The sequence below is a fragment of the Panthera leo genome, chromosome C1 (assembly GCF_018350215.1).
Source record: "Panthera leo isolate Ple1 chromosome C1, P.leo_Ple1_pat1.1, whole genome shotgun sequence".
Classification (NCBI taxonomy): Eukaryota; Metazoa; Chordata; class Mammalia; order Carnivora; family Felidae; genus Panthera; species Panthera leo.
The window spans coordinates 105,875,721-106,019,265 of NC_056686.1; the positions used below are offsets into that span (position 1 = coordinate 105,875,721).

The 143,545-nt window shown below is 43.7% G+C and overlaps 3 protein-coding genes and 1 pseudogene across 7 annotated transcripts; 1 reads left to right on the forward strand and 3 right to left on the reverse strand.

Moving 5' to 3' along the window:
* Positions 1 to 4,372: 4,372 nt before the first annotated feature.
* On the reverse strand, positions 4,373 to 39,986 carry THEM4 (thioesterase superfamily member 4). 3 transcript variants are annotated; one of them, XR_006206722.1, is made up of 8 exons: positions 39,721 to 39,986; positions 31,736 to 31,919; positions 25,149 to 25,305; positions 24,440 to 24,550; positions 18,439 to 18,563; positions 14,931 to 15,391; positions 4,779 to 4,927; positions 4,373 to 4,574 (listed from the first exon to the last, which is right to left on the reverse strand). XR_006206722.1 is itself a non-coding variant. In XM_042954015.1 (6 exons), exons 1-6 carry the CDS (start codon positions 39,880 to 39,882, stop codon positions 15,351 to 15,353), a joined length of 780 nt encoding a protein of 259 aa, XP_042809949.1. In that variant the 5' UTR covers positions 39,883 to 39,986; the 3' UTR covers positions 14,771 to 15,350. The 3 variants fall into 3 exon arrangements, 1 of the variants encoding a protein (XP_042809949.1); XR_006206723.1 differs by lacking the exon at positions 4,779 to 4,927; XM_042954015.1 differs by lacking the exons at positions 4,373 to 4,574; positions 4,779 to 4,927 and having other exon boundaries at positions 14,771 to 15,391.
* A 223-nt stretch (positions 39,987 to 40,209) lies between these two features.
* On the forward strand, positions 40,210 to 108,736 carry LOC122228731 (annotated as a pseudogene).
* S100A10 (S100 calcium binding protein A10) lies at positions 93,763 to 103,837 on the reverse strand. Its single transcript, XM_042954019.1, has 3 exons — positions 103,714 to 103,837; positions 97,206 to 97,358; positions 93,763 to 94,184 (listed from the first exon to the last, which is right to left on the reverse strand). Exons 2-3 carry the CDS (start codon positions 97,335 to 97,337, stop codon positions 94,023 to 94,025), a joined length of 294 nt encoding a protein of 97 aa, XP_042809953.1. The 5' UTR covers positions 97,338 to 97,358; positions 103,714 to 103,837; the 3' UTR covers positions 93,763 to 94,022.
* Positions 108,737 to 130,170: 21,434 nt separating the features above from the next.
* On the reverse strand, positions 130,171 to 135,636 carry S100A11 (S100 calcium binding protein A11). 3 transcript variants are annotated; one of them, XM_042954017.1, is made up of 3 exons: positions 135,534 to 135,636; positions 131,434 to 131,586; positions 130,171 to 130,500 (listed from the first exon to the last, which is right to left on the reverse strand). In XM_042954017.1, exons 1-3 carry the CDS (start codon positions 135,534 to 135,536, stop codon positions 130,345 to 130,347), a joined length of 312 nt encoding a protein of 103 aa, XP_042809951.1. In that variant the 5' UTR covers positions 135,537 to 135,636; the 3' UTR covers positions 130,171 to 130,344. The 3 variants fall into 3 exon arrangements, with proteins under 3 accessions (XP_042809951.1, XP_042809952.1, XP_042809950.1); XM_042954018.1 differs by lacking the exon at positions 135,534 to 135,636 and adding an exon at positions 134,978 to 135,082; XM_042954016.1 differs by lacking the exon at positions 135,534 to 135,636 and adding an exon at positions 134,318 to 134,356.
* Positions 135,637 to 143,545: the final 7,909 nt, after the last annotated feature.

Here is a 143,545-nt window from a genome sequence, read left to right on the forward strand (position 1 = left end):
TTTTGCTTCTCTTTTAAGATGTAAATATTTTAAATATTCCTGACAAAAAACCCCAAAACCAAAAACAGTAAATATTCCTGTAAAGGGTCACACTGGAAGCAGTTATTAGTTATTTTATTTCTTAGTTTAACTGGGAACCTGAAAGTAGGTTTTGATGAGGAGAAGGGGGACAACAACTCCGAGTCTGAAATTATGGAAGTAACATTTCCCTGGAGGCACAATTTTGTCAGGTACCCTGTCCCTGAAAGGGCATGGCTAGACCAGACAGAGTGATTTCTTTGAAGTGGAACTCCTACAGAGCTTCAGACTGTCTGATTCTGGAGGTGCCTCCAAAAGCTTTTGGTCTAAGTCCCTCACCTTAGAGAGGGAGAAACTCAAATTCATTGTGGTTAATCAAGTCTCCTAGGTTGTGTTTCCAAAATAGATCTGAATCTGTCTATGTCTTTTCCCTATGATCCACGTGCCCTGGATTTTATTCCAGGGCAAGACTGATTACTTAGGTTATGTGCCCTTTCCTTAGGCCAATGTCTGCAGTCAAGGGGATCAAGGGGATGAAGAGACTAGGGCTGGCCTGGTGCCTGCCCCCCAGCCCCCAGGCTGTGACTGGGAGCCCTCCACACACAATAGAATCAAAGGAAACCTAAAAAGTTTGCCTGCCTAGTCAGCATGGTTCTGTTAGCAGGAGACCAGGAGGCAGGGATGTGAGCACACCAAAAAAACAAAAAACAAAAAACAAAAAACAAAAAACCTGATGGCCATGACTGTATCTTAGCAATTGTCTAGAATGTTCGGCCTCAGAGTTTCCAACAGAAATAAACACAAAGGTCAGTCGTGATGGGGGAGGGGCAGCCGAGGGGGCGAGTCCCAGTGTGAGGACTGTGTTTTGGGGGAGCAGGGATGGAGTGCAGACAAAGTAAGAGGAGGGGTAATGGTGGTCACTCTCTGCTGAGGCTCATTAGATGTGTTACAGTTCAGATTGTCTTTAACTCTAGAGTTAGCGCTTCAGAAACTTGGGGACGTTGGTGTGGCATGTTACAAATGGATAGAGGACTTGGGTGACTTTGTGGAAGTTTTTTTTTTTTTTTCCATATTTTAGATATGACTGAAGGGGATATTCTCTTAAAAATTTTTTTTTAATGTTTATTATTGAGAGACAGAGAGAGACAGAGCATGAGCATGGGAGGGGCAGAGAGAGGAAGAGACACAGAAGTCTGACTGCGCCATCCAGGTGCTCCTCTTTCTCTCTTTTTTTTTTTACTTTGAGAGTGAGAGAGCATGCATGAGTGGTAGAGGGGCAGTGAGAGAGAGAGAGAGAGAGAGAGAGAGAGAGAGAGAGAATCCCAAGCAGGCTCTGCGATGTCAGCAAATAGCTGGACTCAGGGTTTGATCTCACGGACCATGAGATCATGACCTGAGCCAACTGAAATCAAGAGTGGGACACTTAACCAAATGAGCCACCCAAATGGCCCAAAGCTGTATTTTTAAAATAGCGCATTCCTCATGAGGATGTGAGGTTTAAAAAAAAATTTTTTTAATGTTTGTTTATTTTTGAGAGAGAGAGACAGCACAAGCAAGGGAGGAGTAGAGACAGAGGGAGGCAGAGGATCCGAAGCAGGCTCCGTGCTGACAGCAGAGAGCCCCATGCGAGGCTCAAACCCACAAACTGAAAGATCATACCCTGCGCCACCCAGGCGCCCCAAGGATATGGGGTTTAAAAGAGTAAATCCATACACAGAATTTAGCACAATGCAGAGAAAGTGTTCAGTAAAAATGTGTACAGATCCCCAGGTAGAGAAGTGATTTAAATAGGACACTCTTGCCCTTACAGAGAAGACAAAACTTGCTGAAACTTGGCTTCTGTTGGCTGGGACTGGACTCTATGCTCATCTAAGGAGATGCTTACACCATGACTTAGAGCCTCTGGCTGGTGGAAGAGCTTGGTAAGTATATGTCCTTTTCCTTGTAGCTCCTCATTTGCCCAGGCTGCCTCAAAAGAGAAGTCCTCTGGCAGCCTACCATCTGTCAGGGTTTGTCACAGGGAAAGAAAGTCAGAGCCTGGGCCTCAGAGCTTGACAGCTTGGGTTTGAATCCTGACTGTGTGCCTTTGAGCAAGTTAGGTAGCCTCTGTGTGCCCCTATTTCCTCACCTGTAAAATGGAGTAACCTTAGTCCTTAGTTCTTGCTTGTCATGGGACTTGGTTGTCATGGGTTGTCAATACACATCTGAGCCCACAGGACACAGTAATGTGTTAAGTGTTTGGAGCTTAAATAAGCATAGATAGTGGGGCGCCTGGGTGGCGCAGTCGGTTAAGCGTCCGACTTCAGCCAGGTCACGATCTCGCGGTCTGTGAGTTCGAGCCCCGCGTCAGGCTCTGGGCTGATGGCTCGGAGCCTGGAGCCTGTTTCTGATTCTGTGTCTCCCTCTCTCTCTGCCCCTCCCCCGTTCATGCTCTGTCTCTCTCTGTCCCAAAAATAAATAAAAAACGTTGAAAAAAAAAATTAAAAAAAAAAATAAGCATAGATAGCTATAGTTAAGGAATCTCTCTCTCTCATATATATATATATATATATATATATATATATATATATATATATATAACTTATATGAGATAAACTCAACATACAATTACCAGAGAAGTGCCTGGTGAGTTAATACAGCAAAACATTAGCCATTTCTGGTTGACATATCACCCCATTTCTATCTCTGCTAGTGGAATCTTGTCAGACTGGCAGAGGGACAGGCACAGCCAAATCACCCTTCTCTCCACCCCCTCACGCACTCTTCCCCTGCAGCTAATGTCATGTGAAGCCTAGAGAGTCAGTGTGGAGGTAGGGAGGCAATTTGCATAAGGATCTTGGGAGTTTTCTAAGATTCAAAGTGTTTGAATCATGTCTGAAAGTACCCAGGTGGAGGAGGGAGATGCAGGGGGAGGCAGGAGGAGAGAAGGGCAGGTAGTAGGCAAGAATAGGAAGGGGAAGAAGGGGTGTGTAAAGTCAGGGCCATAAGATGGCTGGACTCTAAAGCTGGCTCCTCTCAGCCCTTTGGGTGCCAGAATCTGCAGGCCACAAGTGGCCACATGCATGACCACAGCTGAAGAGCTTTGTCTATCCATAGAGCGCTGTAGCACAAAGAAGTGAGCCTCACTCTGGGAAAAGAATGTCCTCTTCTTGCCCTATGCCCCAGAAAGCAGTGGTGGCTGTTGCCATGGAAGGAAGGTGGTGCCTGGGTAGCCACAGTAACTGTGGAAGAAAGACAGGGTCAGTGGGGGGGGCAGGCCTCAGTCACCACAGTGAACTAAGGGTCCACTGGAGAAATAACAGAACACCAGCTGCAGAGACTGGGTCCCTCAGCATCCCTGCCCATTGTTTCCCATGTTAGGAACTAGGCCTGCCCCCTTGGTCCCAGGTGGCTCCTGGCTTCTTGGACTTCCAGCAGGAAGGAGGAGCAACCCTGGGGTGGGTAAAATCTGACTCACTCGCCTGCACAGGTTAGGGGCCACTTATATGCATCTTATATGTTGAACTCAGGGCACATTCCATTAGACTAGCATTCAGTACTTGGAATGCTGTGTGCATAATTACAAATGACATTCAGGAAAATGAAGGTCCCAGCTGGCTCCCCTTGGAAAAATGTGGCCTGCCTTGAACTGTGGCAGCCCACCCACCTCCTGTAAACCCTTTCCTGCCCTCAGCCTTGTGCTTCCAGACAATGGCAATCTAGCCAAGTGCAGAAAAGGGACAGGGGAGGAAGGGGCCAAAACCTGAGGGCTACCAACTTCCAAGTGGAGCAATCTACACTGACCTTAAGAATCTTCCTCCTTGGGGTGACTGGGTGGCTCAGCCGGCTAAGCATTCGATTCTCAGTTTCAGCTTAGATCATGATCTTGCTGTTTGTGGGTTCAAGCCTACGTCGGGCTCTGTGCTGAGAGTGTGGGGCCTGCTTGAGATTCTCTCTCTCCCTCCCTACCCCTCCACCACTCACACTGTCTCTGTCTCTCTCAAAATAAATTAAAAATAAAAAAAGAATCTTCCTCCTTGGGGTGACTGGGTGGCTCAGCCGGTGAAGTGTCTGACTTCAGCTCAGGTCATACATGAGTTCAAGTCCCGCATTGGGTGGGCCCATGCCCCACTTCAGGTGAGCCCTGCTTCTCTCTCTCTCTCTCTCTCTCTCTCCCTTTCTGCCCCTTGTGGTTGTGGGATTCTCTCTCCCTCTCTCTCCACCCTTGCTCACTTGCACCCTGTCTCTTAAAAAAAAAAAAAAAAAAAAAAGAATCTTCCTTCTTGGGGCAACTGGGTGGCTCAGTGGACTCTTGATCTCAGGGTCATGAGTTCAAGCCTCACATTGGGCTCCATGCTGGGTGTGGAGCCTACTTAAAAAAAAAAAAAAAAAAAGTACCTTCTTTCTCAGCACCTGTGCAATAGATTTTAATGTAAGGCTTTTGCCCTCATTGGCTGATGGCATCTTGAGTTGTCCCCGGGAGAAGCAGTGTTAAAGATGATATGCAGAGTCTATATCCTTTCATGAATCAAAGGGACACAAATTGGCCCATAAGACTTATCTAGAGTGGTTCAAGCCTACAGCAGTACAAGGAATACAAAGACAGTGATAGGTATTACTTAAAATCATAATTTTCCAGACACTGTATAAACACATGATTGCCTTACCTCCTTTATTTCTTAGATACTACTGATGGCCATATTTTACCAGTAAGCAAACTGGTTAAATAAATTTCCTGAAATCACAGAGCCACCCCATGAAGTAGGTACTCTGATTATTACCATTTCATAGATGAGGAAGCTGAGGCAAACCTGGGATTTGCATCTGGGTCATCCTGACTCCAGATCCCAAGCTTCCAACACCAGGATTTACTGTCCTCCTGTTGTTCCAAACCCAGGCACAGAAGTGTATAAGTGTGATGGATGGAGATCTGGAAGAAGGCAGAGGAGGATGGACATTTCCTTGATCACTGATTCAAGGCCAGGGTTTTCAAACTTGAATTTTGTAAACTTTATATTTTATAAAGAATGATACCCCAGTCATGAAATTGGTAAAGTTTTCATCATAAGGCAAATTTTGATAGTAGTGTATTGTTAGTGTCCATTTTAGGGTCAGGAAAAAAAAGCCCTCTGAAAAAATAACAATACCAAGTAAGTAAATGTCAAGGGCTGGGGGTGGATGTTATAAAGCTGTAATTAGCTGTGTACCTTCGCTGAGTCAGGAGCACGAACTTAATAAGTGTTCTAAGTAGACAACACTCAGGCTGTTGATTCCCTTTCTGAGGTGGCTTATTGTTCTCAGGAAAAATAAATCTACTACCACAGGTAAGGATACATGTGACAAAGAAAAGGAACTGGAAACAAGATTCAAGAATAATAGCCACCTCAGGGTGGCCTGGGTGGCTCAGTTGGTTAAGCGTCCGACTTCAGCTCAGGTCATGACCTCGCGGTTTGTGAGTTCGAGCCCCACGTTGGGCTCTGTGCTGACAGCTCGGAGCCTGGAGCCTGCTTCGGATTCTGTGTCTCCCTCTCTCTCTCCTCTCTCTCCGCCTCTCCCCTGCTGCACTCTTATCGCTCGCTCTCAAAAATAAACATTAAAAAAATTTAAAAAAATAAGTAAATAAAAAATAAAATAACACAAACTCTTGGTCTACTCTGTGATTTATTTGCTGCCAATATTTAACCCTTTTTTTCCTTTTTTAAATTTTTATTACTTTTTCAATTTATTTTTTAATTTACATCCAAGTTAGCATATAGTACAACAATGATTTCAGGAGTAGATTCCTTAATGCCCCTTACCCATTTAGCCCATTCCCCCCTTCCACAATCCCTCCAGTAACTTTCTGTTTGTTCTCCATATTTAAGAGTCTTATGTTTTGTTCCCCTCCCTGTTTTTGTATTACTTTTGCTTTCCTTCCCTTATGTTCATCTGTTTTGTATTCTAAAGTCCTCATATGAGTGAAGTCATATGATACTTGTCTTTCTGACTAATTTTGTTTAGCATAATACCCTCTAGTTCCATGCACATAGTTGCAAATGGTAACCCCTGTTTTTGTTTCAACATCACCCCCAGGCTTTTATCACAAGTAAGTACAGTGTCTACTCAGGAAATACCACTCTGATATCAGTCCATTAATTAGATCTGAAAACTTGCTACATAAAAATTCTCCTAAAAATCTTGCTTCATAAAAATCTTCCTACCATTATCTAGCTTGGGATCATCTGTGCCACTAGCATTTAAATTACCTAATTCTCAGGGCGCCTGGGTGGCTCAGTCGGTTAAGCGTCCGATTCTTGATTTCGTCTCAGGTCATGATCTCATGGTGGTGAGTTCGAGCCCAGCATTGGGCTCTGTGCTGACAGTGAGGAGCCTGCTTGGGGATTCTCTCTCTCCATCGCTCTCTGCCCCTTCCCTGCTTGCGCTCTCTCCCTGTACACACTCTGTCTCTCTCTCTCTCTCAAAATAAATAAATAAACTTAAAAAAAAAAAAAAGAATTTGAAGTTAAGGGGCACCTGGCACAGTAGGTTAAGTGTCCAACTCTTGATTTCGAATCGGGTCATGATCTCATGGTTGTGAGATCGAACCCCCGAGTCAGGCTCTGTGCTCAGTGTGGAGCCTCCTTAAGAGCCTCTCCCTCTCTCTCTGCCCCTTCCCTGCTTGCACATGCTCTCTTTCTCTCTCTCTCTCTCTCTCAAAAATTAAAAATTAAAAAAAAAATTGAGGTTAAGACATCAGTGAAGGAAATTTCTGGCTTCTTATCAGTTTGTTAGATAATTAGGCAATTAGGTAAGATTCAGATCATTGTACTGAAAGCTTTTTAAGAGTTAAAGATAAGTTGAATGAGGTTGAAAAAGTTTTGCTGGCGGGAATGGAAGCTGTCTAGAATGCCTAGTTGTCTGGGTTGAGAAGGCAGGAGTGGAAGAAAATGAAAACTTCATAGTCACTTACCTCGGCAATTTTAATTTCTCCAAAGCAGTAAAATAAACAAGATCTACCAGGTAAACATTTATCACAGACACAAGATTGATACTTTTTCTAGCCCACTTACTTTTTTTTTTAACAATTGAAGTAATTTTTTAGTATCAGTAAAAATCATAGTTTTGCTTTCATCAGAAAAACCTTATTATAATAGTATTTTTAGGGAGATTAATGAAATGTAGACGTGGTTTTGTCCTTGTAACATGGCTAATAAAGGACTTCTGGTAGTACCAATAACAGCTCTGCCACTTTCTTGTGCTTTGCTTGTATTTGCATTGTGTTATTTAAAGAACAGTTTTATTGAGATAGAAATTATATAAAATATTATTCACACATTTAAAGTGTACAGTTCAATTTTTTTTTTGCATATTACATTGACTTTTAAAAGTTGTGGGGAAAATATATGCTCAATCAATTTTCAACAAAGCAGGAAAGAATATCCAATGGGAAAAAGACAGTCTTTTCAACAAATGGTGTTGGGAAAACTAGACAGCAACATGCGGGAAGAATGAACCTGGACCACTTTTTCACACCATACGCAAAAAGAAATTCAAAAGATCTAATAGTGAGACATGAAAACATCAAAATCCTAGAGAACACAGGCAGTGGCCTCTTTGAAATCGGCCATACAACTACTTACTAGGTATGTTTCTGAAGGCAAGGAAGCAAAAGCAAAAATAAACTATTGGGACTACATCAAGATAAAAAACTTCTGCATAGCCAAGGAAACAGTCAACAAAACTAAAAGGCAACCTACAGAATGGGAGAACATATTTGCAAATGACATATCTGATAAAGGGTTAGTATCCAAAATCTATAAAGAACTGATACAACTCAACGCCCAAAAACCAAATAATCCAATTAAAAATGGGCAGAAGACATAGACATTTTTCCAAAGAAAACAGCCAACATCTGGCCAACAGACAGATGAAAAGATGCTCAACATCATTCATCATCAGGGAAATAAAAATCAAAACTACAATGAGACATTACCTCACACCTGTCAGAATGGCTAAAATCAACAACACAAGAAACAACGGGTGTTGGTGAGGATGTGGAGAAAGGGGAACTCTCCTGCAAGTTGGTGGGAATGCAAACTGGTGCAGCCACTCTGGAAAACAGTATGGAGGTTTCTCAAAAAGTTGAAAATAAAACTACCCTGCAATCCTGCAATTGCATTACTAGGTATTTACCCCAAAAGATACAAAAATACCAATTCAAAGGGATACGTGTATCCTGATGTTTACAGCATTATCTACAGTAGTCAAATTATGGAAGAAGCCCAAATGTCCATGGACTAGTGACTGGATAAAGAAGATGTGGGCAATTTTATACCTATATATATAATGGAATATTACTCAGCCATAAAAAAAAACAATGAAATCTTGCCATTTGCAATGACGTGAATGGAGCTAGAGAATATAATATTAAGTGAAATAATGTAGAGAAAGACAAATACCATATTGATTTCACTCATATATGGAATTTAAGAAACAAAAGAAATGAACACAGAGGAAAAAAAAGAGGCAAACCAAGAAACAGGTTCTTAACTATTGAGAACAAACTGATGGTTACCAGAGGGGAGGGAGTGAGGGGATTAAGGAGTTAAATGGGTAATGGGGATTAAGGAGTGCCTTTGTTGTGATAAGCACTGGGTATTGTATGGAAGTGTTGAATCATTAAATTGTACACCTGAAACTAATATTACACTGTACATTAACTGACTGGAATTTAAATAAAAACTTAAAAAAATAAATAAAACCACTTACATAAAAAAAGTTGTGGGAAAAAACATGTAACATAGAATTAGCCATTTTAACCACTTTCAAGTGTACCATTCAGTGGCATGAATCACATTCATAATATTGTACCACCATCATCATTATCTATTCCTAAAATTTTTTATCACCCAAACAGAAACCATATCCATTATGTAGTAACTCCGCATTCTCAGCTCTCCTTAAGACTCTGGTAACCTTTAATCTATTTTCTGAATGACTTTGCTTATTCTAGATATTTCATACAAGTGGAATCACACAATATTTGTCTTTTTGTCTGACTTATTTCACTTAGCATAATATTTTCAAGGTTCATCCATGTTGTAGTGTGTGTCAGAATTACCTTTTTATGGCTGAATAATATTCTTAAATACACACACACACACACACACACACATATATATACACACACACCACTCATCTGTTCATCAATTCATCTGTTGATGGACATTTGGGTTGTTGCTACCTTTTGGCTATTATGAATAATGTGGCAAGGAACATTGGCATCCAAGTATCTGAGTCTCTCTCTCTTTTTTTTAATGTTTATTTTTGAGAGAGAGAGAGAGAGAGAGAGAGAGAGAGACAGAGCATGAGTGGGAGAGGGGTGAAGATAGAGGGAGACACAGAATCTGAAGCAGGCTCCAGGCTCTGAGCTGTCAGCACAGAGCCTGACGCAGGGCTCGAACTCACAGACCGCGAGATCATGACCTGAGCTGAAGTTGGACGCTCAACAGACTGAGCCACCCTGGTGCCCCTGAGTCTCTCTTTTTAATTCGGTGGGTATATATTGGTGGTTCATATGTAATTCTGTTTAGCTTTTTGAGGAACTGCCAATTGTTTTCCATAGTGGTTGCCCCATTTTACATCCCCACCAGCATCATACGAGGGTTACAATTTCTTCACATCTTTGCCAACACTTCTCCCTTCCTTCTTTTTTTAACAAAAGCCATCCTGGTAGGTGTGAAGCGATATCTCATTGTGCATGTGTGTGCATGTGTCTTTAAGGTGAAATTCACATAGCATACAATTAACAATTTAAAAATGTATGACTCAGGGCATTTCGTAATTCACAATGTTGTACTATCACCACCTCTTTAGTTTCAAACATTTTTCATCACCCCAGAAGACCACCCCATAAGTAATCACACTCAGTTCTCTCCTCCCCTCATTCCCTGGCAACCATTAATTTATTTTCTGTCTTTATGGATTTGCCTGTTCTGGATATTAACTTCTTGCATTTAATATAATGTTTTTTAGGTTCATCCAAGTTGTAGCATGTACCAGTATTTTATCCCTTTTTATGGCTAAATAATATTCCAGTATATGGATATACCACAATTTGTTTATCCATTCATCCATTGATGGACATTTAGGATGTTTCCACCTTTTGGCTATTATGAATAATGTTACTATAAATATCTGTGTATAAGTTTCTGTGTGGATGTATGTTTTCATTTTTCTTGGACATATACCTAGGTGTAGAATTGCTCAGTCATATGGTAATTCTATGTTTAGCCTTTTGTGGAATCACCAAACTGTTTTCCACAGCAACTGTACCACTTTATAATTATGACTAGCAATGTGTGAGTGTTCCCATTTCTCCACCTTCTTACTGACACTTGTTATTTCCATAAAAATATATCTCTATATCTGTATCTCCATATTAGTGAGTATGAAGTGGTATTCCATTGTGGTTTTGATATCCACTTCCTTCATAACCAGTGATGTTGAACATCCTCTCATGTGCTGATTGGCATTCTGTACCTCTTGTCTGGAGAAAGACCTGTTCAAATCCTTTGCTCATTTTAAGTTGGGTTGTTTTTTGTTGTTAAGTTTTAAGAACTCTTTATATATTCTGGATACTAAACCCTTATCACATATATGATTTGCAAATATTTTCTCCAATTCTTAGGTCATCTTTTCACTTTCCTGATAATGTCTTTTGATGGACAAAAGTTCTTAATTTTTATGAAGTCTTGTAGCCTGCAACTTTGCTCAATTCATTCATTAGCTCTAGTAGGTGTGAAGGTGTGGAGGATGGGAAGGATTTGGATGATTCTTTAGGATTTTCCATACATAGAATTATGTCATCCGCAAATAGTTTTACTTCTTTCTTTCTAATTTGGGTACCTTTTATTTCTTTTTCTTGCTCAATTGCTCTGCTTAGGACTTCTAGTACTGTGTTAAATAGTAGTAGTGACCTTGTGAATCCGAATCTTGTTCTTGATCTTAGTAAGGACGTGGTCAGTCTTTCACTACTGAATATAATATTAGCCGTGGATTTTCAATAGATATTTCAAGGATATTGATCTATAGTTTTTTTTCTTCTTATCTTTGTGGTTAGTCCACTTAACTTTAAATCAATAACTAAGATGAGAAATAAGCCAATTCTGTAATTCTGAGCTGATCATGGTAGGGATTATCGAAAAAAACTTTTTAAACCTTCCTTGGGCTGTCTCAGTCTGTAAAGCATGTAACTTTTAATCTCAAGGTTGTGGCACACCTGGTTGGCTGACTCCGTTCGTTAAGTGTCTGACCTCAGCTCAGGTCATGATCTCAAGACTCTTGAGTTTGAGCCCTGCACCGAGCTCTGTGCTGACAACTCGGAGCCTGGAGCCTGGAGCCTGTTTTGGATTCTGTATCTCCCTCTCTCTTTGCCTCTCCCCTGCTCATGCTCTCTCTCCCCTTCAAAAATAAATAAACGTAAAAAAAAAAAAAAGGTTGTGAGTTCAAGCCCCATGTTGGGTGTAGATAATTCTTTTTTTTCCAACGTTTTTTTTTTTTTTTTTTTTTTTTTTTTTTTTATTTATTTTTGGGACAGAGAGAGACAGAGCATGAACGGGGGAGGGTCAGAGAGAGAGGGAGACACAGAATCGGAAACAGGCTCCAGGCTCCGAGCCATCAGCCCAGAGCCTGACGCGGGGCTCGAACTCACGGACCGCGAGATCGTGACCTGGGTGAAGTCGGACGCTTAACCAACTGCGCCACCCAGGCGCCCCAATAATTCTTAAAAATAAAATTAAAAAAATGTTTTTAAACCTTCCTGAGACATAAAATCCATTACTTTTTTTTTTTTTTTTTTTTTTAATTTATTCTGAGAGAGCACAGGCGTTGGGGAGGGGCAGAGGGAGAGGGAGAGCATCCCAAGCAGGCTCAGAGCGGTCAGCACACAGCCCAAAGCGGGACTCAAACTCACAAATCATGAGATCATGACCTGAGCCAAAACAAGAGTCAGATAGATGCTTAAGCAACTGAGCCACCTAGGTGCCCCTAAAATCCATGACTTTCAATGATTCAAATTTGAAAGAGATTTTCTTATCTCTACCATAAAGAATGTTGTATACTTGGCATTGAAAGAGATGTCTGTCTAGGGTTCCATGATGGCTATTAAATAGAATAATAAATTTGGCCTCATGATTCCCTGGGATAGAGGGAAAGTCAGGGTCTCGAGAAGGTAATGGGAAGTGAAACGTAGGAACGTGAAGGACAGAAGTTTCTTAATTCAGAAAAATGGTTTTTCTTGACTCATTTCCCATTAGATAAAAAAATTAATCTTATTTTCTGTTTGTCCTTTAAATTCCCCCAACAACGTATTTCTGCACATGAGTATCTATTATATTTCCTAGGCATTTAGAAACTTAAATTTGGGGTTAAGAGCAAAAGCTTACTTCCTAATTCTGTTTGGTCTGATAGTTCAAGGATATTTTAACACTGACCCCCAACAGTTCATAATCTTCACTCAAAGTGCCCCCTAACCCCCAGGGTAAAGAGCGGGCCAGGCAGGAAGGGCTGCACAGCAGCAGCTACTCAGCAAGCTGGTGACGAAGTGGGGCCAGCACAATTCTCACACACCTCCCTCCTTCTGTTTAGTCATCTTCTGCCAATCTTGCATATTTATCAAAATACAATATGATGAAGGCAAGAATGCAGGCTCTGTCGAGCCCAGGAACAGTCTGCTGCAAAGCAGGGAAACCATTTTGCTCTCGGTTGATGTGGGGAACCCCTGTATTAGCAACCTAGCTTTCCCCTTAGCCGACCTTTGCATCAGCCAGGGCCCCCACATGCTGCAATGCAGCCCGGACGCCATCGAACCAGTGTGAGAACTAAAACCTTTGATGTGGGCAGAAGGGAGGTGTGCACATATGTAATAGAAAGAAGAAAAATGGTTCTTTTGGCATTCTTTCTATTAGGTTCTTTTTGCCTTACATGAAGGTCTGGTGTGCTTCAGGAGTTTGGCAAGCCTGTTCAAATAAATGAAATGTTTAAGTACTTTCTGTGTCTAAACTCCTTTCTACCAGAGTGAAACTAGACAGCAGTGCCGGCTCCCTTCAGCATCCCATTTTTACACATGCCTACTATCCATGAAGCAAGCTGAGAGGGCTCTCCCAGGAGCCCAGTCTTTAGTTTCATTAAACAGAAGACTAGGCAGACATGCAACTGCACAGCTCTGGGCCAGGCACCTCCCCAAGCTCTACCAGGGTTTCCAGGGAGAGGGAACTGCTAGCCTCACTATCGCTGTGACCCTGACCCTCTGCTGAGGCCTTTCTTACGGCTGGGGAACTACAGGTAGGCCCTAGGGATGGGAGTCCTCCATGGGCTGGGCCATCCCAAGGTCACCTGGGTCTGGCAGTGGAGGAGTCCAGCTGATCTTTCAGCTGTGCAAGGATGACTGGGTAGGTTACCACAAGGCTATCCCTAAATCATTCAGTTGAGCCACAGGAAATGGCCAATATTTGACCACTGAGACCTTCAAAAATGGCTATTTCACATGGGTTCGACCTAAACTTTTAATAAGGGGGGAAAAAAAAAGACAAGAAATGAAGCCCAGACTCTTGTCTGCAATAGATTCTATTCACTCTATTAGAAACAGAATATGTTTCCTAGAATACTAGTCTCCCAATTCATTTTTCATCTTGTGTAAGGTTCTGTTAGGAGTTGAATTGTGTCCTTCAAAAGGTGTTTTGGAAGTCCACATCCCCCCACCTGATAATGTGAGCTTATTTGGAAATGGGGTCTTTATAGAGGTAATCAGGTTAAAGTGAGGTCATTGACGTGGGTCCTACCAATGAGTGGTGTCCTTAGGGGAAATGTGGACAGATATGCCCAGAGAGAAGATGATGTAAGGACACACAGAGAACACCATGTGAAGACATGAATGATGAATGTACAAGTCAAGCAATGTTTGAAGCTACCAGTAGCTAGAAGAGAGGCTTGAGCAATTCCTTCCCTATAGGTTTGAGAGGGAGCTGGGCCTTGTAGAAACCTTGACTCTGAACTTCTCTTTGCAGAACCGTGAGGCAAAGAGTTCCTGTTGTTTCAAATCACCCACTGTATTAACTTGGATATGACAGTGCTAATGCTATGGTCTGCATGTTTGTGCCCCACCCCCCCAAACCTTTCTTACGTTAAAATTCTAATGCCCATGTGATGGTATTAGTAGGTAGTCCTTTAAGAATTATAAATAATGAAATGGAGTCCTCATGAATGGGATTAATGCCCTAATAAGAGAAGATCTAGAGAGATCTCTAGCCCCTTCCACCAAGTGAGGACACAGTGAGGAAGTACCAGTTATGAGCCCATAAGCTAGCCCTCACCAGAGGGTGACTGTGCTGTAACTTGATCCTGGACTTTCCAGGCTCCAAACCTGTGAGCAATAAATTTCTGTTGTATATAAGTTACCAGGTCTGTGGTGTTTTGTTATAGCAGACTGAATGGATTAAGATATCTAGGAAATAAATATGGGCTTCTTCCAGTGATGATAAACTATGTTGTTGGTAAGACACAAGGGACAGTTTATATTAAAAATGGTACAGCTGTTGGGCGCCTGGGTGGCTCAGTCGGTTGAGCGTCGGACTTCTGCTCAGGTCATGATCTCATGGTTCGTGGGTTCGAGCCCTGCATCGGGCTCTGTGCTGACAGCTTAGAGCCTGGAGCCTGCTTCGGATTCTGTGTCTCCCTCTCTCTCTGTCCCTCCCATGCTCATTCTCTGTCTCTCAAAAATAAATAAACATAAAAAAAAAATCGTACAGCTGTTTATTCTAGGATCCAGAGTTGAGTTATTCATTCCAATAGGAACTAGCTGCACTTCCTACTGTAGCCAAAAAAATTTGTTTGGATACAATAAAGCTAGCTTTGTAATTTATAACACACACACACACACACACACACGCACATACCTCATTACTTCCTTTGGTTTTCTGGCATATCCAAGTTTGTGGTAAGAGTTTCAGTATGAGTTTTCTCTCTAGGCAGCAACGGGGCAGACATGCTTGTGCATGTGCTTGTGCTTGTGCACAAGGCATGCTTGTGCAGCCTTAAGGAACCCATTCAAAGTCATGTGAACCAGACACTTATCCTAAGGAGACACAAATAATTGCTGCCACTCTCACAAGGAGTACTTCTGTGTTGAAGAGTTTAGAAGATGGCACCAGAGTCCCTGGAGTTGTATTCTGAAGATCTGTTCAGGAAGGTGTGTTAGCAGGCTTCACCCTCTGGGGGACTCAATGGCAGGTAATTAGAGCAGGAGTGGCACAACAGCTTCTTCTGAGGGAAGGAGACCCTAACACAGACTGGTGTAGAATGTACCAGAAGCTCGTTTATGTCAACCTTGTTTTAGGATCCAGCTTTACAAATAAACCTAAACAAACAAAATAACAGAAGGTGACTGCCATTGGATGGGACTTCTCCGAGTAGAAATGTATACACAAGGAAGTGAAATTACAACTAAGCTATTTGGAACCTTTGATATTGAAAGGTTTAGGGAGATAGGACACCTAAACCACAGCCTGGAATGGAGTTTTTAAATTGACTGTGGATTCCAAGTGTTCAGGATCTTCCTCCTGCTTCTTTTATCCATCATTTCTGCAAACAGCTGATACTTGGGGGGTGGGGTAGGTGTGGAGGAATAGAAGACACAAAAAGCATTAACCATAAGGAAGAAAACTTAATAGATGCAACTATATTACCATGAAGAAAACCTTCTGTTCATAGAAAAAGATACATTAAAGCAAATAAAAGACAACTTATATACTGGAAAGTGAAATGTGCAGCTTACATATCCAATGGAAACATTAGTTTAATACAAAATATAGAAAGAACTCCTATAAATCAGTTAAAAAACAAAGGAAAAAAGGAAAAATACAAAAAACATGAACAAACAGGAATTTCACAGAATGGGAACAAATATGGTCAACAAATATATGAAGAAATGCTCATCTTTATAGGTGATCAGAAAAATAAAAAGATCACACAGAGATAACATTTTATAACCATTTGATTGGCAAAAATCCAGAAGTCTAACTTTACCAATTGCCAGAGAAGATAGGGATCTCATGTATTTGCTAGTGGGAGCATAATTTGGTATAGCTTTAGAAAACAAGCTGGTGTTCCCCTGTGGAGCTGAACACTCCCCTACTCTACTCCTAACTATCTGCCAATCTCTTGCCCGTGTGCACCACAGAATGTTCACAGAGCCCATTCATAGGAATCTGGAGCCCAACGTGATGAGAGGAAACAAATCCACTGTGGTTTAGTCACACAATGGAATATCATACAGCAGGAAAAATGAGGAAACTACAGGCCAACAACAGGGTGAACTTCAGCAACATGAAACTAAATGAAAAGAAAATCAACTCCCAGAAATGTACAAATAGTATGATCTCTTTTTCACAAAGTTCAAAACAAACAACTAAACTGTATATTCCTGAGGTATACACATATAAGGATGATAAAACTCAACAAAAAAATAATAAGGTGTGGACAAATATAATATTGTATGTTAATTATACTTTACTAAACCTCTGGGGGGGGGGGCGGGGAAAGCAGGAGGATGAGATGGGAAAGAAATTAGGTAGGGATATAATATTAAGATTCTGGTTCTTAGTTGGTGGTAGGCTTCAGGGTGTTTATTATTAAATTAAAAAATAAACACATTAGTGAATGAATAAATAAAAGATGAGTGTTTTTCACGTACCAATGAGCCTGTGTGTCCTAACTCAAAGATTCTGATGAACCCAAACCTGGGCATTTGAGGTCCAATAAGATAAAACAGAATAGAAGCAAGGAAAAATTAATGGATATCTACATGAACTTGTCTAAATCCGAAGCTACAGATGTAAGGCTTCAATGGCTCTTCCCTTGCGAAGGCCCTGTGAGAGCAGGGGCTGCGAGTGCTCAAGGACACAATCTGGAAGCTCTTCTGGTAAACTGCCTGTAGAGATCTCAGAGGGAAGGGACGTGCATTTCCCAGACAGCAGCAGCATGTTGGGGATTCCTTCCCCATTTGAAATAAAAATTCAGGTTTGTACCCAATTTTACATCCTTTTGCTTAAATTTCTTAAATTGTGCAAGCTTTAGGTACCACAAAACCTAGCTCCTGTGCTGGTAATCCACTGACATAAGCACGTCACAAGGTACAAGGGCCTATGGTGGTCTCTCCCTCCAACCTACTTGGCCTCCTTCCCAGAGGGAACCACTGTCTGTGTGGCATTCCTGAAGATTTATGCAGCACAGGTGTATACAGATCTTTTCCCCTCACTGCCATGTATTACTTTTTATCTTGAAATGGCAAGCTGACAGAAAAACTGTGAGACTAGTACAAAGAATGGTCTCCTCCGGAACCACTGGAGACTAACTTGTCAAAATGTGGGTAAAATGATGATATATGAAGTTATTCATATTATATCTAAGAGCAAAAGACTGGGAAAACATTCATGTCCAAGATTTCCAATTCCAAACCACAGAGCTCATTCTAGTTTTCTCTCCTTCCATATCTGGAAATGCCTTCTCTGACAGTGAGGAACCTAGCTCCCATCTCAGCTGCCAGCCTATATAGATGCCACTGTCCCCCGTGGGCTCTGACACCCCATGTGGAGCTGTGCCTTACCCTACTTGGGCTCTGACATCCTCCACCAGACACTTGCCTATGTGGACACCCTCCTCACTCCACTCAGGCTCTGACATGGTACTTGGGCCATCACAGCCATGGGTCGCTGTGGCCTCCAGGTCAATCCCAAGCCTACCATGCCTACTCTACCTAATTGGTTTTGAGGTAAATTATTCAGGAAGGAAAAAAGGAAAGGGCAAAAGGGAAAGAGGAAGAAAAGGGGACGAGAATGAAAGGGTCTCTTTACAGTTTTCATACTAATGATAACATACAACATTCACTGTCCTACATTTGTGGTTTTCATTCAACATATGTTGAGATAGCTCCATAATTAAGGAATTTCCTTATTCTTATTTATGGCATCACGATATTCCACAGAATTTTTTATGGCATACTCAATATGGTTGTTTAACCAGTCTCATATTGATGGATATCTGTTTGGCCAATCTTGCTACTCCAAATAACTTTACACGAGTAATGTAATTACTGTGACAGCACAGCAATTTCTACATTGTAATTTTGCACACTTTAGTGGCATAAAGTCCTGGAAATGGGTGAGAGAGTACATGACTTTGTAGTCTGGATACATTTTGATAAGTAGCTTTCTACCAGTAGTGTATAAGAATACCTTTAACTTATGTTTTGCATGACAGGGACTTGAGAATTTCTGAGCATTTGTGGATTATAAAACCAAAGCAAAGCAAAAATAAAAACAGCCTCCAAAACCTCAAACACAAAACCCAAAATAGTCCAAACCAAACTGAACCAAACCCAAAAAAGAGATAATGATAGCTTCTTACTTGTTGCCTCTGAGTACACGGTCTTCTCATCCACACTTCGGATATTACAAGAAAGAAACAATTTCCTTCCTTCAACTTTATCAACTTGACTATTTATCACAACAACAGAACCGAGGGGGATAGGCCTGCAGAAGAAAAAACGGAGACAAAATTAGTTTTTATCAGATTTATGTAACACTGAGATGACCAAGTGCTTGTGAAGGGTGGCAGTCTGTAATAACTGGTATCATGTGCGACCAACCACGTCAGATAAAACACCCCTTTACCTGAGATGACCCCAGCAGCTATCCACAGCCCCTCCCTCCTGAGTGTCACTGACTTCAGGTGGCGACTGGGCACCTGGGTCTAAGCTGTTCTCGAGGTTAGATTCAGAGAGGCCACCAGGGATTCAGGCTGTCCCTTCTGAAGACCCAGAGCAAAGTCTGAAGGGAGCTGAAATCCTTTAAAGAAGTGAAAGTGGGACCATGGGATGGTCCCATCAGCTTCTCTCATTTTCTGTAATAAAACATTTTCACCCAATTCCCTTTAGAGTGACTATCACTGGAAAGACATCCAATAAAAAATTGCCAGTAACAGCCTAATGTACTAAGCCAGCGCTGTACAAGAGAACTTTCTGTGGTGATAGACGTGTTCCACCTCTGAGCTGTTAATAGAGCAGCCACAGCTACTGCGATGAACCATGTTCATCATTTCCAATAGCCAAGTGGTGGAAAAAAACCAAATATCCACTAGTGGATGAATGGATAAACAAAATGTGGCATATATATACAATGGAATATTATTTAGCCTTAAAAAAGAAAAAAATCTGGGGGCGCCTGGGTGGCTCAGTCAGTTAAGCGGCCGACTTCGGCTCAGGTCACGATCTCGCAGTCCGTGAGTTCGAGCCCCGTGTCAGGCTCTGTGCTGACAGCTCAGAGCCTGGAGCCTGCTTCAGATTCTGTGTCTCCCTCTCTCTCTGCCCCTCCCCTGTTCATGCTGTCTCTCTCTGTCTCAAAAATAAATAAATGTTAAAAAAAAAAAAAATTAAAAAAAAAAAAAGAAAAAAAGAAAAAAAATCTGTCACATGCTACAACGTGGACGAACCCTGAGGACATTTTGCTAAGTGAAACAAGCCAGTCATAAGAAGAGAAATACTGTATGATTCCACTTACATGAAGTAACTAAAGTAGTCAAATTTATAGAAACAGAATGGTGGTTGCCAGGGGGTGTGGGGATGGGAAAATAGGGAGTTACTATTTAATGGGTATAGAGTCTCAGTTTTGTAAGACGGAAAAGTTCTTAAGATTTGTTTCACAACAATATGAATATACTTCACACTACTCAAAAATGTATTTTTTTTAATTTTATTTTTAAATTTTATTTTTTTAAAATGTTTTATTTTTGAGAGAGAGAGAGAGGGAGAAAGAGAGAGAGAGGGAGAAAGAGAGAGAGAGAAACAGAGCATGAGCTGGAGAGCAGCAGAAAGAGAGGGAGACACAGAATCCTAAGTAGGCTCCAGGCTGATTTGTCAGCACAGAGCCCGATGTGGGGCTCGAACCCACAAACCACGAGATCATGACCTGAGCCGAAGTCGGACGCTTAACTGACTGAGCCACCCAGGCACCCCTCAAAAAAGTATTTTAAAAATGTAAGGCACAAAACCTGTTCAATCTAAAATACCACTATGAACTCCTATCCTTTATTAAACATTAAATACTTTCCAGCTGTGACACAGAAATGGCCCAGCAGCAAGGTTATCCTGCCCACCATGAGAACACATCTAATATTTTCCTAGTCTTTAGCACTATTCTCCATTAAAAAGAAATCAGGAATCTTTGTAGAGCAGCTATTCCATGTCTTGACACAGACATGCCTTGTTGTTACAAAAGTAATGATAGTAACAACGTTAAAAATAAGAAGCAGCCAACATTTACTATTTGTTATATCACCAGATACTGTCCTAGGTGCTTTACATGAATTAGTTGATGGCTCATAATGACCCTATATAGTATATTATCAACCTCTAAGTCACCTGTCCAAGGTCACACAGCTAGTAAGTGGCAAAATGGGCATTTGAACCTGCTCCAAAGTCTGTCCTCTTAACCAGTACATTATATGGTCTCTCTGGAGACAAAAGTACTTAAAAATATATCTGGATAGAAATGAATGGACAGGAGTCCGTCTAAAGAGACTCCTAACAGGCCAAATGCAATTTAAGCACAGAAAAGAGGGTGATAATTATAACTAACTATGTTATGGAAAGCCAGGAGTCCCTAATGATTCTCAAAAGAGGGAAAAGTTAATGAAAGAATTATAAAACTATAGCTATAATTCAAAAATAAGGATGGTTATGAGAGGATAAGTTTAACTTTTTAAGCATACAGAGAACAGTGCTGACAAGTGTTTCTTTTACACAGTATATGTCTGTCTCACATGTATTTTACTCTATGAAAGGACATTGCAGACACAGAGTAAGGGGTGTATATAGGTCAGGTTTGGAGAGGCTGCATTCAAAGAATTATGTTTACACACTCACGGCATAAACAATCTGGTAGTTTTTCTGAGCTGTACGGGAAGATCTATAAAGGATTCGTACATTCAACAAGTGCCTTAGTTGAAGGTACTTACAAATCTGCATGAACTGAGGGCAGGCGAAGACTTGGACAGCCCTCATCATGCCCATCAGAGCTACTACGTCTTATGTTCCCTCAAAGTGTGTGACATGCAGGTAAGCTGACATGCGAAAACATCTATATACGTTCGGTAGATTTACATTCAGGGACAAATGCCATTTCAGACAATCTCCGTAAGAACCCTCACTAACCCTTTCCCCTACAGTCAGAGAACTGTCAGGAAGCCAAACAATTGAAGAAAATGCAGGAATTGTACCCTTAACAGAAAAGGACTGATGACAGAAAATAACCAGCTAGAAGGAAGGCAAATGTCTTGCCCAGCTGGAAGAAAACTCATGTCCTTGTCTCCTGGGAGATGGAGCCTGCCAATTAAATGAGATGCACTTAATTGTAGGTAAGCCATAAACCAAAGCAGAAAAAAATACAATGAAGATACAATGGACTTGGATACCAAAAAGGAGAAGTAGTAGGTTACAAGAAAAAGTGTAGGTCCGCAAAGTCCTCTGACATGGTAAGGAAATCTTGACGCCAACAGGGGCTTGGCTTCATGAACTCAGGCATGTACACCGATTGCCTTCAAAGGAAAAATCCTGACCCACCAAGAATGTCCAGGATGACTGCCCAGAACCTACAAGTTCAGTTAACTGAAATGGTTCTGCCAGCGTCTGACACCATTACTGGATGCCTAATGAGCTTAATAAGTATACTAACCTGAGGGAAATAGAAATGTTGACATCCTAAAGAAATTAATTAAGCTCACAATGAAAAATTTTGAATAAGTATAGGTGAAATAATAAGTTTTATGATCACTGAGATAATTGTGTTCATGGCAAAAAACCCACATTAAGGGAAAACCCCAATACCGGGCTTGTTATTTTATTTACTGAGGTATTTAGTAAAATTTGATTGTCCCTCCCTCCCTTCCTTCCTTCCTTCCTTCCTTCCTTCCTTCCGAGGGTGGGAGAGGAGAAGAGAGGGAGAGAGAGAGAATCCCAAGCAGGCTCCCTGCTGTCAGCAGAGCCCGACGTGGAGCTCGAACTCACAAATCCTGAGATCATGACTGAGCTGAGATCAAGAGTCAGATGCTTAACCAACTGAGCCACCCAGGTCCCCCTGATTATTTTATTATTATTTTTTTAATGTTTATTTATTTTTGAGAGATAGTGTGTATGTGCGAGCGGGGGAAGGGCAGAGAGAGAGAGAGAGAGGGAGACAGGATCCAAAGCGGGCTCCATGATGACAGCAGAGAGCCCAATGTGGGGCTCAAACTCAAAGAGCCGCAAGATCATGACCTCAGCCAAAGTTGGACACTTAACCGACCGAGCCATCCAGGTGCCCCCCCAAATTTTGTTTATTTATTTATTTTGAGAGAGAGAGAGAGTGAGCAAGCAGGGGAGGAAGGGGCAGAGAGGGAAAAAGAATCCCAAGCAGGCTCTGAGCTGTCAGCATGGACATTCAATCCACTGAGCCACCCAGGCGCCCCACTACTGACTTTAAATGGAAGTGTTGTGTGGAACGTCCAGGGAGTCTCCTAAAAAAGGAGATGGCTCTTCTGCCCTCCCTCAATCCTGCTGTCAGGAAATGTGATGACTCTTGGTGCCACTCTGTAATGTGAAAAGGTGAGCTGGAAGGAGCCTGCGTCTCTGGGAACCAGGGAGATGGCCATACCAGCCCAGAAAGCCTTCCTCTGGACTCCTTTATATGATACATTTCTACCTTGTTTAAGTCATTTTTATTTTGAAGTTACTATTATGGCAGCTGAGGAGGGAGAAATTAAAGCAGCTGGCCTCCAATTCTTTCACATATGTGTATGTGTGTGCACATGCAGGCCTGTGTATGTGTATGTGTATGTGTATGTGTGAGATGGGGAGCAGACAGAAACCCTCCAGGGAAAAGGCGATAAATGACATTGTCTAGTTTTTTCAACTGGGCCTCCAGGAAACTGGCAAACTATAGCCCCACTGGCCAGCTGCCTGTTTTTGTAAATAAAGGGTTTTCTTTTTTTTAATTTTTAAAAAAATGTTTTAGAGAGAGGGAGAGAGCGAGAGAGAGATCGCACACATTTTATTTTTTTAGATGTTTATTTATTTTGAGAGAGCATGCTTATTGAGAGAGACAGAGACAGAGACAGAGAGAGAGAGAGAGAGAGAGAGACAGAGAGAGAGAGAGAGAGACAGAGAGAGAGAGAGAGACAGAGAGACAGAGAGAGAGACAGAGAGACAGAGAGAATCCCAAGTAGGCTCCTGCTGTCAGCACAGAGACTGATGCAGGGCTCGATCTTACAAACTGTGAGATCATGACCTGAACTGAGATCAAGAATCAGACGCCTAACCGACTGAGCCACCCAGGCGCCCCTGTAAATAGTTTTACTGGAACACAGCTATATTCATTTATGTATTTATGTATTGTCTATGGCTGTTTTTGTTTTGCAATGGCACAGTTGAGAAGTTATGTTAGAGACAGTACGGACTGCAAAACAAAATATTTACAGAAAAACTTTTGCTGCCCCAGAAATTAAGTGAAAAAAGCACCTAGGAGGAAGTGCCCTTGTCTGTAGAATGCCTCACTAAGGATTACTTATATTAAATAAATCCATAGTCTACAAGGCATGGCTTCCGGATGATGGCCACACAAACCAGACAACCCTCTGGGGTAGAAAACGGAGATGTTCTGTATCTTAAATGCCCCCCACTGTGCAAAGCAATAACCCATAAAACCTCATTTGGAGACCTCATCTACTGAATTGTTCTTAAACTCTGTTTTGCCTTGTTGCTCTTTCGCTCTTCCTATGCAAGTTTCCACACTGTTTTGTTAACTGTAGATGTGTCGCTGTAGGAACAAAGAATTAAGGAAGACCATGCTGGGCTTTATTTCTGATGGATACCAAACTCATCCTGTTGCCTGCCCTTTTATTTCTGTGTGAAGTTATACAGCTTGGATGTTCTGTTAGGCAGTGGATCCTGGTGCTCCACTCAGATCCCCTTCGATCCTTTTCTCACCTTTGTTTTTGTTGTTTGGTTATTTTTGCCTAGAAACTGCTTTGCTCAAACACAGAAAGCCCGAAGTGCTTGGAATTTTGGTCCCCAGGACAGCCCTCATCGTAGGACTGATGTGTGACAGAGTTCCCTCGAGGTAGGAACAATTCAGAGGCACACAGTTCACTCCAGAGCCCCTTGGATGATCAGGCTGAAGCTGCCCTTTGCAGGACTTTGACGACAGCCCAGCCTGGTTCGCTTCTTCCTTTACCCTGTTTGTTCTGTTCCTCCCACTCCTGTGCTAGTCTCCCCTGGGACCACTTTTATCATTGCACACAAATCTTTGTCTCAGGGTCTGCCACTGGGGAGCCTGACCCATGACATCTAAAAAGCAGAGAATATGCAGGAATTTACCTTTTAAAACTGATGTTGAGGCTGGCAGTCATGGCAACTCCTATGGCTACTACAGCACACGTACCAAGAGTAGCATCAATCATGGTTGCAATGGCACCTCCGTGAAGGAATCTAGTTACAACAGAGAAAGAGAAAGTTCTCAAAAGGTCTAAAAACAGAGCCTCTCAGGAGAAATTATCCAAGAACATCTCCATATAATTTACTTATGAAAGGTTCACTTCGTCCATGTTCAATGAACTGAATGTCAAATAATATCCATGTCCCCAGCATTTTTGGTCATAACATAATAGCATAGTATTGGTAATACACCAGAACTTAATGGTAATCAGAGCACAATCAAGCAGAAAGCTAAATTATAATGTAAGAAATTTATGTTTTTATTTAACTGCACACATCACTGTTTAACAATGTAAGAAAGGTAGATAAACAGAAACAAAGAAAAATAAAAAATTGAAGGCCTATAATCCCACCATCTAGTGACAAACTGCTGTTAACATGTTAACGATACTCTCAAATTATACTCTATTGTTCTGTCCCATGAGTTTGTGATTTAATAATTATAAACACCTTTCCATGTCAATAAATATGTATCTACATTGCCACTATAATGTCTTTAGTGTAGTCTATGGATATATGTGGATACTATAAGTTAATAATCTTTCAGATCGAGACTTCTACTGATCTATGGGATGTTATCTGTCATTCTTACCCAGGTACTCCTTGCAGGTAGGGACCTCCTTGAAATATGCAAACTGTCCTGTCTTCAACACAATTATGGAACATTGCATATTCAAAGCCCAGGCCTTCCTCAAGGCTTCTGGGAAAGAGCTGGGCCTGTGACAGTTTTTCTTTCATTAGCTTTGCGTCTGTAGGGAAACGAAGTGGATGGGCATATGAGAAACAGGTATAAGGAAGATGCCATGGCAGAGCTAAGCACCTGTACCTTGCAAGAACCACAGGTTAATGGAGGACTGATTACAATGTCAACCGGGTACAAAATTATAAGGAAATGGGAGTGTCCCATAGAAACAGAATATAGGATCTTTGCCCATGTGGAATTAACAGTCTAACTGGGGACACAGTAAACATAAATGAAATCAAAACCAAACACTTACACATGGCAATCAGGAAAAACAGTATATAAATGCTGAGGGTATACTAAATGAAACAGTAAATAAGATATAGACAAAAAGTCTTCCTAGAATAAGTATGGCTTAAATGGGATTTAAAGAAAATGAATAGTGTAACAGTAGGGAGGTTTTCCTTGCAGATGGGAGTTCATCTTCAGTAAAGGAAAGTTACCATACTGAATCAAACTCAGATCCAGTTCAGCCCAATATTCTGTGTGACTAGGACTCTAAGCCCCAAAATTCAGGGTTAGAACCTTTAAAGTTCATGAAATCAAATTTGTGAGTTGTAATCAGACTTAGAGAAAACAAGCAGGGGAGGGGCAGAGAGAATCCCAAGCAGGCTCTGACACGGGGCTTGAACCCACGAACTGTGAGATCATGACCTGAGCTGAAATCAAGAGCCAGACACTTAACAGACTGAGCCACCCAGGTGCCCCTGAAAGCTGTTCTAAAGGTAGGGTGTGTTTATCCTTACACATCTATGTTAAGATTTAATTCCCCCAACTCTTAGCTTTCTTTCTTGGTTCATCATGATTTGCCACACATAACACTAAGTTTCTTTTATTGTTACTGAATTTACATTTACCAACTTGGAAAAAGATAGGAGATGTGAACATCTAGGAGAAGTGGGGAGAATGGCTTTTATTTAGGCCATGAACATCCCAGGGGCGGGGAAGGTGCCTGGTCTTCTAGACTCTGTACACTCAATAAGAGGCATACACTGCATATGCGCACACTCTATGCACTCTAGGGATTCCTGAGAAAATTAAGGGAGAAAGAGTTACAAGTGAGGACCAGTATCACAGGAGATGGGAGAATTTAGTTTTGGCCTTGAACTTGTTCCTTCCTCCACACTTTAGCCATACAGTGAGGAGATAAACCTCAATGACCTCCGAGATCCTTCCAGCTCTGACATTCTGGAACTTCCAGATAAGCACCAAAACTTTCTAATTTTTTACACAGGCATTCAAAATTCCTGATCTAGATTACTAAACCTTGAGGTTATCTCATAAAAAATGAGAAAAATAAAGGTGGTGAAATAAGTTTGTTAGAAATGCAGACTCTTAGACTCTACTCCTGAACTACTGAAGCAGTCTGCATTTTAACAAGACTCTCAGGTGCATCACATTCATGTTCAAATCTGAGGCACTGGCCGTTTACAACATGGTACAACAATGATGACAGCAGAGGAGTGGCATCGGGATCTCAGCTGTCAGCACAGAGGCTGCTTCAGATCCTCTGTCTCCCTCTCTCTGCCGTTCCTCCACTAATGCTCTAAAAAATGAATAAACATTCATAAAAAAAAAAACAAAACAAAAAAAAGAAAAAAATACCAAAACATTAATTGCTAATAAGTCCAAGTTTACCTACTTGTGGCCTCTTATTACAGAGTTAGCCAAACATATTGGAGTCTGTTAGTAAACATGTCCTGTGCCACACTGAAAAACTGCACTATGAGGAAGCATATGCTTATAGAAATCATAAAATGTATTCATAAATTTGCCAATCTACACCATGCTGGCATCACACAGTTCACAATTGCTTACTTCTTCATTTTCACTAGAAATTAAGGTTTTAATAGGTTGAGAATTCTAACATAGGGGCGCCTACGGTGACTCAGTCAGTTAAGTGTCTGACTTTGGCTCAGGTCATGATCTCATGGTTCGTGAATTCAAGCCCCATGTTGGGCTCTGTGCTGACAGCTCAGAGCCTGGAGCCTGCTTTGGATTCTGTTTCCTTCTCTCTCTGCCCTTCCCCCTCTCACACTCTGTCTCTGTCTCTCTCAAAATAAATAAACATTAAAAAAAAATTTTTTTTTAATTTTAATGTCCTTAAAAATACTAGAAATAATAAGGGAAATAACTGTATGCAAAGAAAGTAGGATGTATTTTTGGTAAGAAAAGGTTATGATGTATGGAGATGGGTTTTTGTTAAGGAAACAAAAGAATAATTTTGTCCGCAAGCAGAGTAACTAGTTCTTTCAGAATGATAAGAGGAGAATAAAGGGCAAACTAAGATAAAGTTGGAGAGGAGAGAGGAAGAATCTTACCTGTGTGATCAAGGTGGCTAACACTGAATGAATTTTTATAAAAGTTTTTTTAAATAAGTTTTACTTACTTACCTGCTTATTTATCTTTGGGAGAGAGAGAGACAGACAGAGAGCATGTGTGCACAGGTGGGAGAGGAGCAGGGGAGGGGTCAGGGAGGGGAGGGTCTGAAGTGGCTCTGCAAAGGGTAGCAGAGAGCCTGATGTGAGGCTTTAACTCACGAACCGAACTGTGAGGTCATGACCTGAGCTGAAGGCAGATGCTTAACCGACTGAGCTACCTGGGCGCCCCTAATATAAGTTTTAATAGAATATCAGTACAAAATTAAAATTTAACAATCTTTCACCTGTTAAAAGGACGTTTTTAAAATTTTTTTGAAGGTTTATTTATTTTTGAGAGAGAGAGAGAGACAGAGCATGAGTTGGGGAGGGTCAGAGACAGAGGGAGACAGAATCTGAAGCAGGCTCCAGGCTCTGAGCTGTCAGCACAGAGCCTGACTCTGGCCCAAACCCATGAGCCAAGCAGTAAGTTCATGTCCTGAGCCGAAGCCAGATGCTCAACTGAATGAGCCACTCAGGTGCCTCATTCCACTCTTGATAAGACATTGTGAAAAGTTTTTCTTTACTTTTTTTTTTTAAATTTTTTTTTCAACGTTTTTTATTTATTTTTGGGACAGAGAGAGACAGAGCATGAACGGGGGAGGGGCAGAGAGAGAGGGAGACACAGAATCGGAAACAGGCTCCAGGCTCCGAGCCATCAGCCCAGAGCCTGACTCGGGGCTCGAACTCAAGGACCGCGAGATCGTGACCTGGTTGAAGTCGGACGCTTAACCGACTGCGCCACCCAGGCGCCCCATGTTTTTCTTTACTTTTAAGTAATCTGCCCAGAAAGTAAAAATTTTTTATCTTACCAAAATAATTTCCTGTGTTTTGTGTTGTCTTTTTCAGGTCTTTGATCACTTAAGATATGGAGTCTTCTTCTCTATTAAAAGATCTAAGTTTTTGTTTTGTTTTTACAACTATGTACTTTTCTGGTTTGCCTTTGATAACTTTTAATCATCACTCTGGCTAAATGAATAAGTATTGTTCCACATTGATCTATTTGATAAGATACTCTAAAACTTTTGATATTTGACCAAACCAAACCAAAGTTCAAATCAAGTCTTTGAACTCAGACGAACTCTGGGATTTCCCAGCAGGTCCCCAGAACACCTTCTAAAGAAGAGATGTTGAACTATTTCAAGTGTATGAAATTTCTAATAATCTGGTATGTCCTGGCATAATGTTATCAGTCATAATTCTAGTTATCTTAAAATCTATGTCACAGAAATAACCACATTTCCTTGTCATTTGCATTAGAACGAACTCTCATTAGATCTTTAACCATGGCTATTTTTTAGTCTTTTCGTCATTTACAGACAGTTGTTTTATTCTGATGATTTTGTAAAAGTGCTTTGTCTTCTAAGAGATTCAAGAAAAAGACTCTGACAAGTACAGGTTTCTGATAACTTTAAGATCACACCACTGAACTGGGTAAGAATTTCCAGAACTCTAGTGGAAAATTCATTTCATAAAGCTGTCAAGATCAAGCAAAACAAGAATTAATTACATGGGACTGAATGAGTTGATAAAGATATATAGAATTGAAATATTTATCTTTCTCCTATCTGATCCCACCAGAATTTGGAAACTCTTATTGAGTGTTCTTATTTTCACAGTAATCTATTTATTTGGAGATAATCTGTTCCTTATAATAGAAACAGATAAGACCAAACAGCTTCAAGGATTAAGGCTGAATTTATGGAGTCAATAAAACCTCCTTCAGAAAACTGCCTGGTATTTTGCTTACTGGGTTCCTAGCATTACAGGTGGGCAAAGATGGTTGCTTCCTGGCAGCCTGAGGAACTGCAGAATATTTGGGGGACCCTGAAAGAAGAAGAATCCACTCAAAATCATACATATTATAGGCAAAGACAGTGAGTGGCTTTTAAAAGTCCGATCTGGGATTCCTTATTAAAAGTAAACACTCCAAAAAAACCTATGTGGCCAATCACAATTCTTACAGCACCTGTGTAAATAATCAGGTCATATTTAATGAGACTAGATTTATTTTGCAATCAAACTAGTCTTACTGTGATTATTTCTGATACAAATGGGTGACTGTAGGGGCGTTAAGTGTCCGACTTCAGCTCAGGTCATGGTCTCGTGGTTCATGGGTTCTGCCCCCGCCCCCCCCGTCGGGCTCTGTGCTGACAGCTCAGAGCCTGGAGCCTGCTTCGGATTCTGTGTCTCCCTCTCTCTCTGCCCCTCCCCAACTTGCACTCTGTCTTTTTCAAAAATAAATAAACTTTAAAACAAACAAACAAACAAAAACCAAATGGGTGACTGTAGAGAGAAAAAGTATATTTCCATATCGCACTTTTGCGGATATCAGGTCCCAGTGCTATTAACTGTCTTTGCGGTTCTGTTATCTATCTGCAAATTTACTTGGATTCTAAATTCTTCTAGTTTCCTCAAATATCCAATTCCGACCCTCCAAACTAATGTTTCTAATTTTCTCCCACCCTTCTGACTTGGAATCACTAAGAACAAAACTACTTTTCCTGAAGCCCTGCAAACTGAAGCTGAACTGCTTTGATAGAAACTTCACAGAAATCACAATGGCTCACCTGTGGATAGTGCTTTGCCTGTTGCAGTTTGGCTACTCAGAGGGTTCACACCTGATGACATCACCAGAGATAGTCAAACTGCAAACCAGGAAAATGAGACTGCTGAAGGACTTTCAACCACCTCAACCTTCCTAATTGATTAAGTTCTTTCCAGCTCATCTTTGAACTCAGGCAAAAAGCCCTCTGGGCAAAGTATCCCATGATGGGAACCAAAACTATCCCCTCAAGCAATAAGGACTGCCCTGAGGCAGCCAGAACCACCCCCCCCCCCCCAATCTGTGATTGACCCCAAGATAATGACATCTGACCTTTACTGCCCACAGGCATGTACCTGAAGGTTCAGAAGAGAAGCTGACCAACATAAAGCCATTTTGGGTTTTAGGTTGACTCTTAAAAGTTAGCAGGTCATAAAAAAAGTTATAGCCCATTGACAAGTACTTGAGACAGGCAGAGTGACCTTCCTCAAGAAGCTTAGCTGCCTTGATGTTAATTAATACTTTGCTAGAGGCAAAAGGCAACCTTAGCTTGACATTAGTCTGACCTCCAGGGTCCTGTAAAAGTTCCTTAGGAAATTTCCTTTCTCTCCGCTTCCCCCCTGTCCCCCAAGATATATGTTAGCAATCATCCTCCAAGCATATGACCCCCTGATATACATCTGAAGGGTCTCATGACAGAGTTTTTATTAGACAGTAATAAATGACCTTCTCCTAACAGCAGCTAGCCCCTCAAGGTCTTGGAAACCTTGCTTCCAAATTCCTTAGAGATTTCTTTTTTTTTTTTTTTTCAACGTTTTTTTTTTTATTTATTTTTGGGACAGAGAGAGACAGAGCATGAACGGGGGAGGGGCAGAGAGAGGGAGACACAGAATCGGAAACAGGCTCCAGGCTCTGAGCCATCAGCCCAGAGCCCGACGCGGGGCTCGAACTCACGGACCGCGAGATCGTGACCTGGCTGAAGTCGGACGCTTAACCGACTGCGCCACCCAGGCGCCCCCAAATTCCTTAGAGATTTACTGCTATCCCTAACCCCTTCCCAACTTGAAAGTATACAATCAGCCATTCCTCGAAACCCCAATGAAGCTCTTTCTGCCCATGGGTCCGGCCCTGTGCTTTAATAAAACCACCCTTTTTGGGGGCACCTGTGTGGCTCAATGAGTTAAGTGTCCAACTTTGGCTCAGGTCATGATCTCACTGGAGCCTGCTTTGGATTCTGTATCTCCCTCTGTCTCTCTGCCCCTCCTCAGCTTGTGCTCTCTGTCTCTCAAAAATAAACTTAAAAAAAAAAATAAATAAATAAATAAAACCACCCTTTTTGCACCAAAGATGCCTTAAGAATTCTTTCTTGACTGTTCACTCCTGAACCCCAACATTTTCACATCAGTAACCAGTGCCTTCTGTTCTGTTTTATACTGACACTTAAATATTCTTTATGAGAGAGTGGCTGTTCCTACCAGGAAAATAGATTTTGATGTCTTCAGTCTCTTGAGTAAATTTACTTTTATATGAAGGCAAATGTTTCCAAGAGCCGTCTTCACTTTTTTTCATGAACTGGTCAAAGAGAAGTCTCATGTCCTCGCTCCAACTGGGGTTGGGGAGAGAAAGGTCCATATGCATGACCTCAGAAGAAAATGACCTCTAAAAAAGAGAGAGGAGAAAATGAAGAACAATGGGAGGTGCCATAACATATTGTATTTTCTGAGATTGTAACTTGCTGCTTCTCCTCTTCCCAGAAAACTGTCATTTTAGAGTGAAATCATATTTCAAGTATCACCTGGCCCAACCTCCTTGAGAGAAGGTGACTGAGGGTGAATGATGTGCTCAATATCACCCAACTACCTACTAGCAGAGCAGCATTATTCCCAGGTCTGTGGATTCCTTTTTTAAAAAAACCTTAAGCACAAGTGAGCCAGGAACTGGAGATAAAGTGATGAAGGACACACATCCTCCATGTAAAAAGTGTCATCAGCAGGGTATGCGGGGAGCCAGAGCACAGGAAAAGCGTTTATCTCAGATGGGGGGGGGGGGGGGGGGGCGGGGCATGGTTCAGGGACTTGAATCTTGATTAGACAAGCAGAAATTAGTAAACTAGAAAGGGTATTGTAGGCAAGGGAAAACTGTATGCAAAATCAAGGAGGCATGACATAGTTTTGAGGGGCCTTAGGACAACCATATGAAGTAGGTACTAATTATTATCCTCATTTTACAGATGATGAAACTAAGGCCTAAAAGAAGCCTGGCTTTGTTTCAGTTCAAGGGGAGGAGCATGGCTACAGAAACGTGTGGGGAATAAGCTTAGAAATTTCCTGGACTTATACCAATGCGTTAACAAGGCATAAAGAAGTACAAAGCCAAAGGATGCTTGGGTAAATAAGACTAGGACCCCAAGAGAGACAGGGGAGTGCAAAGGCACCCAGACTAGGCCCCCAATACAAAGGTATATGAGGTAAGCAAGATTAGGCGTTCAGGGCAAAAATGTCCCCCAATTTAGTACTATAGCAGAAAGCTGCTTTCACAGGAGGAAAGGACCAAGCTAGGTAAACAGGTAAATTGGGCTATAGACTGCTATGCTGTAGGTGAAGCTGCCCAGAGCGGAGATGATTAACAAAAGAAAGGTGCCTCGTTAACTCTGAGGTCACTTGTCCTACCTGTCTCATCCCCTAAGGCTAGCTAATGCTGGAAGCCGAGTTATCCTAGCCTGATGGCAAGGCCCTTGCTGTGGATGGATTGGGACTGTAAGGCAGCCCACTGACAGTGAAGCTTCTTGTACTCCCGCTTTTAGGTAATTTGGCCTTAATAAAAGTACCTGGGGTATTGTCTGTGGGGGAATTGCCCTCGACAGGCCCCCTGGGAAAAGAACCATTAGAAAAGAAAAATAGGTTCTTCAAGGAAATTGTGCAGCCCCACATTTAGCCCTTGCTACTCCTTGTGAAGACTCCTCTACCTAAAGGAAGAATAGCCTCATACATTTGCCAGCATAGGGACATATGAATTTAAAAGCCCCACTCCAGCAACTAAGGAGTGTATCTACGGGCACAAGTTACTCTAACCCCTAGGCCCACTTGGCCCCCAGGAGGCATTTCAGATGCTGACTGAACCTAGTCGGTTAAAGTACAGAATGGTTCATTAGTTCCTAGGTACACTGTCCCTCTGAGAATGCATAAGGCGTGGGTTCCTAAGGCCCTTTTGGCCCCCTCCTGGCACCTTGGACCAAGGCGAACACTTTTGTTCCTCAAACCACAAAAGGTTCAGGGAAACAACTAAGGGGTCATGTCCCTGTAACTCTTCCACTTGAGGTGTTGAGAGATAGATGACCTTTCATGAAAACAGCAAAGCAAATGCTTTACAGATTATAGATAAATGTAGATACATAATGAAACTAATGTAAGACATTAATCTTAAAGGGCAGGAGGGAACATTATGAGAAAATAACCATGTTATTTCTTAAAGGTTGATTAGACATAGGAACATTTTTAGAATTAGGTAATGTTAGAAAAACATAGATGACGTATGCTACAAGGAAATCACTAGCAAATATAATGCTATGTTTGCCACAATAAATCAGCCAGTTCAACACACTGCTGTTGTTTGTGTCCATTATTTTTGTTTTTTTATTTTAGTTTTATTTTCACTTTTTCGCTGATGCCGTTCATCCTTCGGGAATCCCTGGACCTGCTAGAGCTGGACTCCGGCAAGCTAAGATAAACAGAGGTGGTGCCTCATGTCCACTGTAAACAACCTTCTGCCTGGTGTCAGGATTTTGTTTTGTATTAACCCAAACCCCTAACCCCGAATACCTTCAAGACCCCCTTTCCCTCACGTCCTCCAGTTAATGTTCAGTTTCATTGTTTCTTTGTGCACGTCCATCACCATGTTTGTAAGCCTTCTGATCCTAATAAAAATGGGGCAAGGACACTTATTCGGGGCTCTTGTCTTTTCCCGGACATTAGCCATCTCTCGCATTTTAATCCTGTGTCCCGCTCACTTGCTAGACAAGAGAGAACTTTAGCCTTAGAGTCTACGACAGAAACAGGCTTGGCTGTGAGAAACTTCCACACTAAGCTAGTTGGCCTGAACTGATCTGTATCTGCAGTACTCCAAAATGACAAGATGTGATCTGGTCATCATATGACAAATAGTGAGAAGGACCAAGACTGGATCTGAGACCCTGCGTGGAGGATTTTAGAGGTAACCCAAGTGAAAAATTATGACTGCATGAAGCAGAACTTGGTGGTCATTTTGATGAGAAAGGGAAGAGGAAAAACACAAGCACCCACCCCAGGTTTCTGAATTGTGCAACACAGTGAGTGACAGAACCAATTACCAAGAAAGAGATATAAAGAGGAGGAGGAGGTTGGGGGGACAGGTGCTTGGGTTCATAGTAACCACAGCTTCCACCCATGCTATTTCTCTGCAGCACTGAGCAACACTAACACTCCTGTGCCCAGGAAGCAAGTGGAATGGTGCAGAGGCCCTGGAAGGGGACAAAGTGTGACTTAACTAAGAGGAGCAGGACAAAGCAAAGGCACCAGAAAGGGAAATTGGTTCTTTTGACTTTGGCAGAAATCTTGGAACATTTAAGATCACAGAAGCTATCAGCTCTGTGGCATTAGACTTCCAGCCACCTATGTCAATTCAGATTGAATGGATCTACAACACTAGGACAACACCCTGAAACCAAAACAGCAAGGCTGTGCTATGACGGCAGAAGCAGCCCACCAGACTTCTGCTGACACCTCGCTGGCTCTCATCCTGGCTGGATGGGGACACTGTAGGTGGCCTGTCTCAAAAACTCTACAGAATTAAAAATGTCTTGGCTGAACAGAAAAAGCATCAACTTCACAGAGGAAATGTGAGCAGGATCAGACTGCTCCACTCCCTGGCCCAAAATGTGTACCCTTATTTTTTCCTTATGGCTTTGAATTCACTCATCTTTAGAACCCAGCTCAGAAAATTTGGGAAAGAAAAAACAATTTTAAAAAATCCACCCATTATCTATTATCTATCTTAAGAAAAACAATGTTAAAATTTTGATGTGTCTCTACCAACTTTTGTTAAATGTAATCTTTCTTAATAAACTTGTAATTTCAGTAAGAGATTTTTTTTTCTGCCTCACCACTTAAAAGTATTTAGTGCCCACTTTCTCATGTCCTTAATCTCAACTATCACCATTTTCAACAGAATATAATCCTTTAAACTAATTAACTTAGCCATTTAAAGTGTTACCAGGGGCACCTGGGTGGCTCACTTGGTTAAGCATCGGACTTCAGTTCGGCTCAGGTCATGATCTTGTTGGGCTCTGTGCTGACAGCTTGGAGCCTGCTTCAGATTCTGTGTGTGTGTCTCTCTCTGACCCTTCCCTGCTCACACTCTCTCTTTCTCTTTCTCAAAAATAAACAAACATTAAAAACATTTAAAAACAAACAAAAATAAAACTGTTTCCAATTTTTTGCTGCTTTAAATGAAAATGTTCATTAGAACATTATGAAAATAGCTTTTTCTCTATTTTGGATTATTTCCTTAGAATCCAGTCTCAATCACGTGGCTTTTAAAGTACATGAATTCTGGGGCATCTGGGTGGCTCAATTGGTTGGTTAAGCAACCAACTCTTGATTTTGGCTCAGGACATGATCTCAAGGTTCCTTAGTTCGAGCCCCATGTTGGGCTCTGTGCTGACAGGACAGGGCCTGCTTGAGATTCTCTTTCTCCTTTTTCTGTCCCTCCCCTGCTTGCAAGGGCGCGCACACACACACACACACACACTCTCTCTCTCTCTCTCTCTCTCTCAAAAAAATTAAAGCACATGAATTCTGGTAATAACTAACAGATACAAGTAATCACAGATAAAATATGGACTGACCAACATATATCAGTTGAAAGGTAGAATAGAATGTGTAGGATTTGGCCCATCCCTAGGTCTCATCTTAAATAGGCAACTGTAGGATGGATCAGTCCCAGCATCCTTTTAAGGACCAGGGTGATAGAGATAACTCAAGAATGACTCCGTTGGCTGTGGGCTCTCCTACCTGATTTCAACTTTGAAAGTGTGGGATTCAACTAAATGCAGTAACTTTTTAAAATCTGCTATACACTTGGCTCTATGCCAGCAACTGGTTAAGACAAAGAGAGAAGACTTAGGCTCTGCCCTCAAGTGCTTGCAGCCTCGGATGTGAAAAATACCCTAACAGAGGTACATACAGACATAGGAGGGACACTCAGGGAAAACTTCAAAAAGATGAGGACTGATGGAGTGATTTCTAAAGGATACAAAGTTCACTAAAGAGAAAGAGAATGTTGCACCAAGCAAAGGTGTAGAGAGATGACACAACGGTGTGACACCTTGGGGGCACTGCCAGGATTTCAGTCTTCATGGATGTAAGGCGCAAAGAGAATAGCAGCCAGATGTGGACTGCAACGTGGAAGATGAAACACACCGCAGAGGCTCTTTGGCCTTAACACAGGGTTTAGATTTCATCTGCTAGGTCAATGTTTTCCAAAGGCCAAAATGAAAGATGATTTTAGGTGGTACAAGGACAATGACTTATGTATTTTTAAATGCATATTATCAAAGGACATAAATAACACATCACACTTGTGACTTCATAAGTTATTCCTCAGGATAAAGCTCATTAAAGAAAGGTAGTCTTTATGGGAATGCAAGCTGGTGCAGCCACTCTGAAAAACAGTATGGAGGTTCCTCAAAAAACTAAAAATAGAACTACCCTACAACCCAGCAATTGCACTACTAGGCTTTTACCCATAGGATACAGGTGTGCTGTTTTGAAGGGGCACATGCACCCCCATGTTTATAGCAGCACTATCAACAATAGCCAAAGCATGCAAAGAGCCCAAATGTCCATCGATAGATGAATGCATAAAGAATATGTGGTATATATGTACAATGGAGTATTACCTGGCAATCAAAAAGAATGAAATCTTGCCATTTGCAACTACATGGATGGAACCGGAGGATATTATGCTAGGAGAAATTAGAGAAAGACAAAAATCATATGACTTCACTCGTATGAGGACTTTAAGAGACAAAACAGATTAACATGAGGGAAGGGAAACAAAAATAATATAAAAACAGGGAGGGGGACAAAACATAAGAGACTCATAAATATGGAGAACAAACTGAGGGGCACTGGAGGGGTTGTGGGAGGGGGGATGGGCTAAATGGGTAAGGGCACTAAGGAACCTACTCCTGAAATCATTGTTGCACTATATGCTAATTTGGATGTAAAATAAAAAATAAATAAGAAAAAGAAAAGAAAGGTAGTCTTTAAAAAATCATGAAGGTGGCATTTGAATGATAAAACACTTTTTTCCACTATGGGGAGCCTTACAAAGTTTTAAGCAAAGCAGTAACATGAATTTAGGTTTCAAAAACCTCTCTCTGTTGTAAAGGATGAATTCCAAGGTGAGAAGAATGGCCCGGAAAGCAGTTAAAAGACTGACGCCAAGATCCAGGTGAGATATGATTAGAAGTTGAACTAGGTGGAGAGAAATGAAAAAAAAAAAAAAAAAAAGATTTAAAAAACATTTAAGATACTGGGAACAAGGAACGTGGAGAGAGACTGATCATGGGGAAAGAGAAGTAGGAGAGCCTTGGATGATGCAATCTGCTTTGCAGATTAGGGTGGGAAGAAGAAAGGAGGTTTTTGTTAGTGTTTGTGTGTGTGTTAGGAGGGGGAAGTGTAGAAGTGGATCTATTAATTTTAGTTACAGGCATGTTGAGTTTAGGTTCTCAGATGAACAGTGTGATGTGAGAAATAAAAACAATGAAAGTTTCAGTTCAAGGGGGTGAAAACTAAGAGATACCTGATGTAAAGTCACTTGTAAATTTTCAGCACAGACTGTATTACATGAGGGATAAATGTTAGGGACAAACATTACCTTTTGTAGCCCTTGGAAGAGGAAAAGTCTTACTTGATCTTTGGTAATATATTTTTCAGGTGGGGCTCGTTAACTGCAGTTATGACTTTTTTTTTAAAGTAATCTCTACACCCAACATAGAGCTAGAGTTCACCACCCAAGATCAAGAGTTGCATGCTCTACTGATTGAGCCAGCCTGGTGCCCCAAGTTATGACTTCTTTTTAATATGTCTCCTTTTAAGATTCAGTTACTGAACAGAAAGAAAAGACTCACAAAGCCTATAAATACTACTATTAAATATTCTCAACACAGATTACAAGGCACCGACTAATTAAAGAAAGGAATTATCTTTGTTGTTGTGAGAGGGGCACTGGACATTATCTTTTCCCAAGTGAAAGATGGTATTGGGTTAATAACCAATCTGCACATTATTCCTTTTTTTGGGTTTGTTTGTTAATTTGAGAGAGAGTGAGAGAGTGCACATGAACAGGGGAGACAGGCAGAGGGAGAGACAGAGAAACCTAAGCAGGCTTCATGCCCAGCATGGAGCCCTATGCAGAGCTTGATACCACACCCTGGGATCATTACCTGAGCAAAAATCAAGAGTCCCACACTCAACCACTGAGCCACCCAGGCACCTTCGCCCACGTTATTCTTTAAAAGGTACAAGAAAGAGCTCAATACAGAGCTGTTCCCTCCTCTATGTTCCTTTAGTACTTCATTTTAGCATACAGTACATTTTTAAAAAATGTTTTATTTATTTTTGGGAGAGAGCTCACAAAGAGAGTTGCGAGCAGCGGCGGGGCAGAGAGAGAGGGAGACAGAGGACCCCAAGCGGGCTCCCCGTGACAGCAGTGAGCCCCACTTGGGGCTTGAACTCACAAACCGTTAGATCATGACCTGAGCTGAACAGAGGCTCAACCTACTGAGCCACCCAGTTGCGCCAGTACATTTTTTTTTTTTTAATTTTACAATCTCATCTTTTTCTCCCAAACTCAACTGAGAGTTTTCTTACTTGTCATAAAGACATCATCAGAGACTAATGCCTTGCATATTGTTGGGGCTTAATTAATATTAATTGACTATGTCAGTGAAGCAAAACATAGGAACACCAGAACAAGCAATATTACCTCATTTTAATCTTACAACAACCTCACCAAAAGTGACAAACTGGTTTGAGGATACAATTTTCCGTCAAGCAGAGACGATTAGGATGAACCTCTAGGGAGAAACACTGCTCTTCTTGCGACCCTACAATGTGATGGTCAAGAGCCGGAGTGCTAAGTCAGACTCCAGCTCCACCAGGCGCCTGCTGTGACCTCGCCCGAACCATGACCCCTTCTTTATTGGTCATCAGTAGCAGCGGGATTTCCCGACCTAATGGCCAGAATCCAGCATCCAGCACGCTGCTTCATACCGGAGTCCCCTCCCTGTCCCTCTCCGTCTTTGAACCTCAGGACTGTAAGTAAGCGACCCCTGCTAAAACCGACGCCTCTGGGGCTGACGTTAGCGTTTACTCTACGGTCAGCGGGCTGATCAACATTCCGGCGCAGTCGTCCTCACCGGGTCACCCCTGACGCAGCCTGGCTTGGCCGCCCGCTCCCGCCGCCCGGCTCCGGGATTCACCCGCGGCGACCACGGGTCCTTCGCCGGCAGAGGCGCGCCTCCGGGCAGGCCGCGCTGAACCGCAAGCGTGCGCAGTCGTGAGACGCAGCTCCGCAGCATGGCTCCGACAGCGATCAAGGCTCGGGTCCGGATTAATGCTGGGCCCCCTCACGCCCGCTCCTCCCCATTCACCGAAGGGGCACGTGACCCCGACGCGCGCCTAGAGGCGGGCGGGGCAGCGGCTTTTGATCTCGTTAGACTCGGCGCCCCCAAGGGGGCAGCCAGCCTTAACCACTTCCCCCGCCCGCCAGACCGCTGGGGCGCAGAGGAGGTAGGCCAGCCTCCCGCGCTAGGCCCGGGAGGCGGGGAGAACGGGCGGCCCCGCCCCACCCCGCCCCTCCTCCACCGCGGTTGCAGCCCATCCCCCTGCAGCTTCCGCGCCCTCCGGCTTCGCGCTTTGGCGCTTTGCGCAATCGTGTTCCCAAGCAGCCTCCTCCTCTTAAGAAGACTTAGGACTCTTGGCAGGTAGGAGCGCACACGAGAAGTGTAGGAATAAGGGCTTGTAGGCCACAGACACGTACCTGGGATCGGGTTGGTACTGATTTGTAGAGAGCCTTCCGGCTGCTAAAAGGGCATTTATACGTTTAAAATGCTCCTTTTCTGCCTCTTCCGCTGCCCCTCGTTCCGCGCCCCCTTAAATCCCGGGGCAGAACTAAAAGTTGAAGTCAGGCTGTTTTCAAATGGAGGAACTCGTAGGATGTGTTCGTCGCTAGCTTTGGAAACAGACCTGAGCTCAAACCCCTTCCCACCTGACACCATGTATGGACTCTTCAGTTGCACCTGGCCTCTGTTTCGTCATGTTTGTTGCGCGTACTGAAAAAAGTGCACCGAAGAACTTTCTCTTTAATTGGGAGTCACGAAGTTAGAAGTTACCTGGAGTTACCTTGTACTTTCCTTAGGAAACTGCCCCGGGCCAGTGGTGTGCTGGCGCTGGCTCATGGGACCAGACTTAAAAATTCAGAGTTTGGCTAGACGATCCTTAAATACTGCCATTATCAAAACTTAAGTTATGTCGCCTTACAATTAAATAATTAAAAAAAAATTTTTTTTAAATGTATATTTATTTTTGAGAGGGAGAGACACAGAGTGCAGGCAGGGGAGGGGCCAAGAGAGAGGGAGACCCAGAATCCAAAGCAGGCTCCGGGCTCTAAGCTGTCTGCACAGAGCCTGACTCAGGACTCAAACTCAGGAACTGCGAGACCATGACCTGAGCTGATGTCAGATGCTCAACCAACTGAGCCACCTAGGCACTCCACTAAATAAATTATTTTTTAAACGAAGGTTTTCGGTACTGAAAACTGTAACTTCCTAATTATTTTACTACTATCTGCTCTTGGGGTTGTTCACCTCTATCCTATTTGTGTGGGGGGAATAGTAGGCACAAATCTTCCTAACATCCACTTTCAGTCACATCACCTGGCGGCTTGAAATCCACTGCCTGGGAGTATTCACTCACTGCACATGAGGGCCTCTTCTCTCCCTTTTATTAAACATTTACCAATATACGACAGTCCTCCTACATCCTGAAGTCTTAAGGCTCTAAAAGTTACTTAAGACTCTAAAAGTTACTCGTAATAGTTATTAAAATTGCTGAACAGCCAGCACATGCTCATTACATAGTGTTTTCCCACCAACACACTTCTGTCACTACTCACATAGTAAAGGTGGAACTCGAGGGACCATTACGGGGAAAGATTTATCAGAGATAAATAAACTTGGCTTTGAGCTTGGCGCTAAGTTGAGAGACCCCTCCCCCATTCTACATTTTTTTGGTGAGTGATTGGTATCTATGACACTAATTTCCCATTATTTCAGTACCCTTTGTTGAAAAGCTCTCCTCATTTAATTGTCTTTGCACTTGGATAAAAAATTGATTATCATATACCTTTGGGTCTATTGCTGGACTCTGTATTCTGTGCCATTGAGCTAGTTAACTTTCTGTGTGTGTGTGTGTGTGTGTGTGTGTGTGTGTGTGTGTGTGTGTGTTTTAAGTTTATTTATTTATTTTGAGAGAGAGGAAGAGAGAGATTCCCAGCAGTTTTCATGTTGTCAGGGCAGAGCCCAACGCGGGCTCCATCCCAGGAACCGTTGAGATCATGACCGGAACTGAAACCAAGCGTTGGACCATTAACGAGCTGAGCCACCCAGGTGCCCCAAGCCAGTTCTTTCTCGATGCTAATACCATACTGTGTTTATTTCTATGGCTTCATAATTAGTCTCAAAATTATTTTGAACTTTGTTCTTTTTCAAAGTTGTTTTGGCTATTCTAGAGATATTTTGCATTTCCATATGAATTTTAGAATCAGCTTGTCAATATCTACAAAAAAGAAAAACCTGCTGTGATTTTGACTTGATGTCTCAGCAAATGAAGTCTTCTTATGAATAAGTTGTATTTCATCAGCAGGTCTTCTTATGAACAAAGTTATATCTTCCCATTTATTTAACTCATGTAATTTCTCTCAGCAATGTTTTGTAATGTGGGTCTTGTACATCTTTTGCCATACAGGCATACCTTGTTTTTTTGTGATTCTCTTTATTGGGCTTTGTAGATGTGTTTTTACAGATTGAAGTTTTGTGGCCATCCTACATCGAGCAAGCCTATTGGTGCTTTTAAGATTTTCTCTTTATCACTGTTTTTTGTTTGTTTGTTTGTTTTTTTTAGCAAATTGGTTATGATTTGCCTTGATGTAATGTTTTCATATTTCTTGTGTTTGGGGTTCATTGAGATTCTTGGATCTGTGGATTTATAATTTTCATCAAGTTTGGAGAATCGTAAGCTGTTACTTCTTCAAGTATATTTTCAGTTCTCCCCCCTCTTCCCTTCTTTTAAGGACTCCAAATACTTGTATATTAGGCCACTTTACATTGTCTCTGAGCTTATTGATGCTCTCTTATTCTTTCCAAATCTCATTATTAAAAATCCCTTTTCTTTGTTTTGTTTTCTATAGTTTTTATTGCTATGCCTTCAAGTTCACTAATCTTTTTTCTTCTGAAATATTTAATCTGCTGTTAAAATTTTTTAATTTTATTTATTTCTGAGAGAGAGTGAGAGAGCGTGCACAGGGGAGGGACAGAGAGGGAGGGAGACACAGAATCTGAAGCAGGCTCCAGGCTCCGAGCTGTCAGCACAGAGCCCAACAGAGGGCTGGAACTCACGAATCTCGAGATCTTGACCCGAGCCAAAGTCTGTCACTTACCCGACTGAGCCACCCAGGTGCCTCTACATGAGGCACCATTTCCTGGTTAGAAATTTAGGAGTCACCTTTGACCTCTCCTTGTTCCACAACCCCTCTCCCCATCCAGTTAGCATATACTCTTGAGTATATATAGCGTATACTCTTGAGTTTACCTTGTAATCCAGTTATCTTTATCTTTTATTTCTTTGTGTTGTCTGATTGCTGTGGCTAGGACTTCCAGTACTATGTTAACTAACAGTGGTAAGAGTGGACATCCTTGACTTGTTCCTGACCTTAGGGTAAAGAAAGGCTTTCAGTTTTTCCCCATTGTGTATGATGTTCACTGTGATTTTTTTTATATAAGGTCTTTATTATGTTGAAGTATATTCCATCTAGACCTGCTCTGTTGAGGGTTTATCATGAATGGGTATCATGGATGGTTGACTATGTTGTACTTAGTCAAATGCTTTTTTTGCATCTACTGAAATGATCATATGGTTTTTATCCTTTCTCTTGTTGATGAATCACATTGATTGATTTACAAATATTGAACCACACTTGCATCCTGGGAATAAATCCTACTTGATTGTTGTGAGTGATTTTTTTTTTTTTTTTAAATTTTTTTTTCAACGTTTTTTATTTATTTTTGGGACAGAGAGAGACAGAGCATGAACGGGGGAGGGGCAGAGAGAGAGGGAGACACAGAATCAGAAACAGGCTCCAGGCTCCGAGCCATCAGCCCAGAGCCTGACGCGGGGCTCGAACTCACAGACCGGGAGATCGTGACCTGGCTGAAGTCGGACGCTTAACCGACTGCGCCACCCAGGCGCCCCGTGAGTGATTTTTTTTAACGTATTGTTGGATTTGATTTGCTAGTATTTTGTTGAGGATTTTTGCATCAGAGATATTTGGCCTGTACTTCTCTTTTTTGGTGATGTCTTTCTCTAGTTTTGGTATCAGGATAATGCTGGGCTCATAGAACAAATTTGGAATGTTTCCTTCCTCGTCTATTTTTTGGAATAGTTTGATAAGAATAGATATTAATTCTATTTTCTTTAATTTTTTTTACTATTTATTTATTTTGAGAGAGAACATGTATGCACACACGACCCAGGGGAGGGGTAGAGAGAGAGGAGAGAGCATCCCTGGGCTGATAGCGTGGAGCCTGGTTCTGGGCTTGATCCCATGTACTATGAGATCATGACCTGAGCCAAAATCAAGAGTCAGACACTCAACTGACTGAGCCACCCAAGCACACTTTAACTCTTCTTTAAAGGTTTGCTAGAATTCTCCTGTGAAGCCGTCTGGCCCTGGACTTTTGTTTCCTGGAAGTTTTTTTTGATTTCTGATTTAATTTCTTTACTAGCTATTGGTCAGTTCAAGTTTTGTTTCTTCTTGATTCAATTGTGGTAGGTTGTGTAATTCTAGGAATTTATCCATTTCTTCTAGGTTGTCCAATTTGTTGGCGTATAATTTTTCATAATATTCTCTTAAAATAGTTTGTCTTTCTGTGGTGTTGGTTATTTCTCTTCTTTCATTAGTTGTCATAGACTCTGGGTCTAAATTTCTCTCTGGTCTAGTAAGAGAGCAGGACGCAGGATGAAAAGTGAGAATCTTGTCTGGGAAAAGACAACAGCCTGGAATATGTGTCCTTGCCCCATTTTTATTAGGATTGGAAGGCTTACAAACATGGTGATGGACATGCACAAAGAGACAATGAATCAGTGAAAATTAACTCATGGGCATGAGGAAAAAGGGGGTTTTGAAGATATTCAGGATTAGGGGTGTGGGTTAATACAAAACAAAATCTTGGCACCGGGCAGCCGGGCATAGGGTTGTTTACAGTGGACATGAGGCACCACCTCAGTTTATCTTAGCTAGCCTAGGGGATGAGACAGATAGGACACATGACCTCAGGGTTAACAAGACACGTTTCTTTTTTTTTTTATTTTTTTTTTAAATTTTTTTAATGTTTATTTCTGAGACCGAGAGAGACAGAGCATGAGCAGGGGAGGGGCAGAGGGAGAGGGAGACACAGAATCAGAAGCAGGCTCTAGGCTCTGAGTTGTCAGCGCAGAGCCCGATGTGGGGCTCGAACTCACAGACTGCGAGATCATGACCTGAGCCGAAGTCGGTCGCTCAACCGACTGAGCCACCCAGGCGCCCCAAGACACCTTTCTTTTGTTAATCATCTCTACTGTGGGCAGCATCACCCACAGCGCAGTGCAGTGGTCTATAGCCCTATTTAACTGTTTACCTAACTTGGTTCTTCCCTCCTGTGAAAGCAGCTTTCTGCTGTAGTACTAAATTGGGGGTAATTTTCACCTGGAAGGGCTGATCTTGCTTACCTCATATAGCTTTGTATTGGGGGCCTTTGCATCCCCTCTATATCTTGGGTGCCTTTGCAACCCCCTGCTCTCTCTTGGGGTCTTGATCTTGTTTACCCAAACTCAGGTGTGAGCATCCTATGGCTTTGTACTTCTTTATGCCTTGTTAACCCATTGGTGTAAGCCCAGGGGATTCCTAAGCTTATTCCCCACAATTAGTGATTTTGTTTATTTGACTTCTCTCTTCCTTTTTTTTTTTTTAATTGATGAGTCTGGCTAGAGGCTTATCAATTTTGTTGATCTTTTCAAAGAACCAGCTTGTGGTTTCATTGAACAGATCTATTTTTTTTTCAGTTTCTATATCATTTATTTTTGCTCTAATTTTATTATTTCCTTCCTTCTGCTGGTTTTGAGTTTTGTTTCTTGTTTTTCTAGCTCCTTTAGGTATGATTGTGTTGTTTATTTGAGATTTTTCTTGCTTTCTGAAGTAGACCTGTATTGCTATAAACTTCACTTATGAAAAAATGTTCATTTACTTTTGAGAGAGAGAGCATGAGTGTGAGAGGGGGACAGAGGATCTGAAGCAGGCTCTGCACTGACAGCCACAAGCCTGATTCAGGGCTCAAACTCATGAACCATGAGATCATGACCTGAACTGAAGTTGGATGCTCAACTGACTGAGCCACCCAGGAGCCTCTAAACTTCCCTTTTAGAACTCCTTTTGCTGCATCCCAAAGATTTGGGACCATTTTTTTGTTTACGTTTGTTTTCATGTAATTTTTTATTTCTTTAGTTAAAAAAATTTTTTTTAATTTATTTTTTAACCATGTCATTTTTTATTTCTTCTTTGATTTCTTGGTTGACCCATTCATTGTTTGCTTAGCATGTTATTTTACCTCCATGTATTTGTGCTCTTTCCAGGTTTTTTTTTTCCTGTGGTTCATTTCTAGTTTCATAATGTGGTCAGAAAAGATGGTATGGTATGACTTCAATATTTTTGAATATGTTGAAACTTGTTTTGTGGCCTGATATCTGTGACCTGTGATCTAGTCTGGAGACTGTTCCATGTGCACTCAAAAAGAATGTGTTTTCTGCTGTTTTAGTATGGAATGTTCTGAATATATCTGTTAGATCCATCTGGTCTAATGGGTCATTCAAAACCACTCTTTCCTTGTTGATTTTCTGTTTGCATGATCTGTCCACTGATGTAAGTAGCATGTTAAAATCCCCTATTATTATATTACTATTGATTAGTTCCTTTATTTTTGTTATTAACTGCTTTATGTATTTGGGTGGTTTCATGTTGGGGGCATAAATATTTACAGTTGTTGTATGTATAGTTTGTTGGATGGTCCCCTTTATTATTATATAGTATCCTTTGTCTCTTGTTACAATTTTGTTTTAACTCTATTTTGTCCAATATAAATATTGCTATCCTGGCTTTCTTTTGACACATATTTGCGTGAGAAATGTTTTTCCATCCCCTCACAGCTGCAGGTGTCTTTGGGTCTGAAATGAGTCTCTTCTGGCAACATATAGATGGGTCTTGTTTTTTTATCCACTCTGTCACCACATGCCTTTTGATTGGGGCATTTAATCCTTTTATATTCAAAGTAATTACTGATAATATGTATTTATTGCCATTTTGTTACTTCTTTTGTGGTTGTTTTTATAGGTTTTCTCTGATAATTTTCTTGCTCTCATGGTTTGCTGGCTTTTTTAGTCATATACTTGGATTCTTTTCTCCTTATTCTTTGCATATCACTGATTTTTGATTTTTGGTTAACCATTAGGTTTTTGATTTTTGGTTAACCATTAGGTTTTTGATTTTTGGTTAACCATTTGGTTAACCATCTTCTGCATATAGTATGCTATATGAAGTTGATGGTTGCTTAAGTTTAAACCCATCGTTACTCCTTTCCTTTACCTTTACTCCTTAGGTATATGGTGTCATTTACATCCTTTTATTTTGTGAATCCCTTGACTGATTTTTACAAATTTTTTATTTTTACTGCTTTTGTGCTTCCTATTTTTCATCCTCTCACTTATGGTCTTCGTTTCTACTCAGGGATCCCCTTAATATTTCTTGTGGGTCTGGTTTAGTAGTCATGAATTCCTTAAGTTTTTGTTTGTCTGAGAAACTCTTTACCTCTCCTATTCTGAGTGACAGCGTTGCTGGATGAGTATTCTTTGCTGCACCTTTTTCCCTTTCAGCACTTTGAATATATCCTGCCTAGGAAGGATGCATTCTTGAATTGTTTTCCCCAGGGCAGTGCACCAAAGTGAGATTCTGGATGGCAAAGGGTGCACGTTGATGGGGGGGGGGGGAGAGACAGGGGGTGAAGAAAGGGGTGGTTAGAAAGAGGACCACTCCAGGCAGATGCAATTCACGTTGCGTTATTACTATGTTGATGTGGTATCTAGAGGTGTTGGGTGGTTTTCATAGTCATTTTAACCAAGTGGCAAGGGAAAGAGTTCTGTCCTCAGTGGCCAGGACTCTGTCTTTCTATTGTATTTTTTTTTTTTTTCATTGCCATTTTCTGTCATATGCTCTGGTCATATTGGGTCCCCTTTCGGGGACTACCCTAGGTTCTTTCCTGCCTCAGGCCTTCTTGTATGTTGTTCCTCTGCTGGCAGTGCTCTTACCCCCAACTCTTCACCTTGCTAACTCCAGCTAATCCTCTGGTGTCAGCATAATTGTCACTTAGTGACACCTTCCTTGACCAAGTGTGTCAGAGGCAACGCTAGGTGCTTTACAGTCAGTATTTAATCTGAATTAGGTCCTCATGATGTTCTCCCACAGTAGCTCTGATTTTTCCTTTCAAGCACTTAGTATAGTTTGTAATTAAGTAGATATTCGTGTGCCCTCTGCCTCCCTCAGGAGGCCGTGCTTTCTCTCCGTCTCCAAGCTCAGCCCTGCATCTCCAGCGCCTGGCACAGTTACTGATAGATCATGGCACTCAGAAAATAGTTGTTGGATGAACAAATAAACAGGAAACATTTGGAAAGAGGCTGGGGACTCTTCCTCTCTTAACCCACCTCTCTAGATTATCTCATCAATTCCCATGGACTTAAACACTGTCTATATATATGCTGATGCTTCCAACTTTTTATCTCTGATTCAAAGCTCTCTTCACTTAGTCATTAGGATAATTGTGTGGGATAACCATTATTACCCCTATTTTACAGATGAAACACAGAGAAAATTATATGTCCTGGTGCTATCATCAAAGAGAGGGTTTCTTAGATGTTAGGATGCACTCCTAAAAAGGTTCTGCCATGTCGTTCTTTTCACAGAGTGCTGGGTCAGTCTTTTTCAACATTGCTTTTGTCAATTTCAGAATTAAAGGCTCCCATAAGATTTGTTATGGTAAAGACACCTGGATTGATGGATCCACCCAAGCTTTTAGATGAAGATTCTGGTAGTGAGTGGGGTCGACTACTCTGGATAAACAGTGTTCTTTACAGAATTGTATTTTAAGAAAGCTTAAAATTGCTTGGTATGCCATGACTAATTAAAAGCACCATTTATAAATACTTATAAATACTCAATACGGATTGATTTTGAGGCACCAACATGTGACTAAAGAAACAAATCTACTTCCGTAGTTGTGGGATTACTGTAGGCCATACTTTCTTTGCTACAGTATGAAACCATTTAGGATTAGACACTAGCCCAAATGCCTTAAGAGTCTTGAAAAGGGAAGCTGCAATAGGTTAATAATGAAACTGTCCCTGTGTAAGTCACTAAGTCCCTGAGCAGGTGAAGTCTGAGGTAAGTCTTGTGGGGCCAATGGGAGTTGGCCCAGTAGGTGAAGCAGGAGAGGGCAGGTGCAGGTGCAGGGTCTCCAGGAGCAGTTCCCAATGCCAGAGGACAGCATGGAATCACTTGGCAAGTCCAGGGAACCATCAGTGGTTTCTGTGGGGGTTGGACATCGGTTAGGAAGGGGATGTAGGAAGAGATGAGGGTGGGGCAGCAGGTGGGGCTTTCAGGATCCTAAAGAACCATCACCACCCACACTAATGTGGTGGTGCTTACCCTAGGCAGTGGGGAGCCACAAGAGGCCTGTTAGCAGAGGAATGACATTATCTGGCCTAGATTTAAAAAAGAAAATGATCACCACGGAGGCTATGTGGAAATTGCATTTGAATCAGGGATATGCTTGAGAGCTGTCTGGGGGCTGGGTGTCAGTGAGGGGGATTAGCGATGGATGCGACCCAGGGCCTGAAGAAAAGGAGAAGTCAGGATGCCATGTTTCTGGCTTGGGTGGGGTATGGTAGGAGGTACTCATCAGAGTGGGAAAAAGAAGTGTGTTTGGGGACAAAGGGAAGAAGGAATATCTGTTGAGTTGGGGATACCCATGGAGATGTCCAACTGGCAAATAGAAAAAGCTTGAGAGAAGACCTGAAAGTGTCTTTTGAATTATTCTCATAGAACACATGGGAGGCCCCTACTAGAGCTGCTGGGGTGAAGCGGGGCCAGCGGCTGGACTGGAGGGGTAGGTGGCAGGGGTGGGTGGCAGGGGTGGGAGCGAGTAGACAGGATGCTGTAGGAATGGGCTGACTGCCCCTTGGAAGCCTCCCTGTGAGGAGAAGGGGGGGAGGGGCAGCACCTGTAGCACAAGAAAGGATTGTTTGTTCTCAAAAATGAGATTCATTTTTTTCTTTCTTCTTCTTTTTTTTTTTAAATGCAGAGAAAATACCAACTCTACAAGCTAAGAACATTCAAACAACACAAGTTATAAAAGTAAAACTAACAACTTGTCAGCCTGCTTTGTGACCAGACTTCTGAGCTGGGGGCCTGGCACCTACCCTTTGGCACTTTCTACATCTGGCCCCTTTTGGTTTAAACCTGCTCTTTTGGGGCGCCTGGGTGGCTCAGTCGGTTAAGTGTCCACTCTTGGTTTCAGCTCAGGTCACAATCTCATGGTCGTGAGATCCAGCCCCACCTCAGGCTCTACGGAGTCTGCTTGGGATCTTCTCTCTCACTTTCTCTCTGCCCCTCCCCAACTCGTTTTCTCTCTGTCTCTACACACACACACGCACACACACACGCACGCACGCACACACCCCACACCCCACCTGCTCGTTCACCCAAAATGAAATGCCATAATGCTGGCAGATGCCCTCACTCCCAGTGCTGCCTCCTCTCTTCCACCACAGCCACAATTCTGAAACCCCACACTTCTCAGCCTGTGTATTCTATCCCCAGGTAATGCTGAATTGTCATTCACTGCTGGATTCAGTGGGGATTTGTCAGGCTTCATCCTACTTGGTGTCTTCTCAGCAGTTAAAAGTATTGATCTCTTTTCTTTAAAGTGCCTTGTCTCTGGTTCTCTTAACTTCATCTCATCCAGGTTTTAACTCCTGAATCTCTGCAAAGTTCCTTTTATGTGGAGTCATCAACTTTCTCATTACATCTTGGGACATGTTATCCTGCTTTCTCTGTTTTTACAGAGTGCAATCTGGCAACCTTGGCTATTCTTCAACCATATTCTGCTAAAAAGCGTGGGTTCAAATCTGGCTGAGTGACTGTTCTTTTTCAGACCTGGTGGATGAAGTCTCCATCCCACACGGCTGCCCCCACTTCAGATACCACCTGCAGATCCGGGCACTCAGGCTACCTTCACTTCTGCCAGCTGACTATAAATCCTGAGGTTCTTGTACCCCTCTCCCCACCCAGTTCAACAACTTGCAGAACTCAGCCCATAGTTACCATGGCAATTTTATTATAAAGGCAGGGGGTGGGTGGAGGGGGTGGTTCAGAGCTTCCCTGCCTCTCTGAGTGTGCTACCCATCCAGCACATCAGGCTTTCTGAGTGTGCTACCTGCCCAGCACATCAGGTTCACCAACCTGGAATCTCTCCTAGACCCTGTCTGAGTTTTTAAAATTGAGATTTCATTATGTAGGCACAATTGATTAAATCACTGGCCACTGGTGTTTGAGCGGTCTCCAGCCCCTTTCCCTTCTCCAGAGCTCACGGGGTGCAACAGAAAGTTCTAGCCCTCCAATCACAAGGTAGGCTCTCCAGTCCTGAAGATATCTAGGGCTCTGCCTTGAGTTATTTCATTAGCTTAAACTATAAAATGTTTATTAAACATCTATATATATTAAGTTCTCTTCTAAGTGCTGGAGAAATAGCAGTAAACAAAATATACAAAAAAAAGTTTTTGAAGTCCTTTATGAATGTTCTGATGCATTCCTCAGAAGTCTGTAGTGTATGGTTTTCATTAAAGAGTGTTTCTTTAACATTGGTCTTTCTCAACATTGCTTTTGTTGACTTTAGAGTTACAAGGTGATCAGAACTAAGGCGAAAAAAAAGGAAAAGCAGATAGGGAGTACTAGAAAGGGAGTAATCAGGGAAAGGACTCCCTGAAAACATGATACTTGAGCAAAGGCTTGGTGAAAATGAGGTTTTGGAGAAAATGACAAGTGCAAAGGCCCTGAGGTGGGAATTTGCCTGGTTTTTAAAGGAATAGCAAAGAGGCCACTATGGCCATATCACAGTGAATAAAGGATAGAATAATATAGAGAGAGCTATTAGGGGTGCCTTGGGTGGTTCAGTTAAGCATCTGACTTCACTCAAGTCAAGAGCTCGTGGTGCATGAGATTGAGCCCCAAGGAAGGCTCTGTGTTGACAGCTCAGAGCCTGCAGCCTGCTTTGGATTCTGTGTCTCCCTCTGTCTCTGCACCTCCCCTGCACACACTCTCTCTCTCTGTTTCTTTCTCTCTCATAAACATTAAAAAAAAAAAAAAAAAAGGAAAGAGCTAATTAATGAAAGCCAAATTACATAGAGCTTTGTAGATCTAAGCTCTATGAGAGCTCTAAGCTATGAGAGATTGTAAAGACTCTGACTCTTACTCCTACCATCACTGGAGTCTTTTCTGTGTAGCAGGGACATGATGTAACTCGTGTGAGCTAATTTAAGTATTTCCCTGGCCACTAGGTAGATAGTCAACAGAAGCAGGGGACTTTCTTCCCTCTGCTCCCAAACCAGTTTCTTCCCTAGCCCATTTTGAAAAGCAATTTCCAACGTTCATGGCAAAAGATCTAGATGGCATCCTGATTCCTCCTTCTTTCCCATGCCTCACATCCAACCAGTTACTACCAGTCAAGGAGACCAGTTAGAAAGTTAATGTGGTCATCCAGATGAGAGAGGATGGTCTCTTGGACCAGGGTGGGAGTGATGGAGGTAGTGACTCTAGATATAGTTTGACGGTAAAGGTAACAAGATTCACTGATGAATTGCATCAGGATGATACCAAGGGTTTGGGCCTGGGCAACTGGAAGTATGGAACCGCCAGCAACTGAGACGAGGCAGACAGTAAGACTTAGAGCAGGTTTTAAGGGGGAAAGATCAGGAATTCAGTTTTGGATGTATTAGGTTTGAGATAGACAAACAGATCCATAGAATAGTGTCACAGACTTTGAGTATGGAGCTCCCTCTTGTCCAGCAAGAGAGTGGATGCAGAATTGAATATGAGAGAGGCTAGTGTCCAGGAGGAGACAAGAGACCCAAACAAGGGTTTTGTCTCTGTACTTATTGAGCTCTCAAGGTTTTACACATGTGATGAACGTGCAGAAGAAACCAATAAGGTAGTGACCGTTAATTTGTGTATGTAAGAAGCAAAGGGTTTGGGGGGCGAGTGGCAGTAGAAGTTGAGATTAAAGCACAATGATATATTGGTGCCAGATGCCAGATGGACAGTGTTTCTCTGTGGGGGATACAGTCAAGTAGCTGTTATCTCCAAAGTGTCAGATTGCTGGAGCATGCTGCCTTAAGGCTAACAAGGCACCTTTTCATTAGCTAACCTTGGGTGTTTTGGCTCTTAATGGCCTCTAACTGTTGGGGGGTTCTATGCTTTGTCTTATTTAATGACTGGCCTTGGGCGCTTTCACCCTGTGGCGGCTTTCCGCCCAAAGCCTTGTTAACCCATTGGAGCAAGCCTACAGGATTCTTAAACCTATTTCCCACAGAATAGGAAAGAGCATGCAGACACAGACTCCATATATATGGACGCCTGCTTTACAACCAAGGTGTCATTGCAGTAGAGCAGGTTAGATAAGTTCTTTTTAACAAATGGTGCTGGATCCATTGGGTAGCCGATGGGAAAAAATGAGCCTTGACCCTCTTTCATACAATGCACAAAAATCAGTTCCATATGGATTATAGGCGTACACAGGAAAGGTAGAACAATAAAACTTCTAAAAGAGTACATGGAAGTAGAGGTCATAAAGATGACCTTAGAGGAGAAATAATATTTCTTAAGATACAAAAATCTCTAACCATAAATGAAATATATTGATAAGTTGAACTTCATTATAGTTAAGAACTTTTATTAATCCATAGATAACCAATAAGAGTAAAAAGACAGGCCTCAGAGAAGAAGATACTTGCAAAATGCATCTGACAGAGGGCTTTGTGTATACGAAGAACACCTTTATGTAATAAGAAAAGGTCTAACAACACACCCACACCCCCTCCCCCACATGCCTGGATCAAGCACATCAGAAGAGAAGATATCCAAATGGTCAATAAGCAAATGAAAGGGTACCAGCTTTATTCATCACTAGGGAAATGCAGATTAACCAATATATGCCTATCAGAATGGCTACTAAAAAAACCCTGACAATACCAAGTTTTGTATTTGTACCAAGTTTTGGAGGAGCAACTGGAATTCTCATTCTCCACTAGTAAGAGTATAAATTGATAAAAATCACTTTGGCAAACTGTTGGGCAGGATCTACTAAGGCTGAACATACACATTCTCTGTGACCCAGCGGTTCCCCTCCTAGGCTTATACCCAACAGAAGTGAGGGAAAGAATGTCCATAGTGGCTTCTTTGGTAACAGTACCGAGATGGAAACCACTCGATAGCCATCAGCAGTAGAACAGGTAAGTTGTGGCAAACTCATACAGCTTCTTTAATACCTTGATAAAGAATGGACTGTGCCTCACACAGCAGTCTGGTTATTTTGAGTTAAAAAGCAATCAAATTCAGCAAGACAATTCAGCAGACTCAGGAAAAGCTCTTTACCTCTCTGACAATTGCCTAAAAAGAATTTGGATGGAGGACCTGCTCCAGGAAGAGAGCTGTCACCATAGATAACTACATGGTACCATGAACTAGGTACAGGGAGGAACCTGGCAAGGCCTGTTTGATCCAAGTCCTCTGTGTCCCATTGTTTCTGAGTGGCCTGGCAAACATTTACTCTTTTGTATCTTCCTGGGAATTGCATTCCTTCCCTTTGAAGTTCTAGACCCTACCTCTTGCCCCTTAGCTCAGGACCACATATACACCTCATGTTGCCTGACCGTTTTGGGGATTCCCTGTGCCTACAAAATTAAATTTGAATTTTTCCTGTTAATCTGTCTCATGTCAATTTGATTCTTAGTCCAGCCAGAAGGACCTTGAAGGGGACAGGAAATTCTTGCTCCCAACACTGTGAATGTCCATAAGGTGTTGGTTTTGCTATCTACTCGCTTGTCTGGTTTTAGGTGAGATTCAGAGATTGAAAAATAGCTGCTGTCACCCCTGCCCGCATCCTTCCAGAATCCTCTATGCTGCAGATACATGCCCTTTGCTGTATAGATATTTTAGATAGACTTTCCATTTTAGAGCATTTTAGGTTCACAGAAAAGTTAAACAGGAAGTACAGAGAGTTCCATGTACCCCTTCTCCCCCAAACAGTTTCCCTTATTATTAATACCTTGCCTTCGTTACAGTTGATGAACCAGTAGTAATGCCATACCTAAAGTCCATAATTTACATTAGAGCTTGCTCTTTGTGTTGTATAGTTCCATGGTTTTTGACAAATGTATAATGTCATATATATTATATTTCTGTAAAAGTTCAAAAGAACCACTTTCTGCTTAGAAACAGTTCACCTGTTTCTGGTACTGAGATGTTAAGGCATGGATGTATACAGGGGTTCTCAGAGGGAATTCTATATAATGCAGTGAATAACACTCTCGATGACATCCTGACTGTATGGATAGGAAAAAGCCTCACAGGACTCTACCATGTAATGTCCCTCAACATAAGCTGATGGTACCCTAGTCCAAGGAAAGAAATTCAAGGGTAACAGAGAGACCCAGTAGGGGAGGCAAAAAAATAAAATACAGGTATATAGCTTTCTGACAGTCTGGCCTATTTCAGAGAAAAATGTATTGCAACTTACATATACTTCAGATAATCCTCCAAAAAAATTTTGATAGAGGGGCGCCTGGGTGGCTCAGTTGGTTAAGTGTCTGACCTCGGCTCAGGTCGTGATCTCACAGCTTGTGGGTTCAAGCCCTGCATCGGGCTCTGTGCTGACAGCTCAGAGCCCGGAGCCTGCTTCAGATTCTGTGTCTCCTTCTCTGTCTCTGCCCCTCCCCTGCTGGTGCTCTGTCTCTCTCATTCCCTCAAAAGTAAATAAACGTTAAAAAAATTTTTGATAGATACTGAGAAGTAACACCAACATTGTGGCTCTGTTTGCTTCTTAGCAGATGTATGCCACTGTCAGATGTATGCCACTTGTCAGATGTCAGATGTCAGATGTATGCCACTTTCTTTCGTTTGAGAAATTAAAAATCTCAGTTTTTAGGCTACTGTTCTGGATGAGGAGAGGTGGGCTTTAAGCATAGTTAATAGTCCACTGACATCTTGCCAGCTTGTGAAGAATGCATTAAGAATAAACACCAGATTTCTGTAGTTTATTACCCCTTTTTGTGCCTTTGTGTGGAACTGTTTGCAGGTATACGTTCCATAAAGTTTGTGGTTTTAATACGTCCAATTAGGCTGTAGTAACTCTGCCTTCCATTTATGTATTAATTTTTTTTTCCTTTCATGTCTTCTGAAAATACCTTGTGATACATTGAGTACACACAAAAGGAACATCATAGAATTTGTTGACAATTTTGTTGAGTATGTTCTTACCAAAACTGCACATTAACCTGAAATAGCCAAAATAACATGTATTAGTTTCCTATTGCTTCTGACAAATCACCACAAACTTAGTGGCTTAAAATAGTGCAAACATAGTTCTGGAGGTCAGAAGCTCAAAATGGATCTCATGGGGCTAAAATCTGAGGTGTCAGCAGGGTTGGAGGATTTAGGACAGAGTCGGTTTCCTTGCTTTTTCCAGCCTCTAGAGGGCACCCTCAGTTCTTGGTTCTAGGCCCCAGCCTGCAACGGTATCACTCCAGCCTCTGCTTCTGTCCTGATACCACCTTGGATTCTTCCGCCTCCCTCTTCACATTTAAGGACCCTTGTGAGTACGTTGGGCCGACACAGACAATTGAGGATAATCTCATTTAAAGTTCCTTAATTTAATCACATCTGGCAAAATCCCTTTTGCCCCATGAGGTAGCATTCATAGATTCTGGAGACTACAATGTGGACATTTTGGGGGACCTTCTGTTCTGCCTACAAGTGTTTTTAGACAATTATCTGTACCTTCCATTGACTTTTATCCTAAATCTTCTCAATTTGTGGTCAGTAGGTAAAATTTTTGGTTATTTATAAACATCTTTTGAGTCATTAGGAAGATTTTATACATCTTTATTTCCCTATATACTTGTGACTAATTTTCCTCAATTAGCTGATCAGTATTGTCTGTCTCAGTACCTAATAGTTTGTCCCTTTAACTGATGACTACTGTCTTACTAAGGGCTTAGCAAAACTTTAAAACTTAGTCTGCTGAGCCTTACACAGTGATAAATTGTTAAACCTTTTTGGTTTCCGAATTGGGTACAGAAGAGGCAACAGATCTATAAAATGAGATCTTGGGACTGTTTCTTCTTCTGTGAAAAGAAGGATAAGATACTCCCTTCCTCTTTCTCCAGTTCTTACATCCATAGCAGGACTAAATGTGCCTGGAGGGCAATGAAGTATGTTTAGTGATGCAGACTAGCTCAAAATTGACCGCTAGGAATACCCGTCCTAGATCTGGAAACCTGGCCTGCAAAATTTGTCGCCATCAAATCGTACGGCATAGAAGAGCGGATGGCTTTTGGATTGTTGCTGTTTGGTGCTCTGCCAAGTAGTACTGTACAGCAGACACGGTAAGAGCGTCAGCTAATGAACAGTGTCTGTGTCCTCCCCTGAGTGGGATTAAGGTCAGAGACAGCAGGTTTCTAGGCACAAACATCTGTTGTGGGACAAGTCTGTAGGTGCATGCTCCTCCAAGTTTCTAGGGCTACGAGAATGAAGTACTGGGAGTTCTAAGGATCCTCCTGGGAAATGAGGTTCGAGTTACAGTGAGGATAGTCCTCACAGGGGAGCGGCAGCTCAGGAAACATGGGCTCTGCCTGTGGGATTTCTCACTCCGGATCAGAAACCACAGGAGCTGCAATGAGCTTCAGCGTGGAGGAATAGGGGAGAAAGGGAGAGAGAGAGAGAATATAAAGAACATGACAGTTATTTACATTTCCTTGACTTCTGGTATCACCAGAGATCTAGAGCTCTTAATGTATTTTTTCTCTTTGGAATGAGGTGATGAGAGCTACCAGGTACTAGACACTGAATGAGGCACTTTATACCCATAATGCCACATTTAATTCTTCACAGCAACCCTATGAGGTCTGCCTTGATATGTCCATTCTAAAGGTGAGGAGGCAGCTCTAAGAGATCAATTAGCTTTCCCAGGATTACAAAACTAATAAGTTATAGAGCAGGAATTCAAACCCAGTCTTTCTGACAAATTTCATGCATTTTAACTAAATCACAACTAACTACACTACAGGTCTTGGATAAATCCAGGTGAAATCTCTCATTTCATTAATACGAGGAATGCCACAGCATAATCTTGATGTCATCGCAGAAATATACACTGTGGAAACTTGGCTTTGCTCTGTCTCCTTGTGGGACCTAGGTTTCTCTATACAGGTTAAATAACGGGCCATCAGTCCTATTTTAAAAAAGGGAAAGCAAGTTGCTTTGAGGACCTGCAGGGGGCATCAGAGGCCCATTGACCCTGGTGCTCCTTTGCCTTTGGCACAGTTCAGAGAGAAGCCAAGGGGCACTGTATCAGCTGTTGGGGGCAAGAATAAAACAAAGAGGATGTGTCTCGCTCTCCTCCCTGCTGTTTTCCTACCACGTTGCTCTTCCTTTTCTTTAAAAATTGTTTTGTTTTTGTGTTGTCTTTTAACTTTCTTCCTGATCCTGTCCACCATAATTACATTGTGCTTCTTACCTAAGTTCCGTATTCTTTGTGACTCTCTTCCCTATGCTTCTATCCCTCCCTTAAGATTATTTCTCTTATTTTTTTTTTAATTTTTTTTTTAACGTTTTATTTATTTTTGAGACAGAGAGAGACAGAGCATGAACGGGGGAGGGGCAGAGAGAGAGGGAGACACAGAATCGGAAGCAGGCTCCAGGCTCTGAGCCATCAGCCCAGAGCCTGACGCGGGGCTCAAACTCACGGACCGCGGGATCGTGACCTGAGCTGAAGTCGGCCGCTTAACCGACTGAGCCACCCAGGCGCCCCTCTCTTATTTTTAAAAACCTTAAATTTGCCTTAAAATATACTCATTTAAAATTGCCTCTGTACATGTAAAGATAACAGCAGCATCAGTATGATAAAATAAATAATTACTGCTGAGAGAAGAGAGGGCCAGTAGGTGCTCACTGACTTTTTAGAGGGAGGGGACACTGAATTAAAATTAAATGGAATTGAAAGTGATAACAATACTTGTACCTTAGTTTGGGGGGAAAAAAGGAAAGTTTCACAGACATGCTTTGAACTGAGATAAATAAAGATTGTGATTTACTGTTTTGGAGAAACTTTTCAAATAACTGTTTCCTGCGATATAACAAAATTTGTGAGCTCAGGGAACCTCACTCATGTACCTAAAAGGTAGTAAACATTAAATTCTATTTAGATTCATAGATTCGTAGACTGTTAAAGCTGAATGAGACCTCAGCATCTAGTCACCTCTCTTCTCTTTCAGAGTGACCGAGAATCTCCTTGAGACCAAGGACAATGTTCCATTGACCTGATAAAGCTCAGCCCACACTCTGGTTAGTAGCAGGTGTTCCGTAAATATTTGTTATCTGAATGAGGACACTGGAGGCCCAGAAAGATTACTGATTCTTATAACATCGTACAGCAAGTCTTTTGTGGAGTGAGGGGTCTCCTGACCCTTGATTGTGGTCTAGTTATATAATTTAAAAAACCAATCTAATACCCAAACAGTCGTATAAAGGGGAAATGACAGGGTAGTAATTTATAATAAAATATACCGATTCCAGCATCTGATTGCTCAGGCATAGCTACCTTGGAAGACATATGATGGAATAAGAATCTTGCAAGTACACGTAGAAATCACCGTGATGGCAATAGTACAGTTACTGGCTGATACAGGTATGTTATGTTGGTGACTCAAATTTGTTGTTAGTTAACCTCATTTTACAAAATGTGAACAATTCTTGGAAAGGTTCTAAACAACTGAAGTTTACTTGATTTACATGCCAGTTGCATTCCTGTAAAATTCAGTAATGTTCAAGGTGTGGGAAAACTGCTTTGCATTTAGACATAAAATGGAATTGGGCTCTAGGTTCAGATAGTCATAGACAAAATTTTGACCTACATGAAGGCTGGGAGGATACATAATGTTGTGTAGGACCTGAGGCAGCTCACCGTTGCACTGACCTATGGGTTGTAGAACATCTAACCTTAACCCTGACCCCACCCATGGAGTGCTCCCTGTGCCTGCCAATTCTTGTGACAACCAAAACACACTTGTAAATTCCCCCACTTTTTAGAGGTGACTCATCCTTGTTGAGAATCACTGGTCAAAAGGGTTAGCATTTTTGAGTTACCTCTGATTTTCATTGGGAGAGATAATAAAGTTGACATTTGTTGAGTACTAATTATGTGCCACCCCCCTGTTCTAAACATTCAATCTGTTTTAACTGATTTAATCCTTACAACAACTTTACAGTGTAGGGTCTATTATTATCCCCCATTTACAGATGGAGGAATTGAAACTTATCAAGGTTAGACAACTCATCCATGAAAACATAGCAAGGAAGTAAAGAAATTGGAATTCAAACTTAGGCAGTCTGGTGCCAGAGTCCATGTGAGTAAACACTGCACCCACACTGCCTTATGGTTGAAGGTAGTCTTCAATCAGTTCCCTCAAAGTACATCATGATTCTCCTAAAATTTATCAGTGTCCTAAACTAAGCCTGCTGCTGGGGAAAGTGATGAAGATCATTTGACTCTCTTTCTTGCTGCCCTGCCCCGCCCCATTTCTCTCTCTCTGTCTCTCTGTCTGTCTCTCTCTCTCATGCGCGCGCGCGCACACACACACACACACATGCACACACGCACACACACACACACACTGCTTCTTTCCCTCTGGCTCACTGGAAGAAATGATGATATCATGGCTGCTGCAGATCTGTGAGCAATGATATTGAGGACTGGTGAAAATGAGTCAGGGGCCCTTTGTTGGAAAGATCATGAGTATGTGTGTGTGTCATATTTTCACCACTGATGTTGTAACTTGGTTACAGTTGCCTGGTAACTATGCACTGTTGTAAGCACTTTTTAAAAAATTAAAACTGGCTTTGGTAAAAGTCCATACAGATTTTTTCACCTCTTTTACAGTCTGTAGTTCTCACTACTATCACAGATAAACAAAAATCCAGTAGTCCTCTGTGCTTTACCTTTCCCTCACTCTTCCCTTATGTTTGGCATCCACTCATAACATTCTTTTTGCCAAATTTTGCAAAATTTGCAATCATTTGAATCCATGGCATGAAATTGCTTCACAGTAGCTTTGAAATCGCTCCATGTATGTATATATGTATGTATGTATGTATGTATGTTTATATCTTATTTTTGAGAGAGAGAGTGAGGGAGGGACACAGAGAGAGGGAGACCGAGGATCCAAAGCAGACTCTGCAAATGAGAGCCCGACGCGGGTCTCAAACTCATGAACCATGAGACCATGACCTGAGCTGAAGCTGGACGATCAACCGACTGAGCCATCCAGGTGCCCCAGACATTGCTCCTTTTAGATATTTATTGGCAAAATTCTATCACTGCTGTCCTTCACTAAACGGTCAACATACAGTGTGACCACTCTGAATTTTATGTGTTAGAACCCGTAGTCTGAGACGTGGACTCGGTAGGATCCTAGTGTATTAGGTCTGAGGGGTCAGTGGAGTCCCACCCCTCAGCTGGAGTGCCTGGCTGCCCCAGAACAATTCCCCGCCATGTACTTGATCTTTGACCTTGGATAAGTTACTCGAAACTCTTCAGTTAGGTAAATAAGGCTTTTTTACATAGTAGCCTCCCAATTAGCAAGCAAATTGACTTCCCTGCATACCATATTTCAGCAGGCAGGCTGAGCTCATGTGGATATACAGTGAGCTCAACTGAATGACAGATTTTTTTTTAAGTTTATGTATTTACATAATTGCTACACCAGTGTGGGGCTTGAACTCACTACCCCGAGATCAAGAACTGCCGCTCTTATGACTGAGCCAGCCAGGCACCACAGGAATGGCCAAGGCTGAAATATGTGGCAGGATGTCCCAGGAACTGTTACAGGCATTTGGCATGAATTAGTTTCTTTGATCTTCGTAACAACCCTAAGAGGTAGGAGCTATTACTGTCCCCTTTTTATGAGTGGGCCTACTGAGGGACAGAGAAGGAAAGTAACTTGCCCAGTTCCACAGCTAGTCAACCACAGAGGTGAGGGATAGTCCCAGGCAGCCTTCCTGCATGCTCCACACTCCTCTGAGGATGAGATGGGTTTCTGACAATCACATTTTGCTGACCTCTCCGAGGCAGGCCTAACACGTTGGCCATACTTGCAACACTGGCTTATTGTGGCACGAAATTTTTGTAGTGTTGGGAGCAAGAAATTCCTGTCCCCTTCTAGGTCCTTCTCGATGGACTAAGAATCAAATTGACATGATACAGATTAACAGAAAAAAAAAATCAAATTTAATCTTGTAGGTATAGGAAATCCACACAGACATGGAAATTCTAAAAACAGGCAAAAGGAGATACATATATTGTCCAGAGTTAAGGAGCTGGAGGTAGGGTCTTGAACTTCAAAGGGAAGGAATGCAATTCCCAGGAAGGTAAAAAAGAGTAAACATTGGGGTGCCTGGGTGGCTCAGTTGGTTGAGCATCTGACTTCGGCTCAGGTCACGATCTCACGGTTTGTGAGTTCGAGCCCCGTGTCGGGCTCTTTACTGACAGTTCAGAGCCTGGAGCTTGCTTCGGATTCTGTGTCTTCCTCTCTGTCTGTCCCTCCCCTGCTTGCCCTCTGTCTCTCTCTCTCTCTCTCTCTCAAAAATAAATAAACATTAAAAAAAAAAAAAAGAAAAGAGTAGATGTTTGCTGGGCCACTCAGAAACAATGGGACACAGAAGACTTGGATCAGACAGGCCTTGCCAGGTTCCTCCCTGTACCTAGTTCGTGGTACGGTGTAGTTATCTATGGTGACAGCTCTCTTCCTGGAGCAGGTCCTCCGTCCAAATTCTTTTCAGACAGTTGTGGGGGAGGTGAAGAGCTTTTCCTGAGCCTGCTGGGTTTTGATTGCTTTTTAACTCCAAATAACCTTTGTGCCAAAGTGGCTCATTTTGGGGCGGCCTGCCTTGGCCCTACAGTATCACGACAGCATAATGCTATAAGCCCAGAGGAATTTCATATTACCTTTAATGACCTGAATTAGACCTAAGAAAACTGCTAGCCAGCATGATACTTAACTCCAGTGCCCAAAAAAGTGGTTACTTGTAATTCTCAGTTTGCTTTTGAATTTATGTGCATCCAAACCTCCACTCTCAGCTTTGCATTAAATGACTGTAGTCATTGCCTCCATTTTCATCTTCCTCTCAAATAATGGCTCTGGACCCAGAGCTGATAGCCCTCTTTGAGTTCAGACAACTGAGAGGGTGTTCTGGAAAATGGGGACACTTCTTCAGGGCATGAGGCTGTCCTGGGTGTCCCTGATGGCCCTCTGTCAGGGGGATAGGGTCTGTGAATTGTGTTTCTAGCAATGGTGGTACACTTGTGTTGACCCATCCCTGGCAGAACCCTCCCTACCCCCACCGGCCCCTTGTTGGGGGCGGGGGGGTAGGATCTGTGAGTCCCCTGACCTAAGTGGGCAGAATGTGTGGCTGTGAAGGAGAGTAAAGCAGTCAGCTGTAAGGAGGAATTGGGGCTGATTGGCACCAAACACGGAACTTTCTCCATGAATCTGTGAGTGGGGCATCTCTATCCTAGTAGCTGGGTCTCTCCTATGGCACTTCATCAGTTTTTTGCTTACTTAGCAGTTAGCTGTCAAATTAGAAATCCCTCCTGTTTTAGTTTTTAAAGCCTTGATATGGTCTAACTTCAGTTGGCAAAAACAAACAAAACCCCCATGCAAACAATGTAGGAGGATCTTTCTGTCTTTAACCTGATGCAATCAGATACAGCAGTCGAGTGTGGGTCCCTGGAGTCAGATTGCCTGAGTGAATCCTGGCTCTGCTACTTACCAGTTGTGCAGTCTTCTTTACTTCATCTGTAAAATAGGAATAATAATAAGTGATGTGTGAGCATTAAGAGTACCTCATTGTCAGACCTCAGTACCTACCATCATGATCCACAGGTGTAGTTCAGTATTGTGTGTAACTAAAGTGACATCAGAGACATATGATGAAGAGTGGCAGTTAAAAAGTTAATTGTGTCATTTTGGATCTCTCTTTTCCTCTTTGCTTCTTGCACTGCTGTGTGACAGCTCTCTTCTGGCATGTGTCAAATGGCCTTTTCCTGTGATTAATGTTTCAAATTTATAACTGGTCAAAGAGGTACAAAAAAGAGGGGGAGGGCAGCGGTACTTAGTCTAACCACACCCACGTGAAAGCAGATACTGGGCTGTTCCCATGGCGATGTAGAGTATTTTGTCAAACACTTGGCCCAGGGAACGGGGGATGAGTCATCCTCTTGGCTGGGTGGGGAGAGGGCAACTGCTGTCAATTGAAACTGTCAGACCAATAGTTGGGTTGGGAGACTCCCCTGGTTCCTGCAATAAATCAGAGAGACATCTCGGGTCTGCGGTTTGGTTGTACTTGGTTCATTTGTCATGTGGACATTTTTTTCTGATTTCCTTCCTCTGGATACAAGGAGCTATGGATACCCCTTTGCATATCTATCTATCTATCTATCTATCTATCTATCTCTATATATCAAGAAACCGCAAACTTAGTTCTTGTAAAAATAAGGTCTGTCTTCCTGTATGTCTTGACACAACTAAAGCTAGCAAAAGGGTTTTTATGAGCTGCTTCTCCTGTTCCCTGTTTCCACATACTCATTGTCCATAAGTAAGGTTTGCTGAAGGATATTATGCAGCATTTTCTTTTTAGCAAGAGTTAAACACACAGGGGTATATTTTTCAGATAGAAGTGTTCGGATAACTATAGGCATCATAATTTCAGGATGGAAAATCTGAACCAGATATGACTTCTCTGGACTTTACTAGCTGGTTGAAGTCAGTAATTCTGCATCAAGCAAGCTGAGAAGCACAATTACATGCTGATAGAATGTGCCATAGCCTCAAGTGGTTAGCCTGGATTACTACTGCTCAGTCATCACTGACTACCCACAGCACACTGGGCAGGAGCAGAATTAGACACCTGGGAATCACATGCTAATGAAAGTCACCTACCCTTGCAATCATTTATTGAGTTGCTGTCATGCCCATGCTATCATGCCTATGCTAGGCTATAAACAGGGATACAAACCCTCTAAAACACAACTCTTGTTTTCTAAGAGTTTCTGATATAGATGAGGGAAAACAAAAAGCAGGAAAAACTAACAGGCAATAACATGAGGCAGCAGCAATGGGCAGTACATGTGTGGAGAAGAGAGAAATCCTGAGGGGCTGTGGTGAAGGAAGATGGGATTTGACTTGAGCCTTGAAGGATGGGTGGAGAAGGGGAGAGAACATTCAGGAAGGGGAGAAGACAAGAGCAACAGTGCAGAGGTCGGGTCTCAGCACTGGAATTTGGTCCATGTAGGGATGTTAGGACAGGCCAAGGAGGTCAGAAACTGGGGAAGAGATCAGGCATTGGTGTGGGGTGCTATTAGTATATGGTGGGGGGTCATTAGCACAGAGCCTGAAAACTGTGGAGCCAAAAACAAAAAAACAAAAAAACAGGAGAACCATGTAAAATACAAAGGGTGCTATTTAAAAATGTGAGTTACGGCCCTGCCAAGGAAGGAAATGATGAGAGAGATACAGAATTCGGTCAACCCAAATCATGCAATAGTATAAAAGTTTACAGTGTGATTCCATGTTGTGAGCAGGATCTGATGAATTGGCATCATGATACCATCAAGAATGTGACTTGAGACCCAAATGGAAGGTCTTAATCAGAAAAAGAATTAAAAAGAGAATTATAATATACTAAATCTTCAAAGTCAGTATTTAAATATTTAATAGCAATAAATTAATTTGTGAAGGCACTTCGAAAAGTGATTGTTGAATTGCACTTGGTTAATAACTAGATTTACACTGGAAATACTGGATTTTTTAATTTAACTTAAAAAAAATTTTTTTAATGTTCATTTATTTTTGAGAGAGAGATGGAGAGAGTGTGAGCCAGGGAGGGGCATAGAGAGGGAGACACAGAATCTGAAGCAGGCTCCAGGCTCTGAGCTGTCAGCACAGAGCCCGATGTGGGGCTTGAACCCATGAACTGTGAGATCATGACCTGAACCGAAGTCAGACACCTAACTGATTGAGCCACCCAGGTACCCTTTAAATTGAACTTTAATAAAAGAAGTATTAATCTTAAAAATCAAAGCATCTGCAAATAGCATTTTTTCCGTGCATGACTGCTGATTTGGAGGAACCAGCAACTTCCTGTTGGCCTGAGCACAGCATGGAGGCAACCTGTCCACACGCCAGGCCCAAGGTGGTTCATGAAGGCATGTGGGGAGCACCATGGAGAGGTCTGTCGGCTGTTGGGATTGAGGTCTGGGGGGAGACTTCGGTTCCCAAGGCATGGAGAGGAAAAAGAAACACTGACAGCGTAGGACCCAGGGAAGGAAATGGAGTCACATAAGGTTCTCTCTCAGAAGGTAAACAAGGACAGGGAAAATGAGAACTTTCAGGGAAGAACATGCAGAAATGTTTTTGCTTTGCATCGAATGAAAGCTTATAGTGACCAGGAATAAAACAGGTATTGGTCTCTGTGATACTGGAAATTAATTATCGTTAGTCTGGACCTTTAAGTAGAATTCAGTATGTGTTGAGAGTAGGCCAAATTTCAAAGTCCCATGAGAAAGGAGGGCTTTGAAAAATAATGGACACTTAGGCCCTACCACAGAACAATCGAATCAGCATCTCTGGGGGCAGGGGCCGGGCATCAGTGTTTTTTTGTTTTCTCGGGAAGTCTTTTTAACTCTCTGGGCATCTGTTTCCTACTGTAAAATAAGACTGGAATAGATGATCTCAAGGCTCCAACTAGCTCCAACATTCTGTGATTCGTGGAGGAGAAACTGCCGGGCCATTCATTATTAGTTCAGATACTGACCTGCCCGCCACCGCAGTTCAGTGGCCCACTCAGTCCGGAGGAATTTCACACAGGAAAGAAGATGCTAGCAGTCACTCCAGAGAGTCAGGCAGGGACTTTTATAGTTGGTCAGGGAAACAAATGAGAAAACAAATAGCAACAACAAAAGCAGGCTCACTTCCCTTGGGTTGTCTGTGTACTTGTTCCTAAAATGAACGTGAACAGGCAGAGAGTGACAACTCTCAAGTGGAGGCTTGGGTGTTGTAGATCTTACCGTTCTGGAGGTCAGAAGTCGGATGTAGTCTCACAAGTCTTCTCCAATGCCAGGGCAATTTCTCTGCTTTTAAGGACTAACGTGATAAGATTGGGCCCACCCAGACAATCCAGGATAATCTCCCCAATTTGAGGCCCTTAATCCCATCTGCAAAGTCTCTTGCCACATAGGATTCACAGGTTCCAAGGATTAGGGTGAGAACCTGGGGGCACAGGGGAGAAAGGGATTACTCTGCCTACCCTGTGCCTCCAGGTAGTTTTTTGTTGTTGTTTTTTAAATTTTTTTTTTAACGTTTTTATTTATTTTTAAGACAGAGAGAGACAGAGCATGAATGGGGGAGGGTCAGAGAGAGGGAGACACAGAATCTGAAACAGGCTCCAGGCTCCGAGCTGTCAGCACAGAGCCCGACGCGGGGCTCGAACTCACGGACCGCGAGATCGTGACCTGAGCCGAAGTCGGCCGCTTAACCGACTGAGCCACCCAGGCGCCCCTGTTGTTGTTTTTTAAAGGTAAGAAGCTGAACTGGGTCATCTGGGTGGCTCTGGTCGGTTGAGTGTCAGTCAGACTGTTGATCTTGGCTCAGGTCATTATCTCATGGTTTGTGGGTTCGAGCCCCACATTGAGCTCTGTGCTCATAGCGTGGAGCCTGCTTGGGATTCTCTCTCCCTCTCTCTCTGCTCTCCCCCACTCTCTCACTCTGTCTTTTTCTGTCTCTTTCTCTGTCTCAAAAAAAAAAGCTTAAAAAAAAAAGATAAGAAGCCGAAGTGGGAGCTTGTGGTGCAAAGTGGTGCTTTGGTTTCTCTTCAGAGTCACTAAATACTGATCCTGGACAGGATGAGAATATTTATCTAATATAAACTATTACCACCACCACCACCACCACCAGCCCCCACAGTAGGTAGAGGGGAGTCCTGGAACTGAGGATGTAGGATCTTGCCTTTCTTTTATTTCAGGGATGAGAAAAGAGCATGTTTAATTCTATTAGTATTTGTTCTCTGAGAGCCCTCAGCAGCGGTGACAACACCCTCCCTTCTGGGCCAGAACTTTTCATCCCTGTCCCATGGAATTCTCTGCTTTTCTAGGGATACTTTAGAAAGTCTGGCTCTGTTGGTCATGTTTAATTTGCTCCCAGCTTGTCTTCAGCACTAACGAACATCAGGGAATGGAAATTGGGCAAAGAAATGAAGGAAGACAGAAAACAAAACAAAAAAAGAATTTGTTTTTCAGATCCTCTATGTCCTTAGGGTCTGAACTCCAAGTTAGATGGCTTTGAACTCTTAGTATAGGAATGACGAAGATGAATTCATTTAGTAGGTGTTTATTGGGTGCCCACTCTGTGCCAGGCACCAGCTGTCCAGAGATCTCTGGGAGGAAGAGGCAGGCTGCTGTTTATTCAAAAACCATCATCAGGCCAACTCCAAGTTCTTGTGAAAGGGCTGGGCCTGTTGATTTGGAGCTGGTGCCCCACCCACAATTGTTTAATGATAGACAGGAACCTGAGCCTCCCGGAGCTCTGTACCTTTAGTCAATTAATTATTCAAAAGATTGTTTCCACTGTATAGCAGGAGGAAAAAGATGCTTTCCCTTGACTTTCTTTTAGCTTTCTTGGGGACTTTTCTGGCATGCTGTGGCAGAGAAAGGAAACAGATTTTGTTTTAAAGAAGGTGGAAGTGTTGTATTTCAATGCGTTCCACTCTTGTGGTGGATTCTGATAAGCAGAATTTGGGAAATGTTTCTGGAAAAAAATGATTTTTCCTAATGTCCCATTAAAATGTTGTGAATGACTTTTCTCCACGTTAGTATAACAGCATCTCTGATTGGAGTGGTGTTCCTCCGCAGAGGGAAACATTCCAGTTCTGGGTATTGCTGTGTGCCAGAATGGAAAACAGATGAGAGACAGAATCCTGCCACTATTTGGATGTCTTGTTTTGTGGGTCACTGAACCTCTCTAAGTTTTGATTTCTATAATGCGATAACATCCACTTGTCTCAGCCAGAGTTCTTAGTGTCTAACAACAAACCAACTACACATTTACTTGTACACTTAAGCAGAAAAAGAATTTGCTAGAAAGGTATTGGAGAGCTAACCTCATCTCAAGAAAGGAAAATACACATGAACAAGGCAGGTCAGGCAGCTGCTGGGACCAAAGTGGAAGCACAGCCAGAGTCACACAGCTGGTCCCATGGACTGGGAGTAACAGTGTCCGGCGGTTGGGTGCTGGCCGCTAGTTGGCGCCACTAGCTGCTGGAACTCAGCGCTGCTCCTGCCTGCTGATACAGTGGATTCTCTACAGTCTGTTTCTGGTTTCTCATTCAGTGGGGTAAGGTGTGTCTGCTTCCAGAACTTAGGTCATCTGCTGTTCCCTAGGGGTGAAGGAGTCAGGGGAAGTCTGTGTAGTATTTCAGCTGCTATAGTGAGAGGTGGGTTCTTCCATCCACCAAAACTCTTTTTAAGACTGGGAAATGGGAAATTTCCAAACATGAGAAGGGGGCTCAGATGCCAGGTGGCCAAACAAAAGCAGCCGCTTGAGTCCATGCCTTCGGTGGTCCAACTTCCACCTAAGTCCTTTTTCCTGTATTTACCCTTTTGAAGGAATAAGTTCCTCCCACACAACCTAATGCAACCATACTTTCTATAATTTTAAATGATCTCACTCCTACCCCAGGGAGGACTGGAAGTTACCCCAAGATCTCCGGGATCTAGCCGGCCTGTTCCCAGCCTCATTACGTGGCCGCATCCCTCTTTCCTGTCGATATGCGGGACCGATCATCACAGACAACACTGGACCAAGCATAAAGCCAGTTTCCCTGGCAGCGCAGGAGACTGGCCTTAGAATGGGCTCTTTTAGGGCATCTGAGATCTGCCCTCATTAGAGGCTCAGAGACAAGGAGTGTTGTTTGTGGGTGGAGTGGGTGATGAACTGGCTTCCCTTGCTGTGCCTCCCTCCAGGTGCAGGTCGTCAGGGACGCTGAAAGCATTTCAAGGGACAAGGAGGGAGTGGCTGATAAGACTCAGTGAGGTTTTGAGTGTTCTGAGTCAGCCAAATGCTGGCGTGTTTCCCAGTTCCAGTACTCGGGGTTAAATTCTTTCTCCTCAGTACCCTAAATTTCACACAAAAGATCCTGCGAGGGTGTGGATTTAACAGTTAATTTGGTGACCCACAGAATCAAACTTTTGAGGGTGTGTGTGTGTGTGTGTGTGAGAGAGAGAGAGAGAGAGAGAATATACATAAGAGAGCTTTATTTTTTTAAGTTATATAAAGTCTTGGATTTCAGTGCATGTTGTAGGGGTAAAAGGTAAGAATTTGTCTTTGTTCTGTGCAGGGACATTAGAAGAAACCACTGCATTCCACAGTCTTGAATTCCGTATACTGTTCCTATTGGTCTGTGGCTCTTTGTCCCTCAGATCTTCCCTTCAGGGGGTTCCCGATTCCATGTGACCATAGGTAAGAATTTAATTAGCGATTCTTTATAAGTCCCTGCCTCTCTGGGTTACTAGCTTCTGACTCAAGTCTGGGTCAGTCTGTCTGATAGTCTGGCCCAGGGCCTCTTGCTAACTTCCAGTTGTAAGGGGGTCTTGGAAAGTGAGTACCTGGCTTTCCAGTCTTTGTAGAGGGAGACAGAGTGCCTGCAGTGAGAGACTCACAGGACAGGGAATTCCTTAAATGTGTACAGGAGGCTGGATGTTGGGCAGGGTAAAACCCATCGAGGGTCCAGTGCACTTCCTTAGGAGGCTGTTAGGGACATTTTTTATTTATTTAAAAAATTTTTTTAACATTGATTTATTTTTGAGAGAGAGAGAGAGAGAGAGACAGAGCATGAGCAGGGGAGGGGCAGACAGAGAGGGAGACACAGAATCCAAAGCAGGCTCCAGGCTCAGAGCTGTCAGCACAGAACCCAACACGGGGCTCAAACTCACGAACCGTGAAACCATGACCTGAGCCAGAGTCAGATGGTTAACCAACTGAGCCACTCAGGGATCTGGTTGTTAGGGACATTTAAAAAGATGATATGTATGTAAAGCATCTCACATAGTACCTGCTACATATTATTACATCCCAATCAATGGTATTTCCTACATCTTCCTGGTTATAAAATTGCCAGGTCTGAGCCATGAAAGGACGAGACTGCAAATACATAGTTAAACGCAAGCATTGAAATTTGACATAGGATTTAGATAAAAGATTTAATAGGCAGGTTAGGAAAAGTTATATTAATTCATTATCATCTGATACTTAGAAATTTTTATTTTTGGTGTAAGTATTAACTTTTTAATTGAGAAAAAGTGTTACTATTCAGCTTATTTTCTAAAAAGTTCTTTAATAAAACCAGCTTACCTGTTTTTATCTGGTTCTTATTATAAAGAGGAAATTAAAAAAATTGGGGGTGCCTGTGTGGCTCAGTCAGTTAAGCATCTGACTTTGGCTCAGGTTATAATCTCATGGTTTCTGGGTTTGAGCCCCGCGTTGGGCTCTGTGCTGACAGCTCAGAGCCTGGAGACTGCTTCGGATTCTGTGTCCCCCCCCCCCCCCCCCCCCGACCCTCCCCCGTTCATGCTCTGTCTCTCTTAAAAATAAGTAAACATTAAAATTTTTTTTTTAATTTGAATTCATCTTCATCCATAAAAAGTTGTTCAGCTTGGCATCTGTGCCCTACTGGGATGATTTCTCATTGGACAGGAGCTTGCTCCTGCTTGCTATCCCATTTGGGTGTCTGAGTCAGTTCCACATGCTTGGTTTTAAGTTTATGAACATGTAAAAAAGGATCAGCATAAATGAGAAAGTACTGTTTTGATTCCTAAGCCCAATCTGAAATCCGAATGAACTTGGTCATGAATTTTTCTGGTCACAAGCTGCATTGAAATTAGAGGCCCCAGAGGCATATTTCTTAGCTTGGAAATATTATCTTTATCTGTTGGCTTCCATAAGCAACAAAAGAATGTTGCCTCTCAAGATTCGCTCTACATGACTTGTGATTCCTTTGCATGTATCTGGTAATTCATTCATCAAACATATATTGAGTTCCTAGTACATGTTGGGTATCACGTCAGCCTCTGAAAATGGTGATGAAAAGAGTTGGTCCCTGAACTGAAGGAGTTTGTGGTCTCATAGAATAGGTAAGACAGATATAGAAGCAAGTTAGTGTAGTGTCATGTGACAAGTGTGATACTCAATGTATGTATAAAGACAGGTGGTGGCTCAAAGGACAAAATGTCTAACTGTGGTTGTGGGGGAGGTGGATTCAAAGAAGTCTTCACAGAGGAAGAGACACTTGAGCTGGATCTGGAAGGACAGCACAGGTGCTCCCCGGGAGAAGGGGAGAGAGTGTCCCAGAAAGGGTCATGGCCCAAGCATAGGCATGAAGGGGCCTAGTGCCTTGTGGGGCTGCAGGTAGTGTGGAGCATAGAGCAGGAGAAGGGAATGTAGGGAGATGAGGCTGGGGGGAAGTGGAAGCCAGAACCTGGTGGGCCTTTTATGCCCTGCTGAGGAGTCTACACTTCATCCTAAAGGTGCCAGAGGCCACTAAGGTGCCTTAAAGGGGGCAGGTTTGAATTTAGAGCAGTTACTCAGTATGATCAATTGGAAGTGAAGGCTAAGGGTGGAGCAGGGTGAATTTGGAGAAAGGGAAACCAGCTAGGGCCGAGAATATTGTAGAGGTGCCTGTGAGAAGGGATAGCAATGTCCATCTTTGACTCTATCTCCATTTGACATGATGAAGGTACTGTAGCTGTACTGATAGGATCCCCAACGCTTGTCAGATCACTTCAGTTTCCTAAAACAAAATAACCCTTATGGCAGTGTGGCAGAGGCTGCTAGCTGACCCCCAAAGACCCGTGGGCCCCTTCCATGGTGTAGAGCAGGGTTGGGAAACAGATACCCAGCCGGGAGCTCCATTAGCAAGCCCCCTGCCCTGGAGCCCTGTGGGTCTCGTGTGACAAGACGAGTTATCAGCAGAGGGAGGGATGTGTTCACTTCAGGGCTGAGGTGGTTAAATATCAGGTGTGAGCTCCCGTATTCTCTCTGTCCTCCCTGCATACCTTCTCCCCCTGATGACTAGAAGTCCCTGAGTCACCACTTGAAGGAGAGCTGCCAGACCTGACTGGACTTTATTGTGCTGTTTGACTCTGCAGTTAACCTGTCCTGATACAGCCTGTCTGTACTGTAGCCAAATCGTAGAAATTTGTTACTAGACTTGGTGGGCTTGCTGCTAAATTATTCAGGATAACTCTGAGTCAGTTCATGGATTATGAATTATTTTCACAGTGACACTACCCATATAGTAGTTTGTGTTCTTTTTATTGAAAGCTGTCTCCATGGTTTCTGGAGTTTGGAGGTGGGTCCATTCTGTGTTCCACAGGGTGGCTCAGGCGGGAAGCTGAAGAATGTCAAACCTGGTCACTCGTTCCCTCTCTGGACTGTGTCCTGTCAGTTTAGACAAGTTACACTGCACCTTGTTTTGAGCACTGTTTTGGTTCTTCTTTCCTTTTCATTTCCACAAATATTTTTTGGCACCTGTCATGTGCCAGACCTATTCAGAAAGTTTTACTCTGTGCCTGGGACTGTGCTAGATTTTTCTGGTGCAACAATGAACAAGGAAGACATGGTCTCTGCTCTCCTGAAACATAGAGTACGGGTGGCAGGAGAGAATTAAGGAAACTATTCCAAATGATATGATAAGTGCTGTGTTTGGGGGGAGAATGGGATGTCTTGAAAACAGATGGAAGTAATACAAAACCTGAACTTGGAAATTCTGGAAGCCTTCCTGGAGGAAGTGACATTTAAGCAGATAAAGCAGGGTTGAATGGGAGTTAGATGAAGAGTGTTCTAAGAGGGGAAAGATAGTATGTGCCAAGGCCTAGAGGAGCTAAAAGAAGTTGTTTGCCTGTTGACGACAGAGTACAAATTGGGAAGTGGCAAAGACTAATGTTGAAAAAGGAAACAGGGACCTGATGATGAAGGGGTGATGAGCCATGTAAGGGGACTGTCTTCTGTTGGAGTACCCCAAAAGCAAAAACAGGCAAGTAGAAGTAGTTTATTTGCAGGTTGGTTCCAGGAAGCATGATGAAGGAATGGGAAAGTAAGCGGAAGGGAAGGAAGCCCGCAAAGGCTGTATTAACCAGCAGGCAACTGAAGGCCAGCACCACCAGAGACACCTGAGAGCCTGTTGGACATGCCTCTGAATTGTCACATTGGTCCAGGAAGGCAGGCGTTTATCCAGTGCTCTCGTCCCTCATTGGTTGGAGGTTGCATCTGGGAACCTTAACGCCTTCCACTTCTGGCCAGTCCCAGGTTCCTCAGAGAATGACCTGGGGCAGGCTGAGAGACAGAGCTGCTGGAGGCCATTGTGTGTATGGGACAGTCTGTAGGTGATATCTAGGGTGGGTCATGGGGATGTGGGCACGGCTCCTACAGCATCTCCCAGAAGTCTAGACTTCGTCCTAAGAACACATGGGATCTGTTACAGGGTTTTCAAGAATGCATTTTATAATCTTTTTGATGTTTAATTTATTTATTTTGAGAGAGAGACAGTGCAAGCAGGGGAAAGGGAGAGAGAGAATCCCAAGCAGGCTCCATACCGTCAGCGCAGAGCCCAGTGTGGGGCTTGAATTCAAGAACAGTGAGATCACGACCCAGGCCAAAATCAAGAGTTGGACACTTAACCAACTGAGCCACCCAGGTGCCCCTTCAAGAATGCATTTTAGAAAAGCTCATCTTGGCTGAATGGAGAGGGTGGATTAGATTGGGGCGAAACTGAAGTAGGCAGAGGAATTAAGACCTATTTTATTTTTAATTTTTAAATTTATTTATTTATTTATTTATTTATTTATTTATTTATTTATTTATTTATTTATGACAGAGCACAAGCAGGGGAAAGGGACAGAGGTAGGGGGGAGAGAGAGAGAACCTCAAGCAGGCCCCATGCTCAGTGCAGAGCCCGATGTGGGACTTGATACCATGACCCTGGAATCATGACCTGAGCCAAAATCAAGAGTCAGATGTTCAACCGAGTCACCCAGGTGCCCCACCGTCTCTGTATCTTCTTTAGTGAGATACTTGTTAATATCGTTAGCTCATTTTTCAATGAGTTGTTTGTTTTCTTACTGTTGAGTTTTAAAAGTTCTTTGCGTATTTTGGATAATAGTCCTTTATCAAATATGTCTTTTGGAGTTATTTTTTCCCCAGTGTGTGTCTTGTCTTTCCCCCCCTTTTTTTTAAATGTTTATTTATTTTTGAGAGACAGAGCATGAGCAGGGGAGAGGCAGAGAGAGAGGGAGATGAAGAATCCAAAGCACACTCCAGGCTCTGGAGCTGTCATTATGGAGCCAGACATGGGGCTCGAACCCATGAACATGAGATCATGACCTGAGCCAAAGTCGGACGTTTAACTGCCTGAGCCAGCCAGGTGCCCCCGTTTTCTTTCTTTCTTTTTTTTTCTAAAGTTTTATTTTTAAGTAATCTCTAACTCAACATGGGACTTGAACTCACAACCTCCAGATTAAGAGTCACACGCTCAGGGCACCTGGCTGGCTCAGTCAGTTGAGTGTCCAGCTTCAGCTCAGGTCATGATCTCATGGTTCATGAGTTTGAGCCCCATGTCAGGCTCTGTGCTGACAGCTTGGAGCCTGGAGCCTGCTTCAGATTCTGTGTCTTCTCTCTCTCTCTGGCCTTCCCCTGCTCAAAAATAAATAAACATTTAAAAAAAAATTAAAAAAAAAAAGAGTCACATGCTCTACTGACTGAGCCAGCCAGGCTCCCCTGTCTTTTCCTTTCCTTGACAGTGTTTCCACGCCAGGCAGAAGATTTTAATTTTAATAAAGTGTTGCCTATCAATTCTTTACTTCATGGATCATGACTTTGGTGTTGTATCTGAAAAGTCTCTGCTGGCCGTGATCGTATAGTGGTTAGTACTCTGCGTTGTGAAAAGTCACTGCTAGACTTAAGGTTTACCTAGATTTTCTTCTATGTTATCTTCTAGGAGTTTTATAGTTTTGCATTTTATATTTAGGTCTGCGATCCATCTTGAGTTGATTTTTGCAAAAGGCGTAGGGTCTGTGTGTGGATTATTTTGTGCATTATAGATGTATAGTTGTTGCAGCTGTGTTTGTTAAAAAGACAGTCTTCATTTGTTGCCTTTGCTCCTTTGTCAAGATCAGTTGACTATATTATTTACATGGGTCTATTTCTGTCAGCACAGAGCCTGATGTGGGGCTTGAGCTCGCAAACCATGAGATCATGACCTGAGCCAAAGTTGGACACTCAACCAACTGAGTCACCCAGGTGCCCTGAAATTTTGATTACTTTTGATTACTGTAGCTTTATAGAAAAGTCTTGAAGTTGGGTAGTGTCAGTCCTCCAACTTTATTCTTCTCCTTCAATATTATGTTGGTTATTCTGAGTCTGTCTCTCCATATAAACGTCAGAATCAGTTTGTTGCTATCCACAAAACAACTTGTTGGGATTTTGACTGGGATTGCATTGAATCTATAGATCAAGTTGGGAGGAACTGCCATCTTGACAATAGCCAGTCTTCTTATTCACAAACATGGAACATCTCTCTATTTATTTAGTTCTTTGATTTTTCAGCAGAGCTTTGTAGTTTTACTTGTATACAGCTTATACATATTTGGTAAATTTATAATTAAGTATTTCATTTTGGGGGGATGCTATTGTGGTATTATATATGTATTTTTTATTCTTATTTTTTTATTAAAAATTTTTTTTAATGTTTTTATTTATTTTTGAGACAGAGAGAGAGAGAGCATGAGCAGGGGAGGGGCAGAGATAGAGAGAGACAAGAATCTGAAGCAGGCTCCAGGCTCTGAACTGTCAGCACAGAGCCTGACATGGAGCTCAAACCCACGGAGTGTGAGATCATGACCTGAGCTGAAGGCGAACGCTTAACTGACTGAGCCACCCGGGCACCCCTAGGTATTATATTTTTAATTTCAAATTTCTCTTGTTTATTGCTGGTATATGAAAGCAGTTGACTTTTGTATATTAAACTTGTACCTGACAGTTGCTTGCGTGGCTCAGTCAGTTAAGCATCAGACTCTTGATTTCAGCCCAGGTCATGATCTCACAGTTCATGAGATGGAGCCCCATGTCACCACAGAGCCTGTTTGCAATTCTCTCTCTCCCTTTCTCTTTACCTCTCCCCTGCTTGCACATGAGCTTCTCCCTCCCTCTCTCTCTCTCTCTTTCTCTCTCTCTCTCTCTCTCAAAATAGAAACAAATAAAACAAAACAGTGTATCTGACAACCTTACTATAATCACTTATTAGTTCTAGGTAGTTTTTGTCAATTCTTTAGAATTTTCTACATTGATGATCATGTCATCTGTGAATACAATTTTATTTCCCTTTCCAATCTATATTGTTTATTTCCTTTTTATTTTATTTTTTATTAAAAATTTTTTAATGTTTATTTATTTTTGAGAGAGAGAGACAGAGCGCGAGTGGGGGTGGGGCAGAGAGAGAGGGAGACACAGAATCCGAAGCAGGCTCCAGGCTCTGAGCTGTCAGCACAGAGCCCCACGTGAACCCATGAACCATGAGATCATGACTTGAGCTAACGTCTGGCGCTTAACTGACTGAGCCACCCAGGCGTCCCTATTTTTTATTTTTTAAAAGTTTATTTATTTTTTGAGAGAGAAAGAGAGCGTGCACACATGCACGAGTTGGGGAGGGACAGAGAGACAATCTCAAGCAGGCTCTGCATTGCCTGCTCAGAGCCCAATGTGGGGCTCAAATTCACCAACCATGAGATCATGACCTGAGCTGAAATTAAGAGTTGGACGCTTAACTGACTGAGCCACCCAAGTGCCCCTGTTTATTTCCTTATCTTGTCTTATTGCATTAGCTATTCCAGTATGATGCTGAAAAGCAGTGGTGAGAGGGGACATCCTTCCCTTTTTCCTGCTCTTAGTGGGAAAAGGTTTTAGTTTCTTACAATTAACTATGATATTAGCTATAGATTTTTGGTAGATATTCTTTATCAAGTTGAGGAAGTTCCCCTCTATTGCTAGTTCACTGAGAATTTTTATCATGAATGAATGTTGGACTTTGTCAAGTGTTTTTTATGCATTTATTGATATGGTCATGTGATTTTTCTTCATTAGCCTGATGATTTGATGGATGACATTAATTGATTTTGGAATGTTGAATCAGCCTTGCATATGTGGGATAAAATCACTTGGTCATGGTATACAATTCTTTACATACATTGTTCGATTTGATTTGCTAACGTATTGTTGAGGATTTTTGCATCTATGTTCATGAGAGATATTGAACTGTAGTTTTTTCTTTTTCTTGTAACGCCTTTGTCTGGTTTTGGTATTAGGGTAATATTGGTCATAGAATGAGTTGAGAAGTATTTCTTCTGCTTCTATCTTCTGAAGGAGATTATATAGAACTTGGTATAATTTCTCCTTAAATTAATTTGGTAGAATTTACCAGTGAACCCATCTTGGCCTAGTGCTTTCTGTTTTGACAGCTTATTAGTTATTGATTCAGTTTCATTCATAGATATAGGCCTACTCAGATTGTCTGTCTCTTTGCCTAGGTGAGTTTTGGCAGATTGTATCTTTCAAGGAATTGGTCCATTTCATCTAAGTTATAAAATTTGTGGGCATAGAGTTCTTTGTAGTATTCTTACATTATCCTTTTGATGTTTAGGATCTATAGTGATGTCTCCCATTTCATTTCTGATATTAGTAATTTGTATTTTCCTTTTTATTTTATTGATATTTTCAAAGAACCAACTTTTGGTTTCATTGACTTTTTCTGTTGATATACTGTTTTCAGTTTTATTGCTTTCTACTCTAATTCTTATTATTTCTTTTCTCCTGCTTACCTTGGATTTAATTTGCTTCTCTTTTTTCCAGTTTCCTAAAGTGAAAGCTTAGATAATTGATTTGATTTGATTATATTTATTTATTTATTTTCTGTTTTATACCTTTATTTGACAATGAGCAGTTGGTTCTCATCCACATTAACTATAAATGTTTGAAAGTGGTGACAGGTACATAGGTAACCAGTGTATAGAGCTTGTTTAGTGAATCTTCATCCTTCTTAAGTTTTTCTGGACAACCGCACACAGATATGGTATGGAGCATTCCCTATTCCTTTTGCCCAGACAGCTTTGTTGAGCCTGGTGTTAGTCTGCACATCTGGAGTTCCCCTTTCTCTCATGGTAAATTTTCAGATCTCTGAGTGCCCGAGGGGCACGCTTCTTGGAACCCATGCCATGGATGTGCTTGTGACTGTTGATGGTGGTGTATTCTCTGGTCACTACCTCGTTGATGGCAGAACAGCCCTTCATTTGGCCACCCTTCTTTGTGGGAGCCATTCTGCCAGGCTCAGTTTGGAAAGCTTAGATGATTGATTTTAGATCTTCCTTCTTTTTAAATATATGCATTTAATGCTATGAATTTCCCTCAAAGCACTACTTTTGTTGCATCCCACAAATTTTAATAAACAGGGGTTTTATTTTCATTTAGTTGAAAATACTTCAAGATTTTGCTTCAGATTTCTTTTTTGATCCATGTGTTAGTTAAAAGTATGTTGTTTAATCTCCATGTATTTGGAGATTTTCCAGTTATCTTTCTGTTTTTGGTTTCTAGTTTAATTCCACTGTGGTCTGAGAGCAGACATTGTATGATTCCTATTCTTTTAAATTTGTTAAGGTGTTTTTTATATGGTCTGTCTTGGTGAATGCTTCCTGTGATCTTGAGTATAATATGTACTCTGCTGTTATGGGATGAAATGGTCTGTAGATATCAATTATATCCAGTTGATTGTTGGTGCTGTTGAGTTCAACTATGTCCTTACTGATTTTCTTTCTGTTGCATAATTCAATACAATATTACTGTTATTATTTTGAGCAACTTATTATCTGTTAGATCAACCAAAAATAAGAAAAATAAAAATTTTGGGGCACCTGGATGGCTCAGTTGGTTGAACATTGGACTTCAGCTCAGGTCATGATCTTGCAGTTGGTGAATTTGAGTCCCACATCAGACTTGCTGCCGTCAGCATAGAGCGTGCTTCAGATCCTCTGTCCCCCACCCCCCCGCCTCCCCCGCTTGTGCTTTCAAAAATAAATACACATTTTTTAAAAAAAGCTTTAATTTTACCTTTACTTATTCCTTTTCAGAAACTCTTCCTTTCTTTATGTAGATCCACATTTCTGACCTATATAATTTTCCTTCTCTCTGAAGAATTTCTTATAACATTTCTTGCAAGACAGGTCTACTGGCAACAAATTTCCTCAGTTTTTGTTTGAGAACTCTTTCTCCTGCACTTTTTTTTAATGTTTATTTATTTCTTTTGAGAGAGAGAGCATGTGTGCATGAAGAGGAGAGAGAGAGAGAATCCCAAGCAGGCTTGTCTGTGCTGGTAGCAAAGAGCTCTACTCTGGGGCTCAGTCTCACGACTGTGAGATCATGACCTGAGCCAAAATCAAGAGTCAGATGTTTAACTGACTGAGTCACCCAGGTGTCCCTCTCCTACACTTTTGAAGAGTAATTTCACAGGGTACAGAATTTTAGGATGGTATTTTTTTTTCTCTGAACACTGAATATTTTGCTCTACTCTCTTCTTGGTTACCTGGTTTCTGAGGAGAATTTGAATGTAATTCTTATCCTCAAGCTCAGAGATTCTTTCTCAGCTGTGTCTAGTCTACTACTAATCACGTCAGAGGTTTTTCCATTTCTGTTACTACCGTGTTTTTGATCTCTAGAATTTCTCTTGGGTTCTTTCTTAGAATTTCCGTCTCCCTGCTTACTTTGCCCATCTGTTCTTGCATGCTGTCTATTTTATCCATTAGAGCTCTTAGCATACTAATCACAGTTGTTTTAAAGTCTCAGTCTGGTAATTCTGATGTCCCTGCCATGTCTGAATCTGGTTCTGATGCTTGCTCTGTTTCTTTAAACTGTGTTTTTTTGCCTTTTAGTATGTGTCTTAATTTCTTTTTGGCAGCCAGACATGATGTATTGGGTAAAAGGCACTGCTGTGAGTAGGCCTTTTAGTAACAGTGGTGAGGTATGAGGGGAGGAGGAGTGTTCTGTAGGCCTGTGATCAGTTTCAGTGAGCCTGTGCCTCTAGGCTCCTGAACTTGCTGCAGGCTGTCAACCCCCCCCCCCCCCCCCCCCCCCCCCCCCCCCCCCCCCGCTTTACGTGGGACGGGATGGCTATAATGGGCTAGAATTGGGTATTTCCCTTCTCTCTTTGGTAGAGAGGTCAGTAAGGCCCTGACAGAACCCCAGGCTCTGGTTAACAGCTTCTCCTGAGGGCAGACCTTGTTAAGAACAGAATGCTTGGAGTATTTCCACATGGTTCCCTCTCTCTTCCCACTGCTGGAAACACAGTGTTCACTGTGAGAACCTGGAAGAGCTCAGGAGGTAAAACTTTCAGAAGTGTGAGGGTTCCCAATAACTGAATCTCCCTGGACTTTTTCTCTCAGACTTGTCCACCCTGAGCCTCCCACACTTGGTCAGTTACAGTTGAGGTTGCCCTGCTGTGGCACTCATGAGGGTTTTGCTCCAGTTGTGGTTCTCTGTATCCTCCTGGTGATTTTCTCCAGTTGTGGAGGCAGCAGTTTGACTTGTGGCCTCACTTCGCTGGTGGATATGGACATTAGGAAGGTTGTTGGGGCACCTGCGTGGCTCATTCGGTTAAGTGTTTGATTGTTGGTTTTGGCTCAGGTCATGATCTCATGGTTCATGAGTTCAAGCCCTGCATTGGGCTCTGCACTGATGGTGAGGAGCCAGCTTAGGGATTCTCTCTCCCCTCTCTCTCTGCTCTGTGCTTTACTTGCTTGTGCTCTCACTCTCTCTCTCTGAAAACAAACAAACAACTTTAAAAAAAAAAAAGAAGAAGGGTTGTTGGTTTTTAGTTTGTTTGGTTTTTTACTTGTTGTTGGGGTGAAGCAGTGACTTGCATGCTTCTTACTTGCTGGACCCAAACCCCATGACTGTGGTTTTTACGCTTAGTTCGAGAAGCTTGTGGAACATCCAAGTGCAGTTATTACTCTATGAATGATGCCTGAATGGGGAAGGGGGTAAATGAGATTAGCCAGGGATATGGTTCATGTGGGAAGAGAAGAGGACCCAGGCCATGTCCTTGAGAATGACCACCATTTAAGGAAAGAAAAGAGATGCTAACAAGGCAGAATAAGAATGAACCTGAGATGGGGCACCTGGGTGGCTCAGTCAGTTAGTGTTCAACTCAAGTCTTGATCTCAGAGTTGTGGGTTCAAGCCCTGTGTTGGGCTTCACACTGGGCATGAAGCCTACTTAAAAATAAATAAATAAAATCTTTTTTATTTTATTTTTTATTTTTTAAAATTTACATTCAAATTAGTTAGCATATAGTGAAACAATGATTTCAGGAGTAGGTTCCTTAATGCCCCTTACCCATTTAGCCCATCCCCCCTCCCACAACCCCTCCAGTAACCCTCTGTTCTCCATATTTAAGAGTCTTTTATGTTTTGTCCCCCTCCCTGTTTTTATATTATTTTTGTTTCCTTTCCCTTATGTTCATCTGTTTTGTTTCTTAAAGTCCTCATATGAGTGAAGTCATATGATTTTTTTGTCTTTCTCTGACTGACTAATTTCATTTAGCATAATACCCTCCAGTTCCATCCACGTAGTTGCAAATGGCAAGATTTCATTATTTTTGATTGCCGAGTAATACCCCATTGTATATATATACCACATCTTCTTTATCCATTCATCAATCGATGGACATTTGGGGTCTTTCCATACTTTGGCTATTGTTGATAATGCTGCTATAAACATGGGGGTGCATGTATCCCTTGGAAACAGCATACCTGTATCCCGTGGATAAATACCTAGTAGTGCAATTGCTGGGTTGTAGGGTAGTTCTATTTTTAGTTTTTTGAGGAAACTCCATACTGTTTTCCAGAGTGGCTGCACCAGCCTTCATTCCCATAAATAAATAAAATCTTTAAAAAAAGGATGAACCTGAGAGGCAGGAGGAAAATCAGAAGAATGAGAGCTTATGGAACCTAGGGGAAGAATGTTTTAAAAGAGGGAATAGCCAACGAGAGTGAATGCTGCCGAAAGGTCAAATAAATCAAGGGCTAAAAACTGTCTCTTGGAGGGAGCTTTCTGGTAGTTTGGATGAAAGCATTTTGAGCGACATGGTATGGGTATAATACAGATCAGAAAGAATTGAGAAGGAAAAGGTGAGGCGATGGAGAGAGCAGGTGAGATTAATTTTTTCAAGAAATTTGTGAGATATGGATTTGAGGGAGTGCTTTTCCTCCTAATAGAAATGTTGATGGGAATGAGTGGAGTGAGCTGGAAGAGGGAGTGATGGAAAGAAGAGACAGAGGAGGGTAGGTGGTGGATGGAAGGAAATCTCAAAGAAGGCAGGGAGGTGGTGAGAATGAGAGCACAGGAGGAGGGATTAACCCTTCAGGAGAAGAGGGATGTCTAGTCCATTTTAACAGGAGGAAAGCGCATAAGATTGCTATAGGTTATGTATTATGTCCTTTAATCTTTACAGAACTCTCTGGGGCTGGATGTTGTTTTCCCCAATTTTCAAATGATGTAATGAAGGTCTGGAAAAGTTTGGTAATCTGCCCAGAGTCTCACAGGAGAACCTAGGTCTTCTGACCCCAAGGTTGCTTCGAACCCGAACTGTAATACTCATTTGCCTGTGATAGTGTAAAAGCTTAATTCCCTATAAGGAAGTGCCCTGAAAATGAGTGAAATCTAGTCGGGTCCTTGTTTTACGATTTGATAAGCTAGGATGCAAAGAGCTTTTACTGCAACAAACATGCAATTCCGTTTGGTAGAGATCTAGCTAAAGAGGTTATGTTTGATTAATGTTTGACCAACTCCGTATCAAAGGTCTGACTTTTCTTTCTGAGCGAGACTGCTAGAATAAACAACCTTGCTTCTGCCTCTTTGTGTGGCTGAGCAACACCAACATGCATATCTTACATGGCTTATCTTCTTCATTCTTCCCAATGTTGAATTGCCACCATGTGGGTACAATGGGATCTGTGTTATAGATGAGAAAACTGAGGCTCAGAGAGGTCAAGTAGCTTGCTTGAGGCCACAGAGTAGGTGGCAAAGCAAGAGTTTGAACCCAAGTCTCTCTGACTCTGAATCTCTTGCTCTTTCAACAAAGCATTGCTTCATGTAGTTTGAGAGGTAGGGAGGGACTTTCTAGTTGGAGGATGAATTATAAGACTGTAATATGCCGTGGCATAGAACCTGTCTACCAGGATTTTGACTTTCTCCTTTCAGCTTGTTTAACTTAAACTGAGAAAGTGTTACAGGACTGATACTAGTCAATATTTATATAGTGCCGACTACATACTGAGCATTGTTCCAGGTGCTGTAGGTGTAGTAAGTTAATCCCAGAGCAAACTATGAGGTAGGCTCTATTATTGTCTCCATTTTATGTAGGAGATACTGAGGCACAAAGAGGCCCAAGCTTACTCAAGGTCACACAGCCTGTAAGTAGCAAAGCCAGGATTAGAACCCAGAGTCTGGGCTGTTGCCTCTCAGGGAGGCACTGTTGCTCTCTGACCAGGAGAATGACGACACTGGGTTCTCAAAGCTGATTCTGTGACTTCTTCCCTGTTCACTCAGTTTAGTGATTTGACTAGAGGCATAGACTTTGGAGTCAGACCTGGGTATGAATCCCAGCTCTATCACTTACCGTGGTATGACCTTGGACAAATTACTTCTCTTTTCTACCTGCTCAGTTTCTTCATCTGTAATATAGAGACACTGACAATACTCAACTCAGAGTCTTTGTGAGGATTGAATGAGATAAAGCCTATTAAGAGCTCAGCAGGAATGCAGGGCATTGGATAATGGGCAGTAGTTGTTATCAATGTATCTTGAAGTTGTCAGTAACCAGCAGGATTGGAGCATGGGTCTGCTTGACTCCCTCCCCCCCCCCCCCCAGCCCCCGTCCTCTACCATATCAATTACCTCCTGAGCGTCCTCATCCTGGTGCTCAGCAGGCCCTGCTTGTAGACTTCCCGGATGCTGTCAGTGGACCTGTCAGTGTTCTGTCCACTCAGGTGGCTCCATTGGCTCTCCCTCCTCCTGTCCGACTGTGATAGCAATCAATGCAGAGAAGGCAGCAGCAGGACCAGACTGGGAGTCGGAGACCAGAGGAGTAGGGATAAGGAGTCAAGACCTGGTCCATGGAGTATAAGTCAAGGCCACAGGCATGGCCAGGGTCACACACCTAACCCACAGTGTTGCCGGCCCCTCCCTGCAGGAATGTGCAAAGTCTATGGGCTAATGTCAGGTCCACCTTGGGTCTGGTTTAGACAAATCCTTGTATATAATGATTCATCACAGGCAGTCTTTTGGAAGTCTGCCATCCTAGCCCCCAGCCCTAGAGGCTAGATTTTGATGATTTTGCATAGATTTTGAAGGTGCATCTAATACTTCTATTTTTCATCCATTTTTAATCAGTTTGAGTCCTGTTACTTTTTTTTTTTATTTTTTTTTTATAAGTTTACTTATTTAAGTAATCTCCACACCCAGCCTGGGGCTCTAACTCACAACCCTGAGATCAAGAGTCTCATGTTCTACCGACTGAGCCAGCCAGGCGCCCCAAGTCCTGTTACATTTCTGTTATTGTGTCCTGGCCCTTCTTTTTGTGACCTGAGAATTCCCGGTAGCAGTGCTGCTCCTCAGAAGGCTGCAGGAGTGTAGAAGGTTCTAGATTTCTCAGGGTGGTCTGAGAAATCATAGATTAGAGAGAATCTGTGTTAAGGAGAGAAGTCGGGATTGTTACAGGTAAACTGTGGGTGTGCTTCAGGCCCTAAGGGGAAATAGGGCCATAAATTAAAGTGTGATTAGATGCTGGCTGAATGGGGGCAGCTCTGAGAGTGAGAGCCCAGAAGGTGGGGTAAATGGTGGGAGTCCAAGGGCAGAGCATGAGGACTCTGGGCACTTGCCACATGGGGTTGTTGGCATGGCATGGGGTGAGCCTCACTGCCTAATGCAGGCTTCTCAACCAGGTCCCCTAAAGAGTGGCTCCCGGCAGAAGAAAGTGAACACGTATGTGTGTGTGTGTGTGTGTGTGTGTGTGTGTGTGTGTGTGTGTACATGTGGGGGAGGGGGTATCTGAAAAGTTCAGCCAAAACTAATACCCTGTAGGAGAGAATTTTCTTTGAGGTCTTATGTTTTATACTGGAGATCTGTTTATTTTAACATAAAACTGTTTGAAAGGACAGCATCAAGTAAAGTGGGTGTTCCCTGCTTATGCTGTAACTTGAGTAGTCTGTCACTGCCCCTCACCCCAGCCCCCAAAGACACAGTGTGAGAAACACAGCTCAGGGACCTGGAGTTGGGGTATTTTGTTCCATCCTATTCTTACCTTCCCATCTCTTGTACTCTGGTCCAGATCTCAGCTTCTCTCTCTCTTTTTTTTTAATGTTTATTTATTTTTGACAGAGAGAGAGAGACAGAGCATGAGCGAGGGAGGGGCAGAGAGACAGGGAGACACAGAATCCGAAGCAGGCTCCAGGCTCCAAGCTGTCAGCACAGAGCCTGACGCGGGGCTCGAACTCACAGACTGCGAGATCATGATCTGAGCTGAAATTGGACGCTCAACCAACTGAGCCACCCAGGTGCCCCCAGATCTCAGCTTCTCTTAACTTGGGTTATTATGATGTGCACTTAAAATCCTTAAAAAAAGCCCACAACATTGTGATGTAATTATTAAAACAATACATATTTACTAAAGACAGGATAGTTCTCAAGAACATTTAAAAAGCAATGAATTATTTTTTATAAAGGTATTTTTTCTTTATTTTGAGAGAGAGCGAGTGTGTGCGTGTGTGTGCGTGCACGCACACACACACACACACACACACACACACACACACACACATGCAAGCAGGGGGAGGGGCAGAGAGAGAGGGAGAATCCCAAGCAGGCTCTGTGTTGTCAGCACAGAGCCCAATGTGGGGCTTAAATCCACGAACAGTGAGATCATGACCTGAGTTGAAATCAAGAGTCAGATGCTTAACTGAGTGAGCCACCCAGGTGCCCCACAACCAATTAATTTTTAAAGTAAAATTTTATTAAATTTTTTGTATCATGGATTCAAATTCTAATGATATGGAAGGACACATAAATATTCTCCTTCCTACTTCCTGTTCCCCTGCTATCCTGTTTTTTCTTGGAAGCATCCCGTTTTATCAGTTTCTTGTTTAATTATGGACATGTATTCTCCACTATCATTTCCCCCCAAATGGTGGCTTTTTTTTAGATTTTTTTTTAATGTTTATTTATTTTTGAGACAGAGAGAGACAGAGCATGAACGGGGGAGGGGCAGAGAGAGAGGGAGACACAGAATCCGAAGCAGGCTCCAGGCTCTGAGCTGTCAGCACAGAGCCCGACGTGGGGCTCAAACTCACAGACTGTGAGATCATGACCCGAGCCGAAGTCGGACACCCAACCGACTGAGCCACCCAGGCGCCCCCCAAATGGTGGCTTAATTGACAACACACAGAGAGACACACACTGTCCTGAGCTTTATTTTTTGCTTTAACGTGTATCTTGTGAATTTTGCAGATCAGCATATTGAGGTGGGTTGTTTGTCACTATTGCCCGGGGAAGCAGCAGGCTCTTCATTGGTCGGCATCTCTCCAGTGTCTCCCGGGTCTGTCATAGTGTGTCAGATTAATTGTGCTGAAATGTCCCTCCCTTGCTCAAACCTACCTGCTTCCCCCCCCACCCCCGCCTCCAGGAATGACAAGGTCCTTCTCTTCCTGCATCTGATAGCACACCCATCCCAGCCGAGCCAGGCCTCTTTGCTCTTTCTTGCCTTTTCCATGTTTTCTGTTCCTCTCTGCTCTTCCCACCCTGCCGTGCCCAAAGTGGATCTTCCTGTCTGTTCTTTTCTCCTGGATCCTCTCTCTCCATGACACCCCCAACTCGGTGCTAATGGCGGCATTTACCACTCATCACTCAGGCTGTGTCTTTGCCTCACATTGTCACCCACGCACTGTTGATATGTGTAGCTCTTGTTCCACCTGACCGTAAACCCTGTGCAGACCAGCGACCACATTTTCTAAGTTGTTTGCTACTTCCTCGGTGCTTTTAAATCACATAGTGGAAAGGAAATTTCACTACAGGAAATCACCCGTAAAGTGGGAACAGTAACAGTACCTACCTCATAAGTTGAAAAATTTGTAAGAAGGCCAAGAAACCTGGCTCTGAGTGCTGACTCACCCAGATTGAGGGTAGGACAGAACAGAGTCTTCCCCACAGAGACCCAAGCTGAATCCTGCTCCTTGTATAGAAACTGGCTTGAGGCTAAATACTGTTAATGCTCTTCAGAGCCTTGATGGATGTGCCTAGAAGAGGTTGAAATGAATAGGTTGAACCTTTGCAGGAGGAAGCCTCAGTGCAGGGCTGATCATTGATTAGCTGCTCAGGAAACATGACAGATAAGATTTTTAGATTCAACAGTACAAGTTCTGTGGTCCAGAGAGCTAGCTGAAATGATTTTTCCTCCTTTGGTCAATCTTATTTAAAGGAAGGATGCATAACAATATTAAAGAAAGTGTTAATGACGTCACCATTTAAACATTTTTATTTGTTTATTTATTAGAGAGAGAGAGAGAGAGAGAGAGAGAGAGAATGAATCCCAAGCAGGCTCCAAGCTCAACACAGAGCCCAATGCAGGGCTTGATCCCATGACCCTGGGATCATGACCTGAGCTGAAATCAAGAGTTGGATAGCCACCCAGGTGCCCCAGTGACATCACCATTTTTACTTTTACATAACTCCTTCCAGACTTTGCCCACTTTCATGCATAAAAAATATATAGGGTAGTTATAGTCAGAGTGAACATATCGTTTTTCAGCCAAGTGGGAATCTTGATAGGAAACAAGAATTAGTGTTCCATGAAGGCATCTTCCTCACCCAGATCTTGTGGCTCTATCTTGATTTTCTCCCTCTCTTCATTTTGACCTGACTTGCCAGAGGTCTGGTTTTTTTTTTCCTTTCTTCTTTGTTTTCGTTGTTTCTTAGAAAGATAAATATAAGTCCCTACCCTTATTTATCTTTTGTAAGCTGGAATGTGATTGGAATGTGAGTGCTGGAGGAAAGTGGGAAGAACATTCACAAGAACATATTTATTGTCAATCACCCCCTATTAGACAAGGGGATTATTTCTGTCTCCCAAAGGAATAGAGATAATCCAAACCTTAGATTTGTAGAGTTTTTAATCCAGTGACCTCACTCACCACATTTCACATATCATTTACTATTTCCCAGTTGTCATTCATTTATCACCTACCTTTTCTATCTCATCCACATGTAATTTCTCACATGAATATACTCCATTCTAACCTCCCAGGAACTGTGTCGTGGGCATTCCTTTATGCCATCATTACTATGTCCAGGGAGGTGGCAGGGAAGAGTGGCTAAAACTGTTGATGGTCTAGGTTCAGATTCTGCCTCCACCACTTATTAGCTCCATACCTTGGTCAAATCACCTGCAAGGTAGGAACGGTAACAGCACTGGTTATTGGGAGGAATGAAGGAGTTAGTACTTGTATGGCACTAGAACATAGTAAGAGCTTAATAAATGTTAACTGTTATCTGATTTTTTTTCTAATCTTCAAAGACCAGATAGCATCCTACCTCTTACCTGTAATCTTCTCTGCCTAGTCTTGCCCCGCGCATAATGATCACTTACTCTTTTGATAGTATAACTTATTTGATACTTAATTTACGCAGACAGCATTCTGAGACAGTTGCACAATAGAAAGAAAAACAACTGAGCACATTTTGACATTATCACTTTCTATGGTGCTTTGGGGTAGTTACTAGTGTCTTGGTTTTGCCCTTTGTAAAAAAATGTATGTTATAAAACTTAACAAGTTTATTGTGAGAGCTAAGTAAGATAACGCTTAAGAAGTATCTCATACAGGGGCTCCTGGGTGGTTCAGTTGGTTAAGCAGAGCCAGACCTGGGGCTCGAAGTCATGAACCTTGACATCATGACCTGAGCCAAAAACAAGAGTTGGATTTGGCTCAGGTCTTAATTTCAGGGTCGTGAGTTTGAACCCTGCACTGGGTTCTTTGCTGGGCATGAAGCCTACTTTAAAAAAAAAAGGGGGGGGGGTGGAATTAAAATAATCTCATAAACTTCTTCCTGGAGACAAGTTTCCCCAACAGTAACTCCTACTTTAGAAACTAAAATACAGCTGGGCATATTTCCTTTAGTCTTTGGCCTGTGGGTAGACACACATATTTTAAAAAGAAAGGAATCACATTATACACCAATTTTGCAACCTGCTTTACTTTACATAGACATTTCCCCATCTATTTAATATTTTTCAAAGTCATGGTTTTCATGAGTTATATAGCATCCCAGATACATTTATACTTAACTTATTGGACCTTGAAGTTGTATTTATATTTTAGCTATTCTAAGGATTGCTGCATCAAATATCTTTGTGTATGAATCTTTGTAACGATCTTTTGCTACTTTGTTAAGATAAATTCTCCTGGGAAGAGAGACATTGGGTCAAAGAAAACACATTAAAGGATGCTGGTACACATTGCCAAATTTTGCCTCCCACAAAGACTGTGTAAATTACATTCCTGTCAACAGTGACCATGGGTGCCTGTCACATCTCACTGTTGCTGATGATCTGTTGTGTTGTTACTTAATTTTTTGTCTGCTTTGTCATCTTTCAACAGATTGTAATCTTGAACAGGCACTGTGGGCGTCTGTGTATCCAACACAAAACTTTGCTCAGTGTCATTCACATAGATAGCCTTCGTAAATATCTGCCAAAAGAATGAATTTCTCTTTACAAGTATCCCTCTGGGGTTAAGAGCTGGGGAATATACTTGAACAGTCACTTTCAAGTTGGTCACGTTGAGAGAGAGGTTTATATACTTGCCCTTGGTCTCCCATGGAGATGGCTTGGCTGGAAAAGTATTAAATCACAGGTAATTGGCTCATGTTCAGGGGGCTTGGAGAGGGGCATGGGGTACAAGAAAGTGAGCTATGTTTCAGGGTCAGCTCTGCAGCATGCTGGAAACTGACTTTCCACACTGTCACCCATTCTTTCTTCATGACTAGGTGTGGAGAGGGGCAGGATCTGTTTTTACAACTCAGCTGTGTAGCAGAATGAGTGGAATTTTCCAGAGGTTCCTCTTGATGGCTGTTGGCATAATCGCAGCTTTGCCCTCTGGGAGTCATTAGGCTGCGGCTCTTGAAGCCTAGACGGCTGTTTTAGTAGGTCAGATTGTGGGATCTGTGTGTTTATGTTGGCATGGAGAGTCCTGTAGGGTTTTGAACCATAAATGTTGTTTTTATTTTCCTTATACTAGCTCAAAACTATATGTTTTGAGCCATGGGGCTAACATAACGGAAGTGTGTTACTCTCCCCTTCCCCTACCAGCTCCAACATGTACACACATATGCTGAACACAGTGGCCCAGATGATTCCCTGGCACTTGGTACTTTTTGAAATGCCAGAGAGTCTGGGGTCATCTCCTAGGAATAACACATTGCTTGAGAGTTTCTTTGGAATCTCCATACCCACTATGAACATGAGTGGATACTTCCTCTGCCCTATCCCCCAGAATCCTCTCTCCTGGGCTAAAGAGGTTTAGAGTGTGAAAGCTTGCTGTGGATCTGGGGACATCTGAGCCCACAGTAGTATCTCCGTGTTACAGTTTCACTTGCCCATTTGTGAATTGAACACCAATTTCTTTTATTATTTATTTCACACATGTGCACTAGCAGGGGAGGAGCAGAGAGAAAGAGAGAGAATCCTAAGCAGGCTCCGCACGGTCGGTGCAGAGCCCGACCTGGGGTTCCATCTCACAAGGTGAGATCATGAGATCATTTGGGTTGAGATTATGACCTGAACCAAAATCAAGATTTGAACACTTAACTGACTGAGCCACCCAGGCGCCCTGAACTCCAATTTTATCATGCCCCAGTAAACACATTTGCCCCAGGAGGCCGGTGGTGAACACTAACGGGTAAATACGGGCTGATACACGTTCCTGTAGACAAAGAGATGGTTTGCTTGACTGTGATGGGTCAGTTTCTTCTCCGTTCCCTGTACCTGTCAGAGTTTATCTTTTAGAGCCTCCTTTCTGGAGAACCATGGTTTCTTTAACCTACAGGTTGGAAGACTTCCCTTAGAATTAAGAATCACCAGCGTGGCAGATGTAGATCGTCCAACTGCTAACGTTCAAGGCTCCCTTGAAGCTAGGGCTCTGATAGGGTTGTGGTTCTGCTAACCAGATGCTCTTCTTTGAGCCTTGGATGTGGAGCCAAGTGCTGTGTGGAAGGAGGCAGGGGAATGGGTGTCTGGGTTGTGTGGTTCTGGACCTGCCAGTTGTAGCCAGGGCTTCCCAGTTCAGCAGCCCCCTTGGGGGCCGAGTTCTGTGACAGGATGACTTCCTGGGGTCAGTTTCTTCAATTGCCAACTCCCCTCCTCCATTTAATATCTTGTAATAAATCTCTTTGTAAACCAGATGGAATCCCATAGCTGCAAAGCTGCAAGTTGTCTTACCTTGTTCATGTGATGCCTGAGACAAAATAAAATGGTTGGAGTTTTATCTTTGACCTTGATTTTATTACAGATTTCCTTTTCCCAAAGCTAGTTTTGGACTACCCTGTTCCCTTTTGCATGCTTTTCCTTCTACTGAACTTTTCCCGAGAATTATGCTGATATGTCCAATCATAAAAACAAAGGTTTCCATCTTCACTGACCTATTTAATTGGAACAATTTCATGTGCCAATTCCTACATCATCTCTCCATAAAACAGAATATTGTGTTATTATTAAGCATACAGCATGTACTGCACATATGCTGGAGCTTGAAATAGGGACAGACAGGGCTGGGGGAAATATTTTGCTGGCTTTTAAGACATCAGTACTGGCACTTCATTTTCTTTTTTTCTTTTTTTTAACATTTATTTATTTTTGAGACGGAGAGAGAGAGCATGAACAGGGGAGGGTCAGAGAAAGAGGGAGACACAGAATCTGAAACAGGCTCCAGGCTCTGAGCTGTCAGCACAGAGCCTGACGCAGGGCTCGAACCCACAGATCGCGAGATCATGACCTGAGCCAAAGTCGGATGCTTAACCGACTGAGCCACCCAGGCGCCCCTGGCACTTCATTTTCAATAGGAAAGGACCGCCCCACTGTGTAAGTTTTGCTGGCCTGTTTCCTGCCATCTCAATATAATCATGACCTCTCGTGCCAACTCAGTGTATGTTAATGAGCTGTTACTGAAGCATCACACTCTGTGTCTTGATCTTGTCTTATGGACTTATTTCTACCTGAGAATTTGCTGAAACTTTGTCTGAAAACTGGACTCTGACATCTCAGGTGTTCCAGGTACTTGTTGGGAAGGCTCTGACTTAACTAGACAAGACTGGGCTCCATAATTATGAAATCAGGGTATTTTCTGGAAGTGCTGGTAGGTCATAACTACAAGGGCAGATGGATCAGAGAAGTCAGACCCCAGGCCTCAGTGGAGAAGGCTTTCCTACCCTGCTGGCTCTATGGTGTGTCCTCTGCCCACGGGCATGCAGACTTCTTGTGAATAAAGTGGGGACCCAGCATTTCTGAAGGAGAAACAAACATTTGTCCCAACTGAGGAACTAAAAAAAGAATTTGTTTATTGAGGGCAAGAGGATGCAGGCAATATAAAAATCAAAAGCTTATCTGGCTTTCACTGACTTTACTTTCTCTGCTTCTCAAATGGGGGTTGCATTTTATGTATACATTTTCTGAGGGTCCCAATCTGCTCATGGAATCCTTTATACTGGGTGGAGGGGGGCAGCTGCGGGGCAGACTCCTTGAGAGGCCCTCAGGAGAACTCTCTGGGTGGGAGTGTGGCTCAGTGCTGCCTACCTACTTCTTTCCTTTCTGCTTCATGTGAACTACAAAATAGTCATTGCATGCGATGGTGAGCCCAGCAATCAGCGAAAAGAAGCTCTGGAAACCCACTCTGCCGTCCCGGCACTGGTCTAGGTCCTTCATTATCTTGTCCACAGCCAGGGGGTCTTTTTGATTCTGCAAAGAAGAACAAAGGCAAGAACTATCAGTCAGTGGCTGCAGTGGCCAGCTTCTCTGGTTTGTCCCACTGACAACCAGTAATAGAGTCTTCCCATTACCTGAACTCTTGTTTTAGGTTGTAAGTGGTCTTTGGACGTCCCCTACATGTGTTTTTCTGCCTTGAGAGAGCATTTCAGTAAATGGATATTTTAAACTCAGAAAGAGGTTTTCCGTGGCATTCTTTCGTAGAACTACAGGGATCTTAGGAACTGCCTATTTCTAGAAAGAGGAGATTCACGTCAGACAAGCTAAACCCAAGCCTTTTAATTCTCAGTCCACCGTGCTTGCCACCGTGACCCTGGTATGACCTTGTGAACTGCTCTGCTCCTAGTTCAGCTGTTTCCACAATTTTCAGTATCACAGGAGTCTGCCTAAGAACCACCCTAAACTTCCCATTTTGTAGTGTGAGCCTACATTCTCTTAACACGTGTTTATTCCCAATGGCATGGTCAAATCCTTGAAAAAGGAAACTCCTTAAGGAAAAAAATCTCTAAACATTAAAAAAGAAAAAATTAAAAAAAATTTTTTTTTAATTACCAAAAGTGGGGTGGGGGGCACTTGGGTGGCTCAGTCAGTTGAGTGTCCAACTTCAGCTTGGGTCATGATTTCGCAGTTTGTAAGTTCGAGCCCCACGTCAGACTCTGTGCTGACAGCTCAGAGCCTGGAGCCTACTTTGGATTCTGTGTTTCCCTCTTTCTCTGTCCCTCACTCACTCATGTTCTGTCGCTTTCTCAAAAATAAAAAATTAAAAAAACAACATTTAAAAAATTAAAAAAACAAAAAGATCTCAGAAGATAGTTTAGGGAGTAAGTTTCAGATCACTCCTTGTCCTACCTAGTGAGGTGGGAAAGTGTGGCTGCTGCCACAGGGTCCAGACCATCAACCGGGAGGGGGGGGGGGGGGAAATATGGCCTCCTAGAGGTGTGCAAGTGTTCAGGGAAAGTCTGTGTAATCCCATCGATCGCGTACATGAGTGAGGAATCGCACACTCAGTGTCTCAGGTATGCCGGATGTGTACATCCTGCACTCAGAAATCCCCTACAGTAAAGCAGGCATGTTTCCTACTCGTGGATGGTAGACTCCATCCTAAGCCATCAACTACAACCCCCTCTGTGTGGCTGTCTTCACTTTGGGTGGGTTTCAGCTAATTCTGGCTTCACCCCCAGCTTCCTGGTTGTGGTCTGAAGGAGTGAAATTTGGATGACACAAGGGGTCAACTTTAGAAACAAAATACTCTTGTCAGTTCAGCGAGTGTGGGTGTGCCCAGAATTATGACCCGTGCCTGGAATAAATTACACTACAATGTTCAGTACTCAGTACTATACACACCCTTTATGTTTCTTCTGCTACAAAGCCTTTAGGGAGCAAGGGTCTGTGTCTCATGTGATATTCATCTTGGTTTCTAACATATGCAACAGCACAATTAACAAGGGTTTAGGGGGTGTCTAGGTGCTCAGTCGGTTGAGCATCTGACTTTGGCTCAAGTCATGATCTCACGGTTCAGAGTTCAAGCCCTGTGTCAGGTTCTGTGCTGACAGCTCAGAGCCTGGAGCCTGCTTCATATCCTGTGCCTCCCTCTCTCTCTGCCCCTCCCTGACTCATGCTCTGTCTCTCTCTCAAAAATAAATAAACATTTAAAAAAAACCAGAAAAACCAAAGAAAGCACAAGGGTTTAATACGTGGGGAATGCCTTTGTGTGGTGGGCAGGCTTAAAATGAACACATGTCCTTGCATTTTATGCTTGCCTGGAAGGATCACAGAAAGTGGAAGCATGGAGGTAATCATGCTCAGCCCTCTCATTTTTCAGGGGCAGGAACTGAGGCCCAGAAAGCCAAAGTTGCCTGCCCAGTATGAGGGCAGAGACAGACTTCTGGTCTGGGGCTATACCAGAGGGTGTGCAAAAGCAGAGCAACAGCATATTCTAGCTCTTTCTGGGATGGCATTGTGGTAACTGCAGCTATGAGACTGTCATTAGGCTTTATACCTGTTTACTTAACTGGTATTGATGACGTGTAAATCAGAATGTACCGTAAAACCCTGTTTACTGAGCCAGGAGTCGGGGCTTGACTAACGTGCTATCCACCAGGCACATGACAGGAGACAGGACCCAGCCTTTTACCATCATCTCCCTTCACCCTTTAGAGGCTGAAGTCATTTTCTGCACCAAGCACAGTAGTGCAAGGAAAGAGGGACTTGCATTTCATGCTCATATTTTGTCAAATAATGTTTCACCTTCCGTTAAATGCAACAACCATGTCTTGAGGGCCTATGATGTAAAAGGACAACTGTGCCTTGCAGCCTAATGTCCTGAGTGAGGTGTCAGAGCTGATGGCAGAGTCTTCTTCCAGTCTTGATGGAGCCGTCGGTCTTTCAAACTCAAGTTGCGCTCCTGTGTTCTCATAGCTTTTTTTTTTTTTTTTTTAAATCTCATAGCATTTTCAATGTGAAAAGCAGTTATTTCTGGAGTGACGCTTGGCTTTCAGTCAGCAGATGCTTAACACTGTTCCTTTATAGAGTAGGAATGATATTTTTAAAAAGTCCTTATCTGAAGGGATTTAAGAGATGCAAAGTTGCTCAGAGTGGATATGACCAGAATGTGGCAATGCCAGTGCCAGGTTTATGACCTGAGGTGGCCATTTCCTAGCTGATGACTCTCTGGCAAGAGGCTTTTCTTCGGTGACTCTGTCTCAGTGGACGCAGGTGACTCCACCTTGTCTTGTGGCGATTCATGTGCAACTTTATTTCAGCTCCATATTGTAAGCCCCTTGAGGGCAAGGACTGCGTCTTCTCTACCTTCCGTTTCCCCTACAGTACCTTACAAACAGGAGGCACTCAATAATGTTTAATAAATAAATGAACAAGGACACCTTTCTACTAGTGGCTTCCACAGGGAAGGGATGGGAAGAGGAAGGAAAAGCAACCAGGGGCTAGAAGCACTGGTTTTCGTGTCTGGTTCTTTCTGAGCCTTTCAGCACTTACTTCCAAAAATCCAGGGAACTCCTTTTCCATGAGTACTCTCAGGTCCTCCTTTGTTAGGTAGCCTTTGTCCCCAGCAAACTTGTGGAACGTGAACATCATCGTTTCCATGGCGTGTTCCATTTGAGACGGCATTTTGATGAGGTCTGTTGAAACCTTTTAAAAGATGTAAAGAAAGAGTTTACATTAACTTTTAAGCCACACGTACTATCAGTCTTCTGTAGGTAACTAGAAGGAAGATAAGTAGTAGATCACCCATCAGACCCTTTTCGGCTCTAAAGGTCAATGACTCTGAGGCCCAGTTCACCCCAGGTGGGCCCCCCTGCTGATGGAAGCAGGTACCTCAGGTATTGGTGCTCTGAATGAGGAATTTGTCTAGTTGCCCACTAATTCTGCATAAATCACCTAATGAGGAATAAAAACTCTAATCATTTGGATCATTTGGAAAAGCAAGGTCCGCGTCCCTCTGTTTAACAGACAAAGCATCTGCAGAAAGAGCAGGCGTTTCATCTTTTCTCCTGGCACTGGCAGATGGGACTCTTAGACATGGCTGATACCAACCACCCACACAGTCAAGCCTGGTTAATACTGAAAACTTCAACCCTCCACGGTTAAGTAGGTAACCTGGTTCGGTGTAAGTCTAGGTTTAGCAACCCGTTTACAAATGAATTTTGTCTGCTGGGCGTGTATTTTTTACCAAAGGTGTGAACTTGTTATTGATTGCAGTACAGATATTTGCATCTCCGGCAGTAAAATGCTGTTACTCAAAGCTACCCAAAGCTCATTATCTAGTTTCTTGAAAAGGAACAGGTAACAGGAGTCAGGACTCCTTTGGGGACCTGGTTTTTGGCAGGAAGGACAGAGAGCAAGAGCTTTCCATCAGAAAGTGTTTGAAAGGAGGGAAGGGAAGCATATCAGATCACTATAGTCATGTATAATGATCTGGGGGCATACACCCGGTACTTAATAGGAACTCGGTGAGTTTTGGCTTAATTGGAAGGAATGCTATGGCCAGAACAGAGCACTGTTGGCTAACACCACCTAAGATCACTAGTGGATAGATAACAGTTTAACTTGAATAGAGACTGTAGTATACCACTTACAATAGAACAAAACAACAAAAACACCTCACAAGAATAGGTTTTGAGCACAGGCTGAAGGAGAGGCTCGTACCTTTCCCTGCTGATTTCAGTCTGGTTCCTGCTGCTGACAGATCTGTGTTCAACACAGATTCCTAAATGCTGCCTTTTACAGAGAAGGTGGAGTTAGTTGGTGACCCCAGGGATTGAGTAATTATACTTAGGGAATTGTAAATTCTACCCCCTTAATCCCCAGAAAAATGCAGGAACCAGCATGCCAAAGAATGTGCTACTCTAGAGATTGCTATATGCCAGGATCTGGGATGATTCATCTGAAAGTCAGTTCTCTTGGAGAGATCAGCAAATTAATGCTTCAGCGTTTGCTGTGAGATGAATTCCAGGGGAGACACACCCTTTTCCCCTCTCTTCCTACACAGCCCTTGTGGTTTCAGAGGGCAGTCCACAGTGCTGAGATGGAATTGCCCTTGCCTGGATTGTTCTGGAAGTCCAGCAGTGTAAGAGAACTGAACCAAATGAGCCACCTACGGAAGAAAGACGTGGGAACCCACCCTAGTTCTGAAGTAACTCAGGAAAGAAGTCGGAGACCAGAGGTGTAAAAATACCTGTGTCTAAGCTCAGAGCGGGAGGGTATTTCACAACCAGTTCCCAAAGATGCCAGAAACTGCACTGGCTGCCAGACACCCTGTTCACCTTCTTCACAGAACAGAGCAGAAGGAAAGTGCACTGCAAAGCCAGAGGACAAAGAAAGGGGACGCAGTAGTAGAGTAAGGACCACTATAATAGGGGAACAGGCCGATTTAGGAACTTGTAAGAAACACAAGTTGTAAGCAGGAAGAAATCTTGGCCACCCTAGAGTATCTTCTTCAAGAAAATGAGGCCGGTCTTCCCTGAGTGAATGCTCAGGTCTCCGGTCCTTCCAGTCCCCCGCCCTGGGTCCTTCCAGTCCTACCCCTCCTTGCCCACTTGCTGTTTTATTCAGCACGTGGGCCGTGAGTATGTGAGTATGGCAGGCACCCAGCTGACTCCCTATTTGTCAGGTAGACCTTTTGAAATGAGAATGCAGAACAGTGACTAGCCAGGAATCTAAGTTCATGAAGGTGAAATAACTGACTTTGGACACCAGAGGAGATGCCCATGGTCTCATCGGGGACCAGTGCCCATAGAGCACTGAAAAGGGCAACGAGCAACTTATTGTTCTGAAGGAGGAGCCAGTGCACTGGTTTTAAAGTAAGACGAAGGAAAAGCGGGGACAGTGAGGATTAGAAGTGTTCTCTTGGCCAGTGGAGGAGTCACAGAGCTCTCCCACGGAGTTGGCAGCCCTCTGGTCTTGGTGGGGCAGACTGTAGGGCTGACCATTGGCTGCTAAAGTTGCAAGCCCAGGGACCTGAATCTGGCACTTGGATCTTCCCAGCTGCCTGACATGCTCCACTCCTGGGCAAGAGCTTGATAAGCTCTCATGGGGGCCTGGGCCTGCAGCTGAGAGGATGGCAAGAGGATGGCAGTGTCCTCTCTGTGCCTGAGACAAGCTACTCCTGTATTTGAAACACCCTTTAATCGGTTTCCTGTTGGCCTCTCAGATTTAAGATCCTCTAGGTCAAGAACTGTGAATTTTTCTGTCTATGAACCACAAAATAAGCATCTGCTAAATGAATAAGTCAGACAAACCCCTTGGCAGGGCCCGAAGTACCTGTGTGACCACTCAGGTCTGGACTGAAAACTGTGTAGCTCAGAGCCCAGCAGAAGGACGTGAGGCTGGGAAGAGCTGGGGAAGGGGCCCAGGGGCCCTGTGAATGCATCAGTAGATTCAGAGGGAAGCGCATTCCAGGAGTGCAGGGAAAAACTGTCCTGCTAAACAGGTCTGGCCAGACCCTGAACAGGACTTCTTTCTTTTCTGACTCCTGCTGTTTTCTTGTGTTTTGTTTCTCACTGTGAGCCCCACAGGCTATAACTACCTCATCATTTTCTCATTTTTTATTGAACCATTTTATTCTGATGTCTGTGTAACCTCCCTACCTGTTTGCCTTGGTAAGATGGGGGCTCAGAACTCTGTAGTCTTTCTCTGTGTAGTTTTCTCTCTTTTTTTTTTTTTTTTAATTTTTTTTAATGTTTATTTTTGAGAGAGACAGAGGGCAAGTAGGGGAGGGGCAGAGAGAGATGGAGATGCAGAATCCAAAGTTAGCTCCAGTCTCTGAGCTGTCAGCACACAGCCAGACGTGGGGGTGGAGCTCACTAACTGTGAGATATGATCTCACCTGAGGTGAAGTCGGAGGCTTAACCAACTGAGTTACCCAGGCGCCCCAAGTGTACTTTTCTTTATAGAAAAGAATTCTGGACTCCACAGATTTAGTCACAGTGATGGGAATTAAACTTTCCATTTCTTGTCCTCTTAAAATGAGCACCTACTGTGCATGTCTGGTGTTAGGCTGGTGCGTTCCCACACTCTCTCTCTCTCTCTCTCTCTCTCTCTCCATGGTGCTTGCCTTTGGGGGAGTTCACCAGCTAATGGCATACTATTTAAAAAGTCTAGTTAATTGTGTTTCTGTTTCTTCTCCTACTAGATTGTGAGCTCCTTGATCAGGGTCCCAGTAGGTAGCAACCTGCCATCACAGCCTGCTCAATGAATTGGTAAGAATGAAATTGACAGCAATGTACATTTTGATTCTCCTGGGAGTAGCAGGGAGCCTCCTTAGAAACGTGTCTGCTCCTGAGCAATCCCAAATGTTTGCTCTGGATCCATGCCCAGATCCAGACCGTAATTTCAAAAAGGATACTTCTAAAGAGCAAGAGGCCTGATTTACTTTGCTCTTCTGTGTCTTGTCCATACCCTAGTTTTCTTGCAGCCCACCCAGAAAATAATTGGCAGGGTGTCAGTAAAAACAAACATCTGTTATTTAAAATGTGTTTAGGGTTTCCTTTCTTTTGCTGTGGAGATTTTGAAAAGAAAAGAAATTTTTTTAATTGAACACAGAAAGTGTTCCTAAATTTGATCCCTAAAGAGAATTCATAAAAAATGAGTTGAGGCAATGGATCTGGATCCAGGCTGTCTCTCCCACCTTTCCCCAAGCATAAAGCTTGCTCACTAAAAAAAAGGAGGTAGCAGAGGGAAAATTCCAGATGTAATGCAATAGGAAGAAAGAACCTCGAAGCCTTCTCTACCCCAGTGGAGTACAACCATGTTTCTTTGAAGAATTGTCAGACAATCAGCATGAATTGGCAAACAATAGCCATTGTGACAACTGCTATCAAATCCATTGGTGGGTTGGGTGGTAGTTATTTAGTGAAAGGGTAGGAAGTGTTGAAAATTGTTTAAAAAAATAAGTGAGTTCATTCTTTTTACTTTTGATACGAGATTCCTAAATCGTTAAGTCCCCAGGAAAATGAGAAGCTTAAGAAAGATGCTAAAACTTCATTTCAGCTTTCCCTGCACTCAGAGTGCTAATTTATACATCATAACCTGAAAGGATTCCATTGTTTCCCTCAACTTTGAAAGACTGTACTGTGTCCAAGGGCATACCAAGTGGGTAGTGCTCTTAAAAAGCCACATTTTTGGAACTGTCATTGGAAAGCAGGAAGGCACCCAGTTTCAGCTCCACCCAGCCCAAGGCCTGACCTCACTGGGGTGGCTGCTTAAGAGACTAAGGTTAGAGGCCAAGCACGGGAGGAAGAGGGCCCATCTGACATTGTTTGCAAGAGAAACCAGGGAAAAACATCACCTAGAAATCAGTGTACTTTATTTATGTCCAGTGCACCTTTAAGAAAATTTGAAGACCTGAAATAAACTCTAAATAATAGGTCAGATGAAGAAAGTAGCTTCTGGCTGTCAAGGAAGGCATATACCATTTAGGAGAGACAATTAAATAGAAATGGGATAGGAATCTGTAGGGGCAGAATGCATGAAGACATTTCAAATGAGTTATATGAACTCATTTCTGCCCCAGCCTCTGGTATTATCTTTTGCAATCTGCCGAAACATGTTGGAGGCAAAGATCTCTGTCCGTCGGCGTGTTTCCATGAGCCTGGCCTCACCTGAAGTTCAGGATGTAAAGATCCGCTACTGCAGGTTGAATCTCAAGCTGCAGGGGGAAAAAATCTGCAGCAATTACCGCAAACCTCTTGACGGGAAGAGCTACCTCACTAGTGAAGCTTAGGCCACCTGCCAGCAGGCACTCGGGCCAATCATCCGACAGTGCTGTGTCTTACCATGGCTCTGCCAGTCTAATTGCTGCCCTCACCCACGGATCAGTCAAGAAACCTCTCCTTCAGATTGCCAGCCAGTCCTGGTGTGACTCACTTCCTCTTGGAAAATGCCCTCTGAGATGGCACAGTTCCCCTTTTCCTTTAGGGAGTGTTCTGTCCGGCCATCTGCAGAGAGTATCTGGAACCATCTCCGACCACACCCACATGGTCTCACAGCTGAGTCACCCGCCTGCACTAAGGGGATCTGGGAGCCCTTTGTGCTAACCACGCCCTGTGCAATGCTCTCAGCTCCCCTGGGGAGGGAAGGGGGTGTAGGCTTAATGTGTTCCAGAGTCTGGGCTAAGGGCTCTGCCCAGCTTGTAGCCGCTCTACTTTCCTCCCCAGCCCCACCCAACACGCCAGAGTCCCTGTTTCAGTTAGCTGGAATCTAGATGGACAGTTAGCAGCGTCCAGGGCTGGAGGAAGCTGCATTCCTTTGGCCAAGCTCAAAGTGGTGACCAGGTACCAAGGGCAGGTCTATCTGTCTCTTTGCACTGGGCCAGATTAATCTGGGTTGGGAGGTCCTTCATCAAACCTACTCTTCCCCCTCTTTATAGTTCCACTTGTGTAATTAAGATCACAAGAAGGGAATCCTTTGAGTAGAAAAATCCCTTCATATATTCCCCTCCCCCCCAAATCTCGCTAGCCAGGCTTATAAAGAAAACAAATAGACCTCCCCCTCTCCTGTCTGGCATACAAACAACAGGAAGCCCAACCTGAAACATCAGGGCGAGGGACTGAGCAGTGCCCTTTAGGAAGGGATCTGCCGGCTGCCGGGCAGTCCAGCTCGGAGGAGGCCGCACACATCTGGACAGAGGTCAGCCTGCAGCCAGAGCGAGCGCATATGCCGGCCAGGACGGGACGAATAGCTCGGGTGACGAGTGGAAAAGCAGGAAAGTGGGAGTGAGGAGAGATCGACGGAAAGGGAGGAGAGCGCAGAGGCCCCAGGCGTGGACACGGAGGTCCCGGTACGGAGGACGAGCGCCCCTCCTCCACTCCGCGAGGATCGCGGCAGGGGCGCTGCCGGTCTCGCCGGGGTGTGGCCCAGGGCGCGGAGCGGCGGGCGCCCAGCCGACCCCGGCGCTGGGGCAGCCGATGGGGGGGCTTCCCCGCGCGCGGGGTCGCGGCCGGGGAGGCGGGGCGGGGGCAGCTCGGGAGCAGCGGGCTGAACTCACCTTGGCTGGAGGCGCGGCGGGGACGCTCGCTCGGCTGGGACGCGCGGGCTAGTGAGCAGAGCGTGGCGGGCTGGGAGCCTTAGTATGGGGAGTGGGGGTGGGGAGGGGAGGCAGGAGGAGCCTGGGCCGGTGTCCCGGTCCCTGCTCACCCCACCCCTTCCCCGCCCTCCTCTTCCTGTCCCCCCGCGCCCCGAGCGGGCACACACCCTCCGAGGCGATGCCGTGGGCCTCACGCCCAGCCTCCGCCCGCTGTCACCTCGGCGGAGAGCGTTCTTGTGCACGTCCGTCCCCGCTCCAGGGCTCTCGGATGGTTCAGGACACCCCCGCCCTGGGCCGTGCCCTTCCTCTCGGGTCTGGTTTTAGAGAGGGAAGGCGCAGTCCTCAATCCAGACGTTCTGCGGGTGGGGCGCGCTGCCCCACAACCGGTGTAACCTACAGGTCCAGGAATTAATTTCTAGACAACACTGCTGGGAGGGGCACGTGGAGTCCTAACCGCCACAGGATGGTCGTAGTTCTCGTGTTAGGCCCAGGATTTCAGTCCCGAGGGTCTTCGTGGCCTGCGCCCCGCTCCACCTACTCCTGGTGCCCGTCTCTCTGGGTGGGGTATGAAGAGTGCAGCTCGGCTTGTTGTCCCCGTGGATACAAACCCTTTGTTCAACAAGGGATTTACCCCTCCTTGGGGATGGCTTTACGTGGTGGAAAACTCAGCTTGACATTGTTAAGACCAAAGTTTCTAAGCCTCCTTTTTGTCCTGTAATTGGCTTGTTTGGTTCTCAAAGCCCTTTAGGAGAAATTTCTGGAAGAAATTTAGAGAAAACCTAAGTGTCTCCTACTGGATGGATAGTGTTCCCCCGCCCCCATTTATTTTAATTGTGGTTAGGGTTAAATGCAAACTACTAGCAGCTATAAAAGTCCCAAGTCCTGGGTTTTCCTTTGTTCCCAGGGGAGGTCCTGGGAGGAGTGAGTGATCCCAAAGGAATGAGCAGACTCAGGGAATCCTTTAAGTGCCACCATGTGACTGATCTTGGCTCTTGCTAGGAAACCCCAATTTGAATTTCAGCTCTCGCTCACGCTAGGTTCATGCAACCCTGGTGCTGACTGTTTAGGGAGGCTGTTCTTCAAAATCTTGCTGTATGCTTCCCAATTTTTTCCCAGGCCCCAGGGCACAGTCAAGAGTGAGAAAATCCTGGATCTGTTAGTCCCAGGGAAGATGCAACTGAATTTAGTATGAGAACAACCTGTTTCTACACTCCCACTTACTTGAGTTCTTCATTTGATCCACAAACCTTTACAAATGCTTAGTTTCTGTGCTAGGTAGGCCCTGAGGACTCAGACATTAAAGACTCAGTTTCTTCCCTTAAAGAACTTCAAGTCTTGTCAGGAGATAGATAAGCAGTCAAAATCCAGTGTTCCCAGTGAATGGTAGAGGACACTAGGGGATACTTTGAGAATGTTAACCCTTGGAGTAGTCACAGAACAATTCCTGGAGGAGGCAACATTTGACAGCCATTTAAAAAATAACAATGATGGGGGCGCCTGGGTGGCTCAGTCAGTTGAGCATCCGACTTCAGCTCAGGTCATGATCTCGCGGTCTGTGAGTTCAAGCCCCGAGTCAGGCTCTGTGCTGACAGCTCAGAGCCTGGAGCCTGCTTCACAGAAGTGTCTCCCTCTCTCTCTGCCCCTCCCCCACGTATGCTCTGTCTCTATCAAAAAATGAATAAACGTTAAAAAAAAATTTAAAAAATAACAATGACTTGGGGCAGCTGGGTGGCTCAGTCGGTTAAGCGTCCAACTCTTGATTTTGGCTCAGGGCATGTGAAATTGAGTGCGGAGCCTGCTTGAGATTCTCGCCATCTCTCTCTGCCACTCTCCTTGCTTGCACATGTGTGTGCGCACTCTTTCTCTCAAAAGAAATAAACCTAAAAAAAAAAAAAGACACTTATTGTGACTTTGAAATCTAATTGCAAAAAGGTTACATTCTTATAAAAGGTTTAGAAAATATAGCAATGTATGAAAAAGAAAATACAATTATTTGTAAACCTATTAACCAAAGATAAGTACTTTTTATGTCTTTTTTTCTAGTCTTTTTATACATCTATTATATATAAGTTGGGGATTTGCGGTGAGTGGGGTGGATTTGGATTTTAAAACTTGAACCCAGGGTTATTCTTGAAGTTGATCCCTAAAGTGATTTCAGAAAGAATGAGTTGGATCCAGGCTGTCTCTCTCACCTTTCCCCAAACATAAAACTTGCTCACTAGAAAAGTGGGCAGCAAAGAAAAAGTTCCAGATGCAATGCAGTAGGAAGAATGAACTCAGAAGCCTTCTCTATCCTAATGGAGTACATCCACTTTTCCTTGAAGAATTGTCACACATGAGCCTGAACTGGCAAACAGCCATGTGACAACTGCTATTTAGTCCTTTGGTGGGCTGGATAGTATTTATTTAGTGAAGGGGTAAGAAGTGCTGAAGACTGTAAAAAAAAAAAAAAAAGTAAATATATATACTTTTGCTTTTGATGTGAGATTTCTAAATTGTGATCACTATGGTTATAGAATTACATTTTCTATTTTTGTCTCATAATACTTTACTCTTTTGTCATTAAATATTTATCAAGAACATGCTTATTTATTCACTCATTCTTTTTTCCCCATTCAACAAGTAACTATTCAACTACACGGTAGCTTCTTTATTCTCTTCTTCTTCCAGCTGGTGCCAGACTCTGAGGGCTCCCAGGTCCTAGTAGCTGCAGCTCCAAAGACAGAAGAACCTGGGTTTCTGAAACACTGCTAAGTGCTGAGGATACAGTGGTGAAAATGGTCAGTAGGATGGCTGCTATCTCTGCCTTTGTGCAGTTTTTTGTGACTTTGTACTGGTAAAATCCTAAATATCTACCATGGCTATAAATCTCCTTCTAGAAGAAGTGGTCCCTGGCAGTTCTTTCTTGAGAACGTACTTGTGCCTTGTAAACCACATGCATACAGTGGAGTCAACTCTGTGTCACTAGTGACAACCAATCAGATCAGGCAGCAGTGCCTGAGCTGGAGCTGCCCAGCAAGGATGGTGGGGCCGTAGGGGGAAGGGGAGTTGTGGGAAGAGAACAGATAGAATGGGCATGTGAAAATTAATAAAAGGATATCGTGTTGAAAACGGAGTAGGGAGGCCAGCAGGAGGAGTGTTCATGCCCTAGCATTCATCGATTGCAGATGGAACAGGGAGAGGGACCCGCAGGTGGATACCACTTCACCATCCAGGCAGGAGAGAGGAAGGTTTTCTTCCTCCCCCAGCAACAGCCCAGCCAGTGAGAGACTGTCACAACTCAGCTAACAAAAAGCCACTACGCTTCAAACTCCAGTTTACTCCAAGGGACTTGATGTTTATAACAGCCCTTCTGAACTTCTAATTTCCTTTATAAAAGAGTGGTCCTCTCCTTTGTTCTCCTGACTTGCCTACTGTTTGCTTGTCCTGGTTTGTAATTCTCTGCTGTTCCCAAATAAACCCATTTTTGCTGGTAATAAAATTGGCCCTTTTATTTTTAGGTTAACAGCCATCCAAGGAATGGGAACCTGAGGCAGTGTGGTCCCTGGAGCAAAGTGAAGGCCATGTTTAAGCCACCAGGCCTCTGGTATGTTCTAGTGCACTAAATGCTAGGGACAGGGGGCATTGTTCCACTGCTCAGGCAGTAGTCCGTCTTCTCCGTGTGGAAACAAAACCTGGTACCCAGTGGTACTTAACTTCTGGGGTTTGTAGCTGTAGCGTGGAGGGCAGCCTGTCTGCCAGAAAGATGCTTTCTTCCCATCCGAGTGTAGAGGTTCAGCTGGGCTGTGGCCGATCAGCTGAGAATTACGTTCCTGGCAGCCCTTACACGTAGGTGGGACTCTGACTAGTCACCAACTGAATGGGACTGGCAGCGATGTGTGTCACTTGCAGACCAAATTGGTTAAGAGGCGACTTTACCACACTTTTTCATTCCATCTGCTAGACTCTGAGGCTTTAGGGTTGGAAGAATCACAGCTGGAAGGGGTCCGAGTTCCTGAATCACTGAGTGGAGGAAAACTACCTGCTAGCCGGGCACACCTTCACTGGAATACTTATGTGGGTGAGGAAAAAAAACTCTGAAATTTGGGGGTTATTTGTTACAGCATAATCCTAACAAATAGAATGGCGTTCTTTCGAGTGCTGGTAATTTGGCAGCAGACTCAGAAAGATGCGGTTGTGGATGTGAACCTCAGCCACCCATGCTGCCTGCTGAAGCCGGCGCTGCTGTGTGGGGCCCTGGCCAAGCCCAGCCCGCCCCGCACCATGTGCGTGTCCCCAGACCACTGACTCTGTGCTCAGTCTCTGCAGGAGTTCTCAGACGAGGTCATCGGTGGGCACACGGTTCACCTGGGCAAGTACCAGGGCTTCCTGTGCATCGTCACCAGTGTGGCCTCGCGGTGAGGCAAAACAGACGTCAACTATACTCAGCTTGTCGACCTGCATGCCCGATATGCTTGCTGCATGCGGTTTACGGATCCTGGCCTTCCCTTGCAACCAGTTTGGAGGCAGCAGCCAGGGAGCAATGTGGAGATCAGGCAGCTCTCTGCTGGCCATAATGTCACACTCGATTAGTTCTGCAAGATCTGTGTGAATGGGACAATGCTCACCTGCTGTGGAAGTGGATGAAAGTCCAGCCCGAGGGGAGGGGCATCCTGGGAAATGCCATCAAACCAAACTTCACCAGGTTCCTCGCTGGCAAAAGGGCTGTGTGCTGGAGTGGCACGGTCCCTTGGAAGAGCCCCTGGAAGCAGAGAAAGGCTTGCCCTGCTACCTCTAGCACCGCAAGTTCGCGCCCCTCACAAGGAGTTGCAGCGGTCCTCCATGGCACTTCAGGTGGAGACCACAGATTTACAGTTGCCTGGTCAAGACTAGTGCTGGCGATCCAGAAAACAAAACAAAACAGCAAACCCCCAAGTGTGGCTCAACTAGTAACCCTAAGTTTAAGGGAAATATAGTTTATTAAACCTTTGCCATATTTTTTGAACATTGAGGTTGTTAGCAGTTTTTGTTACTGCCATACTTAATAATGATATACAGTAGGACTACTTTTGAATAAACATCTCTGCCCACATATTTATTTTCTTAGGATGGATTCCTATCAGGAATCTTAAAGGACAACTAGGGATTAGATTGAGTGGGGGCAGAAAGGAAGGAAAAGCATGTGCCAGAGCGTGGAATTGTGAGGTAGCACCTCCATCCCAGGAATTGCCCTGGTCCTGAGAGGAGGTATCTTTCCTGGGGTGCCTGAGATACTCTACCGAGGAGTCTGGAGTGTGTTTCTGAAGGTAACACAGAGCCACTGAAGAATTTTAAAGGAGAGTGAGTGGCTGTCCCACTTACTAGCTGCCAGGCTCTGGGCAGGTCATGACCGTGAAGGCACCCAGCCTTGCCCAGCAGGCAGCAGGTTCTACTCGGGAGAACCAGCTTCTGTGTGGTCCCTCCCTCTGTGGAGCAGAAGCTCTGGGGAGGCCAAGCGGGGCCCTTCCATGGCTCAAGGTCTGTGTGATTTGTGGTTAAATGCCTTTGAGCAGTGTTCCTTCTGGAGTGCTGGAGGGTTTCGTAGAGGCTATGCTCACTGTGCTCATTTATCTCTTGGGGCAGCAAAAGCTGAAGGACTATAGCTTGCCTTCCTTCCTTTTACTTCTTTTGTTTTAAGTTTATTTATTTATTTTGAGAGAGACAGAGACAGTGTGTGTGGGGGAGGGGCAGAGAGAGGATTGACAGAGAAGCCCAAGCAGGCTCCACGCTGCCCGTGCAGAGCCCAACACGGGGCTTGAACTCACGAACTCGTGAGATCATGAGCTGAGCGAAACCAAGAGCTGGATGCTTAACCAACTGAGCCATCCAGTGTCCCCCCCCTCCCCCCAACATTCCTTCCTTTTAAATGCAGAACTCTTAGCTTTGGTTTGGAAACCATAGGTGAGCTGCAAATTCTAATGATTATAATCTAGCAAATATTTACTGAGTACCTTCTAATATCTGGCATGTTCTGGGTAATGGGGATATATCAGTGACCAAGACAGACAGATTTCCCAGGCCTTACATTCTAGGGGGAAGACAAATAAAATAGAAGGGGAAAACTAAACTAATAAAAATTTTTGTAGATTGTACAATTTTTGTAGATTGTAATGAGTGCCATGATGGGAAGAACAAGGGTCTGAATGAGAGAATTGAAGGGGACACATTTTAGGTAAAAAGTCAGAGAAGAGTACACTGAAGAAGGGACATTAAAAAAAATTTTTAATCTTTATTTATTTTTGAGAGAGAGAGAGCACAGAGTGCAAGCAGGGGAGGGGCAGAGAGAGAGGAAGACACAGAATCTGGAGCAGGCTCCAGGCTCTGAGCTGTCAGCACAGAGCCCGACACGGGGCTCGAACCCATAACCACAAGATCATGTCCTGAGCCAAAGTCGGATGCTTAACCCACTGAGCCACCAGGCGCTGAAGAGAGGACATTTAAATCCAGACTTAGAGGAAGAGAAGGAACTAAGGTTGTAAATACAGCAGGGACTAGGGGGAAGCTTTCCTGGTGGAGGGAAAAGCAGGTGCAGAGGCTAGGAAGCAGGGAGGGGCTTGGGCTTGGGGGGGGTGGGTTGGGGGTGGGGGGTGGGATTGAAAAGCCATCAGTGTGCCTGCAGCAAGGTGCCTGCAGCCGAGCGGAGAGTGACAGGAGATGAGGTAGGAGATGCAGTCGGCTGTGTCTCAACATAGTGGTTAAGAGCACAAGGTTGGGGTGAATCCAATTTCCTTGCCTCTCATTAACCATGTGATGTGGCACATGTCACCCAGCTGTTTCAAATTTTAGTTTTCTCATTTGGAAAAGGGACTTGAACTTGATCGTCGTACCTGCCTCCTAGGGATGTTTGGAATATAAATGAGAAAAAGCATGTAAGTGCTTAGCAGGGTGTCTGGCACATAGTAAGTGCCACACTCTGTTAACTATAATTATTATTAAGTGGAGGGTGGGGTGGAGCCAGATGGACCCGTGTTGAATCCTGGCTCTGCTACAGCATTGCTTTGTGCCATGGGCAGGTAAGTCTCCATGCCTTCTGTCTCCTCATCTATAAAATTCCTCCAATCCCTATCCTGCGGGGTGATTATTATGGGAATTATATGAGATGATTTATGTGCAGTCATCCTGAAGGGAGGAACCAAGCCCTTAAGGTCATAATTATTTAAAAATATTTTCCTGCATAGTCCCAAGGGGCGCCTGGGTGGCTCAGTCGGTTGAGCTTCTGACTTCAGCTCAGGTCATGATCTCACAGTTAGTGAGTTCGAGCCCCACGTCAGGCTCTGTGCTGACAGCTTGGAGCCTGGAGCCTGCTTCGGATTCTGTGTCTCCCTCTCTTTCTGCTCCTCCTCACTCATGCTATGTCTCTCTCTCTCTTTTTCTCTCTCAAAAATAAATAAACATTAAAAAAACATATTTGTCTGAATATTCCAGCCTCTTTGTAAATACCCCAAAAGAGACAATCAAAACCTGAATGAGCATCTGTTATAAGTTTGTGACTGCTTGTATTATGGATTGAGGTAGCTGCCAGAGAAAAACCTGGGCATTTTAGCCTTCCTTTCCCTTTTTCTCATCATGAGGATCCCTGATTTCCCTGGTCTCTTGCAAGAAGGAAGAAAGAAAGACCTCATACTTTGAGTTAAGTAATAGAACACCAGCTTGTCTGAACCCCAAGAATGCTTGGTGTTGGGGGCAAGATAGGACCTGTTTCTCATGGGCTGTAACCTGCCTGTCAGACATGCTGTTCCTTTTCCTTTATTAACACTTGACAGCAAGTGGTATTTCAGGCAGCAATTCTGGGGGCTGTCTGAAAAATGCTGTTTAAGCCACAGGTACTGTGTTCTTTGGTGATGCAAGAAGGAATGTGGCTGGGGAGGGCTCAGGCCCATGGAGCCCTGGGGACTCCGACTCTTTGTGAAAAGCTGGCTGCTTGGTAAGAGCTGAAGCCTCAACAGCGTCAGTCAGCCGGCAGCTAGCCCTGGGGTTTCCTGGCAATCCGATTCCAGCCTGGAAGCAAGGGGAGGTTGCTGTGACGAGCCCTCCTGGATTTGCACAGGGAGAGGGTGTGTCCTTGCTTCCTAGCTAGTGCTGTGGGACCCTCTGGTGGCTGTGGAGTGAGTAGCTCTGCTGTGGTGTTGGCTTTTTCCTGTGTGGCTCTGGTAGAAAAGGGACAGGAAGCCGTGGAGTGAATATGGAGCTGGGAAGTTTTCCCCATTTGGCTTGACATGGAGGCTGTGATATAGGTTGGCGCCCTCCCCTATTTGCTCATGCCTTTGGTAGCGTTTCTCAGGGCTTGGGCAGTGGGAACAGTTATCTTCCATGTACAAGGTGCAAGAAACCAGCAAAACAAAAAATGAAAATAGAGATTTAGGTTAAAGTAGTGCTTGGTGCCATATGGATCAGAACCCAATTAGGGCATAGAATTCAACCAGTTTTATTGGTTGGCTTTTATGTAAATTCATTTTTTTTCCTAGTATTTATTTATTTTGGGGAGAGCACAAGTTGGGGAGAGGCAGGGACAGGGGAACAGAGGATCTGAAGTGGCCTCCATGCTGACAGGGACAGCAGAGAGCCCAATGTGGAGCTCGAACTCACAATCTGCAGAGATCATGACCTGAGTCGAAGTTGGACACTTAACAGACTGAACCACCCAGGTGCCCCTAAGTAAATTCATTCTCATGGTTTTGAGCAAGACATTTTCAAGTCCAGAGTGCCTAGTTATTGGAGAATGTGCTTGCTGGTAATCAGTGGGGGCATCTTTGAGGTCTATATGGATCATATTGTAAGAACAGAAATGTAATCCAAGTTTTGCATATTAAAAATTAACATAATTTTATAGTCTACAATACTCTGACTTATTTGTTCTGTGTAGTCACCTCAAGAAGTATTTTAGACTGATTAATGTTGTGGTCATGGTAAGTTCTCGAGGTTTGCATGGATGATCTCTAGTGTCACAAGACACCCCGTATGATGTACTTACCTACAGGCATATTGTGGCCCCATCAGAACCCACACAAGACTAGTCTCAAAGCCTCTGTCTTGCCACCACCCCTCTCGGTGATCAACCACAGCTGCTTTGGGATGTAACCAGAATCTAGGCAGGAACATAAGCAGTGTTCACAAGTAGACCTGATGGAAGTCGTGTGTGTGGCCAGTGTTGCACAAGTGTAGACAGTAAGACCAGTGGGATTCAGAGCAGTAGGCTCCCTTTTGGCTAGGACCCTTAGGAATAACTTCATGGGAGACACAGAGTTTGAAGTGAGCCTTGAGGGTTGGGTGCTGTCCCATCTGACAGGCATTGATGGGGCATGTGGAACGGGCATGGAGAGGAGGGTGATCCAGAGGGAGTAAGAGGAATAGAATCACAGGGTCAAACATCAGGATGCATTTGCAGAAACAGCAAGTTTCTCAAGATTGAACTCCAGGCTAAAGATTTAAATTGCAGACATAATTTAATCACAGAAGGTGGAGTCACCAACTGGAGGCCCAGGAGAACAGGAGCTAGGAGATGACGGCGGGGATGATGCAGGCCTGAATTGGAATGACAGCTGTGATAGTGGCCAGGAGGACGCAGATTTGAGAAAAATCTTCAGGAACAATCTGTGGGGCTGCCACTACTGAGCTGGGGGCCCAAGGGAGAGGAAGGAGCCCAACCACTGGAATTTTCCAGCCCAGCACCTGTGTCATTGAGGTGCCTGCCAAATGCAAGGAAGAGACACTGGTTTGGGAAGGAGGGTGCTGAACAAGCTGCTGGTGGGATTCCAGGTGGAAACGACCTGCTTTGTGATTAGTCCCAAATCGTCAGATCCACCCCTGGTATGGTGACCTGGGAGAGTGTGTAGACGCAGGCTCTCCCAGTTGTCGCTGTACAGAGAACGCTTCCCTGGACAAGGCCCCATGGCTTCCTGCACAGGCTCGTGGTCAGGCTGGGGTCGTGGCAGGATGCCCGGTGCCCACAGAGATTTTCCTGGCCAGGCTCAGGCATCTATTGATGGGAGCTTCAGACTGGGATTTGGAAAGCAGGACACAGCTGCTGGGCCAGGTGCTTCTGGGAATGCAGGGATGAAGGGGACATGTTCCTTGTGTGGAGGAATTAGTGCTGTGGGTGAGGACACAGGCATGATGGAAAGAAGTGAGGAGCGATAAGAAGGTGGCCTTATTGGCTGATTACAGAACTGGGTACCCTCAAGGTTCTGGTCGGATGTCATTTCCACCATAAAGCCTCCCTGAATCCCCCCAGCCTAGGGTTGGGTGCTGGTCCTCAGGCCTCCCTTAGCACTTCATGGCCCTCATCCCGGGGTGTAGAAATTGCCTGTGCACCTGTCTCCCTCAGTGCCTGTAGGATCCTTGGGGACAGAGATTTGTCCTGATGTATTGTGTGTTCTTAGCAGAACACGGTGGATGTTGGCAGGGAGTGTAAATCGGGTCAGCACGGGCTGCCGAGGACAGGGGCCCTGGCTTGGAGCTTCGTGCCCTTTGCTTACGAACCCTGCCAGGGCATCTGAGAAGGGGTCGATGGGAAAACCCCTGTAGCCCATCTCAGCTGAGCATGCCCAGTTCCTCTCTGTGAAAAATGTAATTTAAAATCTGTCACCTAGGGGCTCCTGGGTCTTGGTTTCAGCTCAGGTCATGATCTCATGATTCGTGAGTTGGAGCCCTGCATTGGGCTCTGTGCTGACAGCATGGAGCCTGCTTGGGATTCTCTCTCTCACTCTCTCTCTCTGCTCCTCCCCTGCTTGCATGCACATGTTCTTTCTCTCTCTCAAATAAATACACAAACTTAAAAAAAAAAATTCTGTCTCCTAGCACATAAAAGAGTTAAAGCCCTTCATGTTTTAAAACACATTCATGCTTCTCAGCTTCATCTAGTTTTTTTTTAAATTTTTAAAAATGTTTATTTATTTTTGAGAGAGAGACAGAGCGGGAGAGGGGCAGAAAAAGAGGGACACACAGAATCCGAAGCAGGCTCCAGGCTCTGAACTGTCAGCACAGAGCCCAACATGGGGCTCGAACTTATGAACTGCAAGATCGTGACCTGGCCCAAAGTCAGACCTCAATTGACAGAGCCCCCCCAGGTGCCCCGTCCATTTGTTCTTAAAAGTTAACAGTAGATGCATTAGCCACATGTGTCATCAAGGTCTATGAATGACAGAAAATCTTCCAGTGTGAGACAGCTGTCCATCAACTTGACCCAACTCATGATACCTGTTTTTCCTTGTTAGTATTTAATGGTGGCAGCTGTGGTGAAGTAGAAAGCAGATCAGAAAATCAAGGTTTGAATTCAGGTTTTCCCATTTATTAGCTTTGAGACCTATGGCAAGTCACTTAACCTCTCTGAAGCTGTTTCTTTATCTTCAAAGTGAGGATAACAATAACCAATATTTGGGAAACCCATTTTATAGATCACTTGGTATATTCATTCAGATACTTACTGAACATCAATTTTATGCCCAACACCATCTAAATACTGTGGATCCAGTGTCTCTGCCTTTGGGAATCCCGGTCTAGCAGGACAGGCAGACAAAACCGCATGGAAAGGTGAAAGACGTCATGGCCAGGTGCCCCTGGTCATTGCTGGAGTGCAGAGCAGAGAGCAGAGGGGAGTTAGGGGAGGCTTCTTGCAGAGGGAGCCCTTCAGGCTCATCTGAAGGACGAGTCTGAGCTGTCCAGGTGAGGAAGGTTGGGGAATGAGGGAGTAAGGAAGAGGCATCTATAATAGAAATAACAGATGATTTGGAAGGTTTGGTGGTTGTGTGTGGTGTGTGTTTGGAGGTTGCTGGAGATCAGGATATGGAATCCTTGAAGAGCCAGATCACAAACAGCCTCCAGTGCTGAGAGAAGAAACTTGAACTTTACTTTGAATACTGTAAAGAATATTGAAAGTTTAACACTATGTTTTTTGGATTATAAAAGTGAACTGTAACCATTGATAGAAAAAAAAGGAAAATACAGAAATATAAAGAAAAAGAGGACCAACCAGAGGTAACCATTAATCATATTTTGGTAAATATACTTGATTAAGGTATATGGACATGTCTACTAAATCCTGGCTACATAAAGTGCGGTCCATGGACCAGCAGCAGGGAGCTTGTTAGAAATGCAGAACCTCAGGCTGCACCCCGGGCCCAGGGAATCTAAATCCGCAGCTGGAGTGAAACAAAGATGTGTGGCAGCGTGTTGTGAAGTGCTTCTTGGTGGTGCAGGAGTTTGAGGAGAGGGAGAGCCATGCTGCTCAGAGCGGGTGCAGGGGCTTTTGGAAGACATGAGGCCTGAGGTAGAGTCTGTAGAATATATGAGATTTGGCCAAACAGAGAGGTGAGAAATGATGGATGGTGTAGTGGTCAAGATCGGATTTGGGGTTCTCCCGAGAAACAGAATAGGTTTATTGTAGGAATCGGCTCACGAGGTAATGGAGGTGAGCAGTCCCACCACCTGCTGTCCGCTAGCTGGGGAACCAGGAATGCCAGGGTATAATTCAGGCCAAACCCAAAGGCCTGAGAATCTGGAGGGCTGATGATATAAGCCCTGGTCTGAGTCCGAAAGCTCAAGAAGCAGACGTCGATGTCCGAGGGCAGGAGAAGATGGCGGTTTCGGCTCAGGATAGATTCACCCCTCCTCTGCCTTTTTGTTCTATTCAGGATCTCGACAGACTGGATGATTCCCACCCCACATTGGGGAGGATCATTTGCTTTACTCATTCAATCAATTCAGATGCTAATCTCTTCTGGGAATATACTCACAGACACCCAGAAATCATGTATTACCAGCTCTCTGGGCATCCCTTTGCCCAGTTAAGTTGACACATAATATTAACCACCACCTTGAGTCAGGCCAACCTGACCTTGTCTCTCCCCTATTTGCTTTGAGACCTGGAAACAGTTCTGATTTTCTCTGTGACTTAGTTTCTGTCTCTGTAAGATAGGTGTTAATAATTGAGCTTATATTACAGGATTATTAAAGGAATACAATAGATAATGTATTTGAAACTCTTAGGTGGTGTATGGCATGTAATAAGTACTCCATAAGTTATTAACTATTACCAGTGTTACTACCAATATCAACAGTAAGGGTACAACACCTAGGACATTAGAAGACACTCAATAAATTGAAGTTGAATTATGTCAAATTGAGTTCCGTGTGAAGGGAGGAATATCAAAGGTACAGAGGCAGTGGAAGGCCTTCAAACCAGGTTGAAGAGCTTATTCTTGCTGGGAATGTAGAAATAGAGACCAGCATGGAGCTCTAGTTGAAGCATGACTGGTTAGACTTCCGCTGATGGGAGAGATGATAGGGACACAAGAGGAGGTGGTCAAAGACTGAGTCTGGCAATGACCATAGTTAAAGCACAGGGAGAAGAGCTGGTGAAGGAAACAAAGAATGAGAGTGGTTGCTAAAATGAAAAAGGGGTCCCTGAAGAAAGCTCTGGTGCAGGAAATGTACCAGGTGAGCCAGGAACATCTACCAGAAAGCATGGAAGTTACCAAAGACTACCGGGGTCTTGTCAGAAGGGTTTAGGACCCAACTCAGCAGAGCTTCCATTGGCCAAACATGGGATGATATGAGCACCAAGAACATAACCAAAACACATTAAATATGCCTAAATCCACGAGTAACAATGAAACTAAACAAAGTGGTTTCATTGCTCACTTTTAGAGAATGCTAGGTAGTGATTCTGATGCTGATTCTGATTCTGATCAGTGATTCTGATGCTGATGCCACACACCCAACTAGTGTGTGGGTTTTTTCTCCCATACCACCGAGGAATTCTCTGACACCAGCTGAGTGTCCTACAATTTAATTGAATTCTAACCCTGCCTCCCTGGAGGTGGCATGGGACCCCACAGATTAATGGCTCAGTCCTACAAGACTGCCCAACCCCAACTTCAAAGCCAGTTGACAGTCCAGGGTGCGCCTGCGCTTCTGACCAACCGGCTATAGATTGGAAGTTCCAACAGCCCCCTCCCCATGTTTGATTAATTCTCTAGAGTGTAGAGTGGCTCACAAAACTCAGAGAAACATTTTATTCACTAGATTACTGGTTTATTATAAAACGATATAAATCAAGAACAGCTAGATGGCAGGGATGTATTCAGTAAAGTATGTGGGAAGAGGCGTGGAGCTTCCACGCCCTCTGGGAGTGCCATTCTCCCCTAATCTGTACGTGTTCAGCAACCCAGAAGCTCTCTGAACCCTGTCTTTCTGGGGTTTTGTGGAGGCTTCATTACAGAGGCAGGACTGATTAAACTGTTGGCCTTTGGTGACTGAACATCTCTAGCCCCTGTCCATCTCTGGAGGTCAGGGATTTGGATGAAAAATTCCAATTGTTGATCACGCGGTTTGTTCCCCTGGTAACCAGCCCCAACCTCAGGGTCTTTCCAAAAGTCGCCTCATTAACATAACAAAGGACTAGTCCCAAGAGTTTTAGGAACTCTGTGCCAGAAATGGAGACAAAGACCAAATATATATTTCTCATTATAAATCACAATATCACAGTTGGGAACCAATGGTTACTTTGAAAACTAGTAAATAAAGGGAAAGAATCAAGATTTGCCCTACTTTTCCTGTGTAAACTGTTCTTTAGCATAACCAAAAAGTTTCTCTTTACAAAAGCATTATAACTAACAATGAAGAAAATAGAATAAAATTATTTTGGTTTTGCAACTAATGAAATAACGGATTGGGATAATGAGCATCAGTGAACATCAATGACCTCACAAAAGGAAAAGCAAACATGTTATGTGTATCCTGAAGAAAGACACATCAGCTCTAAAGTATTCTTACCAAAAAATTCAAACCCGAGTCTGATCAAGCTTCAGATCTGACTCCAATTCTTAGAAAGTATAGGAAAAGAGGAACACGTTAAATACGAACACAGCAAGGGATACCTGGGTGGCTCAGTCGGTTGAGCATCAGACTTCGACTCAGGTCATGATCTCGGGGTTTGTGAGTTCAAGCCCTGTGTCTGGCTCTGTGCTGACAGCTCAGAGCCTGGAGCCTGCCTCAGATTCTGTGTCTCCCTCTCTGCCCCTCCCCCGCTCATGCTCTGTGTCTCTCTCTCTCTCTCTCTCTCAAAAATAAGTAAACATTAAAAAAACATATGATCACAGAAATATATTAGAAAAAGACTATGAGGATCCTACAAGACAAATGATCTTGCTTCTTCGATAAAAAAATAACAAGGGACAGGGAGGAAAAGGGAGAGAGAGAGACTACAGATTAAAAGAGCTGTAAGATACAGATCAATCAGTTGCACTAAGGGGACCTTATTTTATTCTAATTTGTGCAAACTAAAAAGATACCTTTATGAGATAATTGGGGGACATTTGAACATTGGATACTATGGAATTCTTACTAATTTTTTAGGTACATCTCAATTATATTTTAATAATAAAAGAGTCCTTGTCCTTTAGAGATCTATATTGAAATACTTATGGATAAAATACGTTGTCTGTGATTTACTTAAGAACAATCCAGCATTGGGGTGGCAGCTTATAGGGCTATAAATTAAACAGGACAGCACCCAGGAGTCAGATTATACTGTTCTATTTTTGTGGATCTTTTCCGTGATAAAGAGAAAAATGGGACAGGAGGTAAAAACAATCATTTGTGCCTAGCATTCCCTTTTAAACACACTTTCACGCTCATTATTTCCCTCCAGTGTTACAACCACCCTGTCGGGAGGTAGGGTAGGTGCTGTCATCTCTACTTTATTGCTAAAGAAGGAGAGACTTGGAGAACTTACTGAAGATCACACAACTGGTGTGTGGTGTCCAAGACCAGACTCCGCGCGTTCTTGGACCTGGGGAAGACTGTGGTGCAGTGAGGATCCAGGGAGGGTCTGGCTTCTGTTGACATTGGAGCAGTCGCCAGTGTCCCACAGTGCTGCAAGTTGAGGACTGCAGAGTTAGAACACTGGCTACTGGATTTGCTAATACAGTAAGGACTTGTCTGGCCCTGGGGGAAAGCAATTTGAGGCATGGGGAGGAGAGAGCAGATTGTAAGCGGCTTGAGGAGGTTTAGTGGTGAGAAAATGGGGAGCAGGGGAACTAGCATTGATGAAGCAGTCCCTGCTGCCTGGTTATTAATTTACACCCTCCCTGACTTGCATATTTGGTTTTCTTCCTCTTCCAGAAGTTAATCTCTTTATGGACTGGACTTACAACGTTCCTGTGTCATTGTCTTTGTTTTGCGTTCCTTCCAGGAGCCGTGATGACTCCACAGATCATGGGTAACGACAGTGTTGACACTCAGTTGCTGTGGGCATAAAATACGAATCTGGTAACCGGAGCATTTCTCTTTGGGAAAGTTCTTAGCTGAGAGAGGTAGGGCTTGGGTTCAGGATTGCCGTTGCTTCTCTCTGCTCTCACAGCCTCTGTTCACCGGGGCCCGGGATCACAGAAACTAGTTCCCAGCCAGTGCAGACTTGTCTTTTCATCCAGGGTTTTCTTTCTTGGCTGCAGTCGTGCAGCAATGCTTTCTTCACGGTGACTTGGGGAGATTTAGTGGATTGGAGAGGGCAGAGAAACAAAGCATGAATTATCACTGTCCCAGCACAGGTGTGGTCCCTGCCCGCTGTCTTTTTGCCTGAATTCCCAGTGTCTCTCTCACCGGTTCGCTTGGTGGACAGTACAATAGGGTCGTTGTGAGGTGGGTGGGGCGGTGAGGCACTGAAGTCTTCTTGAGGTGCAGTGGGCGGGGAAAGAGCCTCTCCCCCAACACTGGAGCTGGGCCATGAATTGTTGGTGGGACGCCCAGCTTCACCATCTTTATATATTTGCATGACTATATATTTCATTTATAGAAGCTCTCTTTGGTTCTTTTTTTCTTCATGTGTTCTTGTTTTATGTGTGCAATTTTTTGCTTTATTTTTATAAACATTTTAAACATCCTCATGTTAAAGTCCTGTCCAGCTTGCTCACTCTCTGTCTCTCTCATTTCTTGGGTGCAAAGTCTCTCCTCTTGGATAAACTGATGGTTGTCCCTCATGGGCAATATAATGTTTGTCTGTGAGCCCATTTGAGCAGGATTTGTCTTCTGTAGAAATCCTCCAAGTGGTTGGGTTGTCTTCACGCGGTGGTTTGCATTTGACTTTTGTGTTTCTTACTGCCCCAGAGCACTTTTTAGATAACTTCTTAGCCTAGGGATTTGGTACTAGGGAGCAGTGTGTGTGAGAGCCCTATAGCTTCAGGAAGCACAGGTGTGGGACTCTGATTTCTCTGATGACTTTGTTCCCCAGACCCTGGAGCTTATTCTGAGCTCTGTCTAGGATGGTAGGATGAGTTTTCCGGTCTCTATCAGGGACAGTGCAACTTTTTAGTAGTTGTCTCCTTCAGGTAAGGGCTCACTTCCTGTTCTCCACTGCAGCTCTGGGTCACATGGCCTCCACTCTGGGGTACTGTTACAGCTCTGAGTTCCCTTTTTGCTTTTGGCATCTGGATATTGCTCTTTCTGCCTTTTGGTTGACCAAATATTTGAACTTCTGCAGGGAATAGCTTCCATTTTATCTAGCATTGTCTGCAGTAGGTCTTGCTGTATCTGCTCCATCTTCAATCTTGACAGAAGTCCTAGCATCATGGTCCAGATCTTTATCAAAAGGAATGGCTTTGGGCTGAATTTTTTTCTTTTTTTCTTTTCATTAAAAAAAGAATCAACATTGGGGTGCCTGGGTGGCTCAGTCGGTTAAGTGTCCAGCTCTTGATTTCAGCTCAGGTCATGATCTTATGGTTTGTGAGTTCGAGCCCCACATTGGTCTCCCGGCTGACAGCGCAGAGCCTGCTTGGGATACTCTCTTTCCCTCTCTCTCTGTCCCTCCCTCACTCATTCTCTCTGTCTCTCAAAAATATATAAACTTTAAAATTAAAAAAGAAGAACATTGAATTTGGCAATGATTTCTTGGATATGACAGCAAAATCACAGGCAATAAAAGAAAAAATAAAGAAACTGGACTTCATCAAAATTAAAAACTTTTGTACATCAAAGGACATTATCGATAGAGTGAAAAGGCAACCCACAAAATGTGAGCAATTTTGCAAATCATGAATTTGATAAGGGATTATTATTTACAAATTCAACTCAATAACAATAAAATTATCTGATTAAAAACTGGGCAAAGTCACCAAATTATATACATAAACCATATACAGTTTTTCTATATTAATTATACCTCAATAAAGCTGGAAAAAAATGGGTAAAGGACCCAGATATATTTTTCCAATGAAGATATATACATGGCCAAGAATTACATGAAAAGATGCTCAACATCAATAACTATTGGGGAAATGCAGATCAAAATAATGAAATACCACTTCATGCCCAAAACAGAAAAATAACAAGTGTTGGTGAGCATGTAGAGAAATAGGAACCTTAGAGCATTGCTGGTGAGCATGTAAAATGGTGTAGCTGCTATGGAAAAAAGTATGATGGTTCCAAAAAAAATACAGCAATTCTACTTCCGGATATGTATCCAAAGGAATTGAAAACGGGCTTGAGCAGATATTTGTATATCCATGTTCATAACAGCACTATTCACAATATCCAAAAGGTGGAAACATTCTAAGTGTCCGTTGATGGATGAATGGATATACAAAATGAGGTATACACATACAATGGAATATTATTTAGCCTTAAAAAGGAAGGAACTTCTGACGTATCCCACAATATGGATGAATCTTGAGGACATTATGCTAAGTAAAATAGGCCAGTTATAAAAAGGACAAATATTGTATGATTTTGCTTATATGAGGTATCTGCAGTAGTCAGTTCATAGATATAAAAAGTAGAATGTTGGTTTCCAGGAATGAGAGAAGCAGGGAATGAGGAGATAATATTTAATGTGTACAGAGTTTCAGTTGAGGAAGATGAAAATATTTTGGAGATGGATGGTGAATTCACATTCAACAATGTGAAAAATGTACTTAATGCTTCTGAACTGTGTATTTAAAAATGGTTAAAATGTTAATTTCATGTTATATATATTTAAACACAATATAAAATAAAAAAGAATTCAATAAATTAAGAAAATTTCCAAAAAAAAATCATCTATGTGCATTAGTGGTGGCACTTTATCCTCTGCCTCTTTCTGCGGCAGGAATGGCCATGTGGTAGGGAAATACTGATGTCCCCACTCTACAATGTATCGGATATCCTCCCTGTCCTTCCAGATTCACTTTCTATGCTTCTCTGTCCTGCTTAGTCTTCAGCCTGGGTTGTCCTATGGAAGACACTGGCAGGAGATCAGAAGGTGGGAAGAGAAAGAAATTGATGTTTATTCCCTTGGCTCCTTCCTGCTTCGTGTACTCTGACAGTGGATGCATTTCTGTACCTAAGGCCACAACATCTGGGAGGGACCCCTCTCTCTTACCTGTGGCTCTTGCTGGCTTCCAGTGACTGCTCCCTTGCCTTTCCCAGTCAGGCCTGGTGGTGGAAACAGCTTCTTAACTTTGCTAGTTCTGGTGCTTTGCTATCCATTGTTGCCTCTCTTATCCCTGCCCACACCTCTGTGATAGTTTATTAAACTTTCTTTAGTGACCCTTTGAGTGTGCCTGTGTTTTCTATGGGGACCCTGACTGATAAAGCACACCAAATCTGATTTTATAGCGTTATCTATTTTTTTTTTCCCGATCTACTACAGTAGTCCCCTCTTATCTGTGAGGGATATGTTCCAAGACCCCAAGGGGTAGTACCAAACTCTATATATACTATGTTTTTTCCAAGCATACGTATCTTTGATAAGGCTAAACTTATAAACAAGGCACAGTAAGATATTAACAACAATAATAAAATAGGAAGGTTGCAATAATATACAGTAATAAAAATTATGTGAATGTAATCTCTCAAAATATCTTCTTATACTGTCCTCGCCTTTCGTGTGATGATGTGAGATGATAAAATGCCTGCATGAGGAGATGCAGTGAGGTGAATGATGCAGGCCTTGTGACATAGTGTTGGGCTGCCATTGACCTTCTGGTGGTGTGTCAGAAGGAGGATCATGTGCTTCTGGACCGCAGGTAACTGAAACCGTGGATAAAGAGGGCTACTGTAAATGCTGGGCACCACATTAAGTACTAGTGATGTCAGGGTGCATTTAACAAGGTTCTTGTTCTTGAGTTCTCAGGCAAGTCTGGGAAGACAGACAAGTAAAAGCACCATTGCAATAGAGTGGTAAGTGCTTATGAGAGAGGTAAACAAGAGTGCTGTGACAACATAGAATAAGAACATTGAAACCAGTCTTGGCTGCAGGTGGGTGTAGGGAAGACTTCTCAAGGCGGATGACACTTGTGCTGCTCTAGAGGATGAGCAGGAAGAGGTGGAAAGGGGACAGTGGGCCTGCAGGGCAGCAAGAAGAAGTTATGAAGGCATAGAGGCATAAAGCTTCGCGAGACTGGAGGGCAGGCAGTGACCAGACCGCGATGACTCTTGAGTGCCCCAGGACAAGTCTGGTTTCTATCCTGCATGTTGAGAGGAACCAATGCTGTTCTACCACGGGAGTGACCCCATCAAGTCTGCCTTTAAAACCTCTTTGATCACAGGGTGGAGAAAGGAGTGGAAGAGGTCAAACTGGGGACAGGGAGAAGAGTAAGAGAGCTTATTGCAAAATAGTAGAGGCTATCTTTTCCAAAGGAGAGGGACCAGTAATTAGCTGATTAATTAAAAGAAATCAGTTCAGGGGTGCCTGGGTGGCTCAGTAGGTTAAGCGTCCGACTTCAGCTTAGGTCATGATCTCACAGTTCGTGAGTTCGAGCCCTGCATCGGGCTCTGAGCTGACAGCTCAGAGCCTGGAGCCTGCTTTGGATTCTGTGTCTCCCTTTCTCTCTGCCCCTCCCTCCCCTCCCTCTCTCTCTCAAAAATAAACATTAAAAAAAAAATTAAGAAAAAGAAAAAAGAAATCAGTTCAAATGGGTATTTATAAAAGTAACAATATTTCAAACATTTACTTAAAACATGTATGGGGGCACCTGGTTGGCTCCATGGGTTGAGCGTCTGACTTCAGCTCAGGTCATGATCTCATAGCTTGTGAGTTCAAGCCCCGCGTCGGCTCTGTGCTGACAGCTCAGAACCTGGAGCCTGCTTCAGATTCTGTGCCTCCCTTCCTCTCTGCCTCAACCCACTCGCATTCTGTCTCTGTCTCTCTCAAAAATAAATAAACATTAAAAAGTACGTTTACCAGGATTTTGCTATGTTATCTTTCTAGTGTAAATCATATTCATAATGATTTTTAGTTTTTTTTTAATGGAAAATTTAAAGATACTTATGGGGCAATCTGAGTGAAAGATGCTTCTAGATTTTTACCAGTTTCTTCCTCATTTGTTCATGGTTGTCTCAGATACAACTACATCAACTACAGTGATCTTCAGTGAAATTCCCTAATCAAGTCTTTGAAAAGAATTCAATTTGACTTTCATAAAACAACTATCTATACCCATATTTTATTGGTTTATAGACTAATTAAATTTCAGGTTATAAAGAATAAGTACAACTGATATAAACAGGTTTCGGAACAACCACAAATACGTTCTTAGCGAACACATGATTTCACTGATGGGGGCTCCCCTAGAGTTATCCATTACCCTTGGACATTTGTGGTTCTTTGGTCATCAGTCAGCAGTTTTTTTAGAAAGAATGGGGAGATGGTTAAATGAATCAGTTACAAGAAAGTCTGAAAGAAGGCAACAAGGGTGGAGAGGAGGAGATGCATGTGCCAGAAGTAAAACCCAAGATGTGATGACTGGATGTGGTTGTGAGCATGAGACGCCTAGGATTATCTCCAGGTGCCTCGTTTGGACAGCTGGGTGATGGTGGTGTAACTCACTGAAACCAGGAATGAAACAAGAGCGGGTTCCGGGAGAAAGATGTAGAGTTGAGCCTTGAACAACACAGGTTTGAACTGGGCGGGGTCCACTTACATGTGAATCTTTTTCAGTAAATATATTGGAAATTTTTTTTAGAGATTTGTAACAATTTGAAAAAACTCATGAACTGCATAGCCGAAATATCAAAAATGTTAAGAAAGAGGTATGTCATAAGTGCATAAAATATATGTAAATACTAGTCTATTTTATTACTTCCTGCATAAAGTATACAGAAATCTATTATAAAAGTTGAATTTTATCAAAACTTACACACACTTACAGACTGTATGTGGCACCACCAAGAGAAATGTAAAGCGTAAAATGTAAAGTGTAAAAATGCAGTATGAAACGTCATAGAACTCATTGTAGTATATACGCTACTGTAATAATTTTGTAGCCACCCGTTGTTGTCATTGCAGAGAGCCCAAATGTTTTGAGTGTCCCAGTATCTGCACAAAACACTGTGTGATGCTAATACCACCACCTGAACAGTTGCCTGGCTGGTAGATTGTGTATTGTAGTAAAAAGTAATCTCTTGTGGTTCTTGCTATTAGTAATTAAGTTTATGGGGAGTCAAAAATTATGTGGATTTTCAGAGGTGCCTGGGTGGCTCAGTCAGTTGAGCGTCTGACCCTTGATTTTGGCTCAGCTCATGATCTTGCAGTTCATGGGATCGAGCTCACATTGGGCTGGCTACACCAAGCCTGCCTGGGATTCTCTCTCCCTCTGTCTCTCTGCTCCTCCCCAGCTCACACACGTGCACTCTCTGTCTTTCTCTCAAAATAAATAAATAAACATTGTTTTAAAAAGTTACATGTGGGTTTCTGATTGTGTGCACATTGGTGCCCTGACTCCTGTGTTGTTCTGGAGTTGACCGTAGAGTCCAGTTTCAAACATGTTTGTTTGAGATACGTGTTCCTTAGTGGGTGTGCGCCTTGTATTTGTAGCATCCGTCTCCCCCACCTGACCCACTCTCCCCAACTCTTGGTTCTGTACTTTGGGTGGGACCCCACCCCAGTTCCAACTAAGGTCAGGTACACGGTTCAGGCTCCCACTGATCTCTGCATGGCAGGCCTGCAGACCCACTGATTCACCTAGGGGTGGAAACAGCCCAGGAATTTAGAAAGACACCATCCTTTTGGCTGTGCTGAAGCTAAAGCTGTCCCTTGGCTGTTCAGTTATATGAGTCAATAAATTCCTGCTCTGCTTACAGTTTAAACTGAATTTCCTGTCAGCTGCAACAAGAATCCTGGCTGTGGGATAGCCAGGTAGAGATGTTGGGTTCAACCAATGACTTGAGAATTCTAGAGATAGATTTGGGCTGGGGATATATAAATGTAAGTCATGAGCGTATAGGTCAATGCCATGAGTTTGAAGGTCACCAGGAAAAACAGAGGCCAGTTAGTTTGAGTGCCATGACACGGGAAGCACACAGCATGATCCTACGTGGAAGGGCCCCCTCATCCCTACCTCGTATTGCGAGGTTTCCTGGAGGAAAAAAACATGTAGGCTGAGAAGCCAGGGTAAGTGGAACCATACCTGGGAATGGGTGTGGGGAGGGTGGGACAGCTCCAGGCAGAGAGCTCAGGCCAGGAAGTGAGTGCAGCCCAGTGTGTTGAGAAAAGTAAGGGTCCTGATGGCTGGAATGTAGAGGGTGCCCCTGTGAGGGCAAAGCAGGGGAGGTCCAATGCGCAGCAAGCTGAGTGGGGGCGCATTGTGTCCCTTACATGCCCAAGAGCCCCAGGGAGTCTGCCAAAAGGCTTTAAGCTGGAGAGCAACGGCATCAGAGGCTTCAGGAAGGAGGGTCTGGAGAGGGGCAGGGCCGCAGAGGAAGGCGCTGCTGTATCCAGACAGAGGCTGTGGTGCCTGGGGTCAGGGGGAGGCTGGAGCGGGTTTGAGGGCTATCTTGGTGCATTCGATGAGCTTGAGGGCTTGGGTGAATGTGAGGAGTGACTTCCATGTTTCTGGGCAGGGTGGCTAGGTGGACGGAGGTGCCATTTCCTGAGATGGGGGCAGTGGAGGAGGGGCCTGTTGGGGGCTTGGGAGCACGGTGAGTTCAGTTTGGGGTACAATGAACCAGAGTGCAAGTTTCTTGAAGACAAGACTCTTCTCTGCCTTATTCACTCTGGGAATGAATACACAGATACACAGAACAGTCTTACACATTTTAAGTAAATCTTTAATACTTGAGTACGTGAAAGATACCTGTATTATTTTATTAAAAAAATTTTTTTTTAATGTTTGTTTCTTTTTGAGAGACAGAGACAGAGTGTGATTGGGGGCAGGGGGCAGAGAGAGAGAGACACACACAGGACCTGAAGCAGGCACCAGGCCCTGAGCTGTCAGCACAGAGCCCGACCCAGGGCTCAAACCCATGGACCATGAGGTCATGACCTGAGCTGAAGTTGGACACTTAACTGAGCCAACCCAAGTGCCCCATGTATTATTAGTCTTAAATGTTTATTTTTGAGAGAGTGTGAGTGGGGGAGGGGCAGATAGAGGGAAGGGGGGACAGAGGATCTGAAGTGGGCTCTGCACTGACAGCAGTGAGCCTGATGTGGGGTTCGAACTCATGAACCTTGAGATCATGACCTGAGCCAGAGTCGGGCACTCAACCGACTGAGCCACCCAGGCGCTCCCAAACCTGTATTATTTTATATGGAGAAATCTAGGAGGCAGCATTGGAGCTCAGGAGCTAGAAGTGGGTTGAGGAAACAGATTCGCGTGGTCATTGGCCTCTACTAGTAAATGAAGACCAGAGGAGGCGAGATGCGCAGCCAGAGTGTGAGGCCTGGGGGGGAGGCTCTGCACACGGTGTGGAGAAGCAGCAGCTTTGAAGGACTGTGATTGTCTGATGTGGCTCCTAACCGTAATCTTGTCCTGCTCCTCTTCCCGACCTCTCAGACTCTCCTCTGTTCTCCTTTGCTCAGTCTTCTTCCTCTTACTTCCTCCTACCCTTAACCGAGGGAACGCCGCCAAGCCCTCCTGTTTCTCAAGACAGGTCTTCTCCCCAGACTTCAAATGCAGATGCCAACTGGACCTACTAAGGGCAGTTTAAATACAGCAACCCTCACTGAGCTCATCACCACTTCCCCCAACCAGTGCCTTCTGTCTCTCTCCATGATGTGGAGTGAGGTCTCTCTCCATCACTCACCTTCCAAACAGACACTTCAGGTAGTTGTTTTCAATCTTGAATTGGAAGCTTGGTACAGATTGGGTCTGTCTTCTTTCAAAACTCGAAGGAGCCAAGCAAGTAAAGATTTCTCAGTTAGTTCCCTCAACCTGATGTCCTAAAGCCACGGCTAGTGATTTCTTGGTAGAACAGCAAATCAGCCGGTAAACTTAGGGTGCCTGATGTTTTTCCATCTCTTCCCTGGCTCAGTGTTCTTTGGGATAATAACACTTTTTAATGAATTAAGGAACTTATCCAAGAAGTAGTTACAAATTCTACTTGAAAAATTTAGGGACTTGCCAGCCTAGGCACTGGTCTTCATTCTGGAATGTCAGAACCAAACAAGCAGTCCCAGAAATGGTCTGATTCATTCTATTAATTTATGAGGGAAGAAACTGCAATCCAGAGAGATTTTTACTAAGAAAACTCACACAGATGGATAAGGAATCTGAAGGCCTCTGGAAACAATTGCTTTCACCTGTGCTGCTTAGGGATGCAAAAACACACTTCTCTTGAGCGGGGGAGGGGTAGAGAGAGAGGGGGACACCGCATCCAAAGCAAGTTTCAGGCTCTGAGCTGTCAATACAGAGCCCGATGCAGGGCTTGAACCTATGAACCACAAGATCATGACACGAGCTGAAGTTGGGCACTTAACCAACTGAGCTACCCAGGCGCCCCATATTATTTTTAACCCTGGGTCAGCCTTCTGGTCCCTTTTTCTAGGCTCTTTCCCTGCTGCTTTATCAGAGGGCTTAGAAAATGAAGACTAATGTTGACACTGGCTCAAGTCCGATGTAAATAAGGAAACCCACATCCCAATACAAAGACCTTGACCACATTGGCCTCCTTTTCATTCCTCCAGCGTCCTGCTCTTTCTCACCTCAGAACCTCACTGTTCCTTCTTGTGGAAGTCCCTCCTCCATCTTTCCAACTGCTTGCTTTGTCTCATCCTTCAGATGTCAGCACACATGAGATCTCAGAAGAATGCCCTCCCCAGCCCCTGTAACCTGTAACATACCACCTTGTAGTCTTTCCTCCATAGGATTTATCTAGTTGTCTTGTTTGCTTATTCATTGCCTCTCCCCTCTCCCCCCTGCCCCAGAAAGTCAGCTCGGTGAATGAGGGACCTTGTCTGTCTTGCCGACTGTATCCTCAGAGCCTGTGGTAGTGCCTGTAGGAGGGGTGAATAGACACTTATTGAGTAACAAGTGACATTTCTCCATCAGTCTGAGTGATCTGGAATGATTCTGTTGGTACTGTGAGTCATACTTACAAATACACCCAAGGTGTATTTTCACTATTTACTGTGCAGTTCTGGGAACTGCTTCCATCAAGCTAATCCCTCCCACGCTGCTTCCTCCCTGGCACAAATGTACTGACTCTCTAGCGTAAATTTTAAAAAACGCCATTTCTTTATTTACCACCAGCAGGACTGGCCTGCACGGGGCAGTGGATGCTCTGGGCTCAAGGACGTGTAGGATGTGATGAGGAGATGATGACTGGGAGGCTGTTTTGAAGGAAAGGGGGTGGTCTGCAGGCCAGGCCCAAGAGCCCCCCTCAGATTTACTTCTGGAAATGGGTAGACCTTAAAAAGGAGTCGTGGCAAGCTATGGCCAAGCCGCCAATAAGATTAAGAAATTCTTGGAAGTCCAGTTGCCCATCGGAGTTGGTGTCAAGTTTCTTCATCATGCGGTCAAGGACACCAGGGTCCTTCTGGTTCTGCAAAGGTAATAATAACCATAATAATGATACTATTAATGGTACCTGACCTTGCACTTTCTAAGATACTTTCAGTTATGTTGCCACATCTCATTCTCACAAGAGTGTGAGGTACAGGCTAGGGGTTAGTAACACTCCCACTTCCCAGACACAGTGACAGACTCAAACAGGGAAGTGACTCGCCTAAGAGGAAGACCTGTGCCTGGAACCCAAGTTTTCTGGCTCCCATTCCCGGGTTCCTCTGTGACAGTCAGGGGTTATTCAGTGGTATAAAAGTAGTGGCACACTTTTTCAAGTGTCACCTGCCACTCCAGTATACAAACTGCACAGAAGTGAAGCGATTTGAAGTGGAAAGAAGACGCAGGTCCTGATCTGCCTCATCTTCTACTCCTCTGAGCTCCCCACACATATACACACTTACAGCCACTAGCTACACTGGCTGTTTAAATTAGGGACTTAGAAATCTGTCCTTGAGTGGCACCTGTGTCTGGTGGCTACCACACCGGACTGTGCAGATAGATACAAAACATTATTTCCAACATCACAGAAAGTTCTATGGGACAGGGCTTCCCTAGAAGCTTTGGGATGGAGAAATCAAATTTGAAAACTATCCTTTTACACCACTTACCGTTTCATATGCTCCTTCCCTAAATGAAAGAAACAAATCAACATTCCTTGGGTCATGTAGTTTGAGAACTTTGATCTTTAAAACACACCGTGTTCAAAGAAAAGAAGGAAAGGTCCTTGAATGGTTACTCAGAGCTCACTTGAGGCCTGAGGGCTCCGCCTCTGCCGTGCAGGTCCCTGGCTTGGAGTGAATGAAGAGGAGGCAGGGGTGGGGGAGTCAGCTGCTGGGTCCTCACTCCCAGCCATTTTGTCAGGGTCTTTGTTTTGAGCTATGGGTAGTCTGGGGGGAGGGGCTGGGAGCAGTACCTTTGTGAAGGCAGCCAGCTCTGTATTCATGAAGGTTAGGAACTCTGTCTTGGAGAGTTTGCAGCTATTACCATCCTTTCCAGCATACCTCTGGAAAACAGCAATCAGAGACTCGATGCACCGCTCAGTCTCAGTAGGGCTGGACATTTTTGCCTTGAGAGAAGAAAAGTCAGGGTTCAGACAAGGGCTGGATGCTGGAGAACACTCCAGAGAATCTCATACCTTCATTTTGGGCTAAAGGAGTTTACTAAAAGACTAGGCTGTTTTTTAGGGGGCAGAAGAGCCCAAGACAAACACTGAAGGTCACATTCCATGAGCTTCCCTCCCATATCACATGTTTATTCTGGGTGAAATATAGTGAGGGTACACATGGAGCACGTGGGTGTGTCTAAAAGCAGTAGACTGGGCGCCTGGGTGGCTCAGTCGGTCAAGCACCCGACTTCGGCTCAGGTCATGATCTCACAGTTTGTGGGTTCGAGCCCCACAGTGGGTTCTGTGCTGACAGCTCAGAGCCTGGAGCCTGCTTCCGATTCTGTGTCTCCCTCTCTCTCTGTCCCTCCTCTGCTCATGCTCTGTCTCTGTCTCTCAAAAATAAACAAACATTAAAAAAAAATTTTTTTTTTAAAAGCAGTAGACTGTCTGGATGAGTGTGACTGCGGCAGGGTTTACTGATGTTTCTAGAATCTGTGGGTAAACATGTATAACTATACACCCACAAATCCATATGTGCACCAAGCACTATTTGGAGATTAAATAATTTCCTATTTTCTTTTTTTAATATATATTTTTAAAATTTTTAACATTTATTCATTTTTGAGAGACAGAGCATGAGTTGGGGAGGGGCAGAGAGAGAGGGAGACACAGAATCTGAAATAGGCTCAGGCTCTGAGCTCTCAGCACAGAGCCTCATGCGAGGCTCAAACACGTGAACCTTGAGATCATGACCTGGGCCGAAGTCGGATGCTCAACCAACTGAACCACCCAGGTGCCCCAACAATTTCCTGTTTTCTAAGCAAATATAGAGGCTACTGTGATAAATGAAATTCAGTTCTTTTTAAAGCAATACCGAATTCCTGGGACTCCTGCATTTTCTAGAAGAAAACTAAATGCATAGTTATTATTGTGTGTGGGGTAGGAGATTTGGGAGCTTTTTGGATGTTCAAAAGCAGCTTTCATATTGAAGGTTAAGAACCATTAATTTTACATGGGAGGAAACAAGAGCCACGAGAAGGGAATTGACACAGTAGAGCCACCCCTAGAATTTCAGCCTCCAGGTCCCTATCTGCAATCCTTGGTCTTTGTTCCTTCTTCCAGATGCCACTAATTCTTACAGGAATGGCCAGAGGAACTTCTCTGGTCACGTCAAACCACAAAGGTTGATCTCAGGAAGGGAGCTCTCAGGTTGCCACTCATCAGTTCCCCTGGCATCTACAGAGCTGGACCTCATCGGTGGTTGCACCAGGAGGAGCTGGAGGGTCAAATTCTGTGCTGGCCTCTGCCTTCCTTACAACAGAATTCTTGAGGGAAATTTTCTATTTTGCAGAGTCTTCAGGTCATTTCTGCCTTCATCTAGGGCCCCCTGGTGGTTCAGACATCAACTACAGGCTTTCTGGAAAAGTTGCCAGCCACACCCTTCCTCTCCGGCTTTACTAAACTTCAGGTATTAATAATGATCTTTGCTTGGATGGTGACATTTACAATTAGCTTTTACCCCTTAATTTGGTCTTTGCATGGACTTCCTGGAGCTCAGAGCTGGGACCCATAATTAACATGCTTCGGATTGATCCGAGCCCTTAGGGGCACAGCTTTGGGCTCCTTCCTTCCTCCCCACTGCCCCGGCCGCCCCAGGCTTTTCATCTGCAGTGTCTCCACGATGTGTTTTACCAGCCTAGCTGAGCTCACTGCTGCCCTTTGCAGGTGGGAGCATCTGTAAAGCCCTGTCCAGAGGTGGGTTCTAGTGAACTCTTCTGGAGATGGATTCTTTCCCAACAGTCATGTTGTTGGAATGCTTTCTTTTTTCTCAGAGAGAACTTTTTTTTTTTTTTTTTTTTTTTTAAGGAAAGAAAAATGTCCGGGGTTTGGGAGTGAAATAGAATACCATAATCTAGAAACAGAGGTTTTTGCACAACAGTCTTCCTTATCAGGACTAAAATTTCACTGTCTTAATGTGTCAGATGACAGGAAGAAGGTCAGCTGGAAGGACATGCCATATAGGGTAAAAGATTCCAGGCTGAGGATTAAGGGCTTTGTGACCTTTTTCTAGGCCTACAGATGCTCCTCTGCCCCTTTACCTTGGGGAATTCTGATTGCTTTGCTTCTCTAGTTTCAAAGTGGCTTTCTGCTTTATTTTTTTTTTCCTCCTTAACACCAGGACTATAATTTAGACCATTTTTTCCCCCTTCTTGAAAACTGTTGCTATCAGCCACACATGGAAAAAATTAAAACCTCTGTATTTCTTCTCAGAAGTAATTTTCCAGAGTGAAAGAAAGAAACACAATTACCGAATTACTACTAAAATGGAATTGTAAAATTTGTAAAGCTGGAGGGAGTTTGGGAGATGGTTCCAGAGAAGGGAGGCCCAGAGACAGGAAAGCTTTGCTCAAGGTGAAGCAGAGAGGCTGAAGAGAGGAGAACAAGATCTCCTGCCTGGAGGCCAGCACTCCCCACAGCTCACTGCACCCTCACAGTTGTATTTGGCACCATGATAGGAAGGAGAAAATGGTGTGAGGTAAATGGATACAGTGAAAGAATTTTAAAAATGCATTCCGAATACTCAACATTTGAGGAAAGGGGGAAGAAAAAGGAATGTGAAAAAGAAGTAACACTTGAAAGATTCCAGCATTGCTGTTGTCATTCTTAACCAAAGTGCTTCCCCCAGCCCCACCCCAGTGAGGATCCAAGGAGGCATCCACCTTCCTTCAGGGCAGTCCTTCCCAGTCTTCACCACCTATTGGTGCTGGGTCTGCCTTTTCAAGGTTCCTTGGGACATTGTTACTCCCTTCTTGCATGGAAAGGAAGGAGGGAAGAGTGGGCAGGGATAAAGGCTGGCAAATGTGTTGTGTAAAGGGTCAGATGGTAGATATCTTAGGCCACTGTGGTCCATGTTGTCTCTGTCACTCTTTTGTAGCGGGACAGCAACTACACAGACAGCTCATAAGTGAACGGGCGTGGCCGTGTGCCAATAAAATTTTATTTATGGTCAATTAAGTCTGATTTTCGTATCACTTCAGGTGTCACAAAGTATTATTCTTCTTTCGGTTTTCTTTCAACCAGTTAAAAACGTCAAATCCATTTGTAGCTTGTGCAGGGGTCAGAAACCCTATTTGGCCCGCGGGCAGAAGTTTGCTGACTCCCTTCACAAAAGGGGTCAAGCAGGAGGTAGATTTTGGAGGTGGCCTAATGGAAACGCTAGAGAGAGAATTCAAAGCAGGTTGGCAGGAGCTGAGAAGAGAAAAACAGATGTTGGCCTGAGTGCCTGAAAAGGCGGTGGGTTCAGAGGAGAAGGGAAGGAAGAGGGGCTTGGCGGGGACCGGACTCCTCCCACCGTCTGGGCTGCGTCCGGCTGGCTGGCAGCGGCTTCGGTTTCAGGCTTTGGGGTCTTGGCCGGTTGCCGACAGCTTACTAAAACCGATTTTCCCCGGGGCTCTGACGACTCAGTTCTGAGAAGTGCCCTTCCTGGTCTACAAAAACAACCAGTGCTGACGGATCTCCCCCGCCGCGTCCCGCCCTTCTTTAACTTTTCTGGTCTCCCAGGCTTCCCGGAGCCCGGGGGCGGGCCAGGGGCCCGGCGCGACCCCGCGCCTCGCCCCCTTCCCGGCCGAGGGGGATCGGGTAAGGGGAGCAGCCCCTCTTCCCCCGGCTCGCACCGCATCCGCGCGGCGGAACCAGAGACTCTCTGGTGGCCGCCCCTCGTCTGCTAGCACAGGCGGAACCTACGGCTGCTTTCCTTGCAGCCTCTACCCCAGTTCCCTCCCACGACTGACTTTCGCGGCTCGGCTTCCCGCTACGTCCCACAGGAATGAAGGATCAGCATGGCGGCAAGCACACCGAGCCTTTTTTCCTGTCTTTGCGGAGGCAGACACGACAAAGCCCGGGCTTACCATGTCTGCACGGAGCGGTCGCGGGCGCTGTGGCGGGGCGGCGGCGGCGGCGGCAGCGGCAGCGGCGGGCTGTGAGCTCCGGGAGGCGGGCGCGGGCTCGGGCTCGGGCTCCCACCTCTCCCGGGCCCGCCTCCGCCTCCACCCCCCGGGCGCAGATCCGGACTTGTCCGCCCCGCCCCGCGCGGCGCCGCCCGACTCCCGAGCCCGGCTCCCGGCCGGCCGGTCTCCACCCCCAACCCCTTCCCCACACCCCCTCCCCGGCGCAGATACAGACCTGTCTGTCCCGCCCGCGTGGACCAGCGCGCCGCTCACCTGAGACCCGCCGTCTCTCCCTGTCCCTGAAAGATTCTGGACTTTTCTGAATTAAAACTTATGCATGGCGGTCTTGGGTGTGGTGTGCCTGATATCCGTGGCTCTTTTCCGCGAACGAGCTCATTCCGGTTAGAGAGGCAGAAAGATCCGTTTAAAAACGTGCAGCACGGAGTGTGGGCCGTAATTGTAGAGTGGAAGTTCCCTAGAAGCCAGGGCTATCTATCCCTTCACATTAAAGAGGGCTAATACACGGTGGTGATTTGTGCCAAGTGGAGTACCATTGTCTCAAACGTCTCCCTAACCGAAGACAGTTAAGCCCACAAAACCTCAAACCACTGCAATTAAAAACGGAGCGGTGTGAGTAGGGATTTATCTGTGTGCACTTGGCAGTGGAGCTGGGAGTCATGTTGAGAATCAGAAGCTCTGGGTTCTACTCGTGGGCCTGTTAACTTGATTGCAGTACTTTTGACAAACCTCCTCTCTCCTCAGAGTTCCATCTCCTTATCTGTTAAAAGTAGTGACGTTGCCTTTCCTGTTTCATAATATTGTTATAACTGTCCAGTGAAATGAGAGCTTTGTGAGGGCTTCAAAAACTGGAGTGGATGGTGTAAATTGCTTCCTGACATCTGCTGTCACTTCTGAGCAAATCTGCCTCTCAGCTACTGCAGACTCACATTCTTTTTTCTTTAAAAAAATTTAAGTATGTATGTATGTATTTATTTAGAGATAGGGTGAGCAGGGGAGGGACAGAGAGAGAGGGAGAGAGAGAATCCCAAGCAGGCTCTGCCCAGTCAGCATGGAGCCCAAGCGGGCTTGAACCAACTAATCCTGAGATCATGACCTGAGCTGAAGTCCCGCGCTTAACCAACTGAGCCACCGAGGTGCCCCATCAGACACACATTTTCTTGAATCCACTTGAAAGCCCCACCTGAGCCCCACACTCAATAATTCAAGAAGTAACCTGCTTCTTTCCCATCTACCCCTTCTCTGCTAGTAGTACTGCCATTCTGCCATTCTTCTCCAACTTGAGAACTTTGGATCCAGGTTTTGACTCTAAATCCCTTTCTTATCCCCAAATCTTATCAAGTACCAACTCCTATCAATTTTATTTTTTTACTCTTTTGGATCTCCCCCCATATTTTCTATTTCGACCTCCAGTGCTCTAATTTTGATTTTCAATCCCTCATTCCTCCAGTTTCTTAACTGGTCTCTTGCCCCACTAATCTGTTCTTTTGACTGTTAAAAACACATTTTCCTGACAAACAGCTCTGATCAATTGCCTACTTAGGAAGCAAACCATGACAAAAGAATGAAACAAAATGGCGCCCTGTTGCTTTTTATATAAAATATGAACTTCTCAGCCTCTATCTGGACGGGAAAAACTTCTTTTACCAAGTGAATGAATGAATTCTTCACTTTATTCATTTAACAAACATTTTTGGAAACCTATGTGCTAAGCCCAGTATAGGCACAAGACATACAAATATGAATATGATATAGTGTCTGCCTTTGAGGTGGTCTGTGGATAGACTTTAAACCCTTGGTAGTTTGGGGAGTGTTCCATGGATGGCTACTGAGGTCCACAAATACCCTTAAGTTATATATGAAATTTTCTGCATAAGAGATTTTCCTTCTGGGGAAGGATCTATAGCTTTCATTTGATTCTTAGAAAAATCTAGGATTAAAAAATATTAAAGAATCATTAGTCTAAATGATTCTATATGTGAATCATGGGGCCTTTTATACCACAATCCTCTTTAAAGGAAAGCACCTCACTTATAGCCTCTGCTGAAGGGTCAGCCCCATTGGTGACTTTTTGCATGATTTGACCCTGTGCTCACTGTCACAGCTAATTGGATTGAGGCTAGCTCTGGACTCAAGGAATGACAAGCCATAGAATGGACAGTAGTGGATGTTTCATGACATGACATGGAAAGATGAGCTGAGGCAACTCAGCTTCTTGCCCTTGGGAAATTGAAATTAGAAACACATAGAGAATTAGACGTTTAGAAGAGCTGAAGCTGAACATTTGCGTAGAGAGACTAATGAGGTCATGGCAAATCAAAATTACAAAGAGGTGGACACTATGAATAAGTAGAAGCTATGAAGTTCAGAAAGAGTGTACAGAATAGAGGGGAAAATAAATGAATTGCTAACTAGAAATAAAAGAGGTAGCTACTTGGATATTGGCTGAGTTGCATAAATGGTGAAGCACTAAGAACCAGAGCCTATAGTCCAACTTTACTAGTGTTCTTGTCCTTCCTGAATCTGGTTGTTCCATTTTCCTGATTTTCTGTAAGATAGTTATTCTTTCAGTAACTCTTCTGCCCCATGAAGTAGCTTGAGTGAAACCAAAGAAAAGAGCTGAACCAAATACGTATGAATTGTCTGGAACCAGGCTGGGGCATCAGCTCCTTCGGGTCAGGGCTGCCAGGGCTGGGCAGCTGCCCAGGGTCATGCTGAGCTGGGTTCATTACCAGGTTTTCATCAAAGGAGAGTTCAGGATAGATGGCAGGCAAAGGTAGATTTGGCAAAGTAGGTAAATAGTGCATCAAGCTAAAGGGCTAAAGCAGGTGAGGAGCTGAGGACAAGTGCGGGCTGGTAAACTGATGCCAAGAGACTAAAATGAGGTACAGATGAGCAAAAGGGCTATTCAGAAAATAAACGTGGGGAGTTTTTTTATGTGCAACCTGAGCTCTGTGCAGCATTGGGTAGATTCTAAAATGGACACAATAGAGTGTGACAGACATAATAGTTGGGTGTGACCGAGGTACAGTGACAACGCTGGGGAGAAAATGAGTGGTTAATGTTGTGGGAGCAGGGAAAGCATCATGGAGAAAGTGCTGCCTGAGCTGCTGTTTAAGGATGCCTGAGAATCCACCAGGCAGATGGCCCAGTGGTGAGGCTGAGTGAAGTCAGGCAGTATGGCAGTGTTTCCGATGACAGACTTGAGCTACAGTGTGGGGTTCAAACCCACTATCTCTACGAGCTCCAGCGAGACATTTATCTGCTCTGTGCCTCAGTTTCCTCATTTCCGAGTGGAGAGGATTGTAGCACTTGCTTCATGTGGTTGTCTTGAAGATTAAGACGTAATTCATGTAAAATGCTTAGAACTCAGAGTACTGCCTTCAGAGGAAGCCTCACATGATGGCTTGTGCAGAAGTAAAGAGGGATGAAGCCCACGTGTGTTCTCAGGACTTGTGGGTGGTTCTGCAGTCCTACACTCTGGGTGTGGGGTGATGGTCAGTGTGAGGCAGAGGCTGAAGGGTATGAGCCTGGAGAGATAAGGGTCAGAACATTAAGGGCTCTGCCCCAAAATTTGGATTGCATCCTGAGAGCTATCAAGAACCATTGATGAGTCTTAAGGAGGAGAGTGACATGATGCACTTCACCTTTTGGTGTACTAGAAAATGTACCAGAAAGGAAAGAGACTGGAGGCTTGGAACATAATCGAATATTGTTGCAATGACCAAGGGGAGATGGCCATGAAGTGGGGAGGAAGGGATTGCTCAGTGCTGAGAAGGCAGAAGCAATCGAATCCATGCCCTGTGTGGATGTGGAGGGTTTGGAAGAGAGATGCAATCACTTTAGGAGAGAATAGGACTGACAACAGTGACATTTGGGTATAGCTCTTCAAATCCCTCTCGCCTCAGGACTTCTGCTGCTCTGTCTGATGTGTCTCCAGTCGTTTTCCTTGCTCTCCTCATCTGTTTTCATCTGCTCGGGCTGCCATAACAGACACCACACACTGGGTGGAGGGAAGAACAGAAATCTATTTTCTCACAGTTCCAGAGGCTGAAAGTCCAGGATGAAAAGTACTAGCCAGTTTAGTTCTCAGTGAGTTCTCTTCCTGGCTGGCAGACAGCCACTTTCTTGCTGTGTCTTCACGTGGTGGTGAGAGAGGGAGACATCTTGCTCTTCTTATAAGGCCACGGTCCTATTGAATTAGGGCTCGCTCCACTCTTATGACCTTTAATCACTTAATTATTTAACTGTATTACTTCCTCAAGACCCTATTTCCAGGTTGAGTCACATTAGGGTTTAGGGCTTCAACATTTGAATTTTGTAGGGGAGGGGAGAACATAGTTAAGTCCATAGCATGGTCCTTTTTTTTTTTTTTTTAAAGTAGTCTTCACACTTATCACGGAGCCCATTGTGGGGCTTGAACTCACAACCTTGAGATCAAGACTTGAGCTGAGGTCAAGAGTCAGATGCTTCACCCACTGAGCCACCCAGGCACCCCCTTAGCATCATTTTTCCTAAAACAGAGAAATCATCTTCTTCAAGCATTCTTCATTTCTTGAGACTAGGCTAGACACATATCCGGCACAAGACCACTGTCCTTAGAAAGGCCTTCTTGCAAGGTTGGTGGCTGGCCTCTGGGAACTTGGATTCTGGGAGGTTTCCTACCATTCCCTTATTGTGCCTAACAGTGGCTCATTGTGCCTAAACTGTTTGTACAAACTGTGGTTTATGTCAAACACCAGCTTTCCTTCTGGGAGTCTGGCATTTTGGTACATTCCAGAGAGACAGGGTGTGCCTCTGTGACCAGCCTCCAGTAAAAACCTTGGGCACTGTGTCTTTCATGAGGCTCCCTGGGAGACAGAATTGTGTTAAGCATGTGGTGTATCCATTGAATGTTCTCCCACAGTTCCTTGTTATGTGATTTTTACTGCACTCTACTGCCCTTTCCTGTTTACTTACCTGTCTTGCTCACCAGACTGCAACCTCCTTGAGGGCAGAACCAGTGCCCTGCTCACCACAATGTGCCCAACAGTCAGTACCTGTGCTTAGTAGTTGTGTAGAAAGGGTCTTCCCTGTGTGTGAAGCTGACCTAAGCACTGGGGTGACAGTGGCTAACAAGGAAAATGAAGTCCTTTTCTGATCAGGCCCAACCAGCTTTTGTGGATAAATCAATCTTTAAAGAATGAGGAGGAAGGAAAGAGAGACATGATCAGGAGGACACCCAGAGCCTTCTCTGGTGTCATGAAGTCCACGGAAGAGAGACCTCTAAGATGGAGGGAGTGGTGGACAAGGTGAAGGTCTTTAGAGAGACTGAGTGTGATGAAGGCTGACATGTGTTCCCTGGATTTGGCATTTGTATCTGAGGAGACCTTTGCCAGAGCAGTTTTAGTGTAGTGGTAGGGAGAAAGGCAAATGAGGAGTGAATGGGAGGCCAGGAGTGGGGGACAGAGGTGTGGATTACTCACTTGAGAAAATTGACTATGAAAGAGGAGAGGGTGAGTGGCAGCCAGAAGGGGTCTAGGCCAAGGGAGGATTTAAAAACATCCTTCCAAGGGAGGAAGGCATGAGTAGGCTCCCAGGCCACAGAGAAGGAGTTCTCAGAATGGAAAGACAGATGTTGAAAGGATACAAATGATAGAGCAAGGTACTACAGGAGCTGTGGGTGGAAGAAGAAAATCAGGAATGAAGCTGTAGATAGTCCGTAGGTTTGAGAGGGCTGTGGAGGAGCACCTCCCTGATGCCACTGTCAATGCCAAAAAGCAGGGGGCAAGGCCACCTGTGGCAGTGGCCAGAGGACTTGAGGAGGTTCTCAGTGATGTCAGAGGGACATGGAGAGGGGAACTGACCCAGAATGACTGACAGCTAAAAAAGCTTAGGAAGCTACAACTTACAGTGACTCTAATCGATATGGTTGTGTGATTGTGTGGCTATATTTCTTCAAGTGTGCTTAGAAATTTAGCCATTGGACCCAAGAAAGAGGTGTGGAGAGTAGATTTAGGGTTAGGGTTTCACAGAATGGATATAGCAGAAGGATAAGACAGTGAAGGAGTTGAGGGTATGGGTAGGAAAGTAGTCCACTTCACTGGACATTGAACACAGGACAGAAAACGAAGGGGCAAAGACATGGAAGGTGGGTGGCGAGAAGTTATTGGTATAACATTATCTTCCAGTGAGTTTAATGTTTGTAGGTAGAGCCCTTATGAATGATGGAAAATCCAAGCATGAGCGTGGACATTAAGCTGGTCCCAATTTACATGGAGTGGGCATGAAGGAGGTCAAGATGCTATGAGGGTGAGGGTGGCTGGCTGATTCCCATCAATGCTGAGCTCATTGAGGATGATGAATTGGTAGGGGTGGAGGGCAGAGTGTGAAGCAGGTTATAATGTCTCAAGTGAAACTGGTATATGGCACTGATAGGTTGGGGCAGAGGGTGCCATTTTCCTTACTAGAGGCTATGCTTTGGCTAAGTGGAATCATTGGTTATCACCAAAAAATCCTCTGTTCTTACATATCTCTTTGCCATTGCTCAAGCTTTCCCTGTTTGTGGAATATCTTTTTTTTTTTTTTTTTGCAAGTTTATTTTTTAGTTTATTTTTATATTTTAAAGATCAACTTAACGTGTGGCTTGAAGTTACAACCCCAAGATCAAGAGGTTTGATCTTGATCAAGGTGCCCCTGTTTGTGGAATATCTTTAATTTCAGTTCCCTCTGATGAAATTCTATGGCTCCTTCAGTGAAGCTTCTCCTCATGAAGCTCTCCTGATCTCCAACACCCCTCCTAGGCCCTCCTGCCGTATTTCATAAATTCTGTTTTGGAAGGGAGGGTTTGAGATATATATACACATATATATGTGCGTATATATATGTGTATATATATGTATATATGTGTATATATGTGTGTGTATATATATATGGTTTATGTTAATAGATGTTTTATATTTTCTTTAAATTTTTTTTTAATGTTTATTTATTTTTGACAGAGAGAGAGAGAGAGAGAGAGAGAGAGAGCACGAGCGGGGCAGGGGCAGAAAGAGAGGGAGACACAGAATCCGAAGCAGGCTCCAGGCTCCCAGCTGTCAGAACAGAGCCCAACGCGGGGCTTGAACTCACAGACTGCGAGATCATGACCTGAGCTGAAGATGGACACTCAACTGACTGAGCCACCCAGGTGCCCCAATGTTTCATATTTTCTGATGGCATGTGAGTTCCTGGAAATGAGAGCTCTCTTATATTCATCTTTGTCATTAAAACCAATTTGCACAGTAAGACCCAATGCATGTTTGTGGGACTGAATGAGTGATACAGTTTCAGAGTAGGGGCCGTTCTGTTTCAATACTGTGTAATTTAACATTCATGACTTAATGTTAAATAACTTGCTGCTCCAAGAATCATTTGACTCTTTGTGTTGTTTTTCTTTTCTGTAGGGGAGAATCTCAATATATTTCTGTTATGGGTCTTAAATTTATATTCAGTAAGTTATTCAGTGAGTATTTGTCAAGGACCAGATCCTGTGCTATGTGCTAGGGTCTGAGGATACAAAGATAAAAAAGTCATGGTTCTTGCCTTTGAGGATTCCCAAATCTAATTGGGTTAATAAAATAGGCCTGGGATCTTTCTAGAAACTATAGCATATGCAGAGGAGGGTATTCTCTCAGTCTCTGGGATAAGGCTCCTTCCATTTAAGTCCTGGGCTAGAAGGTTTACCTCTCAAAGATAAGAACTGTAAGGAGAGGTCTTGCCCCCTGCACTGAAGGCACATTTGCAATACTGAGGAATGAGCCACAACCTGCGAGGCCACTGTGGTATAAATGAAAATGCCAGACAGGGAATGTGAATGCCTGAGTTTGAGTTTCAGTCCCCTCCCTTACTAGATAAGCTGTTTTTTTATTTGAGTTCTGGTTTTCTTAGGTGTGAAATGGGGATAGTAATTAAGGAGATAATAAATATAAAAGAGC

Coding starts and splice junctions, on each gene's coding strand:
- THEM4 (XM_042954015.1), bottom strand. CDS start 39,882: ATGCTGCGGAGCTGCGTCTCACGACTGCGCACGCTTGCGGTTCAGCGC. Junction 24,551..25,148: donor TACCTGCAAGGAGTACCTGG/GTAAGAATGACA, acceptor TGTTGTAACTAG/ATTCCTTCACGGAGGTGCCA. Junction 18,564..24,439: donor CTCAACATCAGTTTTAAAAG/GTAAATTCCTGC, acceptor TTTCTTCTGCAG/GCCTATCCCCCTCGGTTCTG.
- S100A10 (XM_042954019.1), bottom strand. CDS start 97,337: ATGCCGTCTCAAATGGAACACGCCATGGAAACGATGATGTTCACGTTC. Junction 94,185..97,205: donor AGTTCCCTGGATTTTTGGAA/GTAAGTGCTGAA, acceptor TCTTCTTTGCAG/AATCAAAAAGACCCCCTGGC.
- S100A11 (XM_042954016.1), bottom strand. CDS start 134,341: ATGCCTCCTTGGATCCTCACTGGG. Junction 131,587..134,317: donor CTCCTTGGATCCTCACTGGG/GTGGGGCTGGGG, acceptor TCTTCTCTCAAG/GCAAAAATGTCCAGCCCTAC. Junction 130,501..131,433: donor AGCTGGCTGCCTTCACAAAG/GTACTGCTCCCA, acceptor TTACCTTTGCAG/AACCAGAAGGACCCTGGTGT.